The 144,179-nt window shown below is 41.4% G+C and overlaps 7 protein-coding genes, 1 long non-coding RNA gene and 1 pseudogene across 10 annotated transcripts in view; 4 read left to right on the forward strand and 5 right to left on the reverse strand.

Annotated features, from left to right (window-relative positions):
• The first annotated feature begins 786 nt into the window (after positions 1-786).
• Positions 787-5,871, forward strand: onecutl (one cut domain, family member, like). The gene is made up of 2 exons (XM_076279386.1): positions 787-1,882; positions 5,561-5,871. Exons 1-2 carry the CDS (start codon positions 787-789, stop codon positions 5,869-5,871), a joined length of 1,407 nt encoding a protein of 468 aa, XP_076135501.1.
• Positions 5,872-9,484: 3,613 nt separating this feature from the next.
• Positions 9,485-13,987, reverse strand: ctss2.1 (cathepsin S, ortholog2, tandem duplicate 1). The gene is made up of 8 exons (XM_076280040.1): positions 13,893-13,987; positions 13,647-13,777; positions 13,238-13,360; positions 12,670-12,822; positions 11,430-11,654; positions 10,485-10,650; positions 10,115-10,217; positions 9,485-9,971 (listed from the first exon to the last, which is right to left on the reverse strand). Exons 1-8 carry the CDS (start codon positions 13,927-13,929, stop codon positions 9,872-9,874), a joined length of 1,038 nt encoding a protein of 345 aa, XP_076136155.1. The 5' UTR covers positions 13,930-13,987; the 3' UTR covers positions 9,485-9,871.
• Positions 13,988-34,593: 20,606 nt separating this feature from the next.
• Positions 34,594-40,225, reverse strand: LOC143118905 (cathepsin K-like). 3 transcript variants are annotated; one of them, XM_076280041.1, is made up of 9 exons: positions 40,087-40,225; positions 39,864-39,913; positions 38,186-38,312; positions 37,641-37,763; positions 37,394-37,546; positions 36,964-37,179; positions 35,556-35,721; positions 35,059-35,152; positions 34,594-34,806 (listed from the first exon to the last, which is right to left on the reverse strand). In XM_076280041.1, exons 2-9 carry the CDS (start codon positions 39,869-39,871, stop codon positions 34,710-34,712), a joined length of 984 nt encoding a protein of 327 aa, XP_076136156.1. In that variant the 5' UTR covers positions 39,872-39,913; positions 40,087-40,225; the 3' UTR covers positions 34,594-34,709. The 3 variants fall into 3 exon arrangements, with proteins under 3 accessions (XP_076136156.1, XP_076136157.1, XP_076136158.1); XM_076280042.1 differs by lacking the exons at positions 39,864-39,913; positions 40,087-40,225 and adding an exon at positions 39,030-39,101; XM_076280043.1 differs by lacking the exons at positions 34,594-34,806; positions 40,087-40,225 and adding an exon at positions 35,344-35,364 and having other exon boundaries at positions 35,088-35,152; positions 39,864-39,932.
• An 11,895-nt stretch (positions 40,226-52,120) lies between these two features.
• LOC143118914 (cathepsin K-like) lies at positions 52,121-56,412 on the forward strand. Its single transcript, XM_076280053.1, has 8 exons — positions 52,121-52,211; positions 52,615-52,751; positions 53,047-53,169; positions 53,258-53,404; positions 54,769-54,984; positions 55,117-55,282; positions 55,800-55,893; positions 56,180-56,412. The coding sequence occupies exons 2-8, from the start codon at positions 52,626-52,628 to the stop codon at positions 56,274-56,276; spliced, it is 969 nt and encodes a 322-aa protein (XP_076136168.1). The 5' UTR covers positions 52,121-52,211; positions 52,615-52,625; the 3' UTR covers positions 56,277-56,412.
• A 10,452-nt stretch (positions 56,413-66,864) lies between these two features.
• Positions 66,865-75,899, reverse strand: LOC143118606 (cathepsin K-like). The gene is made up of 6 exons (XM_076279632.1): positions 75,831-75,899; positions 68,532-68,638; positions 68,430-68,493; positions 67,977-68,154; positions 67,257-67,365; positions 66,865-66,990 (listed from the first exon to the last, which is right to left on the reverse strand). The coding sequence occupies exons 1-6, from the start codon at positions 75,897-75,899 to the stop codon at positions 66,891-66,893; spliced, it is 627 nt and encodes a 208-aa protein (XP_076135747.1). The 3' UTR covers positions 66,865-66,890.
• Positions 75,900-77,664: 1,765 nt separating this feature from the next.
• On the forward strand, positions 77,665-79,091 carry LOC143118907 (uncharacterized). The gene is made up of 3 exons (XR_012986227.1): positions 77,665-78,171; positions 78,801-78,908; positions 79,048-79,091. It is a non-coding gene; the product is annotated as an uncharacterized LOC143118907 (long non-coding RNA).
• Positions 79,092-115,895: 36,804 nt separating this feature from the next.
• LOC143118906 (cathepsin K-like) lies at positions 115,896-118,828 on the reverse strand. Its single transcript, XM_076280044.1, has 8 exons — positions 118,738-118,828; positions 118,459-118,595; positions 118,033-118,155; positions 117,798-117,944; positions 117,357-117,572; positions 117,056-117,218; positions 116,404-116,497; positions 115,896-116,128 (listed from the first exon to the last, which is right to left on the reverse strand). Exons 1-8 carry the CDS (start codon positions 118,811-118,813, stop codon positions 116,032-116,034), a joined length of 1,053 nt encoding a protein of 350 aa, XP_076136159.1. The 5' UTR covers positions 118,814-118,828; the 3' UTR covers positions 115,896-116,031.
• Positions 118,829-123,392: 4,564 nt separating this feature from the next.
• On the reverse strand, positions 123,393-128,337 carry LOC143118607 (cathepsin K-like; annotated as a pseudogene).
• Positions 128,338-138,892: 10,555 nt separating this feature from the next.
• ca14 (carbonic anhydrase XIV) overlaps positions 138,893-144,179 on the forward strand; it is a 12,695-nt gene continuing 7,408 nt past the window's right edge. Inside the window, exons 1-2 of the mRNA XM_076279633.1 lie at positions 138,893-139,067; positions 139,847-139,992. Coding sequence (XP_076135748.1) covers positions 138,893-139,067; positions 139,847-139,992 — 321 coding nt within the window. The remainder of the gene's footprint in view (positions 139,068-139,846; positions 139,993-144,179) is intronic.

Genomic DNA, 144,179 nt, shown 5'->3' on the forward strand with positions numbered 1-144,179 from the left:
GACAAACCGTGTGGCTGGAGACAGAGTACGATACGAGAGAGGAGAGAGATGCGGAGGGCAGATACGTGATCTCCTGATTCGGGCGAGTCCTGTCGCACAAAATCTACACCTGAGGATAATCTTGCTTTCATTTCGGTAACATTTATTTGATTTTATTTTCCAAATATTTTATCCGTTTGTAACACCTCGCGGTTGGTGGACTGCGCTGTATTGTGGGGTAAGTAAACCTTGCAAATGTTATTGTCTAGTGTTGAAGGCTATTTAATCAAGGCATCAGAACTTACATGTAATCAAGAGATGCTTTTCGGAGGCCTGTATTAGAGCTTCAGTTATTTCAGCTTGTTGTGGTTTTGGGAACATTTCGAGGGGGAATCAACATAGCCTACATGCTGCGATTACCATATTCATCAGTAGAACTTCTTGATAGTTTCTGAAGATGAATGTCTGTGAAACGTATAATATACCAAGGCCAAATTGACGTTAATGTACATACAGGTCGCTAAAATGTTTTTTTCCTGATGTTTTGTTTTGTTCGGCAGGCTGCTAGTCGGAGGCTCTTTTTCCAGAGACAATGACAAAGATGCTGAGGGTAACAGAATAACTGTTTGCTCTTACTGATCATTTGATGACGAAATAAACTTTCATAGTTTTACCCCTGATATATTTGATAGTTGAATTTGCCTAGCATTAAGTGGGCGAAGAAGAAAAAAAGAAACATTTATAGAAGAAGTCTGGTTTTGGCAACAAAAGAGAGAGGAGCCTCACTGACCCAGAGCCTGAATCATTATGAATGGAAATATGGGAGAGATGTCTGTGCACAGCCATGTGGAGCTGGCTCACCCACAGGATGCCAGGGACATGCTCCACACGCGAGACCTCTCTGCAGCTTTCCCCAGGCCTTCCCTGGGGGATTCGGTCATGTGCCTGGAGCCCGACCACAGGCACCCAGGCTTTGACTCGTCCATGTCGGCCCTGGGCTACGGTGGCAGGGACACCCCTACCAGCGAGGGCAGCACCTACACCACCCTCACCCCTCTGCAGCCTTTCGATGACAAGTTCCACCACCACCCCCACCACCATCACCCCCACCACCCCTGCCTGCCGGTCAGCAACGTCATCGGGAGCTTCACGCTCATGAGGGAGGACCGTGGCCTTGGGGGCAACTTCTACAACCCATATGGCAAAGACCTGGGCATGAGCCACTCGCCACCCACTGCCACGCCGGGCCTGGAGGTCAGCATGCACGGCTACGGCAGCCTGGGGTCCAGCCAGGGCAGCCACGCTGGACAGATGCTCTCCAGCGGCCATGACATGCACCTCGGCAGCAGCAGTGGCGGTGGTGGCGGCGCTGGTGGCATTTACTGCCGGACAGCCGACTTCGGCCGGGAGATGTCCCCGCCTGTGCTCCATGGTGACCACGGGCTCGGCCACCAGCTCAACAAGATGGAGGCCCACCAGCACCCGGCCGGCAGCTACCACCCGCACCTCTACAGCCAGCACTACCAGCAGCACCTGTCCAGCCAGCAGGCCTCCAAGGCCAGGGAGTTCCACGCCGTCGGTTCCTCCTCCTCGGCCTCGCTGCCCAGCGACGGCGTGCTGTCCGGCTCGCAGAGCGGATCCACCGGTGGAGGCTCCGGCGGCGGGGAGGAGATCAACACCAAAGACTTGGCCCAGCGCATCATCAACGAGCTGAAGCGCTACAGCATCCCGCAGGCCATCTTCGCCGAGAGGGTGCTCTCCCGTTCGCAGGGCACCCTGTCCGACCTGCTGCGCAACCCCAAGCCCTGGGGCAAGCTCAAGTCCGGCCGGGAGACCTTCAAGAGGATGTCCCGCTGGCTGCAGGAGCCCGAGTTCCAGCGGATGGCCTCCTTGAGGCTAGAAGGTGAGATGGTGCTGCTTGTGATGGTGATGTCTTGGGTGTCCTATGCTCGGGTGATAGAGAGAGGCTAACCTCTCGTCGTTTGATTCATGCTCACCTGGGCGACGCAGTCACCGCTGGCCTGAGGTTAACCTCATCTCATTGTTCAGATTGGAGGTAGTGGAGTCCGGCCAAAACTCTGCAGCTGCTAGCTATACATGTTTGAATGCATTTTAGATGAAAGGGGCAGATAGATACAGGGCTTCTGTGTGTCCGTGTGTGAGGTTGCATGTGCTATAACTGCTATTATTAGGTTACTAAGCATTGTCATGGTAAATAGTTTTTGGTTCATCACCAATGGTACCAATTTTTATACATGATTCATAATGGAAGGTGTTTACAAAGTCTGCAATCCCCAGAGGGTTCTGTGTTTTATCCATGAGTATGCATTGAATGTGGCAAACATGCATTTACAGAAACCTGATATTTCCGTGGCTTGTGCATTGCAATGTTGTGACATGACTGGAGCTGAAAATCTATGCAGTGTGCATGACACTACACTGAGTTGCACAGAAACAAATACGTATTAAATAAGCTGCATTGCTCTCAAAATACATCAATAGGCGCCTGCTGCAAGTGACAGTCCGCAGCACACATCATTTGGTCTGTAACAGCCAGTTAACAAGCATGTTTCTGAATCTTATGAAATATATGATTAAATACACAAGACTAAAGACTTGGTGGTGGCCATTGTTTGTCAGAAGAGCCTTTGCTGAGCTCCTCTGTACAGACATTGTAGATGGAGAGGTGGGTGTGGGCTCACTAAGAGCAGACGGAAGGGAGGCATAGGCTTCCAAACCCGCGTGTATTTACATCTTGGGGAAAGGGGCTAAGTGGACACCCCTGTACTTTTTCTACATAACCTACTTTCCATGAGGGCTGGCTTCTCTGGTCAGCCCCTTTGTTTAATTACCAGCCTCTATTGATTTCCTTGGGAAAAAACTGTGCTTGGCCAGCATGCACCTCCAAGCACATCAGGAAATCGAGGCAGAAATTAGAATGCGCAGCACCCCACGCGTCCTATCTTAAGCATGTCTAAGTTCGCCACAGCTGGGTTTTTTCGAGATGATTCAGCCGAACACGGTAGTCCGACAAAAGGCCCGTTTAGATTTATTCTGTCTTGTTTGTGAGGTATTTCCATCGACCGATTAGGTAACCGTTTGGACTGCAGAGCTTGTTATGAAAGACTTGTCACCCAAGCCTTTTTTAAAACAGGCATGTCGCTCCAGGTGCTGTGATATTTCTTGTATTTTATTTCTAAGTTTTTTTTTATAGGGACTGACCAAAAGTGAATATTTAAGCTTTGTTGTAAATATGCTGTGCTCATCTTTTAAATGCAGTAATGAACCATGCTGTATTGGATGTCTGGCAGTTCATCCATGAATGGCATCTAGTCAGTAGGAGGGCTCTGGACCATTGAATAGAGATCATTGCTTGGCCCTCAACATACCCTGGGTAAAGAGCCATTTTTATGATAACCACTAAAAACCTGAGAACCTCTTCAGATCTAAAACCCAGGAAAGAAGAAGCTGGCTTAAGTGTTAACCCAGCCCTACAGTGCCTGTTACATTCTCAAGCCTAGGGGGGAGAGAAAACGCCACCCACACTAGGAAATGGCTAAATTCAGTGCACGTTTAAGCTCACAGCTAAGGAAATCGCACTTAGCTAGAAAGAAAACACATTGCATAAACATGAAAACAATTGGCTGTGTGTTTGTGTCCGTGTCTCTCTCTCTCTCGTGGTCGCTTCCTCTGCTGAACGCCTCGGCGCTGAAGGAGTTAAACAGGCTCTGTGGGTCGAGGAGTCTGCGCTGCGCAGATTTAATCAATAATTTCTATCAGCCCCTGGCCCAAGAAATCAGTGGGGGGTGGGCCCGAGCTGGGGAGAGATAGGGAGGGGGTTGGCAGGAGAGAGGGGGTGGAGGAGGGCTGACGGGGGTGTGGTAAGGTGGGGTGGGGGCACTGGGGGTGGAGGAGGTTTGTGTGTGTGTGTGTGTGTGTGTGTGTGTGTGTGTGTGTGGGAGGGGGGTACTTAGATACTGGGGGGCAGGGAAAGGGCTTTCGATCACGTTTCAGCAACATGAGACAGGGACATACATCACGATTAGGAGGTGTTCCCACGATCATAGGAACTCTGTGGGGGAATATTTATGTATCGAGAGTGGCCGGCTTGCTTGGATTTATGGCATAGTAATCTCCAGCCTTTTACACATGATTACAACATAAGGAAGCATTTACTTAATGGCGCCGCGTTATGATTGTGAAGGGACATGTGTGTGTGTGTGTGTGTGTGTGTGTGTGTGTGTGTGTGTGTGTGTGTGTGTGTGTGAGGGTAAGTGTGTCTGACTGTATGGGTTGTAAAGTGATGCTGCCAAGCGAGGAGACATCTCACAAAAATGTAATGTTAAAACTCAGTATTTTATTAGATGTTTCACAGCTCTCATTTGTGGTACTTGCTGTGCAGTACACCCACAAATGTTCAACCTGTTTAACAAGTGTGTAACACAGTGTGGTACTTTTTAAGAGAATTCTCTAGTCTCTGAATATTGCTGTACGTTATTTGTATATGTAGACATTCAGACCAGACGCCTTGTAAGATGTCCTGTTTTGCCAGTGCTGATTGTGGTGATTTTGTGGCAAGGGCTGGAACACCAACCTTGGACACAAAAACAGCACTGGCATTAATGTTGCAGATCTAAAACGCTTCCTCTTACATCCTCACATAAACAAGTGCCACAGCCTCAATCACTGCAAATGAAGATACATTTGTGCTCTTGTGTCATAGAGTAACATACAGTACAATACTGTAGATATGTCTACAATGTAAACATCTGCTGAGCCTGCCTGCCTCGGCATTGTGCGACTGTAGTTTGTGTGCTCTGTTGGTTTGGCAACAAACATTGAGAGTGTTGGTGATTATTATGGTTGGCTGACGGTGTATATAGATCAGGGTCCTGTTTCACAAGGGTCTCATATGACAATGATCAATACGCAATGATAGAAGGAGGATAGTGTTTAACACTCACCCGAGTCATCCGAGTGAAGCAATTCCTCATTGGATGTTTTTATCGCTCTGTTATTCAAAACGTTGTGCACACCCCTCCACCAAAGATGTTTCCCCACCCGACCGCATCCACTGCTTCCTCCCTCTGTCCCTTTAGATAGATAGATAGATAGATAGATGGATGGATGGAGGGAGGGAGGGAGGGATGGATGATGGATGGATGGATAGATAGATAGATAGATAGATAGATAGATAAATAGATAGATAGATAGATACTGTAGATGGATGGATGGATCGATGGATGGAGCACATAAAAAACAGTATAGGCTAGTATACATACATAGATACACTGTAAACTGTAATATCATCAGGATATTACGAAGAATAAGATATTATAATGTCAAGATATTACAAAGATAAAAAAATAAGGCAAGAGGTATGTAGAGTTTTTAAAATCTCCATTCTCTGTCCTTCTGTAGCGTGCAAGAGTAAATAGCTTCTCATTGGTTGTTTTGTATTGGTGTGGTGTGTTATTCAAAACATTGTGCACATCCCTCAAAAAATGCTTGCCTGAACAAGTGCCTCATCTGCACCCCCTGCCTTCTCTGTGCCTCCCCCTCCACCTCCCCCTCCCCTCAGCCTGCAAACGCAAGGAGCAGGAGCAGAGCAAGATGGAGCGCAACCAGGGCCCCAAGCGCACGCGCCTGGTCTTCACCGACCTCCAGCGCCGCACACTTCTGGCCATCTTCCGTGAGAACCACCGTCCGTCCAAGGACCTGCAGGTGACCATCTCGCAGCAGCTGGGCCTGGAGCTCAGCACGGTCAGCAACTTCTTCATGAACGCCCGCCGCCGCAACCACAACAAGTGGGTCGAGGAGGGCCGGCCGTCCTCCACGGGCTCCTCCGGCTCCAGCGCCTCCTCCTCGGCCGTCTCCTGCAGCACGGCATGATGAGATTGGGGAAGTCAGCCAAGCTGCCAGGCGCCCGGCCGGCCACAAGAGCAAGAGTGGTTGCATCTCAAAGATGGAGGCTGGGTGTTGTGGACCAGCGAGGTAGCTATGGAATTAGACGATCAGACTATATATATATTTTTTTTTTTTGCTTTGTTGTGTTTTTAGCATAAATTTTAGGACACTTTCAAACCAAAGTTTATTGTCCTCTGTGGACAAGGTGATACTAGGTGTGTGGTGTGAGCCTGCTTTCTGTGTAGTTCTACAGGAGGTCACGCGTAAGGGGACGCCACAGCATACGGCCTTTTTCACAGGCATGCGTTTTTGTAAAATTCTACTTAATTTCAGCTGGGTCCAACACCAGATCAAATGCAGATCTAGCTGAGTTGTACTTATAATACCCAGGGGGTCATCGGACTGCTCATAGGTTGCTACCTTTGTTGCCATTCCCTAGCTTAAATTACTTAGACCTCATGATTTGATCCTGTGTTCACCCTGGGCAAGAATATCCTTTTTCCCATTTACACTAATGGATGTAGAGTTACTGATTATTTTCCCAAAGAGTGGACTATTTTGTTGGGATACTGTTCCATCTGAGGACTGGAGGTGGAGGAGTTATAAGAGGCTTCCCCTTCAGAGTCAGTGGAGGAGCCTGCAGGAACATGACTATATAGGTCAGCTCTGGTGCAAAATATGAAGAATCTGTGCCGTTTTTGCACCAAAGTGTGATTTTATATGACCCTTTTTTTGTCAGATCTCTCTGAAATGAAGGAATGTTGCTCTGTTACTTTGTACAGATTTGAAGCACACTTTTCCATTTATATGAATACATTTTGAGTGTAGGTGAGAGCCAGCTGGGTCTTCCTGGCTATAGTATTATTAACTTTCTGTCCTCATGAAGAACACAGGATTCACAGCACAGCTACTTTGATTGGAGATAAAATTCAAACCTGTCTCTAGAAAAAAAAATGGAGAAATCCTAATTAATGTATATGGCTATTTATGTATTTATTTCTATTTATTTCTATTTATTTGCTATTTAATTATTTATTTACCAATGTACTGTGTATAGTCTTATTTATTTCATGCTTTCTATGTGCAAAATTGAAACCATTGACTGATGGGGCATCGTTTGTTTTTTCTTGTCGTTGCTTTTTGGGCCCCATCAATATACCAAAGATGAACATTATCCTCCCTGAATGTAGTGTCATTCCTCCCTTGATGTTATTGTTAAACATACGGTACAGGCCTGTGTTTAAAAATCTATCTGTATTCCTGGCTAATGGCTCATTGTTAAAATACTTAAGCCAAAGTTAGTTTGAATGTGATGAGTCTGTGATAGCGCATTGGTTTGAGATTCGCTGTGATCGTCAGCAGACCCCCACAGGAGTGTGTTTATGCTCCTGTCTCTCTGCAACGGCAGAGAAGATTATTCAACAGTATATATATATATATATATATATATGGATATATACAATGCATGCAGACAGCAAATGAAGTATCTCCATGATATGATTTGGACCCATCTCTCTCCTGGCAGTGATGAACAGACTGAAGGAGTTGTGGAGCAGTGTGACTGGGAATGGAGAGTGGAGAAGGAGGGGTGGGGTTGGGACACGGATGGCTTGTTTGTTTGTTTGTTTGTTTTTGTGTGTTTATTTTGGTTTTGTTTGTTTCCACCGAGCTTGGACACAGTTTGGTCTGTCTGTTACCTTTGGAGGACATATTGGGTGAGCCCTTTTACAGCATGTACTTGAAAGAGGGGCCCCATAAAAGAGGCCATTGACTTTCAGCGGACTTCAAAGGGGCCCTTATTTTTTTGTTTTTTTTGTTTTCCCCGATGCATTTCCTCTCCACGCTGCCTGTCTGGGGTCTAGACCCGCTCCGACCCGTGGGCTTTAGACATTCAAAGGGACGGGCAGATCAGAGAGGGAAGCTGAATCACCCCAAAAATTGAAGGATGGGGGTTGGGGGTGTTTGCAGGCGGCAGAATTAAACTTTAATGGCTGACAACTGTAAGGTGCAGCGGTGGCTGACGGCAGTCTAAAAGCCTGTGGCTGTAGTGTTGGCTCTGGTCTGACGCAGTCTGAAGGCCTATTTATAGCCTCTGCTGTCGCACAAGTCTACATCCGTAATCACAGCTCCTCCAAAAGGAAACCACACTTGGTCAAACTTGAGAATAATCAGACTGTGTTGGATGTGTTAGGATTTTAAAGGTTAGATTTGTGGTTATGTTTTCTGAATTTTTTTTTTTTGATGGTCTGATAATGTCTGTGGCCTGGTAATGATTGTACTCACTGCGGGGCCATCTAGTGGTTGAAAGTGTAACTGACCTTCAGTATAACCATGAAGGAACAGATGAGTATGGAGGGAAACACCAAATTTGCCAGGCTCTTTCAACAGAATACAAGGAATGTTTATAATAACTAGTAGTCTAAAAAAAATGCCTCCAGCCAGCGCCAAAAAGCATAAAAATGTGACAGAAAAAAACCCTAAACCACTCTACTTCTCTACTTTTGTGCCCCTATCTGTTCTATGTACATACAGATGAATTCATCTACCTCAATTGTGTGATATGTTTGTGTAGCTGAGATGTTGCTTAACCAAAGACTCCGTCCTTTTCAGGGAGTGTCTCTCATTTCTTTTCAAAAACTGTGTGCTGGAATCAATCCCCACCAAACCAAAGGCTGATCAAGCCCCTTTTCAGTCGATGAGAGCAAAAGACGACATTCAAGTAGGAGCACTGCAGTGGAGGAGCTCAAATTATCAGCAGAATTATCTGATGATGATGTAATTGTTGGTTATAATGGAAAATGTACCTTGGCCAAGAGGACTTCCTCTAGACTCGATTCTCTGGAGGAGAATGTTTAAGACTAAACCAAAAAAAAAAAAATAGATGCCTGAAACTAATAATAGATCATTTTAAACTATTTTGTTGAGAAAAACCAAAAACAACTCAGCTTCTCAGCACTGGAAATGATGCATTTCAGTTCAGCGCTGTGCTCCTATTGAATGTCAGCCTTACTCCAAGAACACTATGCCATCAGTAGTATCATTTACGCCAAATCTGTAGATCAAATGGGAGTGACAATCGAAGCAAGAGGGGATCTTGCTGTGTACAAGGTTGCTTTTCCCTGAAGTGGATTAATGAGAAATATTTAAAAGAAGCCAAAAAACACATTAACAACAAAACTATTTTGGGTATTTCTTGCCTGTAGGCACCTACTCTGGTGGTGCAACCATTCATATGACTGTGTGTGTGTGTGTGTGTGTGTGTGTGTGCATGTGTGTGTGTGTGCGCGCGTATGTGTGTGTGTGTGCGCGCGCGTGTGTGTGTATGTGAAAGTTACCAATGTGGCTAACCAACCAAATACAGAATCATTAGACTTCAAAGTATCAATCAAGGCAAGACATTCTGTACCCATTTTGGAAAACAAGAATCACTTGATTACCTCATGAATTGTTTGTTGTGATGTTGCACTGAAAATAAAAAATGTCATTTTTAACTGTGGCATCGAGAGGATATTTCTTTCTGCTCTAAATTTTTGGTTAAAAACAGAGGACTTACAGTGATAGCTAAAGATAAAGGCTCATATCATTAGAGACACTCTGATCAATGTGAAATGATTTTAATTAAACGTTCATGATAGTTTGCTAACAATGATCCTTCTTATTTGTTAAGGAAGTATAGTTGATATATACTGCACATATAGCAAAGATCTTGCTAAACGTTTTACAGTCAGTCTACAGTTCAGAGGATGGAGGTCCATTTCACAACTAAGGCACTTAGATCAACATGAAAGAAATTATTTTAATAAAACATTCATGATAGTTTGCTAAAACTGATCCTCCTCATTTAATGATAAAGTATAGTGGTTATGCTGCATATTGCACATATAATAAAGATCTTGCTAAATATTAAAGATTTTGCTACAGTAAAAGAGTACACAAAACAATACAGATGCCAATCCCTTTAGGTAGTTCTCTCTGAGGAGGTCGATCACATGATTGGGTAGCAGGCATAACTGGCAATGCCACACTGGTTGCCCTTGTTGCGGGCCATGCGAATGAAGCCCTGTTCTCCAAAGCTCACACCCCAGCTGGGGAAAGAACCCAAACAACACAGTTAATGAGTGACATTGATTTCCCTCTAGCTCAGGTCATCAGCCTACGAATCCCTCTATTATTTGTCTGTCCACACACACTGCAGAGTGAAAGTCATTGTGCTGTATATGTTCTGTACCTGTTTTTAACCAGCCAGTAATCCTGTCCATCCAGGGTGCCATAACCCACTGCAAGCACTCCATGGTTTACCTTTTGACTGCACGACACGTCATTGTACACCCCTGTAAAGCCATACAAACATTGAGTTTACTCATTTGGCTGATGCTTTTATTCATTCTAAGGACCAGTTCCCCAGAGCATCTTGGAGTTAAGTGACTTGCTCAAGGACATAACAGTGGCAATCAGGAATTGAACCCTCAACTTTTCTGGCTGATTGCCCAGTCCGTTAGTCACTATGCTATCGTCGCCGCCATAATGCTTAGTTGACATACCTCATCTGCTGATGTTTTTGTTTTTTAGTCACAAAACTGCACATACTTAACACGTACCACTGCGGAAGAAGGTAAAGGTCGGGCGAGTGGCATCGATGGCAATGGAGATGGGCCCGATGGTGGCCACTGCTTGCTTCAGGGCCTCCTCGTTGTCCTCGGTCACGAAGCTGTAGCTAGTGCAGTTGGCAGCGCGCTGGTCAGCCTTGTACTTGCATGGACCTTCCTGGCAGTGGCAGAGCAAATCCATGAATTAATGACTTGTCACAAACAAAACAAACCAAAAATGTAGCTGCTTCAACCATAGATGGAAAAAATGCTTCCAGTGGGTGGACACTTGTGTGTTAATGTGGCCCACACTTTCAAGACATACTGTCTTCAGGAAGCTAAACTTTATAAAAAATATACATATTTCTGCATATAAAAATATATATTCCTGAACATGTTTCATAGAAATCTAGTAGGATGACAAAAAACATAAACATAACAATAGCCATAGTCAGACTATAAAAAAATGGTGGATGACCCAACACAGATATAGAAATAAATGTGACCAGAAGACACTAAGCAAGAGCAGAAGAGGAAGAGCAGAGGTTTCATGTAAACCCTTGCTTGTCACGAATGTGAAGTGGCTGCCTGTTGCACAAATCTGAGGCTAAATCTTGTAAAATCTGGTGCACAGCAACATAATAAATATGGCACAACTGATGGTGAGCAGATTCTTAGAGTGACAGTTGACTGGTGAAATCTGATTGGCTGTTGGCAGCCAACGATTTGATGAGCTGACCTGGATTTTAAATGTGATCAGCTAAAAGCACACCTAATGTCTACTTTCCATTTTCATCCTACTCTTTTAAAAATGATTCCAGAGATGGAAAATGTCACAATGCTATTCTATTGTAATACTGAAGAAAAACATGGAAGGGGAAGAGGAACCAATACAATTACAGAAGTAATTCCCTGCAGCAGAGTTGCATCAACTCAGTACAAATCGTGTCAACTTACAACCCCCTGGTATGGGTAAGCAGCATCCGAGTCTATGCCGTGGTTGTCAATGACATACTGGAACGCATGATGCATGAGCCCGCCGCTGCAGCCCTTGTTGCCATACTTGGATGAACAGTCCACCAGATTCTGAGGGCTGAGATCCACCAGCTTCCCCGTGGTCTTCTTTAGCTGACCCTCCAGGGCCCCCACAGCACTGAACGCCCAGCAAGACCCACAGGCACCCTGACAGACACAGCTGGTTAGCTTGTGGAACCTTCATACTAATTTCAAGAATTTCAAAATAGAACTAACTTCACATTGCTCATGTATTGCATTGTATATGTAATTAAACGTTGGGTAACACATTACTTGACAGTATCGACATAAGAGTGACATGACATGACATGACACATTAACCCTAACTCTAACCCTAAACCTAACCCTAATCCTAACCCTAACTTGTTATGACAAAAAACGAATGACAATGAGAAAAGCGTTATGTCATAAATGTTTATGACTTGTTTATGACACGTTCATTATAGTGTCATGTCACTCTTATGTCGATACTGTTAAGTACTGTAAAGTGTAACCGAACGTTGCAGTATCAGATATGACATTCAGGAGAAATGTGAACGTGATATAAACTACATTTTAACCGAACGTTGCAGTATCAGATATGACATTCAGGAGAAATGTGAACGTGATATAAACTACATTGTAAGTAAAAACTCACCTTAAGAATGGGGAAGACATATAGTGAGGAAGTTGAGGCTTTTGCCTCTTCCTAATCTACCCTTTTCAAAGATATTTCATCATATGACAAAGCCATATTGTTTTTTTTCATCCAACTCCAGACACCACCATATAAGGCAAAAAGAGCCTACAGTCTCTATGAAAATGGCGCAATGTAGGAATTCCCCATTTAATTTTCAAAGTACTGGGTACCATTTAGGACTAAGGGGGTACCCAATAGATAGATAGATAGATAGATACTTTATTGATCCCCAGGGGAAATTCAAGATATGTTTAAAATCAACAAAAAGGATCATGCTCCTACCCACGGCAATAACATTATAGTGAAATACCAGGCATTCTGGGCACACATTGGCAATGTTGGAGACTCCGTTCTCCATATTGTCAGTATCAGAGTTTGAGGCCGTTATTTTAAGGTAAAAGAACTACAACATGTTATGGTTATGGGATTTGGCAGACACCTTTGTCCAAAGCGAACATGTTGCTTTAATTAGTGTAACTGTACCTGCATTTTCACCCCTGTGACATAGCCCTCCTGTCTCCAGTCAACAGAGTCAGGGATCAGTGCACCAGAGGAACCCAAGAACGCTGAGGTGTCCCTCTTTAGGTCTGAGGGCACACGCAGCAGCGCAAACCGCTGAAGAATCTCCTCGGATGTCTGTCAAGAATTCAGCATGAAATATCTCAACAAGACATAAGAAATTCAGCTGTAGGCTATCGAATACATATCCACATCTATACTTATTTGTGGGTAACTCATAAAATATATCAACCGTAGTTGTAAAATATATCAACTGTAGTTGTATTGTTTTGCTTGAGTAAAGATATATCAAATAACAATACCCAATTACAGGCCTACTGAAATGACTTGGAAACAAAATGGAAAAAGATATTTATGAAAACTCATTAAAATGATGGATATAGCGTTTTGGAACCAAACTCTTCATATACTGATCTGTTTTTCTCAAAACACATGAGGTAGAATAAAGACACAGCTTGTAGTCATGGTCTAAGATTAGTGTGATTTTAGGAAAGAAAGACAAGGGCATATTTAATGGCCAAACACGGCATACCAGGTCTCCCATGTGGTTCATGGACAGATCATAGGTGTGCATTCCCATGGAAACTTCCAGATTGTGGAGAGAAATTAGCTGCAGATTCTTCTCCCATATCTCCCGTCGCGTAGCATCCTCTGCCTATTACATGGCGTAACATACATTAACATAGTTATTATCTTATAATGACAAGTCCTACATGATATAGTCTGACATATAATCCTCCACGACAAGAATTGTGCTACTAAATAGCACTGTTATTCAAAGTTCATGCAGCAATCTTAACCTTGTAAATCTAGTTATACTGTAGTCATAAAGTAATTGATGTTGAATGATAAAAGATCCCAATCAAAACAAAACAGAGGTCAAGAATTCAATATCTCCTTTTCATTGCAATAATTGAGTAACTTTATAGACAGAAACTGACCTCGATGTCATAGGCCTTGTTGTGCGTCTTCTTCCACAGGTGCCAGTGCAGGTCTAGCGATGAGTCTGTTAAAGCCACTGACGTCCCCGCCAAGCACACCACAACAATCAAGGCACACCTCAGCATTGTGACTGCAGGGTTGAAAAAAACAAAAAAACAAAAAGATACACAGCGATTTCACCACGGATGTACAAGCAGTGTCAACGTTCTCTCAATCTTCTATTTCTATAAGCCTAGTGTGTTTACCAAGGGTCAGAGATCCCAAAGCCAATTCTGATAACATTCACAGACTCTCCCTAAATATATTGAGCCTGGTAACTTGGCAACTTTGCATGTGACCTGTTTTAAGCAGGAAGTGTTGTCAGAGCTGAGACAAGCTTAATGCCCTGACAGAGCGTTATAGAAATATTCCTGTCATGTGGCATGATGTGATGGTCAGTTCAGCCACACCATGACTCCACAAAAATGTCATAAGATTAGAGAAGACAGAAGTGAAATTCAAACCTAAGCATTTTCAACAGTGGAATGGTGTCATATACAAATTATGGCAATGGAAAAAAAACATGTTCAACTTTATCATCACCTGACATAGGCCTACTAATTAAAAGATTGAATTATCTTTTTTCCTGGAGTTTATTTATGGAGAACTGTTACAGGCGATGTCAGTTTAGCTTACACAACAACCTGACTCCAATAGGATATGAGGAAAGGTTTCACAAAAGGAACTTTGACAGACAAAGCCATAACAAAAATTTGGTTAATTGCTGAAAGCCCCTTTCTCTCTTAAAAAAATGGTTTATTGTTTGATTGATCTATATCTAAGAAACATCATATTGACAACAACAGTGCTGCCGTAGAATTGTCTTTGAAAGACAGTGAGACAATAGGCTACCATTACCTGAGGAAGTGACCTATAAAAACGAAAGTAAAATTATGCTACATTGTAACTTCTAAAATGCCTAAAGTAGGCCTATATTACAAAATAATTATTGGTCGTATGAGGGAAATCAATAGCCTATGGCAAAAGAGATCGTTAAACATTCTTACCTCAGCTGGCTATCACAGACGACTGTATGTCGAAATAGGCTGCGCTGTTTTAAATTTCCTGTTTTCATAATGAAAGTGTCACATGATTGAAACTGAACTTGCCCAAAACCACCCCCTGCCTTTCTCTCTCAACACACCGAACATGCAATTTAATTAAGATATTTATTTTATTAAACTTGGATTGAGGTAGAAGCCTATATTTGTGTGTGTCTGTGTTTATGATGATTTCTTTCTCCGTCTGTGTTAGGAAAGGCCTGAACTCCCAAGTAGCCTAACCGTCTACACACAGGTGTAACCATATCTTTAACTTCCAACCCGAACCCGTCCTAACTGAATAAATAGCATGATACCAACACATTACCTATACTGTACATTGAAGTAGACTTCCATAGGATGTGTCTTTAAGTTTAAGTAGTAGGACCTTGACCTCGTAGGTGACATCACTGGTTTCACTTCCTCTGACCATAAATCTAACGCTTACATTTACTTTTAGGCTAAGCTATAGGCTACATTTCTTCATTTAACAGACGTTTTAATCCAAAGCGAACATGAGGAATAGCCTAACATTCAAGGCCTACAATGCAGACCTTAGGCGGCCACACTCAACAGTCTACTAGCCTATTTGAGAATGAGAGTGCAGGGGCCTCATTTATAAAGCGTTCTTACGCACAGATTTGATCTTAGACCGTGCGTACGCTCAAATCCATGCCAACGCTCAGATTTATAAAAACCGTCTTTGACGTGGAAAAGTGCTTATCTCCACGTCAGGTTCAAACTTGACGTACGACCATTTCCTTGTGGTAATGCCTGGGTACTGCAAGTAATCTGAGGTCCAAGTGCGATGCATTTTCAAAATTCCAAGACCAACGATCTTATGTCTTTCTTTGCCATATGCATGATCAATATCAGAAGATTTTTAAAGACGTTTTTGGACGCAGCTTAATGTTTCATGGTTTGGCATAAAACTGCTAATGAAAACTATAGCCCACTTAAGAAAGTGAAAATACGTATAGCTTACTTATTTCACAATATCAAAAAAAACCCACCAAGACCTACGATAGAATAATTGAAACATTCTTACAGGTGATCTAGTATATGTAGTGTTCTCACCAATCTAATATTGACCATCAAATGTCCAATTGCCCTCGTTTAGGAGAGGAAGGCATTCAAAAAGGCATTCGAACAGTTTGATAATGTTGGAGGTTATTGTGCAGTATTGGGAATATAGGATAGTATTTGATCATACAGTTTTGAATGTTAAAAGTGAATAAACTTTTTTGAGAGGTGGATAAACTCTAATAAGAAGTGGGTAGGCCTAAACTCTATTTCTGAAAATTCAGAGCTGGATAAACTGCGTTTACTCGCGTTTAGCCTCCACTACATCCTAATTTGCGCTCATAGGCCTATTCCCAGCTTCGTAACAGAAAGGTAATATTTGACTGTATGTAGGCTATAGATATTTTATATCATATATAGCCTACACAACCAAGGGACGGAAGTTATCCTCTGAAAACAGGGCATCTTCATATTTAGTGTTGCGTAAAGATTTAGTGTTGCGTAAAGAGGTGCAGAGCGCGCACCTGTTTGCTTTTTTTGACTGGCAGTGCCCAAGATCAGATGACAATACGTGAGTTGAATAATGTAGGATAAAATATAAAGGTAAGCCTAAAGCAAACAATAAAGGACAATGTTTAAGCCATTGGACATTATTGAAAGAAAATGATAGCAAAGATATGCAGAATGAATGAAAAATGACCGGCGAACTAGGCTACTTTTTCAGCAAAAACATACCCTAAAAGAAACGTTAAGCCTGCATGACATATCACGCTTATAATTTAGTCCTCTGTTTTGTAGGCTAAATCAGCATATTACCCTGGGTCATATTGGAAACGTACAGTAGCCTACTGTACCATAACGTACAGGATTATATAGGCCTAGAGGTCTTTCCTTAAGCTAGGCCTACCCATTTTTTTTTCCTACAAAGTAGGCCTAAACATACGAAATGTTGATTATTCACATTACTGCAAGCAAAAGGAATGAAAGCGAGCAGAGGACAATGGACATGGATGCATACGATCTCTTTCCAGAAAGCTTTGCTGGAAAAAACATAATTAGGTAAGCTATTCGAACTGACGCATATAGGCTAGTTAACATCAGATGGCATAGGCTAGGCCTATACAATGTTTTCAATATATAATTTTACATAAGCTACAGCTTTTAGGCCATTGATTTCATTAAAACATATGCTAATGATATTGATGAGGGGGTGTTTACAAGGCGGAGACCTAAAACCATCCGGCTGCGCACAAGTTGACGTCCATTTGTGATTTATAATGGGCACATCTGGAAGGGTGGCGTACGCACGTTTTTTTGTGCGTACGTTCGTTTTCTCTGAATCACACGTACGATCATTTCAGAAATGATCTAAGATCAAATGAAGGATGGTTTCTACGCAACACTTTTATAAATGAGGCCCCAGAAGTTTTAAGTATACCTAAAAAAAAAAAAAAAAGTTTTTAAGTATATATATAGGCCTATGCTATAGGCTAGCCTACCAGAGGTTCTCAATTTTTTTCTGTCATTCCCCACTTCGGAGACAAAATGTCAACGAGGCAAAATGGAAACGTTAATTTATTTATTTGCATTTTGGTTCCAAGTTTCATTTCCCGTCTCAGTCCGCTGGATCAGGATCAGATGTTATTTTAGCCTACTTTATATGCTAGTCTGTTTATGACTCTTGTCATAACGTTGTTTGTGTTTGTGTGTGGCTTTGAACCTATGTGTTGAATCTATGATCTTCCTTGTCAAAAAAGAAAGAAGAGGCACTTTTTTTAAATGATTATTTCCTCCTGTTCCTCACGCCCCACCTGTAATGTCTCTATTCCCCACTAGTGGGGCCCGCCCCACACTTTGAGAACCAGAAGGAGAAAGTACAAGTAGCCTACAAAGGTACAAGAAGAAACGTATAGGCTACTGAATAGGCCCACACTTCACTGAATAGTTGGCCTAGGCCAGCGTTTCTCAAACTGTGGGTCGCGGAGACATGCCAGGTGGGGCGCGAACTGACGTGAAAAACAGGAGTTTTTTATTTTTATTTTATTTTTTATCTGTAGCCTGGGTCCAGGTAGCACCCGATGCGCAATGGACGCACTGTGTTATTCACAGGGAAGCGCTCGTGTCAAGGCAGCAGTTAGTCCCGACCTACATGAGATTTTGAACGTTGTTGTGAGAGTGGCTTTCCCGAGGTAAAGTGCTGTCGCGCGTGTTTGAGCTCCGAGTCGCCTCTTCTTGGAGGAGGAGCGCATGTTTGAATCTGCAAGCACGTTCACTAATGAACATTTCTTGACAAAGCTGGCCTATCTTAGCGATATATTTGATATATCTTAGCGATACATTTGAGTTAAATGTCCAGTTACAAGGCAAAGACAAGCACCTGACCTAACTCACCTAGCAAATAAGATTACTGCATTCACCAAAAAAACTTGAGTATGAGACAGGCGCCTCGATCGCGACAGTATTATGCCTTTGAGATTTCTGAGCGAAATCGCTGAAACGTCTGATTGGGAGCCACTCTTGTGATCCCATGTATTAAACAGTAGGACTACATCACATCCCTGCAAAGTTTATTTCAAAAATATTTCCCAACCAGCAGTGCTCAGTATGACTGGATTATGGATCCATTTAATTCAGCATGTTGGTATTTCATTGAATATATTGTACAATGCTGGAAAATGGCCTATGCTTCCTAATATGTTGCTGGAAAACAGAAATATGTGTGTTATGTATTTATTTATTATTATATCTGCAGCATCAGCTGATTTTAACTCTGTTGAAGAGGATATATTTAGAACTTGTCATTATTTCAATAAATTTGACAATTTTAAGCTTGACCTACCACTTTCTTAGAGCGATAAGGGACAGGTGGGGCTCGAGAATGCCCCCTTGATCAAAGTGGGGAATGAAAGAAAAAGTTTGAGAACCACTGGCTTAGGCAAATACACACATACGAGTAGACTGTGCAATTGAGACATCTTGAGTGTGCAGCATATATGAGCCCAAGTTGTGATTTTTGCTCTGCACATGCATAGTAGTTTTTTTTTCAAAGTAAGTAAATTTTCACTTCACCATGTATCCTACCTTGCAATGAATACGTACCCTCATGTAACTTGTATTACTGTATTACAAACGTTATTCTGTGCCCTACAAACTGGTATATTTCATGACATTGTCATGTAAGGTCATTGCAGAATCTAGTGAAATGTGCGAGGTGGTGCAAGGGCACCGTTGAGACACACTTGTTAGTGTGGAACGTAGCCTACTATTTGTACGGTTTGCCAGTTCCAGTTCCAGTGTTTAATATAATTTGTTCCTGTTTTATTCCTTTTAATCAATGCTAATTTAAATTAAATGAATTAATTTCAATAAAGAAATAGGTCTCTCGCCCTATTAAAGCTGCATTTTGCAAGTCTGACATATTGAGGGGATTTATCCAAAATGTTGAATGTTTACAACTCTCATGCCCCTCCACAACTACCACCGAGCACCCTCTCAGTGTGCACCAGACTGATGACAGTCAGATCTCACACAGCCCTGCTCTGAAGAACCGGGAGCTGTGAATTTTTGCAAAAAAATAATAGGCTCAAGGTGGAGGTAGAAGTGTTTTTTTTTTCTAAAACCGGCTGATTTATATTGTTCTGTCGGAGCATAGTGTCGGTTTCAGTGAATATGATCAAAAAAATCTTTCCAACTGCAGCTTTAAGGCCTATTACAGTTTTTTTGTGATTGCTTAAGCACATTTTTTGTAACTATGTCTCTTTTTGCAAAACTCTACACACAAATAGGAAAACCTTTCACCCAATCAGCAAAACATTGTAGTTCTCTTGCAAAAGCTAACACACCTTGTTTACAGTTTTTTTCAACTGCTTACACACTAAATCTTTGCTTGTCACACAATTTTCTAAACATGTCCTCCAAACATCATAACCCGACACCAAACCATACACTAATTCTCAGTGTTTGACTCAGTTTTCAATTGACTAAAACACATTTTGCAAAACACCACACACAATTTTCTACCTAACACACAAAAATCTAACAGGAAGTAACTTGATTTCGTTCTTCAAACACAATCCATCAAAATGCCACACTAAATCACCAGTGCTTCACTCTTTCTCCTCACATGTGTAAACACTCTTTACTTTACTGAACACCATCCAATCATTGCCTTAGTATAGGTCTATGAATAGATGTAGTCTCTATATAGGTATGGACCCTTTCAATCTGCTCCTAGAGGATTTCCGGTTGAAATATTCAGAACCAATGCAGATACTTTGAAAATTACAGTAATCGGACTTTAGCTTACAGTAATGTTCTACAAAAAGTTGACTATGTAAAATGTGTCTTTTTACTTTATTTTTGTTTGTCCCTATGTTACAGTACCATTACCTCAATACATTTTTCTGTGCCTCCAGAAATGCCTTAGGAACGCTTACTGTAGAATTGTTTGTTTCTGCAGTTGAAAGGGTCTATAGGCCTATGAATACATACTGTACACGACCCCCCCCCCCCCCACACACACACACACACACACTTGTCTTTAGAAAAAAACCAAATCAGTGTTTTTAAAACTCCATGTACATCTGGTGGTCACTGTATTCTTCTTTGCTTTTTTTCTTGTTTGCTGTAAAATACTGTATTCACAACAGCAAATTACGTATTTGGGAAAAATCACTATTTTTGGTTTCAATAATGCTTGCATTTTTACTGTGTATTTCAACTTCTCTTTGTTGATACCGTAACTTTCACTCTTGTATGGAAATACATATAGAAAGCCTAAGACAGAAGAGCTTTAGGTTTTGAGCAACAGTGTGTACACAACCCCCCCCCCCCCGCCCACACACATAAACACACACACACACACTTTTCTTTGGAAAACGCAAAGTAATTTGATAGTAGTCAGTCATTTCCGTCTTAGGCAAGATCAGCTTTTTCAGAAGTCCATGTACATCTGGTGGTCATTGTATTTTGCTTTGCTTTGTTCTTGTTGCTGTAAAATACTGTATTTGCAACAGCAAATTATTTGCGAAAAATCACTATTTTTGGTTTCAATAATTCTGTGTATTTCAACTTCTCTCTGTACCGTAACTTTCACTCTTGTATGGAAATACATAAAGCCTATGAAAGACAGAAGAGCGTTAGGTTTTGAGCATCAGTGTCTATATGATGTATCCAAAATGTCATATTATGACAAAAGTGTTTGTAATGTGAGGCGAATGTTTGCTTTAAACATGTGTTTTTGACATTTTGAATGTTGTGTGTCATTTTGCTGCAGATTTGAGGCATTTTGCATTTTGTGTAAGCAATTGTGGGTTTTGTGTGTAGAGTTTTGAAAAATAGACACAGAGTTTTGAAAATGTGTGTAAACAATTGTAAAAAACTGTAACTCTTCACACTTTTGTAAAAATGGTGTTTTCGTATCAAACAGTAAACACAAGCCATCACAATAGTAAGCACACAACGTGCCAACTACACACTGATGGTATGAATAAAAACACATCTGGCTTTTGCTTTCTCTGTGCACAAGGTAGACTATGTCAGTTTGAGGTCATACTTTTGTCATAGTTCTGTAAACATATAGGGATCCCAATTCAAGTATTAGTGTTTATTTACACACATAAAAACAAACACAAGTGTGTTTTTCCAAGTCAAAATACAAAATAGCATTTCACTGAGACAAAACAAATCAGTCTACATCGGGTCGTCTCTCTCAAAATTTTGTCTACATCGCATGCAATGTCCTAGTCCAAGGCACCGGGAAAAAATATACAGTAGTGTGGAATGCCGTATCCAGGCCTGACATGACAATATCCCCAAATGTAGACTGATTTTTTTGCCTGTAAAAGGGCTATTTCTTTATCTTCTTACCCTTCCTCTTCTCCCTCCCCATCCTCCTCTTTGTCCTCTGCCTCTAACTTCACCTCCTTGCCTGTCTCCCTCTCACTTCTTCACCTCCGCTTCCTCTTCATTCTCTTTTTCCTCTTACTTCTTCACCTCCACATCCTAATCTTCAGCCTCCTCTAATTCTTACTTTTCTCACTCTTCCTGCTCCCTCTATTGTACCCATTGTACATTACCTGTGGCTTATTTGTAGTGCTTAGGCTGATTGCAAAGTGAACTAATTATCTAAAACAGTTTTCACATGAGAAAGTGTGCCAGAGAGTTGGCAAAATAGTGAAAATAATAGTCATACATGTGTATAGATTTGCTAGGAGTGTGTTGATCATTTGGAAATTGAGTGTAAAGCATGAGTTGTGTTTACAGTTCTGCAAAAAGAGTGCTGTGCAGTGAATTGTGCCTACAGTTGTGCAAAGTGTGTGTTACAAAATTGCAAACTGAGTGCAAAGCAGTGTTTGTGCTTTTAGTTTTGCGAACTCAGTGAGTGGCTTTGCTATAAGTATTAATAGTTTTAGAAATTGTGCTATAAGAATCACAGTTGTGTTTAAGCATTCAGAAAAAACTGTAATTAGGCTACATTAAAACACGTTGCCCTCTAGGCCTAGGCCTATTGCCATTTTTATTTATTTATTATATTTAGGTTAGGTTGAACGGTTAGTTGACTTTAGCCTACACTGTAAAAAACGAAAGGTTAGGGCTTTTCAATTTATCAAACCACATTATGTTACAATTACATGAAACAGAATTAAACACATCCTTATTGTGTTCAAATATTCATTCTGATTGAGTAATCCATTTTTTCTAATTGAATCAAGTAAGGTAGGCGTATATACTGGGGGGGGGGGGGGGGGGGGGGGAGGAAAAGAGGGTTTGTCACATTTAGGCTACTAAACCACAAAACATTAAATTAAACAAACTCATGTTTTTCTTTCGAACATAATGTTATTACATTGAACTGACATATTTTGCCACAGCAATTACTGTAATTCATCCAACAGAATCATGTCAGATCAATGTGAAGCACCTAAGTACTGAACAAGTAAGGCAAATTAACACATGGGATGCCTGGTGGTTTCATTGTGTTCCCATGAGCCTTTGAGATATTGAGATACACTGAGACACTAAACACTGAGATATTCATGCAGCTAACAGTGTTGCCAAAAGTTTTCACATGAGTTTCTTAAAGAGAGTTATGTTTAGAGACCAGTAGCATTTGGAGCCGAGTTCTATGTTATGTGAAATTGCTATTTTGTGTTTGGACTTGGAAAAACACACTTGTGTTTGTTTTGATGTGTGTAAATAAACACCAATACTTGAAGTTTGGATCCCTGTATGTTTACAGTACAGAACTATGACAAAAGTATGACCTCAAACTGACAGTCTACCTTGTGCACAGAGAAATCAAAAGCCAGATGTGTTTTTTATTCATACCATCAGTGTGTAGTTGGCACATTGTGTGCTTATTATTGTGATGGCTTGTGTTTACTGTTTGATACGAAAACACCATTTTTACGAAGGTGTGAAGAGTTAAGCAAGGTGTGTTAGCTTTTGCAAGAGAACTACAATGTTTTGCTGATTGGGTGAAAGGTTTTCCTATTTGTGTGTAGAGTTTTGCAAAAAAAGCCATAGTTACAAAAAATGTGCTTAAGCAATCAGAAAAAACTGTAATCAATTTCACTGAAATTACTTGATCAAATTTGGTTATCACAGCATGAATCAATTTCGTAAACGTAGACATTTCATTCATGTGCAACCGATGTAGCCTGATAAAATCAAGTAATTCCAGCAATTCTTTTTTTTCAGTGTACAGCATTAAAATGGGTGTCTCAACTGTGGTATACTGTCTCAACTGTAGCCTTCCCTAATTGTGGGATATATAAACTATTTGTAGGCATTATTGATTGATAATTTCTTAGCCTACAAGCAAAGGAAATATTATGTGGGAAACCACTTCTTTTCAGTAGGCCTATCTAGTTTTTTGTGTGATAGTGGAAAAAGTAAAAAGTGTCTCAATTGTATTCAGTCTACCCATATTGTCCACTAAGGGTCGCTATCAACCTAGAATTCAACGAATAGGCCTATAGCTGTTGTCTAAATGGTTGAGAATGTTGCCATCTAGTGAACAGTTCTCGTAACGGGCAGTTGGGCATTATGAATGGTAAACGGGTTGTTGTCTGCAGTGCTTCAGTTTCACCTGCATGAGTGTCGAGCATTACCAATCCGCCGCAGTGTTCAGCAACTTCCTATGGCTATTTTACAAGAGATACGACCTGCAGCTGAAGTGCCGTTCGCCCTATTAAGAGTTCACGTGTATTGAAATGATTTTGGAAACGTTATTTTAAGGTAAAAAAACTCTTTAGGGGGGCTTTAATCTGTTCTGTTTTTAACTGAATATGTCCTTATTTCTTCCTGGCTCCTTTCGTCACTCAACCATGCCCCCCCCCTCTCTCTCTCTGGAGGCTACTCTGAAAGCACCAAACATTAGAAATATTATCAGCAAAAAGTTTCTTACATGATGTTCAGGAATGAACAACTAGCCATTTCTAATCTGAATGGCAAATCAAGAAATATTGACTAATCTCTTAGGGGCTTTGTACACAGTGCAATGTTTTGCAGTATTCCACCAACATGTTTTGTTTTGTCTTCATGCAATTACTGACACATTAAGCAAAATATTTTTGTTAATCTTCAAGACAGACATATAGGGCATTACCCTTATACCATACACTGCCTGCATGAAAACATTTACTGACATGCATGGGGCATGACATCACCAAAGGTTATCTAAACCCGCCTATCAGATTTTGTGTTGTTTTTTCTCAGAAATGCCAAAACCCAAGGCCAACTGTAAATGTGAGTGTGTTAGTTTGGCTATGGCAAATAATTCCATCCCATTCAAGCTACAGGGCATTACCAAAGCATCAACTAAATTTTTAGAAGAATGCAAGGGATGGTCAGAGTTTCAATAATGTTTTTTTTTAATTATTATTCGCAAAATGCAAACATTTGCAAACATTCTATATAGCCAAGCTACACAGCAACAGCTTTGAGAGGCTCTGAAATTAGGTGGTACAAGAGTTATGAATGTAAAGTTTTACAGTAGTATTTTTACATTATAACGTTTGCCCAGGCGTAAGGTAAAAATCCACTTTTTGCAACACCCACCCTGCTCTTCCCATCCCAATTTTCAATAAACTCTGTGAAACCATAGGCCTGCCTCATGTCAACACATTGAGAACTACTACACTACTAGTAGTATTTAACTAGTACACTAGTAGTAGTATTAAATTAGTTCACAAATGGTAGCATAATGGTGTGTAAATGGTGTGTGTGTGTGTGTGTGTGCATGTTTAGATGATGTTCTGTCTGTTTCCTCTGATTCAAAAACTATAGGTCTATGTTGAGCACCATCCACACAAAGACACACACATTAAGAATAAAAACAAAAGGTGGCAGTAATGGTCCGTTGTAACAGCTCATTCACAGAGTCTGTTTTTGAGAACTTGAACTTTCTTAGACAGCACGGTGCATTACAATTTTCTGGAGCACTTCAAAAGGGTACTTGGGTAGTTGAGATTTAGTGCATACATTAAGCCAAACAACATGGCAACAGCTGATGCAACGCTGTCCAGATCCTGCAGTACCTGCTGGCCTTCCAAAACAATCCCAATGTCCTCTGGTTGGCTGGTGGCATCACTTTTGACAATGTAGATTCCAAATGTAGTCTCCTCAATGGCTTCTTGGATGCAGATTTCATCTTCTGCCTGCAGAGTGCACAGTCAAAAGAAACAGAGTAAGATCAAAGAACAGAGCAATGTTTCTTGGGTTTTTTGGAAAGATGAGTGCCTAGGTATCTTCTAAATTTTGCAAGCTTTATTGTCACATTATTTCATATAGAAGCGAAAAATATAAAATATAAATAAATCATAGTAAAAACAATTAAATAATATAAGCAATTAATCATGGGTAAAACAAATGTATCATTCTATCTTAGAAATATCTATCTTTGCAGTATGTGCAGTGAATGACATCAGTGTTCAGGTCCATGAGTAAGTTCATGACTAAAGTTTAGTAAAGCTTAGCATAGACTGAAGTTTAGAGCAGTCTATGGTTAAATCAGAGCAGAGGTGATGAATTTATCTTCATATGTATGCAAATAAGGACTAAAAAGTGAATAATGCATAATTCTTAGTTTCCATTGTTTAACAGAAAACCAATATACAATTTATGAAAGCCATGCTCTAAGCAAATTTCATAAAGGACATACCTCGTCTACTTCAAAAAGCGCTGGCCATCAGCTCACTCCCAGCTTACATGGGACGTAGGGGATGCGATGGCCTCTGCTGTATTGTGCCGTCGACAGGTGTGGCTTGCACAAACTTCTTTGTCAGAAGCCATCAAGACAGAAATGCTTAACCTTCCTGTGGCACCTGGGCATGTTTTTCATCCAGGATCCCAGGAGGTGCTTGACCGTGCCGAACGCGCTGCAGCATCTAGGGAGGCGGTTCAGCGCGTGTGTGGCAGAGCAGCTCCAGCCCTCAACCGTGCACCAACGGTTTAGGTTTAGGCAGCGGCCGCCTGGCCAGCCCCCATAGACAGCTAGCAACTTTCAGGGCCAGCGCTTTCATGCAGCTAGCCGGTGGACAAGCCTCAAATCCCCAACCCAGGGGGAGGTGGGGACCGAAACCAGGCAGAGGCAAAAATGCAGCGGTCAGGGGCTGCCCGTTCCGCTTCCCAGCTGTCTCGGATCTCTTGGGAAGGGATTGTGCCCGACCCTTGGGTCGTGGTAACAGTAGTTCACGGGTACCGGCTACAATTTCGACGGCGGTCCCACGGCATTTTCAGGAGTCAAGGTAACATCTGTAAAAGACCCAATTTTAAAGTCCGTCCTCCACAAGGAGGTTCAAGAGCTGCTTTTAAAAGGTGCCATCTCAGAGGTACCACCCAGCGCACAGGAAGCTGGGTTTTATTCCAAATATTTTATTGTGCCCAAAAAAGACGGCGGTGATTGGCCTGTTCTCGACCTCAGGTCCCTAAATCAGTATCTCAAGGTGCTGCCGTTCAAGATGGTTCACACCGCAGTGGTGATACAGTCCATCCAGCAGGGCGAGTGGTTTACGTCTCTGGACTTGAAGGACGCATACTTCAATGTGTATCTCCGTTTTGCCTTCCAAGGAAGGGTGTTTCAGTTTCAGGTCCTTCCGTTTGGCCTCTCACTGGCCCCAAGAATTTTCAGCCAGGTGGTGTCTGCTGCACTAGCCCCCCTCCAGGCACGGGGTTTGAAAATACTACCTTACCTGGACGACTGGCTCATCTGCGCCCCCCTCTCAAGGGCAGGTAGTGCGCGACACAGAGACAGTTTTGGCCCACATCCAGTTCTTAAGTTTCACATTCAATTGGAAGAAAACCAATTTGCAGCCCCGTCAACAGACAGAGTTCCTGGATATTTTCCTCGAGCATTTTCAGTCAGCATGAAAACGTCTCTGACTGGTCAGAGGTGGCGGAGGAACTGCTGATATGTGCATGGCCACGACTCGCCCCACTGAGGACTGTGCACATCCCGAGCATGGCAAACCGAATGGCCGACATGCTCTCAAGGACTGGACCACTCCCGGGAGAATGGAGACTGCACACAGATGTTGTCAACCAGACCTGGACGAGGTACGAGGTTGCACAAGTAGACCTGTTTGCGTCAGCAGAAACAACCCACTGCCCAGAGTGGTACTCCCTTAAGGGGCAGGGGGGCAGTTTGGGCCTGGATGCTCTATCACAAGAGTGGCCAACAGGCTTACTGTACGCTTTTCCTCCACTCCCTCTCATCCCACAGGTCCTACGGAGGATCAAGGAGGGTCAACAGCAGACGGGCAGGTCTGGCATCCGAACCCAGCTACCCTTCGCCTTTGGCCGTTGCGGAGCCCATCGCTGAACGCTTAGATGAGTCTGTTCAGGAGACACTCGACAACGCTAGGGCCCTATCTACTCGAGACACTCGACAACGCTAGGGCCCCATCTACTCGAGACACTCAACAACGCTAGGGCCCCATCTACTCGAGACACTCAACAACGCTAGGGCCCCATCTACTCGAGACACTCAACAACGCTAGGGCCCCATCTACTGGAGACACTCGACAACGCTAGGGCCCCATCTACTCGAGCCAGCTATGCGCTCAGATGGAGAATTATTTCAGATTGGTGCTGTAGCATGAATCTTGAGCCAGCAGCAACTTGTCCTGTGCCTCATGTTTTGTGCTTCTTGCAGTTCCAGTTGGATCAAGGCAAAGCGGTCAGTACAGTGAAAGTCTATGCTTCAGCCATTTCTGATTTCCACCAGGGCGAGAACAACGGGCCTCTCGGGAAGCGTCCATTGGTGTCTCAGTTCTTGAAGGGGGCACGCCGGGTATGTCCAGCTCGTACCCTACGGACACCAGGCTGGGACCTTCCCATGGTTTTAAAGTCACTCACTGAAGCTCCATATGAGCCCATTTCAGAGGCCAATCTACATTCTTTGTCGCTCAAGACTTCATTCCTCTTGGCCCTCTGCTCAGCGCAAGACGAGTCGGGGAACTGTGTGCCCTCTCAGTCAGTGAAGACTGCCTCAGATGGAGGGAAGGCGGCACTGGTGTGTCACTGTGGCCGAAATCAGCTTTTCTGCCAAAGGTTCTTAATAGGCAGTCTATCAACCAGGTTCTGGAGTTGGATCAATTTCAGCCTGTCTTTGCCTCGCAGGCAGAGCAGAAGTTGTTACTCACCTTGTGCCCGGTGAGGGCCTTGAGGGCTTATCTGGCCCATACACAGCCGCTGAGGAGTACACACTCCCAACTTTTAATTTGTTATGGGGCAGCAAAGCGGAGGTTGCCACTTTCTAAGCAGAGGCTGTCCCATTGGCTGGTAGAGGTTATTTCCCATGCCTATAAGGCACTGGGGATGCCAGTCCCTCCTGGTACAACAGCTTATTCTACCAGAAGTATGGCAACGTCTTGGGCTGCCCTTAGGGGAGTGCCTGCAGACAATATCTGTGCAGGAGCCTCATGGTCTACGCCATGCACTTTTACTCAATTTTAGAGAGTGGATGTTACTCGCCCAGTTTCGGTTGGCAATGCCGCCCTCATGTCCATGACCGAGCGAGGTTTTAGTAATTAGCTCTGTTCCTCGCGACCATTTTGGTACAAGTCATCCCTTTTTAAGAACGTAGTGACGGTGAGATCGTAAGTTACGAATGTAACTATGGATCTATAAAACTGAGGGATGACCGTCACTATCTTTTGTTGCTCAGAACATCCTGAGGCTCTCAAGGTAGGAGAACGAGCCGAGAGCAATCTCTGACTTTTTTGACATTATGGTCTCGGTGATAGGTAGAACGAAGGTGATCATTCCTTTTTAAGACCGTAGTGACGGTCATCCCTCGGTCTCACAGATCCATAGTTACATTCATAACTTACGTTTCCCTACCTGCCCGACATGAAGTTTAACTGGTAATTCACCTGCAATAGGCTAGCAGAGCTAGCAACAGTGAATAACGTCAACTTGACTTTCCAGAAAACAAGCCAGAGTATAACCTTCGTGAAAAAGGCTAATTAAGATTAGCTAACTTCAGAGTTTGACTCTCAAAACGTGGGTTCTGTAAATTGACACGATAAATACAAGCCATATTATTTAGACAAATTAAGTAAAGTGATATGCATTTATCTCTTAAGACACATAAGATGATGTTTTTTGGCAATGACGCCAACGTTAGTACCCAAGCTAACGTTGGTGAACTTTAGCTGGCCTGCCTATTAACACGAGCTTAGCCTATTATTCGATATTAGCTACTGATTCCCTCTAACTCTGTGTAATTTCAGGGAGATTTAACTATTTTTAAAATCTTCATTTCTACTCCAACTTGAGCGCATCGGATCTTCAGTGTCTCAGCATGAGGCATAAGGAAAGATGGCCGTCAAGTTTGCTGCTTTAACTGTCCCCAGTGGGCGGAGATTCAAACCAAATTTAACTATTTATTCTCAACACGATTTAATCTCAAAGACTGTACATCCCCCAAGAGTAGAACACTACTACATGATTAATACATGTTTAGAGAAGGAACATGAATTAGTAATGTTTCATATACTAAATAGATATGTAAAAATTCAACAACCCCTCTTCTCCCTTTTTTCAGTGTGGTCATAGACACAGTTTAGTACATGGGAGACTGGGGTTCAAATAATGTATGATGGTTTTGGCAGAGTGAGTGCGCACGTGTACCAACGTCTGCCGAGCAATTTGAACAAGAAATCGGTTCTCAAAAGGAAGTTTTGATTGCAACAATTAGCTAGTTCATGCACCAGGGTGTAAATAGCATTCATTACTATATACACCAGGGTACAAATAGCCTCCACTTCTAACTATACAATGATGCAAACAGCATACCTTATTCAGAGTGTCTATTACACAGCTGAGCTATCACACCCTCTAACGTAACAACAAAAACATGTTGATCGTTTTTTTTTTTTTTTTTTTTATTACATTGTGTGATCAATATGCCAGAGTAAATGCACAGGGGTGCAAATATCATACACTGATATTTGTACCAGATTATTAATCTATAGCTATATCTATATATATAAATATATAAATATATCTATAGCAGTGAACACACTTCTGAGGTGTGGGCTCTTACAGAGAAACGAGAAGTTGACCGCAGTGTTGCTACACCCAGTGACCAGCACAGTTACACCACCACTATCAGTATTGAGGTGTGTGCATTCACAAATTTAAAATAGCACAATGTAGTTTGATTTCCAGATAAATGTTTGAACATAGATGGGCTCTGTAGAATTTTGAGTGTGTCTGTTTTTATGTGTGCCATGTGCGGATGTATGTACACTTGTACACGTGTGCTACTTGAAAGTTTGTGAACCCTCAGACATGGTTGGTTGTTTTTTTACAAAAAATAAAATAACTTTATTACAGTAATTGCACATCCAAACCCCAATTTGAAAAGCTGACCTTCCAATTAATAGACAGAAACAAGAGAAAGTTATATATTTTCATTATATATTCAACAAAAGTGGTTTAGGTAAAAAAAAAAAAAACATGACATTTGCAAAAGTATGTGAACTCATTTGGTAATTTCTTATAGCACCCCTTTTTTACAAAGCGGCCCGCGGTCGCCCGATATTTTAATCAACCCGACTGCAACTCGGACCGCCGGTACCATGCAGTGTGACATAGGCCATTTCTGTAAAACAAACTAATTTATTTGCGAAACGTTACGCAGTAGAACTACATATAGCCTATGCAGGACATAATGTTTGCGCAGGAGAGAGAATGAGAATAAGAGCGCACGCACGCAACCAGCAAAGGATAAGCTAAACACTAAGACAAGATTTCAAGGCCATGGTCATGGACATTTTTCTTTCAAAAAACAGAAGGCATCAAGGCAAGAGAGATTGCTGGTCAAAACGTTAGCATAAGAACTGGTTGGCTGAATGAAGCACAAAGCTTTACTGAAGCACATACACTGTTTAAAGTCACAGACACAACGAACCAAAGTAACTTTTATGCATGCGCAAACCTATATGGCCTATACATAACGGTAGATATGTCTGTGTAGCCTGTATCAAAAACATTTATGCCTGCAGGCGCCTGCATGCTCACTAGAAATCTAGCTAGATGCACCCTATAGCGGCAGCAATGTGGGTCTGGCTCGTCCAGCTACCTGCTCACGGCTGTAGGCTAAAAGTTTAACAGGTGCAGGTGGCAAAGTATCAGCATTATTTTACTGAGCGACTTGTCAATAGGTCTTGTACCTAGTCTAAAAAAGCTGTTCCAGGTCAGTATATAAAGCTATCTATTGAAGGCTGGGAATTGCACTTACTCGGTTTGGCTGGGAGGGCTTACAGTAGTCTACCAGTGCCGCGTTTGTGACCAGTTACTGTATGTTGGTCGTGCCTGTTTTGTGGCTGTCATACTTTTAAATGGCTTCGCAAGAAGTAGGCCTACATAGAACATAACTTGCACTACTGTGATCTTCTTTAAGAACCTTTCCAAATATTTCCCATCGCTTTTCCTGGAGGGGTGTCTTATTATTTTAACTTATTGTGTCTTCAGCTTCTTTAGCGTCTCCATCTCTACCTCTCCACCTATGTGGCAAGTAGGTCTACTGTATGCTTCAACCAATGATATCTTTTAAAAGCAGTTATGAGTTAAATATTGATGCTAGCCTTCTCGTGATTCTTTAAGTATTTTTAAAAATATACATATTTAATTAATTTTAACTGACCCGCCCGCAAATGACCCGAATATCATTAAACTATTTTTTATACATGACTCATGGCCAAGGCTACAGCGCAGACGCTCGCAAATAAATGGGGGGTTCAGAGTACATTTGAAAATGTTAGAGCACGGAGAGTGAAGCGTCACTTTGACGAACTATCGGAAGATGAGCGCTTGACCGATGCAGAGAGATACTTCAAAGTGCAGGTATTTAATGCAACTCTGGACATCATAATCAGTCAGCTCTCCCAAAGATTTGCAAGTATGCGGGAAACTTGTCATGTGTTTGAGTCTTTACGTCCTATGACCCTTCAACTCGCAGGTGATGATGAACTGCTTGAAAAGGCAAGACGTTTGTCAGACCATTATAGCAGGGACATTGCACCGACATTCCCAACACAACTCCTCTCATTCAGGTCTTGCTTTAAAGCCGAGATTTCACAGAAGTCATCTATTTTTCAACTTGCCAAAATGCTGGTGGTAGATTATGACAGTGTAACATCCACATTCGGGAAAGTGTGTAGGCTACTGCTCTCATGTTGTTTCTGACATTGGCTGTGACTGTGGCAACAGCTGAGCGATCTTTTCCCAAACTCAAACTTATTAAGGAGCAGCATGGGGCAGGAGAGGCTCAGTGGGTTAGCTATCCTGTCCATTGAAAATACGAGAGCCAGAGCATTAAATATTGAACATCGTTAACGATTTTACACAACGAAAGGCTCGTAAGATGGCCTTCTTCTTATGGCCTAGTTCACGCATATTGGGGATTGTATGCATATGAATGGTTTTATTTGGTTTCTGCACGGTTAAATAAGTTAGGCTACATTAAGTTTTGTTTCTGCGCAGTGTGAGTTTATAAGCAAGCAATCTACGCTTGCAGTTTCAGCAGAGGGTTGAAGAGGTGCATTGAGCGCATTGAGTGTTCCCATAATTCCATGCGAGTTGATGTTAATGCAGTAATATTAGATTACCCTGGCCTGCAGGCTGTTAATAAAATTATTTTTAATGTTTTCACATGTAATGGATCCTATATAGTCGTGTGTTACTACTATGTAGTCGTGTGTTACTACTACTAAACTACTCCGGTGCCTCAGGCCCTTTGCATTAAACAATTGAAGTCACCCTTAATGTGTATTGCATGTATCAGAGTTAACTCATCCTGGGCCAAAAAATGTCGGTGAGGGGCCCGTGTAGCGTTCTCGCACCTGGGCTCACCGTTGGCTTGTTACGCCACTGGATTACTAGTTAGCAGGTCGCCAAAGAGTGCCTCAAGCTTCATTAGAAAATGAAAATGGTGCCTCCAGGTCTGTAGTCATAACAGATGAACATCAGGCCTGGCCTTGGTATACTATACCGATATTAGCTCACTGTTCTTAGGCCATGGTCATGGTGTTCCCTTATATGGTAGTGTCTGGATTTCGTACAATTGGGGACATCTGCACATGGCAGATTTACACCTCTGGTTTAGTATAATTGCTTTGTCTCAGGGACTTAGCTTTGAGATGGACCTACGGAGAGATGGATCTCAGGAGCGACTGGACTCGCACCTCTGCCAAGTGCCGAGACAGCCATCTTCAACCAGCAACTGAGAAGCCAGTTAGACTCTGGAGTCTGACTGTTTCAGACTTAGTCATTTTTTTATTTTACCATCTATAATAAATCACTTTACTAATATGTATTATTCTGATCCACCTGTCAAGCTTTATTGAGTGAATCTTCAGACATTATTAAATAGAGCTATTATTAAATACAGACATTGATACGAAAAACGCAGCATTTTCCTTGGGCAACCAAAGAATATAACAGCTGCTTTTGTGCATTTGCTCCTGAGAAATCACCGTCTTTAGACAATCCACATGGCTCTAAGTTGCTTGGCTTGATTCTCAGTGGATTTCAGAGAAACAGTGTCAAGTGCAATGGGTTGTGCAACAATGTGCAGTGTATGATAGGCTACTGTGTGCACTCGTCATGTGGACAAGACGTTCATCTAACATTTAGCAAAAGAACTAGCAGTGATCCAGTTCACTCCAAAAGGCACTGTTCAGATGAACAACGTGTGGTCATTTTGTGTAGACCTGCTGTAATAACCTGGATGTAATGTTTTAAGGACCCCATTGCAATGTTATTTTGGTAAAATAAGGAAATGAAACGATTGATATCTCAAGACATGATGAGTAACATCTGAGGGAGCAGAAAAACAAATCCACTTTAGAACAGGTTGCATGAACTAATGATTTACCGAGTTAATTAAATCAAAAGCGAAACTACACTCTTGTGCAAATTAATGAAAGGAAACCAAAAACGAAGAAGGTGACAGATTACATTTCTCCAAAACTATGGAAATTGCGGTGGTTTTACCCTGGGAAATATCCGTTCAAGACAAGTGATGCATTTAAAAGCAAATTTAAAGGAGAGAGGAATGAAGACAAGCTCTTCCTCTGTTCCAAAGCAGCTCTGAACAATTAATTTGCACATTGTATTTTGGTATGCAATGTCTCTAATTAAATAATTTTCATTGTTAGCAAAACTCCTTAAAATGTTTTTGAGGATTTTTGCACCTGTTCAGTTGGCCTACTTATGTAGAAGAAGAGCAGGTGAGCCATAGTAGAGAGATAATGGAATTGCTGTGTCTTGCCTTGTAAAAAAAACTACCCCATTCATTAATAAACATAGAAAATGGCAAATTTGCAAGTACAGTAAGCAAAGCATATATTTTATTTAAAGATGCACAAAGACATAATGGACGTAATCTTTTTTGGTTTTTAATTGGCAGGGAATCACTGTGGATTTTTCGCTGCAAAGCAATCTTCACACAACTGGAAAACTGGCCATGTTGGCAATGCCACAGACATTGTTACCCTTCTTAACATAGATGTAGCCTCCATCTCCCCATGTCTTGCCCCAGCTGCCAAAATACAAAATACTTGTTGATATATCACAAAGAGTCAGGTAGAACGGTCTCAAACACACACTTTTAGCCATATGCAAATGCTTGTCCTAAAGAGACTGTTTGACTTTCCTGATTGACTATTCAAACATAATATATAAAACATTTATATTATACATGCAATTAACCAACAGATTTAGCAACATACAAGCCAGAGTACCTGCCACAAATCAGAACAAGCACCTGGCAGTCCAGGAGCTACAAACCCACCTGTTCTTCACAATCCAGGCGTTTTTGGTGTACCCCACTACAAGGACTGCATGAGTTAAATGGCCAGGATTGCAGTAGTAATCAGTGTACACACCTGAAAAAATATTTAAAATGAAGAACAACTTCACGGGAAATAATCATCCTAAACACATCACAGCTGTCTCAAACATCTCACCCATCAAAGTGTGTGCTTTGCTTTTATCATTTTTCTTTCTTTGACTTTTGAAATTCTGGCAATACCTTATAATATGAACACTCAAAAAAATGTACATTTGAATAATCAACCTTTCTCTTCAGGTCAGGGTCCTGAAAGAGAATTATGAAAGCTTTGGAAATCATCACCTCAGAGGTCTACCTGATAATTCTATCTGATATTTTCAAATTAGATTTTTTTGCACAAAAAAACTAATATGATTTGATGAAAATAATAATATTATACTAATTGCTAAATGTACTGTAGAAAGGAATCTACAGAGGGCACCTCAGTGATGGCTTACCTCGATTGTAGAAATGAAATGTTGGCTGACTTGCATCAAGAGCCACAGCGACAGGGCCAACCTGAGCTACAGCTGCAGCCATGGCCGCCTCGTCCCCATTGTCAATGCTCTTGTAGCCTTTACATGTGGCTACCTTCATAGAGTTATTGTACATACACTTTCCTGCCTGGGGAGGTACAATCACTACATTACAAACCGCTTTTTTATTTTACAAACCACATTGTTTTTTTTATATTGTCCTGAGAGACTTATCGTGGTCTAAAATGCATGGCCACTTAGTCAAAAGCTTATTTAAAATTGGTGGGATGTCCAGTCCACATTGGGAGTGTTTTCATTTTCTAATGTCGGGTGGATAACGCAACAAGACGTTCCTATGATTCTTAATCTGTTATGGGTGTGTTTTGGACGTAACATCATTTAAACCAACGAGAATGACATCTGTCATTCCCTTTAACAGCAAGCAGCGCAACTTCAAACAACACATCGGTATTTTGATAGTCAGCTGGGGATGAAGGAATCTGCTTGCACGCGAGACCGTATGGAACAGTTATTCCACTAAGCAATGCTTTACTAAAACCTAGCAGAGTATATAGCCTACATGCATCTGCACTCATCTAAGTGAAACTAACTTCACCGTGGTCTCGACAAAACAGTTATACACCGTTACTTTCACTATTGACTGACAATAGGTTACCATCGAAAACATAGCCTGAAAAAAGCAACACTTAACCCAATAATGTTCACTGAATAAAAAACCTAAGGACATTTATCCTGCAGAGGAGTTGCTGTTTACATCTCGTGACAGTGCGTCTTCAGCTGTGCTTCATATTTGCCTCTCGCCTAATCACTTTTATCAGTCATTACCAATTTGCAAATGAAGGTGAATAATTACTCATTGTGAGATGTATTTCGTTATATCTTTATTCTACAACTGTAATTGTGTTTCTCATTGCAATCGTGTAATTTGTAACGTTTTGCATGGAAGTGCGCGTTTGTGGATGAGAGAAACAGGATGCGTTGTGCACCCGCCCATATCACTGTTGATAATGCGCTCATATAAACAACTCGCTATGGATTTCTGACCAGGTTTCTCTTGGTCAGTGGCGTAATGCGTTTTAGGTAGTGTATGATAGCGATTTTTAGACAATGCGCCAGACCCCTTCTTAGGTTGTTAATTGGCACAACCCTTGGCACGTTGCTCACGGGCATGACGAAAACTCGACTGTACGATAGGAATAAACCTTGCGCCGTGATGATTATAGACTCTAGACTGCGCTTTAGACCGTCATGATAGAGGCTTTAGTGTATCTTTCTAGATGAAGAAACACGGATAACGGTACATCTCTTTCTTTGTAAGGTAGAGACGCATATCTCTGTGTAATTTTTGCCCCTTTCTTGAGGAGCTTACCATGTTTGTATATGGGTATGCGTTGTCAGAGGCTAAGCCATTACTGCGGACATAGTTGAATGCGTTGGTCATGTAGCCTCCACAGCAGCCTTGGTTCTTCCCCACACAGTCCACCAGGTTCTGGGGACTCAGATCCACCAAGTTCTTCCCTTTCTTCTTCAGCTGGCCCTCCAGAGCTCCAGCAGCACTAAAGGCCCAGCAGCAGCCACAGGAGCCCTGGGGACACAAAGGGGAAAACACATGACCTTGGAACTGCTCAGTTTCTCAGAGTTCCACTGGTGTTATTCTAACCGACTGCACTTCTTCAGAGAAATCTGGAATCCTCTTCACACCAAGGACACAGGGCACATTTACCTTGTTTCACATTACGTTTCACCTGTGTGTGGTATGATGATGAGGTAAATGTTGTAACCACCGATCTGACCCTCACCTGTTGCTTGACAGAGGTGACATAGCCTCTTTTTTTTCGGTAGTCAATGATGCGGGGCAGTGGTTTCGCCTCAGGGACAAATCTGTTGTCATTGCTCCCTTCCTGCATGTCAGGTCTGAATCCCATCATCTTCCCCACAACTTCTTCTATTGTCTACAGAGTTGAATCGCAGTAGTGTTATTAAAGTGGGCCATACAGTCCGAGTTGTTTTGTTGTACTTGTTTTGTCTGAACCCTTTTGGCCTCACCATGTCCCCCAGGTGATTCATGCCCAGCTCGTAGGAGTGGATCCCCAGCTCATACTCCTGGTTGTGCGCCTCAATCAGCTGCATGTTCGTCTCCCAGATGGTCCTGCGGATGGCCATCTCACCCTGCAGCACAGACAGTCACAACACAGCACAGGCAAACACAGACAATCAGCATAAAATTGCAAATGTGTTGTTTTGATTGAGTAAAGATAAATCAATCAACAATACCCAATTACATTTCTACTGAAATGACTTGGAAAACAAAATGTAATCAATGATTCATGACAATTCATTAAAATGGAGGATATAGCGTCTTGGAACTCAACTCTTCAAATACGATTCATTACTAGTGGCAACACACAGGGGGAGTGACAAGAAGTTATGTGATACCTATATAACCATTTTGGAGTAGAGTCTCATTACATGGTTCAATGGGTGAAAGTGAATATTACTTTACTGAATGATTTTTCGTTGTCAATAAGCCATATCTGTTTTATGGTGTTTCAAGTAATGAAACAGAGATACTTTAGAGAGACTAAACATACCCAACCGAAGTACTCTCTCTGGTGGGTTGATTTCCAGTCCTCCCATGCTGCATCCAGAGCTGGGTTGTGTGTGGCGTGGACCAAAACGGATCCAACCACCAACAGCACACTTCCACAAAGGATCATTCTGGGTGGCCATAAAGATATATATATATATTACATTAATACACAGGATTAGATGTTAAAATCCCTTGTGCCAAAATCCAAGGTAAAAACACATTCAGAAGCCCCTGCTCAAGTTTAACTTTATAAAGCACACTACCAACAAATGGTCACAAACACAATACAAATGGCCCATCCAACAGCAGTATATAGTATGTGGCATGTCATTGGGGTTATCAAGTGGGCACCCTCATTCACAGATGTTTCGTTAAGTTAGGCCCACGACACCTCATGAAGGCTTAACAGTGAAACCAGCGTCCTGGAGACACTCCCCTCCATGCTGCCACCATATTTCCACATTGAAATATCCAATACCCAAAATACTCTTAACCAGCCCAGGCATGGTCAAGGTTGGCTAGGTTGGTCCGTCCCGTTGATGTGGACTGAACCATAAATAATTATTATATATATATGCGCTGATTTATGTGGTTTGACAGAATTCTTGATAAATCCACCCATTATCAATGGAAATGAATACATGTGTTCAAGAACAATTCCACATCAATCCCATCAATTCCACATTAATCATTAAAAACCACTTTAAAGATTTCAAACTGGTACATAACTCAGAGTTAGACCTAAGAATTTAGAAGAGCTTATCACAAAGAAGTGAATTAAAACACAGACTACTTTTTGATTAAGGCGCTTAGCAGACATATTGTCAAAGTGATTTTGGACTTACCTCATTTACAGAGCCTGGACCATGAGACCTGAACATTATATCTCTAAACATGCCATTATATAGTCACCGTAGGAGATTTTAGATGAAGATAAAGACCTGCTGCTGTGTACCCTATCACACACACACACACACACACACACACACCCACACAACACCCTCCCTTTTCTGATTAGGCAAGAGCAAGGTAAAAGGTTAAAAACTATGAGAACCATGTAGTCTTAAATTTAATAAAGTTACATTTCTTTAGCAGTCTTTAGTCTTCAAATTACACAAAAATGGTACATTTAGCTGCCAGAATAAAAAAAAAAAAATCCTGGGTGAGATAATGTGTTCCCTCCTCCACGTCTGACCTACCAATACCTCTGTCTTTAGCCAACAGTTGCAATATGTTCAGCTATTAAAGCATTTTAGTTCACTGTTTGTTTTATCAGAGGGCTTGCCATATTTTTAGTCGGGATTGCCTAATAGCACAGTGTTCATTTTCATTAAGGATGAAAACTGTTTCATCATACTTGATACAGGGTTGGGGCCCCTTGTCATGAGATTGAGGTGCAATTTTGCTTTTTTTTTTCGCCACAAAAATCCACCACTTTTTCACCACTGTGTGCAAGATATACAGGTGTCCCTTGTTGTGTGAGTTTTGTGACTATTAATATGACACTGGGTTTACATGGACACTTCTGTTCCGATTAGGATTGTAATAACAGCTCAATCTGAATAGAAATTACACATATAAATAAAATAAAAACGTATAAACGTAATAAAACAGCATATTTTTTTAGCAATTATTTGTTGGTTTTCATTTCTATACCGAATGAATGATTCAAGGCCTACCCTGACATAGTAGTGTGAAACCAGGTGTCAGGTTCATTGTGGAAGATATGCTGAAGACAGAAAGAACAAGCAGTTAAATAAAATATTTATATTGTAAGAATAATATGGCATAGTATAAGCTAAATGCACATACATAGACAGAGTGATCATTTAGGGAAGTTCAGTGTTATTGGAGATCAACATAGCACAGGGTGACATAGGGTGTTACTGTTACCCAACTTACACAATCACTATCAGGTCACACTTTTTGACAAAGTGAAATTTGCTTTGCATCAAAAAACACACAAGACATGTGATGCACAGCAACTAAAAGGACACCACCACCTGGAGATCAGCCTGCCACCCGCTTTGGCCCAACAGCTCCTGTCCTGCACAGAGAGAGAGAGAGAGAGAGAGAGAGAGAGAGAGAGAGAGAGAGAGAGAGAGGGAAACAGGTCACTTTGGTTGGTGACAAGCACAATGTAGACATACACACACAATAGACAAACATTGGGACAAGGGCTAATGCTGCCAATCACTTGCCCCCAACAGTAAAATCAAAGGACTACAAACACTACACAACACACTCTGGAGGAGTAGGAACACAGCACAAGTATAAGACACAACAGTACTATAAAACCAGCAGCAGGAAACAGGGCGACAGCATCAGGTGGCGTGGGAGCAGCAAGCTTTAAGATGGTCAACCACAAGTTCTGGGTTCGCGGAAGTAGAGTTGTCCCTTGCGTGTGGAGGAGGGGCATGGCCACAGTCCTACACTGACAAACGAGCAGGGAATTAGGGACGCTAGCAGACAATGGGGCACAAACAAAACATTAACAAACACTCGGGGTGCCTACCTGAATTGGATACGAGGCTGCCTTATGTCTGCTCTGTTATGCCCGTGCACGTGTGCAAATGGTTGTGTGCCGTGAACAAGATTTGCTGTGGTACTCTGCTTGATATCTTTTTGTGACTAGGGTTCTGAAACCTATGGTAGCTTATGGTGTGGTTTTACTCACTTGTTTCCAAGACCCTAGCTGTGCTGTGTGACCAATGCTGACCTATTAACCCTTGCTTGAAACCTGTGTGGGTGGAATGCTTTTGACCTGTATTTAATAAAGATTTGTACATTTTCTTAATGTAAACATCTGTCTCTGTGTTGTGGTGGGTGTCCTGGGATTCCGAGCCTGTTCAGGGGTTGTTGTCAGCAATAGGCGACAGATGTTCGTATGTAAATAGTCGACTATGCCACCTGCGAGGGTTAGGCCCTCCCAGGAGCTAATTTAGAAACCTTGGTCAGTTTAGACCCCATTGGGCACACGGGTTTGTAACACTTGAGACTGGAGACATGGTTCTACAAAGATAATAATTACATTTATTGACACATAACAAAAAGTCCTCAAAAAGTCTCTGTACAGGGTACCATGTCTGATGAGGTCATTTTAAACACTGGAGTGCCTCAAGGCTGTGTTCTATCCCCAGTATTATTCTCCATGTATATAAATGAATTGCAGATCTGTGATAGTAATTTTAGCCTACTTAAATACGCCGATGATATGGCAATGGTTGGTTTAATGGTCAGGGGAAATGGGGATCTGGAGAGGGCCTACTTTGATCACATCCACCGCCTTGTGGCCTGGTGTGTCCTAAATCCCACAAAGACCAAAGAACTTGTGGTCAATACTAGGGGTGGAATACCCACATGTCAGCCAGTTACAATTGGGGGCCAACACGTTGATGTTGTCTGCAGTTTTAAATATCTAGGTACTATCCTAGATCATAATCTAAATTTTACTGAACATATAGATCATATTTTTAAAAGGGCAATCCAAAGACTGTTTCTTTTAAGGAAACTTAACAGTTTTGATGTTAGTAGAGAGGTCCTGAGGATGGTCTACACCAGTCTGCTGGAAAGTGTCATCTCATACAACATCACATGCTGGTATGGGAATCTAGGGGCTAGAAGCAAAAGTAAACTCACGAAAATGATAAATATGGCCAGTAAAATCATACTGAACCCCCAGAGGCAGCTGGTGGAACTGTACACAACACACACTAAGAGGAAAGCCCTACAGATAGTCCAGGATCCTTTTCATCCACTACATCACACTTTTGAAAGACTCCCTTCAGGAAGAAGATATAGAGTACCCACATCAAGCAGAAACATTTTTAAGAAATATTTTATACCATCATCTATTATTTTGCTAAATCAGTATAATCTATAAGTTTTATGATTAACTGATTAACTTATATTATTTACTGCTTTTTATTGACATCAACCTCTTTTGCACATTTCCATGTCTCCATATGTTGTACCTGCTGTGTAGACTTGCTTGTGTGTGCTATATGTTGTACCTGCTGTATAGCCTTTGTGTGTGTTTGCATTTTGTTGTACCTGCTGTGTAGTCTTTGTTTGTGTCTGCTTTATGTTGTACCTGTTGTGTCTTGCTTGTGTGTGTTACATGTTTGTGGGGCCAAAGACGAATTTCCACAGTAGTGGACAATAAAGACCTCTATTCTATTCAAATACACTACATGGTCTGCACTTCAACAAACAAACAGACATCCAACCACAGGACACAATTCACATGGTACACAAAGGGGCCAGCTGCACTCAGGTATTGCACAAGGCCCTATAGGCCTAGAGTTACCATAACCTAGACAAGGAGCAGGGCTGTGGGCTTACCACGGCAGCAAGAGGCTGACAGAAAGGGGAAGAGTCTGGGCACAGCACACCAAATGTGAAAACACACAAGACACGTGATGCACAGCAACTAAAAGGACACCACCACCTGGAGATCAGCCTGCCACCCGCTTTGGCCCAACAGCTCCTGTTCTGCGCAGAGAGAGAGAGAGAGAGAGAGAGAGAGAGAGAGGGAAACAGGTCACTTTGGTTGGTGATAAGCACAATGTAGACATACACACACAATAAATAAACAAACATTGGGACAAGGGCTAATGCTGCCAATCACAAATGACTACAAACACTACGCAGCACACTCTGGAGGAGTAGGAACACAGTACAAGTATAAGACACAACAGTACTATAAAACCAGCAGCAGGAAACAGGGCGACAGCATTAGGTGGCGTGGGAGCAGCAAGCTTGAAGATGGTCAACCACAAGTTCTGGGTTCGCGGAAGTAGAGTTGTCCCCTGCGTGTGGAGGAGGGGCACGGCCACAGTCTTACACTGACAAACGAGCAGGGAATTAGGGACGCTAGCAGACAATCTGGCACAAACAAAACATTAACAAACACTCGGGGTGCCGGATACGAGGCTGCCATAAGCAGATTTCCTGTCTAATTACAACTTATTAATTAATCAGAGTGTCTGTGAAATTTCAGAATTACATCATGACTTTCTTTTTCTCTAAGGTATTAAATAGAGTGACACAGAGGTTAAATCTTATAGTCCTAAATCCTTTTTTTCAACAACGGAAAGACTAAAGAATACACTAAATGTAAATGAAAATAAAGTGTGTTGACATTTGTGAGTTATACAAACTAGGCACTTTGTGGAAAATGCCTATATTTACAGTTAAAACAAATCTATCTATCTATCTATCTATTTATCTATCTATCTACAGAATGCACAAGTGTGGACCTAGGAATCTGGACAATCTGTAAACACGAATGGTCTTAAATCCCTTGCTTTGTATTTTCCAACTTTATGTGTCATAGGAGAATATTACAAGCTGTTTTATTGGCAAAGGGAGGCTTAAGAAGGTATTGCAAGTAGGAGTGCCGCGTGGCCCCAGGTGAGCGACATGTTTTTCTTAAAGATATTTATTTCCTAATGAGATTTTCCTTTTTTTCCAAAATACATTTGCTTCCCTTCCAGCTTGGATTTTTACTAATTGTTTTCATTGTGAGATTACAATAAATTACCAACAAATATTTTTTTCCCTGGGTTTTAGTCAACTTTAGCAGAGATGCCAATTATTCTGGAGGGTACTGTATATACACCCAACGCACACACACACACACACACACACACACACTGTTATTTACAATATAGATGTTTATTTATGTATCCTATGCCATACAGCATGTCAGACATACAGATATAACAATACATAACACATAACATGTCAAGGTCACCTGTCTGTGCAAACTTGCTCTTCATGGTTCAGCATTTAATACATTGAAATGCATTCTCCTGTTGCTACAGCAAACAACAGTCAGTACTGTTTCATGAGATGTCTCACTTCATGAGATACACATCTCTGGTTTGCTCACATGTGTGAAGCAATCTCACACCTTCATAAATTCATATTGAGTGCAATCACACTATTATGTAGCCTAAGTTTGCTGTTTAGTGTGGTTCTCAGTGTGTTTATATGTAAACACACAAACAGATTTTACTTCGTTTATACTCTTTACTCCGATAAAAAGAATGTAATGTAAACAGAGTACTCCAATTGAAGTCCAATTTGAGGAAATCTGAAAATATAACCTGGAGTAGCCTATTTGATTTCAATCTGAGTTTATAACATTCCTATAGAACCTCACGTTGTTGCAGACGAATCTCTCAAAACTCCCTTGTTTTGATTTGATTTGAATTTGATTTTTACTTGTTCACTTAGCATGTAAACTGGAATATCCAGTTGTTAAATCTGACGCAGGGACGGACTGGGACAAAAAAATGCAATTCCACTTTGCACTCTCTACCTTAGGCTATGTTCAGACTAGGCATATTTTTCGCATCTGCCAGCGTCCATTTTACATTATAATCCTATGGAGTAGACTGCGTTTTTAAAAGAGTCTAGATTTTTTTTAAAACACGTCCTTTTCTGCAGCTCAGAGCTAATTTTAAAGTTGAGAAATGTTTAACTTTCAGAGGAAAACCGCCCTACGTCACGCTATTTTTTGACAGCTGGCCAATCACAATAGGATACTTTGCATATCACAAAAATATCCTTCCGGCTGCTTTTTGGAATAAAAACAATGGCAAATCTGTTATAAACAGAAAAAGCTGTCTGCTCAACTTCTCTTGTCAGTAAAAGAAGCCAAGTCTGAACGTACCCTTATTCTATATATTTCTATGTCTCTGTTTTCTTTGTCTACTTGTCGTGCCGAGGGCTACTCCCCTGCTCAATACAACCAAATCCACCAATACACAGGCAACACACAATATTTACTAATTTACCACAAAAGTTTATTTAGACAAACACAAAATAGATAACAGGACTGTTGGAAAGTAGGCAGATATAACAGGGCACCACCAGGGCAGTCACTCATCCAATTAACAACATAGGCTAGAGAACCAAAACCCACCCCAGGTATAAATTTACATTCATGCAGACCCACAGCAAAGTTAGGTGACTAGACACAGCATTCATTGGCACATCACAGGTTAAAGCATATAAAATCCACAGCAATTCATCAAGCCAACAACATCACAGTGATTTCATTCCACACCAGAGGGGGGCAGGGAAGGCCATTAACCAAAGGTCAGCAGGTGGCAACAGACCACTCCTGATGTCCCCAGCCCAACTCCTATAACAGTCCTGCACAAGATAAAATGAGTCCGTACTGGTCGGCGACCAAGTCCAGACACAAAGCACAAGAAGATGGCACCAACCCACTCTCAAATGGCCTATTAGTGTCCGCAGTTCGTGGGATGCAGATCAGTGACGTCACGTTCTTGCGTAGGTAGAGTCGCGCAGTCCAGAGCACCGCGAACGTGCCTTTGCAATTGCAGTAGCGTAGTGGCTCGAAGCTCCGCCTCCAGCTACAGGGGAATCACAACAGAACAACTCAGTGCATAGCTACAGCAAATCATTTAGATGGTGGCACGGCAGTGGATTAACAGATTGGAACCATAACTTCCCTTCTCAAGACGAATTGAGAGCGTAGCAAGACAGATCATCCCTCGTAAGTCTTCATACTCCACTTCCTGGTTGTGATCCTTGTCAGACGCCGGTGTCCCAGTCGCGTTGCGCCTCCTGTCAACACACGAAAATCAGGGCACGATCTGCCACTCCAGGAGCGGCTATAGTATCAACATGCAGCGGGATAGACAGTTCGGACGTTCCTTAATCAAACACTTAGCTTGCGTTGTATGATCGGTCACTCTCCGGCGTCGGTCGCGCCACTGCTGCCCCTGGCTCCTTCCGTATCGTGACTTCTCCCTCCTCTGGAACTCTCGTGTCTTCCCCCACTTGCCCCGTCCATCTGTTGGCCGTCCTTTTTATAAAGAGGAACACCCTATCCCCATCCCGTGTTTCCTCTGGCATCAATTAGTTCATTAAAAGTCAATTGCCATCAGTCAATCAGATCAGAGTCTCTCCTCCAAGCCACCATAAAGAGACTCATCAAGAATCCCATTAAAGTCCAAACACAGAGCCTATACAGAACCCCACCACCTCATGATTGAATTATTACCTCTAAGTGAGGGCATTGGCATAAACATCAATGTATACATATAAAACCATACACACATATACATATATGAATATACAAGACACTTGACATTCTCCTCCCCCTTTAACAATGGTCGTCCCGACCATCATACTAATGCCCAAACCTCACAGGAGGCACCCCAATGTTAGCTCTTCCGGAGCGCCTAAGCACAGGCTCCAGACTCTCTGCCTCGGCTACATCGCCCCATGACTGATCACCCTCTTGTTCAACCAACTCAGCTAACGGGACCCCCACCCCTGTCTGGTCTTGATTTTGGGAAAGACCTGGGCGCCTTGGGCTATATTGTAGGTTAACAGGCCAAAACCCTACCTCCCCTTGTGAAGCCGCTTTGGGTTGGTCATCATCTCTGTCCACGGTCCAACCCCCAGGACAGGGGCGCAGGTTGTTGCGGTGGATGGTTCGTGTGGGTCCATCTTTGCCTTCTGGCCGTATCACATAAACGGGTTGTTCGGGGTTAAGCTGAGAGACCACCACAAAAGGCTTTGGGACCCAGAAAGGCCCCAACTTCCCCCTGGCTCTCCGCCTAAAGTTCTTGCAGAGCACCTGTTCTCCAGGCAGAAGAGGAAGGGCCTTAGCCCTCTGGTTGTAGTGACGCTGATCCCAGTCTTGCCGCCGTTGTGCATGCCCTTGCACCTGCTGATAAGCTGCCACCAGCTGCTTCTGGTGGTGTACCACCCAACTATCCACACTGCCCTGTAGCTGTGATGGGACGATACCCTGGGCCATGTCAACTGGTAGCCGAGCATGCCTTCCATAGAGGACATAGAAGGGAGCAAGACCTGTAGAGCTGTGCGGTGTGTTGTTATATGCCTGTAGCAGATACGGCAGACGATCAACCCAGTGTGCTTGGCCCTCCTGGTCCAAAGTGTTCAACAGGCCCAACAGGGTCTGATTGAAACGCTCACAAGCCCTGTTGCCCTGCAGGTGGTATGGGGTTGTGCGGCTCTTGGTGCAGCCGTGCATCTGGCAGAGCTCTTTCACCAACTCCGATTCGAACGCACCACCCCGATCCGTTAAGATGCGTTCGGGGCAACCGAACAGTTGAATGACGTGTCGCCAGAGAGCCTTCACGGTGGTCTGGGCTGTCTGGTCTTTGGTGGGGACTGCCACCGCGTATCTAGAAAACAGGTCAGTAATAACCAGTATATATGGGAATGCATCATTTACTCGCCCCAATGACAGGTAATCTAAGGCCAAGATTTCAAATGGGTAGTGACTCACCACAGGGTGTCGGGGGGCTTTAACTCCTGGCCCCGCATGGCCTAGCACGCACTGCTGACACTCCGCTGCCCACTTCTCTGAGTCTCGAGCCATGCCGTCCCAGTAGACTCTGCCTCGGAGGGCCTGCACCATCCTCTGGCCTCGTGCATGGCCAAGGCCTGATGATACGCACCCCAGGTCTTCTGTTGGGCTGCCGCTGGCACCACGACTGGGGTCAACAGCTGTCCCATATTCGGGTCCCGGCTTGCCCTAACTAGGATCCCTCCACATAGTTGCAGGCGTTCCCACTCCTGTAGTAGTCCCCGACCTCTGGCCGAAAGGGATTGGGAGTTCACTTGCCGCCGTGCCTTGCCTTCAGCCTTCCACCGGCGGATCCATCCAAGGTCCACGTCTGCATCCTGCAGGGTGGGCCTCAGGATGGTTCCCTTCTAAGGGTATGCTGGGGTGGCCTTCCCTTGAATCCTGGGACGGGGATTGCACATTGACAAGGTGGCTACCAACCTCTACAGGCACTCGGGACAGGGCATCCGCATTTTGGTTGGAGGACCCAGGCCGGTAGCAAAGTTCAAAGTTAAAATTGGCCAACTGGGCCACCCAACGTTGCTCGGTTGCCCCCAAATTTGCGGTCTGGAGGTGGGTCAAGGGACGATTATCTGTAAAGACCTTGAATGTCGCCCCCCACAGATAATCCTTAAATTTATCTGTGATCGCCCATTTTAGTGCAAGCAACTCCAGTTTAAAGGAACTATAGTTTCTATCGTTCCGCTCTGCCGGGTGGAGGCTGCGACTTGCATAGGCAACAACCCTTTCTCTCCCCTCCTGCACCTGAGCAAGCACAGCCCCTAGGCCTTGAAAGCTGGCGTCTGTGTAGAGACGGAAGGGGGCCTTGAAATCTGCATACGCCAGGACAGGGGTCTGGAGGAGAGCCCCCTTGAGTTTCTCAAATGCCGCCTGACAGTCCGGAGTCCACGCAACAGCTGCAGTTTTCTTCCCACCGTGCCCTGAAGCAAGTTGTTCAGTGGCAACGCGATCTTGGAAAATCCAGGGATGTAATATCCCGCGAATCCCAAGAAGGAGCTGACGTCTCTCACTGTGTTGGGGACAGGCCATTTGCACACGGCCGAGGTCTTCTCCGGATCCACAGCCACCCCCTCCTTACTCACAACATGGCCAAGGTAGGTCACCTTCCGTCGGAAGAGACGGCACTTCTGAGGTTGTAGTTTAAGGCCATGATGGTGAAGCCGCTCAAAGACTTGTTCCAGGTGGGCCAAGTGACTGTCAAAGTTGGGGGAATAGATGATGACATCATCGAGGTAGATCAACAGGAAGTCATGGACCCGCTCCCCCAGACACCTTTGCATGAGGCGCTGGAAGGTAGCGGGTGCATTACACAACCCAAATGGCATCCTCTCCCACTGGTAAAGGCCCATAGGTGTTACGAAGGCTGTCTTCTCTTTGTCATGTGGGTCGACCTCAACCTGCCAGTAACCACTGGCCAGATCAAGGGTTGAATACCATACAGCTTGCTTCAGTCCTGTCAGGGATTCCTCGATCCGAGGAAGGGGGAATGCATCCTTATGCGTCACTGCGTTGAGTTTCCTGTAATCGACACAGAACCGCCAGGCGCCATCCTTCTTTTTCTCTAGGACGACAGGCGCGGCCCAGGAACTTTTGATGACTACCCCGCTAGCCAACATCCCCTGAAGCAAGGTGCGTAGTTCCGTGTACAAACTGGGGGGGGGCAGGCCTATAGCGTTCCCGTATGGGGGGGGCGTCACCTGTCGGGATCTGATGCCTCACCGCGCTGGTTTGCCCATAGTCTTCCTCGTGGGCCGCAAAGACACAGGTCCACCTTCGGAGCAGGTTCGTCAATCGTTCTTGCTGACCTGCGGTCAATCCTTCCCCCTGTAGGGAAACGGCAGGGTGGTTATTGTCGTTGCCTGTGCACACGGGGCGTACATCAACCTCAATTTCAGAGCTACCTTTGGGCCGTAGTACCAATTGCTTCTGGTCTTGGACGTCGGCGGAGTTTACCTGTGTGACTTGGGCCAACGACTTGCGGGAGGGTAGTTCCACAGGATAGGGGTGTGGGTTGCATATGCGGAGGGGCAGGTTGCCGGCCTTCATCTGTACTATGGCTCGTCCAACCCTCCATTCTCTGGTCTCACCCCCCAAGTCCTCCACCACTACACAGCAATTTGGATGGCCCGCAGCCTGTGGCACAGACGCCCACAGCATCATCTCTGTCTCAGGGGGTAGCAGGATGGGCTCTGGGGAATGCAGTCGCGCAGTGCCTTGGAACTCATCAAGTCATAGAACTGACAGCCTGCACCCGTTGGCATACCTGGAAGGCCTTCTCCCACGCCTGGCCAGCACGCTGCGGAACGGTTGATTTGAATGCTGCCAGAACAGGGTGGCCATCCTGGAAGAGGGCTTGCCAGCAGTGATTTATCACGTTCATGCCTAGGATGCCGTAATCTGGAGCTCGGTCTCGCCATCGTGAAGGTGGGTCTCTGGCCTCCCAACGGCCACGATTTCTCAGACCCGGTGGATCTGCCTGTGGTGGGGGTGCCTGGCGTTCCCGAAACTGCTGCCGTATCTCTCCCAGAATGCTCTCTTTGAGTGTGGACATCTGATCTTTCATCTCTGATAACACCTCTGCCTTCAGGGTCTCCCGCATCTGCTGCCATTCGTCAGAGGTCTTGGCTGGTGTGGGGGCAGGGGCGGGTACATAGGATCGTCTTGTGCTGGCCTCTTCAGCATGGTGGTTCTGCTCCTGCTCTACAGCCTTGGCCTCTTTGCAAACGTCCAAGAACGTCAGAGTGGTATTCCTCCGTATCAGCTTTTGGAGCTCCGTCTGCAGGGGTCCTGGCCGAAGCCCTGCTACCAGCTGAGACTGCAACATCTCGTCATAGTCATCACCCGCCTCTTTGCTCCGCCACCTGACAAGACACTCACGCAGTCGCAAGATAAATGCCCCTACCTCCTCCCCAGCTTGTTGCCTGCAGGTAAAGAACCGAGCCCGCAGCTGGACAACTGTGACTTGTTCCCCATATACATCGTCTAGGGCCTTAAATATCTTGACTGGGCTGTCCCTCCCCTTTTTATAAAGAGGAACACCCTATCCCCATCCCGTGTTTCCTCTGGCATCAATTAGTTCATTAAAAGTCAATTGCCATCAGTCAATCAGATCAGAGTCTCTCCTCCAAGCCACCATAAAGAGACTCATCAAGAATCCCATTAAAGTCCAAACACACAGCCTATACAGAACCCCACCACCTCATGATTGAATTATTACCTCTAAGTGAGGGCATTGGCATAAACATCAATGTATACATATAAAACCATACACACATATACATATATGAATATACAAGAGACTTGACATACTCACATAACCTACTTACGCAACACTTACTCCCACCACTTAATTTCCCCCTAGACATGTTCTTCTTGGTAATGTTGTTTTGCTTAAATTCAAATATTTATACCAATGAAACTGTCAGTGCAATCAAAATGACAAGTCCTTACACCACTGTTTATGTCAAGATAGTCAAACTGCTTTGTCTTGTTGCCAATATGACAGTTTAGTATTTGTGGTGTCAAATCCACATTAAATAATACAAACTTAAAAGAAGTCCGCACACCATGGATGTATACTGCAGATGATGGCTTTAATGCACTCCGGAGCATTAGTGAAGCAAGTGAAAGCTAAGCTAAGCAAAGTGAGCAGTGAGCAGTGAGCAGTGAGCTAACATCCTCTGGCTGTTGTCCAGCCTTTATACCCCTTCAAGTCATCCCAGACAGCACCCACTCTGTTTACAGATAACTGACCAAGTAATATATGGTACTCCACCTTTGCCCTCTCATCCTGTTATTCATACATTCTTTAGGTTTTGCCATTCTTTAGGTTTTGCTTACATTTCCTGTCACCAAACCTTATCTATGCCATTTTCTGCCAGGCCTGCTCTTTCACTTAAACCAGTCTTCCTTTCCCACACTGAACATACTACAGAATTCAGTTTCACAAAACAATGATATTACACAGAATAAAGATACTACATAAAAGATATATAAACTAAAGGATATATTTCAATAAAGGCCACGACATATTTTCTAAACTGTATAAACAATTCTCTTTATTAGTATGCGTGGAGGGGGGCTGGCTGGGTGCAGGCAGCCTAACCCCTTTACACACACACACACACACGCACGCACACATGCACGCACACACACACACATACACACACATGCATGCACACACACACAAACACACACACGCACACACACACACACACACACGCATACACACACTGACACTGAGACACACACAGACACAATCAAAAATACCACACACACACACACACACACAAAACTCTGACCCATACACACCCATACCCAACACATACACATAAACACATACACATAAAGCAGCCTTTATGATTGCCAACCCGGATTTCTTCAATGCAGCTCAATCTCTTTCTCTCTCTCTCTGACGTACTCACTCATTCACTCACCAAAGCGACATTTTTGGAAGGGAGAAACACAAACCACATCCCAATTCACATTTGTGCATAATTGTGCTTTTTATAGAAAAAAAAAAAAACAATGATGCTTTGATCAAGTTCCCCTTATCAAGGCTATATAAAGTGATGTTCCGTGATCTGATGATGAGACAGGAGTGTCTGAAGAGTCCCTGCACTGTCCCACCAGAAGCTAAAAGGTATGTCAACCACAGAAACAAATTAATCATAGACTAAACCATAACTAAGTATCTAGAGTATAATGTTAACCTTCAATTCTAAATTTGACAGCAGCACATGCCAAACTGCATGTTAAGTGCTTTTACAATTTTTCTCAGTTGCTTTGGCGCATTTCTCAAAATATTTGCAGTTAGTGCATTTCTCAAAACAATTAGTGCAAACTGCACCGCATAGTGGATAACCTTCAAAAGTGTGTATCTTGCTCAGAATGCTTAGTTTATGCCTCAAAAGCAAATATTTATGCCATTGAAATGGTCAGTACAATCAAAGACTTTGAATAAACAGTTTTGAGAATTACTATTCTGATCTGAGAAATGTGTCAAAGCAACTGAGGAAAACTGTAATAACATACTATTTCTTCAGTGTCGCCCAGAATGATCCTTTGTGGAAGTGTGCTGTTGGTGGTTGGATCCGTTTTGGTCCACGCCACACACAACCCAATTCTGGATGCAGCATGGGAGGACTGGAAATCCACCCACCAGAGGGAGTACTTCATTTTGGTACGTTTGAAATCTGTGTCTATTTTGGATTTGAGATGTTTATGTTTTGTGTCCTTGTATTATTCAGAAAAACATTGTTGATGTTTCTCACAAATGTAATTTATCTGTAGTGTTTTTCTGTTAAACTTTTGCATGAACAGCGGTGTCAGCAGAATCCACTTTGGGCCACAGAGAACATTTTGCCATTTTCCCAGTCTAGCAGCTGGCAAAAGTTGGATCTTGATGGACACCAATATCCTTCACTGTCACTATCTCAGGCTGTCTGTCTGTCTGCGTTTGTCTGTGTGTGCTGCAGGGTGAGGAGGCAATCCGCAGGACCATCTGGGAGAAGAACATGCAGCTGATTGAGGTGCACAACCAGGAGTATGAGCTGGGGATCCACTCCTATGAGCTGGGCATGAACCACCTGGGGGACATGGTAAGAGATTTAGATACATCAATCAACAGCAAGTCCAAAATGTGCATCCAGTGTCCATTTCTAACTCTCCACTGCATCCACTCCTTAGACGAGAGAAGAGGTTGTGGAGAAGATGATGGGCTACAGACCTGACATGCAAGCAGAGAGCAATAACACCTTTGTTCCTGAGTCTGGACCTGTGCCCACCTCCATTGACCACCGTAAAAATGGCCGTGTGACACCTGTCAGGCAACAGGTAGGAGGCATTGTGATATGTATGACATTACTGTATTTCACACTCTGTAAGCTTGGTTACAAATATAAATAGTTATAGTGATTAATTGACTGCATCCTGTCCAGACCATGTGAAGAAGAGTTACACACCACAGTCAACAAGGAAGCAAGACTGACAGAAGCTTTATACTTCATATTAGAAACTGCATCATTTAGAGCAGGGGTGTCAAACATACGGCCCGCGGGCCGGATGCGGCCCGCTAGATGGTTTAATCCGGCCCAGACTTGTAGAGAATAAATTTCTGACGATGTCAAAAAAAAAAAAATCTCTAGCCCATTCCTGTGAGGAGTTATTCATTTTCAAAGAAATAACCGAAATGCTGATTTCAGCCGCTAGGCGCAGCCAAAAAACAAAAAAAAAGTTCGGAGTTGACTGGTCCTGTGCTGTCAGTTTGGCTACATTGTCGGGAGAAAAGCAGGCGTTGCGACAAAATTCAGAGACAAAGTGCAGCCTGCAAACGGAGGACAAGATGTTTGGGCATTTTATTGTATTTTGCACCAGGAAGTGTTGTGTTGTAAAACACTAAACTTGGATCATGTTAAACTGTGGTTGTGCAAACTGTAAATTTAATCAGGTCGCGAGGTCTGACTCACCGTCAGTTTGACTGTTTTCTTAGTGATAATGGCATTCTGTCTGGCTTACCATACCACGCTGTTGTACGGTGGTTAAGCAGAGGTGCCGTACTCAAGCGTTTCTTGGAACTACGAGAGGAAATTGGACAGTTCTTGGAGAAAAAAGGCAGACCAGTAGCAATTTAAATGCCCGGAATGGGTGCAGGATCTGGCCTTTATGGTGGATAGCCTATTACACAGCACCACCACCTAGCCTACAAAATTATTTGATCTGATGTAACCTAATCGTATCAGTTGATCGTATTGCTCATGCACTGCTAACTTATGTTTGTTAAATTCATTTTATTTTTCATACATTTGCACATTTTTAAGGCAGGATGTTAACTTTCTTCATAGCTCCCACTTGAGTTTAGTGTGGTGAGTTGGTTCAGGTGGTCAGATGTAAAAATGTAGGCCTATCCACTCAACTATAAAAATAAACCAGTTGTTTATGAGAGTGAAATGCATTTTATTTCAATTTCATTGACCTCTCTGGATAAATGTGTAATAATCTAATATATCCCGTGATTATGTAGGCTACAAGCATAGCCTACTGAAAAAAACTAAGCTGTGGATGTTTTGGATGTTTTGCAATTATTTCACTGGTCCGGCCCACTTGAGATCAGATGGGCTGTATGTGGCCCCTGAACCAAAATGAGTTTGACACCCCTGATTTAGAGCTTCTTTGTTATTGTTTCCCCTTTGTGTCCTCAGGGCTCCTGTGGCTCCTGCTGGGCCTTTAGTGCTGCTGGAGCTCTGGAGGGCCAGCTGAAGATGAAAGGGAAGAACCTGATGTATCTGAGTCCCCAGAACCTGGTGGACTGTGTGGGCCAGGACACAGGCTGCAATGGCGGCTGGATGGTCTACGCATTCGACTACGTCCGCAGGAATGGCATAGCCTCTGAGAAAGCATATCCCTACACAGGCATGGTAGGCTTCTCATCGTTGTCGTAATGTAATGGAAAAATATCAAAAATGGTTGCAAAACTTATCAAAACATAATTACATTATGATATGTGTTGAGATATATAAATTGTATGCCAATGTATCAATACCCTCCAGGATGAGAGATGTGCTTACAGTAATAGCATGAAGGCATTCACGTGCAGAGGCTTTAAGAACATTCCCCGTGGAAGTGAGAAGGACTTGACTGCAGCCGTGGCTCAGGTTGGCCCCGTCGCTGTGGCTGTGGATGCAGGTCAGCAGAAGTTTCATTTCTACAAACAAGGTAAGCCGTCACTGAAGTGTTCTCTCTCTCTCTCTCTCTCTCTCTCTCTCTCTCTCTCTCATTTATGGGGAGATGGTGGGGACATACTTTTCTGATTACTTAAAACTGCACTACTATTTTTAAATGAATTGCATATGCATTTTAAAGATATTATGAAGGTGATGAACCCTTATATGAAGTAATGAAACCTTAGTAAATTACGTTCTAATGACAACCATTTCAGACCAAAACAACGTCAATCAGTGCAGTTTTGAGTAAAATCATAGCATGTAGCATAGAAATTTTTTTTCTGTAGAAATTCTCCCCATACTAGCATTAATTATATTAATTGATAATTTAATAAAAAAACGCCGTAAAAATAGTGTAGTGTCCACTCTTAACCTTGCACTATACGTACATACATCAGACAGGCCCCCTTTGCTTTGGTCAGACTGCATTGAGATTCTTTCCTCTTTCAATTTACTTTAAAGATGAAAAATGCCTCTGAATTCTGAGCATCTCCTAACATTGTTTTCAGGTGTATACTATGACCTGGCGTGTAACCCTAAAAGACTAAACCATGCCGTCCTTGCAGTGGGTTACACCCAGAGTGCCTGGATTGTGAAAAACAGGTGGGTTTTGTCTCTTACAGCAGCTCTCAGCTGCTTACATTGATTATCACTAAATAGTCTGACTTGTTGCTGACTAGTATGTAGGGCATGCTGCACTTGCAGTTGAAATGTTAAAAGCTCTGTACAACGTCAGTTTTGAATGTATGGTCATGTCGTCTGTATGGATAGATGCTTTTGCATACAGTATAACTGTTTTGTTGTTGTTGTTGCGTCACCCCACAGTGGGTGGTAATTTGTCCACAAGTGGTTTTGTCTATTTATGTTCATCTTGTTTGTGCCTTGGCAGCTGGGGCAAAAGTTGGGGAAACAAGGGGTACATCTACATCCAGAGGGGAAACAACATGTGTGGCATTGCCAACATGGCCAGCTTTCCAGTTGTGTGAAGATGCATTTTGCAAAGGAGTCTCAGTGCTTTTCTTGCAAGTTGAAAACATTGAGATTTAAATAAACATGTGATGTGTGTATTCCCACATTCATTTGCTCTGCCTGAAGAAAAATAAATGCTTTGCACCACTTGCACATTGGTCTCATATGTAGTTGTTTTTTTTATTACAGTTTTTCTCAGTCACTTTGGTGCATTTCTCAAATCATCATTAACGTTTGCACATGTGTGCATTTCGTGTGCATTTCTCAAAACAATTAGTGAAAACTGCACCACATAGTGTATTACCTGCAAAAATGCGTATCTTGCTCAAAATGTCTATGTCTGAAAAGCAAGTATTTATACCAATAAAGCTATCAGTGCAATGAAAATTACTTGTCCGTACGCCATTGTTGATGAACAAGATAGTCGGACTGATTTGTCATGTTATCAATATGACAGTTTACTCTGTAAGTATTTTCTAATAACAATGTGCAAGGCAGCACTATTTTCTGTGTGGCAAAGCTATCTCAAAGTTACACATTATTGTCTGTGGAGACCTGGAGGGGGTGCTTGTCAAAACGCTAGCGTTAGAGCTGGAATAGGCTGATGTTAAAGCGCACACGATGTTCATACACAACGGTAAATTGAAACAAAACTAAAGGTAACTTTTTTGTCATTATTGGGCATTGATGTTGCAAAGATATTGCATGTGGATGTTGTACTATATGGGCTAGTTTTTAGGTGAAAAATGCACGAACGAAACCAGGAAACAAACAAATATTATCAACGCTTTGAATGTTTCTTTGCGCGCATGAGGGTGTCTGTAGATGGGTGTGCATTAGGGGTGTGAATCTCTCATGGAAAAGACTATACGATTCGCATCTAGATTAGGGTTGCAAAATTTCGGGAATTTTCAAAGTTGGAAACTTTCCATGGGAATTAACGGGAATATACGGAAATTAACGGGAATAAACGGGAATTAATGTGAATAAACTGGGAATTTTTAATATGGCAAGTTAGTCTATAACAGGGAACTTAAATGTAGTGGACAAAACCCCATCTTGCAGCATAATATTAGTTAAAACAACCTGATTTGATGCAATTTCAGTCAAATTTCTACCCTGCACATACGTCAATCCCATGCACACAGCAATCAGCATAGGCTACTAGACATAAAGGAAACCTATGATGCGTTCATGTGCATGGGGAAAATAAATTCCCAGTGAAAATGTCATCTCATGTGGGAATAACTGGTGTGAAACTGGGGGAAGTTTGCAAACAGAGTTGCCCAGTTATGGGCTTGTCGTCATTTTGCATAAACTGTAATGGAACGATTAATCTGTCTGGTTAAGCTTGACAATTTATATATAATTTACATAATCTATAAGGTTTGGGTGGAGTGGTATGTTGTGTCATTATATTTTTATTTGTTTTACCATTTTCTGGGATTCTAACTAAACAAACTGATTGTCAGTCAATGTTACAACCAATTGGATTTTGTTGTTGAGTGGCATGGTGTATCTTGGGCAGTTCAGTGGTTTCGGTGTTGCTAGCTTAGCACACTAGTAAACCATAGGCAGAGAATGGGATTCCCGCTAGCATGTTAGCTATCTTTGTATGCTAAGCTAAGCGAAAATACGAACAAACAAATCATATTGCTTATTACGAAACAAAATGTTAATGTCTGTATATGAAACAGTAGGAGTTACCAAATATTCCCAGTTAATTCCCGTAAATTCCCATAATTTCCTTTAATTCCATGAAAGTTTCCAATTTGGAATATTTCCAAAATTCCCCAGCTTAACTTCCCATGGAAAGTTTCCGGTAAGTTTCCGGAAATTTCCGCCCCTTTGCAACCCTAATCTAGATACATGGACACCATTCGATACAAGAAAAGATACATGTTCATAAAAAACGATTCAGTACGATTCGATGCAGTTCAAGAATGGAAAGGATTCTGAAAGATTTTTTATCATTTTCTCAAGGTGAACATTCATTTTATATTATCAATTATCATGGTCATGGTTGTCAATTAGGCGAAAAAAATGTGTGAATATTATTATCTAAACTGAGGTTTGTATCATATACTGTATTGAAATGAAAAAAGAATAGTCTACATTTCAGTCAAACACAGCAGCCAAATACAACATAAAAATACTTTATAGACTTTATAGATTTTATAGAGTTATATCTGATTGTTTTCAAGGAGCTGTAGCCTTGTTGAGGTGAGACAATACCGAAATAAAATAAAACCGTGCTTAAGACACTCTTGGCCTTTTCTCATATAGCCTACAAGAATAAAATAGGCCTACATATCAATGAACTCTGAATGAATGCGCTGTTTGGAACGTAAATGAGAGTCTGAGCGAGCAGAAAGGGTTGTGAACCGATTTGTAACAAGTAAATCGATATAATGACCGGTTCATTTCAGTTTTATTCCGATACGGGGCTTCACGTATCGATGTAGCCGTATCTTACAGGTTAAAAACGGATACCTATACGTATCGGTTAATCTTTACACCCCTAGTGTGCATGGCATTTATTTCTGCAGGTGCCCCTGTGGCCATGCATGCACCCTTAAAATAGCATCTGAATAACCGCCACTGACTTTAGACTAGGATTTTCCTGGTCTGTGGCGGAACTGTTTTCTGAAACGACAAAATAGCACCAGGGAACGTTTGCACCGGAACACACCTCCTCTTTTCGCAGAAGCGCAAGTTCATTCCCTGATTTACCGACGTGCCTCTGTGAAGGGAAAAGTAGCTGTGTGTTGGATGCAAAATAGGAATAATACAAGCGCCAGTGTACAAAGTCAATTGCGCTTGAGTGCACGATAGGGCCCTAAATCTCGAAATACTCTGTTTTCTTCTCAATCTACTCTGCTCCTTATTTTCTCTTAAGGGAGGATTAGGGGAAACAGGTTTATCATTTCGAATTTTGCTTTCCAGTGGGCGCCCCTCAGGGGCGTCACTAGACCTTATTCACTGGGGCACGTGCCTTAGTAAAAGTCTCCAGTGCCCCAGTAAAATTCTAGCGCTGCTCTCGCTGGAAACGGCATTTATGAGCGCATCTCCGTGCCTGCTTTAATTATGGCTTGAGCCTGTTACTTACCAGCCAATAAAAAAAAACAAGGAATAAAGAAAGGGGCCATAATAGCCAATCAGGAAATAGCACCTCTGTAGCTGGGTAAGATTGAACGCAACAACCAATGAAAATCGTTCACATGATAATTCCGAGTGTTTCGTTGTACTGCACACACATACACTGTGGAATCCACTGGAGCTCATTACATCACTTTGAGCATAGAGTAAGTCGTCCCCTGTTTAATGTTACAACAAATTCACAACTTGCTTGACAGAAAAAATGACAAGTTGATCGCTGTTAGAGAGTGTTACCCACATAACTAGCATCTGTTTTTCAATGCTTAGCGTCATTGTAGCCTACATTTAGCAACAGTTTACCAGCTTGTGCGCTCTCCCTCACACACACACTCACACCATGCGTAGGCTGCATGCACACATGTGGACAATTAATAAGGATTTATATGTATACTGTAGAGAGTCCTGTAAAAGTAGCCTATATTGTTTGTGAAGCTGTCCTACTGTAAAACTAAACATAGCCTTCTGATAAACTACTCAGAGATGGACATCAGACAATTCTTCCTGAACAGAGGGAGAGGAACAGTGAGGAGAGATGAGGAGGACAAGGGAGGTATGATAATTGGCCACATTAACGGTAACATTAACATTTATGCTGGTAATAGCCAGTGCTGTGATTTAATCAATGGTTTAATGGCAAACTTAAATAAGTTTGCTGCATTTGCAAATGTAGCCTATACTAATCTACACAGAATCAGAGTAGCCTATAGGTTTATAGATTATTAAAGGCTGCATTTGCAAATTATCACCAAAAGTCAGTATGAAGGCTTTAGTAGGCTACAAAGAACTGCAGTATTGCCAGGATGACTATAGGACCCTTGCCTGGAAGGGAAGTATATCTCAATTTTGACTAAAAATAAGCTTCCCTTGTGTTAGTAGGAAAGCCTATTAAATTCATGCAGTGAGTATAGGCCTGCTTATGCCCATGTATTTGGATGTTGCTGGATAGTGGCTGCTACAATTGAGGGAGAGAGTGCTGGAGGAGGAGAAGGAGGAGGAAGAGGACAAGAAGGTCGAAGAGAAGGAGAAAGAGCACAGGCTGGGCAGTCCAGTACCAGGCAGGGGGAGGAGGAGAGAGGCAGGCAAGAAACGGATGAGGACATAATGGGGGCTAGACGTAAAACTTGTATCTTTACCAGTGGTTTAATATAGCCTACAGTATGACAGTGACAATAATGATTTTGAAGCTTGTACACATAGGCTAGCCATTTATTTCATATTGCGCGCACATTTAATTTTTTTTTAATGTATTGGGAGTTGGGGGCCTGTGCCCCAGCAAAGCTGTAGGTCTAGAATCGCCCCTGGTGCCCCTATTCTTTTATGTTTTATGGGTGCAAGTGTGTAAGGGCAAGTGTGTTCCCTTTCCTAATCAGCTTCTTCAGTTTTTTTTAGAGTCACTGGCTCTGATGCTGCTGCTCTTGCACTTGTTTGATAAAACATATGCAACATCTTGCTGCACACATTAAAAGACTTGAACAAGAAATAGAGTCTGCTCTGACCCTTCTTGTGAACAGTCTCAGTGTTGTGCTTCCAGTCCAGTTTATGGGGTATCAAAATGAACACCCAGGTATTTGTAGTTCTCTACCACCTCCACCTCTTCCCCAGGATGGAAATCGCACATTCGCATATTGACTACACTCTGTCTGCATTCCAAACGCATTGGTGAACATGACCACTAGGTGCAGCGTCAGACCAAGGGTTGCAGACATGTAAACATGCAGTTTAGCACACCTCAGATGCATAGTTTTTTTTCGCATAGTGTCTGCTTTAAAGGGGGGGGGACATGAATCACAAAATGTCCCACAAACATTGGTATAAACTAGGCCTACATACAAATGAAAACACAAAACACATATGAGAGTATGGACATTATCCAGTTGTGGGTTTTTGAACATTCTTGCATAACATTCCATTCCGCAACAATTCAAGGTTCTAAAATTCTATGTTGAATTCAATGAAGATATTCTTTATAAAGTTAATATTCCAACATTCCTGTACACCTTTATATTATTAAAGGAACCATATGTAAGATTGTGGCCAAAACTGGTACTGCAATCACTTTCAAATTACTGTAGAGCGTTGTATACCCTCCCCCTCCCCCCTGACTCGAGGTTGCCAACCCGGAATGCTAAAACACTGCTGACTTTGTGATTAGTAGATAGGTTGAGGGTGGCGCATCAGGCCAAAACACAACATGACATGACAAAACACAACATCAACATCAGTTGAGGGCTGCAACTTCACTTTTTAAATGACAATATCCTGGCCGGACTACTGCTATCAGTGATATTTGTGTTATATAATACAAATGATATAAGTATTTGAAATTAACATGATTTCTTAATGTCTAGTGACATATCAGGACCATTTTATGATTTATTGAAATACATTTCTTACATATGGTTCCTTTAAGGTTTATGCAATTTTCCTTTTTAATCATAGCATCATGTGCTGTTAACATGTAAAAAGCCAATGTTGACATTATTACTGTCACGCAACCCCCCCAAAAATAGGAATAGGCCTATAAGCAAGAATTTGAGGGTGCCCTCATTTTGGCCCATTTGACTTCACTTTTAGCCACAAGTGTCCTCCTTTTTAGAGTATGGTCAAAGATCCTTGATTACTCTCTGGTATGGTTGTTGGTCACCCTACATTGGTGGTTACTCTATGTCTATTAACTGGTATGAATATATTTCTGCACATACAGTAGCCTGTCACGTCAAACGAAGAGGCGCCCCCTCAATTTTCTAGCTGGGTCGTGGTTGCAGCGCGGTTCGAGCTGCACCTCAGAAACGCATCTGGAGGCGGTGTGGCTGTTGTGACCTGTTAACATGGGCGCCAAAATGAAAATCAACACGCAACGGAGCCCTTCCGCAGACGCGATGCAGGCAATGTGTTCAAGCCTTAAGTCAAATCAGAGTATGGACGTTATAGGCCTACATATCACAATGATTACGACTGTTAAAAAAAATAATGTTGACATGAAATTTTAGGATTATGGACCCCTGGGCATAGACATGACAAGGGCCCACCTCAGAAAGTTGATAAGTCAGCTAAGGTACGGGGGTCCGGGGGCATGCTGTACATAAAGAAAAAAACAGCAAATAAGTATAGAAGAGCAATAGTCAAAGAATAAAGACCATAATAAAAAAGAAAACATAAAACACACAAGGTAATAGTAAAAGAGCAATAGTTTAAAAATTAAATTAAAAGACATAAAAAACAACAATGGTGTAAGGTCATTTTGATTGCACTAATAGTTTCGTTAGTAAATACTTGCTCTTTAGACATAGACTAGGCTTTTTGAGCTCGATACACACTTTTGCAGGCAAAATAATAAGGGAACTCAAGGGTCAATGCAGTCTGACCAAAGCACAGGGGGCCTGCCTGATGGACAGTAGGCCTATGTATGTTAGGCAGCGTGAGGTCAATAGTGTTGATATTTTTATAGCGTTATCTTTAAATTATAATTTAATATCTATGCTAGCATGAAGAGAATTTCTACAGAAAAGCTTTTCTATGCTACATGCTATTCAGTTGTAAATTAATGCATTTTCAGGTTTCAAAACGGCACTGATTGGTCGCTTTGGTCCGAAATGAAAATTTCCACTGGTTATTATCCAAATATTGACATTAGATTGTTACTAGGCAGGAATTTCCTTTTAAGGTAAAAACACTTTCATGTTATGACTTTAAAATGCATATGCAATTAATCTCAAAATAGTGCTGGTGCAGTTTTAAAGGGAAACTTGTTAAAGTTGTGCATTATGCTATTTCAAACTGTGGAAAAAGGTAATGGCATTTGTTTACAAGCTAGCGAAATGGTTAGCATAAGTTCAGCAAAACAGTGTGAATGTTACAAGGTAAGAAACACGATTTCCGCCTGGGTATGCTAAGGGGAGCAGGGAAAGAGCTCTCCGATATATTTATATTTTACTCTGCCGTTGTAAATAGCCTTTTTGTCGTGACTTGTTCCCCATGCACACAATGAAAATGCTTTTGTTGTGGAGGTGAAGAATTAACAACAGGCAAAAACTGTCTCCAAAGACCTATGGAACAAGTGTAGTGCATTTTGACCAACATGACATTAGCAATTGAAAATTGCTGAAAAAAACAGCAGGAAAACAGCAGAAGTTTGTAAAAAAAAAATGAGTTGCATGGATGTACTAAAGCATTGCTGTTTGTTCAAGATGGGGAGAGACTGCTTTAATGATGTGCACAAGTAAGATGATATCATTTATATGGAGTTTGAACAAGCAGTTTTGAGAATTTTAATTCTGATCTGAGAAATGCACCAAGTGAGGGGCAAACAGACATTCAGCATCCTGTGGGTTGCGGCCTTTGACACATTTTGGTTTATTCTGCCAGTGAAATCATCATGGGTGTGATAGGTGTGGCAGCGGTTGCAGAAATATTGTCACTTGATAAAACTGCTACATTGACCTAATTTGTGTGGCCTCAATAAAACTGATGAGCTTGGGTTTGAATTTTATTTGGTATGGATCAGGACTGCCATCTAGTGTTTTTTTTGTACTTTTTGTTCTTACGTAATACCTTGTTTTCCATGACAACTTTTTCAAACCTTTTATTCTGTTCCTTTGTTTGTTAACACAATAAATCAGATTTTTCCATTGTATCAATGTGTTAACCAGACTTTTGAGAGGAATATGTAAAATACTTAACATTTATTTCATCAGTTAAAAAACATTTTTTGTTTATGTGTTTACAAATAAGCCTCACCTGGAGGAATACATTGTTGATGAGGTACAAAAAATTGCATTATGTGCTTCCAAAGACATCCTGTCAAACTGTGTGGCTTACATATATATATTGCACAACAACATTCTTGGACTGTTCGTATGGCAACATCCTCAATATGAAAACATACACTATACAACACAGCACATCACACACTAACTCAAACAAGCAAGGACAGGGTCGGGTCAAGGCCAGCTGGAGGCACGTAAATCAAACTCAGTGCCTTGTAGTTGATATTTGAAGTAGTTCCCTCAGTGCAGAAATTTATTTACAGCAAAGCTAGACCCACATACATTGTTTACCCTTCCTGGGGCGTAAGATAAGCTAACTGGCTCATTTGTTTTGTGTTTGTGACGGACCATGTAGACGAACGGTGCAGTGAGTATAGTGTAGTTCCCTTAACTTTCACTAGAGGGAGCTCACTTACTCAGTTTGCTTATCACCGTAAACACACACTGGATAAGCAGTTTCTCTTCCTCATTATGACCGCCGTGCAGCGAAGCGCAGCAAAAAAGATGTGTTATAATTGCAGGTATCTCTGGCTGACAGGGTCAAAACTGCACAAAATTGGAGGTGTAGGATCATTCTGACACCCTCTGAATGCATGCCACGTTGAATGTGAACACACGCAAACACACACATAAAGATACATGCACACACATGCAGACACACACATACACACACACACACACACACATACACACACATAAACACACACACACACAGGCACAGACACACACACACAAACACAGGTATGCCACACATGCATAAAGACACACACACACGCATATACACAGACACCCACACACACACACAAACACAGACACCCACACACACACACAAGCACAGACACGCACACACACATGAACACACACATACAAGCACAGACACACACACACACACACAGGTATGCACACACTCACACGCATGCACCCACACACACAAGCATAAACACACACACACACACACACATAAATACACACATACACACACAGTAGACATGTAGGCATAAGTAAGCACGCACGCACATGCACACACACCCTGATCTTTTCTGGTTTCTTTGGGTGGTAAACCCCTTGGTTTAGAATATATCGCACGTCTCCTGTCCCTGGTTGCAACTCTGCTCTTTCCCCATCGCCATCTTTGAAGACGCCTTCCATGAACTTCACATAGTCATGTTTGCAGTAAGATCTCTAACCAGTTTCCTTTTGAGGTGCTTTAGCTGGACTTGTGCAAGTTTCTTATTGTCTGGGCATCTCTAGGTGTCTACAATCATTTTGATGGATACCTCCCTTTAAAATATTCAGGAACTGGATGTCCTCCTGTCCTCCTTTCACCTGGTCAGGTATCTGCAAAGTCCAACTTAAGCACTTTAATGGCAGCAAATGGCGCCACAGAAGGGAGTTCTCTGACTGACAACCTGTAACGTGCTGATTAAAAAATAGGAGTGTTCTAACGTTAGATTAGGCATCTTGCCATAAGTTCTCTGCGTAGCTTGTTCGCCTCGATTTACAATGATAATAACAAACTTAGCAGAGAATGTGCTAGTTACAATTTCGGCGTGGTTTGTGACACTACCTGCACGAGCACACAGCCCTACACTGACGCCCAAAAATTATCCAGATACAGGTGGGTCTCCAAAAATTAGAATATTGTGGAAAAGTTCATTTTTACCCCCTAATTTAGTTCAAAATGTGGATCTTTCATATATTCTAGATTCATTAGATATAAAGTGAAATATGACAAGCCATTTTTTTGTTGGAATCTTGATGATTATGGCTTACAGCTCATGAAAACCAAAAATGAGTATCTCAAAATATTAGAATAAAAAGGTTACAGAATACAGAAATGTCAGTTTCCTGAGCCTTTAAACTCTTAGTCTGGTTCAGTAAACACAACCACAATCATGGGAAAGACTGCAGACCTGATAGTTGTCCAGAAGGCACTCATTGACGTAGGCACAATGTTTCCTGGAAGCAAAGTTCCCCAAGGTGGCGTAGTCAGCATCTACAAATTCTCCCCCCTCCCTCATGCCACACATGGGAAAAGAGAGTCTCCCTACAGAGACAGATGAGGTACATCCAAATTAATGTCCACACTACAAGTAGGACAAGACTGTGATCGACTTGGAATGAGAATTCTGTTTTGGTCAGGCATGTTATCATTACAAATTAGATTGGTAAATGGCCTGCATTTATATAGTGTTTTCCCACTCCTCCCAGTGCTTTACAATGTCATGCCTCACATTCACCAATACACACACACACTCATAAACTGATGGTGGAGGCTGCAAAGCAAGGTGCACTGTGGGGTTCAGTTGGTTTATTCTGCCAGTGAAATCATCATGGGTGTGACAGGGGTTACAGACTTTTCAAAATACTATCACTAGATAAAACTGGTAGCCTACATTTATATTGACCTAATTTGTGTGGCCTCAGTACAACTGATGAATTTGGTTTTGAACTTTGCTTGGTTTAGATTGAGACTGCCATCTAGTGTTCAGAATTCTTTACTTTTTGTACAGGTGTAATGCCTTTTTTTCAATGACAACTTGCTCTAACCTTTTATTCAGTTGCTTTGTTTGTTAACACAATAAATCATATTCTACTTATCAGGGAGAAAGTATGATTGTATCAATGTATTAACCAGATTTTTGATATTTGAAGTAGTTCCCTCAGTTGTCACTCATCCCATGCCTCCTCCTGATGATCTGGTGATCACATGATGGGGTAGCTGGGGAGGTTGGCGATTCCACAGGCGTTGTTACGGTTACGCGCCATCAGGATGTAGCCCTTGTTTCCCCAATCCTTACCCCAGCTGCCAGCCAAGAAGAGAAAGAATCACGAGGGGTGCGAAACACATTGGCAGCAGTGAGGAGAGTGTTGAATGAGCTTAACCCAGCGCACAGGCCTCCTGCTACTACTCAAGGGAGAAGTGTTACGTATCTCCATTAGAGCGAATAAAAAAGAGCACAAACCTACGTTACTATTAGCTGATTGGCACTTTTACCCAAAGCAACTTGCAAGTGCAGTGTAAGTGCACTATAAGTGTAAGTAAATAGTTGATTATGGGCATGCACTCACCTGTTCTTCACAATCCAGAATTTCTTGCCCTTGGTGGTGACTCCATAACCCACAGCCAATGCTGCATGATTGATATCATCTTTGTTGCAGTTGTGATCATAGTACACACCTAGGAGATGAAACATCATACATGGAATATGTATTACTTTGCTACCTTAGAATAATAAGGTGCTATCTGCGTTTTGAGTAGTTCTGAGATATTGAGCTTCAAAGTTTTAGAATTCCATAGAGTTACATGGTAAATGGAACAAGTTCTTTTTGATATAAAGTCCAAATATTTACACAACTAAGAAACACCTCATCTGAACTTAAGAAACTTTAACAAACAAAGAATAAAAATATGTAAATAACTCCATTTTGACAAAAATGTCAGATAGAATCTTATTATTCTAAGCCATACAGAACATTCAAACTTAAACTAAAATCTTAGTGTCATCAGTTTCATAAAGATATACTGTATCCCTCATAACAACTAAGAGGATTTAACCTTTATAAACACTGTTCCAGTGTGAAACAGATACAGTTACAAACAACTGGCTTTATACATGGCTTAATGTTCTTTTCTTCTGTGCAAAGAGCCTTGGCCTACTGCCATATGAATTACCCTTGGCCAAAAGCTATGCTCTGTCACTATAGTCAACACATCCCCAGCAGCAGACTACCAAGCCAGCAATAACGCAGAATAGTGCTAGAAGTATGACTATTAATGTTGTTTTTCACGGTCATAATGTCCATTACTGTAGAAGGCAAAGGTGGACAGAGTGGCATCGATGCCAACGGACACGGGTCCCAACTTGGCCACTGCCACGGTCAGGGCACGCTCGTCCCCTTCTTTGATCTCTTTGAACCCACGGCAGTTGGCTCCTCTCCCTGACTCACTGTAAGCACAACTCTGGTCCTGAGAAGAATAAAATACAAATATCCAGGAGGGTGTTGAAAATATTGAAAAAGACTCAAAGACCATATCAATTGGCATTATATTAAATTAGAACAATTTAATTGAAATGGACTTTTACTTGTATATTTATCAAGCAATTCCTTAATTCTCTTAGTGTTTATATTCTCTTAAATGTTTTTGAAATGCAATATGAAGTCAACAATAAATACATTTTCCAATAAACATCCATATTTTTAACAGAAATGAGAGTCCAATGTTTATTTTGAGGGGCGCACCTGTCCTACGTAAGGGTAGGCCTGCTCCAAGTCGATGCCATTGTGCACTTGAAAGGGGCTTATAAATAAAATATATTATTATTATTATTATTGTTGTTGTTGTTGGTCGTGTAGCCCCCGCCGTAGCCGTTGTTTTCCGTGCCGCAGTCCAACAGGTGGCCCATGATCTCCATCAGCTGACCCTCCAGAGCAGCGGCGGAGCGGAGGGCCTAGCACGAGCCACAGGAGCCCTAAAACACAATCTGGTTTTTAGAGTTAAAGATAAAGCCAACTGATATGTAGCAGACGCTTTCATCCAAAACGCCACGGACTCACAACACAACTTGTGTTATAACACTGCTGTACTCTTGTGTCAGGTGGCAGAGATGAACACTCCAGAGGATCTGCTGCAGTGGCCAGACTCTCTGTTCTCCTCCCTACTGGCAGCAGCCAACCGGGTCAACACGTGGTGATGGACACGGACACACACACACACTTTCTGAATTCCGCATGGTCATAGACACAAAGCCAGGGGCAAAGGTCACACTCTTGTGGGCATTATGTATTTTTTACAGTCTATGGAGCCAGAGCTGTGTGTAAAGTGTATTTTTATATCTGTTTTTATAGTGATGTTTTATGGGGTTAGCGTTTATGTGTGTGTGTGTGTGTTTGTCTTGTGGTTGTCTTGAATTTACCCTGGGGATCAATAAAGTATCTATCTATCTATCTGTTTGTGTGTATGTGTGTCTGACAGTATATTACTATCATCATGTAATATCATACATAATAATGGTAATACTACTATACTATACATAACTAAGGTTACAACCCACTAATGATCAGCGGGCAACCTGTAGAGAGAGTTTTAAATACCTTGGTGTCCACGTTACTGAAGACTTAACATGGACTGTTAACACTCAAATGTTCTGAAGAAGTCCAGACAATGACTCTACTTCCTTCGTCAGCTAAGGAAATTCAAAGTTTCTACATCCATCATGAAGGCCTTCTACACTTCAGCGGTTGAGAGTGTTCTAACTGGTAGCATCATCACCTGGTATGGGAACTCCACAGTTAGAGATTGTAGTACTACAGAGAGTAGTGCGCTCAGCTGAACGTAGTATAAGAACTCAACTCCCTGCTCTACAAGATATCTATTCCAGAAGAGTACTCCTAAGAGCCCAAAAGATTCTGAAGGACTCTTCTCATCCTAACAATGGATTATTCCTACCGCTGAAATCAAGAAGACGCCTATGTAGTCACAAAGCCAGAACTGAGAGACTTAGGAGAAGTTTTTATCCCCAGGCCATCCGAACTTTGAACTCACACTATACTGACTTTGCACTCATTCACTGACCCCCCCCCACCCCATCCCCAACACACACACAAAAAACACACACACTTACATCATCACTGTCATCACCTCACATACATACATCACACTGCTTGCTACAGTAAGCCTCCTCTACATACTTGCTGCACACTGCCCCCCCCCTCCCTACATACACAGCAACTTGTCTTCAGGATCTTCTCCAACACACATCCTCTACATACTTACAGCACACTGCCCCACCTACCCACACACACACTACACACACACACACACACACACACACAGTCACTGCTCCACTCCCCTCCCGCCCACACACACATCTTCACTGTCATCACTCACATACATCATACATACAGTACTCTGCTTGCAATAGTAAGTCCATTCACCATACTTGCAGTACACTGCCCCCCCCCTACATACACAGCACATTATTTCATCAGGAAGCTTCTCCAACACACATCCCCAACATACTTCCTCATGAGACAATCTGCTGTGTATTGGGGGGGGGGCAGTGTGCTGTAAGCTTCTCCAACACACATATTGCACACTGCCCTCTCCCCACATACACAGCACACTATCCCATCTCCCTTGTCATCCCCCCAACACACACACCAAGACCCCTGGCAGTTGGGTTAGCCCCTTGAGCCGTGGATCGATCTGCCCAAGGTTTCTTCCTTAGTAAGGGAGTTTTTCCTTGCCCCTTTTGCTCTTGGGTGCTCCTTGTTGGTGCCCCCCCCCCCCAATCCCAATCCTCCCCCACCTTTCTTATGCAGCCCTTGCCACTTAATCTACTAACCCCCCCCCCCCCCCCCCCCCATAAATGCACAAATAGGCTGACACCAGACATAATTTCACTGCATTTCTTACATCCAGTAACTATATGCCTGTGACAATAAACTTCCTTGTATCCTTGTCTCAACCCTTTATTGGAATCAAGATATTTTTCATCCTGACCAGCAGGTGGTGTTGTGTGCTTTGTTTTATAGATAATTGCTGCAGCATGGTGGAATGTCGTTTTTTTTTTCCCCTATTATTTTGTTTTCTAATTTGGTTTAAAAAACATGCCGCTAATGTCATACATTTCCACGTTACCCTGAGGGATGCACTGCACTGTACACGCACAGTGTGACTGAAAAGACACAGGCTATAATGGTCTCTTGAGCCCTATACAGTGATTTTATAAAGGACATGTTTGTAAATAATCATATATATATATATATATATATATATATATATATATATATATATATATATATATATAGAAATTGCAGGTATATTGTCTCAACTATGCATGCAGGGGTGCTCTGAAATAAGTGTCTGCAGATTTTGCGCAGACCACAACCTTTTGCGGAGGGGACATTTAGAAATTAGTAGTACAATAGGCCGAAGATTAATGACCTGTCCGGTAACCATTAGGCTGGTGAACGCATTGTAATAACACTGCGTCCCTACCATGACGCTTGAAGAAGATCAGGTTATGCAGGGCCTTGACCCTCTTACGTTCTTGCATATACATTTGAGATCCTATGAATTTGGGTTATTTTGAATATTGTGGGTGGGTTAGGCCTACCTGGCCTACCTGTCTAGCCTACCTGTCTAGAATTCTTGAATTTCCCCTTGGGGATCAATAAAGTATCTATCTATCTATCTATCTATCTATCTATCTATCTAGACATAAGTTCCATATGAGTATGAATCCAGTATAATTTTTAGCTACTATTTCTATTAGCTCCTGTTAATTTGCCTTTACCACTAAAGCAGAGAGAAAAGTATACAGTTGTAAGATGTTTGCATTATAGTAGTGTGTCCACAATTTAGTGAGACAACTCTGTACATGAGCCAAATAGCCCAGCCAACCATCGTCCCAACTAAAGAGAAAATTATGATACTACAGTAACTAGCTATGCACAGAACCCAAAAGCACGGATGTTTTCCCAATATTTTTTGAATTAGCAAGTCAAAAAAGTCAAAAGAAAATCTACTAGGCCTACTATAAAACCCTTTAGCAATATATCATATATTAAGGTAATGTTTCAGATTCTTGCGAGTTTTGGCGGGGCGCCACTCTTGGAAGTTGCATGGCTGGTTTTCTCATTGTGACATGCGATGCTCTTTTTAGACGGATTTTAGCTGCTACTTCCTCACACCATCACCTTCATGAAAAAAAGTGTGTATCTGTCATGAATGCCACTTGTTTGTATTGTATACACATCCAAATATGCTGTAGTAGCAAATGGTTTTAGCTGTGCTACATACAGTACAACAGTGTTTAGGTTTTGTATTCTTCCAAAAGCAATGTTATTTTAGATTATAACAATATCATGATTACTCTTGTAATGGTGTTGATGTTTTGTTATTGTAGAATTTGAAACAGATTGGTTTGAATGGTTTGAATGTACAAATATTTATTCAAACAAAATGTATAAGAGAAAATGTATAATAAACTAATAAACTAAACTAAACTAAACTAAAATTAACTGTCATAGTACAGTACTGTAGATATGGTAACTTCATCGTATGACATCGTTCAGACCTCATGTTCTTGCAGCCGATATTTCTGAGATATGAAATTAAAGGAGAATTCCGGTGTGATTTTGACCTAAAGTGTTTTGAAACATGATACCAAGTGTGAACGTATGTCTCATAGCCCATCTCGGCTTGTCCCCTGCACTCCGAAATCTGGTGCTAGTTAGCCGATGCTACCAACAAGGCGGTCAATGGTGGTGCCTCGGCATCGGCATAGCCATGCAAATAAATCACTGTTTTACACCATTTACGAGGCTCAATGTATCTCCACACTTCATCGGTAGACTTCCAAGGGCCCTGACATTTAAAACGAGACATTGAGAACTTTGAAAAAGCACTGGTAGTTTACTTACAAGACGATTTATACAGACAGTATCTTCTCGAAGTTTAGCGTTTGCAGCCATCTTGAATTTAGTCACGATAAGTCGAGCGACGAGTAAGAATGAACAGGTATGATAAGGGATCAGATTCCAAAAATAATTCCGTGGAAATGCATGGATTCCAGTTGCTGCTACTGGAAGAAACTGTAATCCATGCATTTCCACAGAATTATTTTTGGAATCTGATCCCTTATCATACCTGTTCATTCTTACTCATAGCTTGACTTATCGTGACTAAATTCAAGATGGCTGCAAACGCTAAACTTCGTGAAGGTACTGTCTGTATAAATCGTCTTGTAAGTAAACTACCAGTGCTTTTTCAAAGTTCTCAATGTCTCGTTTTAAATGTCAGGGCCCTCAGAAGTCTACCAATGAAGTGTGGAGATACATTGAGCCTCGTAAATGGTGTAAAACAGTGATTTATTTGCATGGCTATGCCGATGCCAAGGCACCACCATTGACCGCCTTGTTGGTAGCATCGGCTAACTAGCGCCAGATTTCGGAGTGCAGGGGACAAGCCGAGATGGGCTATGAGACATACGTTCACACTCGGTATCATGTTTCAAAACACTTTAGGTCAAAATCACACCGGAATTCTCCTTTAAGTAAAAAAACACATCTGAAAATGAATGTTCTATCCAGTTGCACAGAAGCCACGTCTACTAGTAGCAGTTTCCTTTTTTCACAATTGTACACACACACAGTAGCCCATGTGTTTAAGAGTTGTGAAAATGTATGTTCACCCATTATTCAGTATATTTGTTATCAGATTAATTTAAGGTTAGTTTGTTCTATAGTTTGTAAGTTTGTTTCTATACCGGATGAATGATTCAAGGCCTACCCTAACATAGTAGTGTGTAACCAGGTGTCAGGTTCATTGTGGCAGATATGCTGAAGACAGAAAGGACAAACAGTTAAATAAAATATTTGTATTGTAAGAATAATTTGTATGGCATAGTATGAGTTAAATGCACATGCTCCTAGAAAGAGGGGTCATTTAGAGAAAACAGCATGAACTATTTGTTCATCGTCATTTTTTAATACTTTACCAGAGCTTTGTGTGACAACGTAAAGTTCAGTGTTATTGGAGATCAGCATAGCACAGGGTGACATTGTGTGTTACAAGTTACACAAACACTGTAAGGTAACACTTTTTGACAAAGTGAGAACTTGTCTTGCATCAGTTGTGCAATTTTGGTCAGTTGTGTGTGTCAGCTCTTGCAATCTTTAGCATGCAAGTCTATCTGCTATAGGTATAGCCAATCATAGTGTGCCCTTTACTGGTCTCTTTCGACCTTTGTGGCCTTCTCTGCACTAGAATAATGTTACTTTCGGTTGAGGCTGTGGATGATTTACATAATTGTAACTTTCACAAAAAAATTTGAATGGTGTTCTTCACAAGGCAATATGAAATAATCTTCGCCTTTCTCCCTGTCATAGAAGATGCTTACCTCCCAAAGTAGTATGGTAAATTGGCTGCAAAAACTGAAGCATTTTATAAACACACAAACACACACACACCTAATCAAAAATCATTAAGTGGCTCCAGAGGTTTGGACCATCAACCTGTAATTTACAAGCACTGTGTCTTTGATGTTGAGATAGATACAACTACATGCACCGCAAAGCGGTACAAAATATGACCGCCACTAAGTCCTGTAAATCCTCTCCATGAAAATAAATTGCGCTTGTCAATTTGTCTCTGTCTCCTACTCCATCCCCTACTCTTGCAACTTTTGTGTATGCTTGTATGTGCGTGCCTGTGTGTGTGTGTATGTGTGTGCCTGTGTGTGCATTTGGGTGTGTGTGTGCCTGTGTGTGTGTTTGTGTCTGTGTGTGTGTGTCTGTGCATCTGGATATGTGTTTGTGCATATGTGTATGTGTAAATCAATTTGTCTCCATCTCCTATAGAGCCTGACCGATATGGGATTTTGAAGGCCGATGCTGGTGTGCGGGGTTGTATTGAGAACAATGGAATATAATGTAGTTAAATGTTGAAAGCGGAATGTGCGGCAATAACGTTGGCGCTAGTGTACGCACTGTAGCCCTTAAAGCTCTTCTGTCTTAATGGTCTTCTACGTATATTTCCATACAAGAGGGAAAGTCATGGAGAGAAGTTGAAATATACTTCTCTGTACTCTCAATACTAACATGCAAGCGGTTTGGTGTTTTGACAAAAAGTGTTTCATGAAATTGAAAACTGAGTCGAAGGCTGAGAATTAGCCTAGTGTATGGTTTTGCCAATTTGGAATGGGGTTATGGTGTTTGAGTGACATGTTTAAAAAAAAGGAAGCTGTTGAGTTGAAAGAAAACTGCACATTGTGTACTTCACAATGTGGAGGGAAAAAAGTCCTCAAATGTACATGTCTGATCTTATGTGTCCTGTTTGGTCAGTATATTCTTGTATTCTTTCTTGTACTCTAAATAATCCTACTTGAACAATATTTCTAAAAAAAAAAAGCCTACACTATATCCCAGGAAAATATGTTTTGTCAAATGTGGTTTGCTTACTGTATGATGGATGTGTTTGTGATAAGACAACAAAATAGAGTTTTGATTAATAATTGTGTTTTGGTGTTTCATCTCGCAAAACATCTGACGGATTCTGCTACTTGGGTATGGTGTTGTGTTAACTGTGTGTAGTATTTTGAAGAAAAAAAAACTGTCTCTATTTTCAAAATTGTGCATATGCAATTGAAAAGCTGAAATGTGTACTCATACATTGCTACAGCAATTGACAGTCAGCGCCACTTCATGTGATGGCTCTCATGAGATACGCATCTCTGGTTTGCTAATGTATGAAGCAATCTCACACCTTTACAAATACACACACACACACAAAATCTTGCATCAGTTCGGTAGGCTGCATGTTTCCCATTACTGAAAAATGTCCATTATATGTAATGAAATAGACCTATATTTCTTTGGTTGTTGTGGGGGCTGGCGGGTGACCGTGACTTTTTCAAGTAAGAGTTGTTCCTGGACCAACATTCTAAAGACAATGTTGTCACATTGTCATGTTTGTCCAGGACCATCACTACAATGTTGTTCCAGGACCCACATTGTCATGTTTGTCCAGGACCATCACTACAATGTTGTTCCAGGACCCACATTGTCATGTTTGTCCAGGACCATCACTACAATGTTGTTCCAGGACCGCCTTTAGAATGTTGGTCCAGGACCCACATTGTCATGTTTGTCCAGGACCATCATTACAACATTGGTCCAGGACCGTCGTTTCTCCAGGACCGTCATTACAATGTTGATCCAGGACCGTCTTTACCATGTTGGTCCAGGACCCTCATTGCCATGTTTTTCCAGGATCGTCATTACAGTGTTGGTCCAGGACCGGCTTTTCAATGTTGTCTTTACAATGTTGGTACAGGGCCGTCTTTAAAATGTTGGTCCAGGACCGGCTTTAGAATGTTGGTCCAGCACCTTTTTTACAATGTTAATCCTGGAACAACATCGCCATCCTGGACTAACATGGTGATGTCACTCCTGGAAAATGTACAACAAACAAAAGTGACTGCTTTAGCCTATTACCAAGAAGGGACCCAATAGTTGAAATAGCTTTGAAGCTAATTAAGTAATCTTGTTGCCATGGTAATTTGTGCTAATGTTAGCTGCTAGGCTAGATAAAATACAAAAAAATTGCTTGGTAATAGGCAATACAAATCTGCGAGTGGTTGTTGTTTGTTTTTTTTCTTGCTACAATTCTGAGAAACTTGCCATGTTTAAACCTTTATACAATAAGCTGCATAATAGTTTTGTCTGCTTTGTTTATTCCAGGTCCATTATAGGGAAGTTTTTCCAGGTCCATCACAGTGAAGCTAGTCCTGGTCCAGACCCATCATTTGGAAGTTGGTTCAGGTCCATCACAGTGAAGCTGGTTCAGGTCCATCATAAGGAAGTTGGTCCAAGTCCATCACAGTGAAGCTGGTCCAGGTCCATCACAGGGAAGCTGGCCCAGGTCCATCATAAGAATGGACCTGCAGTCTGCACACACTCTGCTCAGGTCTGGACCCAAATGAATGGTCAACAGCCTTGTGCAATGGCAGCAACGTCTGCTACACACGAGATACATCACTGTTTCAATTTAATTTTCTCCTCATTAATCTGTTTATACTATAATTTAAAGGGGTGGGACATGAAACAGCAGTTCAAGTAGGGGATTGACTTTTGCGATGTTAAGCTATGGAGACTGACGGAGTGTCGGTCGGTAAGAGCACTTATTTGGAAAAATATATTGAATTATATATATATTTTTGTCATATTTGTCAAAATATGATTTTTGTATATATTTTATTTTCTATTTTCAGAGACTATGAAAACAGACTGCCCACCTGCACCAACACCGCAACATTTCCAGATGGAAATTATCCATGTGGACACTGTACACAGGGCAAGTTCACACACAAATGTCACTCCTTCAATCACCCTATAACAGGAAAAGAACTATGGGTTAAAGGAAAAATCACATGCAGCACTACTAATTAGGTATACTTGATCAAATGTCCCTGTGGGAAAGCATATGTAGGAAAAACATGCAGGGCTCTGAAGACAAGGATGTGAACACAGAAGCAACATCAGAAACAACTAGAAAATGTAATTTCGAGGAAATTACCAGTGCATGAAAATATAAATATACTGTATATTAACATAAAATGCTAAACAAACTTTTATTTGGAAACAGTTGGCAGGAGTCATAGTTGATAACAACTGACAGTTACAATGGCTGAACAGTTGAAAAGTTCAGTAGTTTAAAGGGTTAAATTGTTTAACAGTGAAATATTGTAGTGAGGACTTTTATTTTGAAACAGTTTTTGGCAGAGGAAGCAGTTGAACAGGATGTGTAGTCTTAATAAGGCCAGTTTGTATGCTTAAAGCCTGAGACTGGCAGTTGATCCAGGTAGCCTGAACACCTGCCATAGGATTCTAATTGCTTAACGGCCGTATTATGATGTCACAATCGGCAATGTTAAGTCTATGGGGATTTTTAAAAAGTTTTTCTTTAAAGCTACATTGTGTACTTTTTTGAGTTAATTCTTAGCAAAAACCCATTTGTTCTTTCAAAAATATGTGCTCATTCATGTGTAATTATTTCCACTTACTAATCAAAGTATTCTCGTAAGTGTAGAATCTGCTATTCCAAATACATACGCGCGAGTCGCGCGAATGGCTGAATCCATGTTGCGCCTCCATCTTTGAAATACATTCGCCAACGAGGGACATTCCTGGAAATTCAGCTCCGCCTTTCGCGCTTGTAGGCAACACTCATTGCATGATTAGTCTACTCGCGACTGCCGGCAGATTTGAAAGTCTGTTGAAGACGGAGGATTACACCTATTCTCGAGGACATGAAAAGGAGTCGCCAAGGAAGCGAAAAAGAGAATTAAAACGCCAACGTGACTGGAAAAACAACAGACCAAAGTCATATTGGAGTGGCTTTTCTAAGATGGAAAGAGCTCGTGAGGAGCAAGGATTTTAAAAGGGACGCCGAAGTTGCCTGCTTTCTCCTCGACAGGTAATTCGGCCTATTCGTGTAAATATATAGTCTATGGTGTAAATTCGAAGTTTTATAGTTGCTTGGCTTACTATAGCATGGTTGTCCATAACGCTAGAATGACGTCTGGGATACCTTTCCTCGCGTCGATGAAAAAGGATTGTCTATTCTACGTTGTAACATAAATCTGCTATGACGGATCACAGGCAAAGGGCACTGTAAATTGTAGTTATTTTTCATTGCTTTTGCTTTGTAGCCTAAATGTATCCTAATCTGATAATGCTAGGGTAGCCAATTCCAAGGGTGACGTTCACATCCTGAGGCCTGTCCTGTAGTCTTATTAATTGTAGACGTAGCCTACTAATTACTAAATTGTCTGAAAGTTTTTCACCATATGAGTGTAGCCTACACCTCAGAATGGGGGAAGGGTAGACTAGCCTAGTCCATTACACTTGTGAATGGAGCAAGGTAGACCAGCCAGCCCATAAGTCATTATCATGCAGAACAATAAAATACGGACAGAACTGCTTTGATTGAACTTTAGTCAATGCATCTACCAAAATACATCATTCCTCACAGTCATAAAATGAATGTACTTTGTTTGTGGTTAAAGTGAGACATTCTAACATGTACTGCTCTTTTTTGTCCAGCTATGAGAGAGAACTGAGAGCAGTCACATCAACACCAATGAAGGGAAAGCCCTCTAGTATTACAGTAACTACTCCAGAAGTGTCCAGCATTTCTAGTGGGACACACAGGTCAGTCACTGCATGAAAACAATTGTTGATTCTATGTGATTGTTGTTTGATAATAACTGAAAGTATATTTGTAATATCTTGGTGTTTACCATTTTATGTACTGTTATATGTTGTGAAACGCTCTGCTTATTCATTTCAGATGAGCATCTTGGCGCAATTGCAGAAGCCCCTGAAATTGAGAACCTAGCAGTTATGCTAAGATTTTTAACTATGCTAACCATGCTACTTAGCTAATGTTTTATAGCAGTGCTAGCAATGCTAACCTGCTAATCATGCTACTTAGCTAACGTTTTCTAGCAGTTTAATGAATGTTGATATTCAAATAGTTTAATGGCTGTGTATAGGTAGATATTTGACGATAACTGAAAGTTGGAACGGCTCTAATGTTTGCTAGCAGTTATGCTAAGATTTTTAATTCTGCTAACCATGCTACTTAGCTAATGTTTTATAGCAGTGCTAGCAATGGTAACATGCTAACCATGCTACTTAGCTAACATTTTCTAGCAGTTTTACTAAACATGCTAAATATGTTAGCAATGCTAGCATGCTAACTATGTTAACCATATTACTTAGCTAATCATTTTTAGCAGTTATGCTAACTATGATACTTAGCATGTTAACATGCTAGCATGCTAACTATGCTAACCATGTTACTTAGCTAACCTAGCTAATCATTTTTAGCAGTTTTGCTAAAAATGCTAACTAGCATGTTAGCATGCTAACTATGCTAACCATGTTACTTAGCTAACTTAGCTAATCATTTTTAGCAGTTTTGCTAAAAATGCTAACTAGCATGTTAGCATGCTAACCATGTTACTTAGCTAACTTAGCTAATCATTTTTAGCAGTTATGCTAACTATGCTAACTAGCATGCTAACATGCTAGCATGCTAATTATGTTAACCATGTTACTTAGCTAACTTAGCTAATCATTTTTAGCAGTTTTGCTAAAAATGCTAACTAGCATGTTAGCATGCTAACTATGCTAACCATGTTACTTAGCTAACTTAGCTAATCATTTTTAGCAGTTATGCTAACTAGCATGCTAACATGCTAGCATGCTAATTATGTTAACCATGTTACTTAGCTAACTTAGCTAATCATTTTTAGCAGTTATGCTAACTATGCTAACTAGCATGCTAACATAGCTAATCATTTTTAACAGTTTTGCTAAAAATGTTAACTAGCATGTTAGCATGCTAACTATGTTAACCATGTTACTTAGCTAACTTAGCTAATCATTTTTAGCAGTTTTGCTAAAAATGTTAACTAGCATGTTAGCATGCTAACCATGTTACTTAGCTAACTTAGCTATTCATTTTTAGTAGTTATGCTAACTATGCTAACTAACATGTTAACATAGCTAATCATTTTTAACAGTTTTGCTAAAAATGTTAACTAGCATGTTAACATGTTAGCATGCTAACTATGCTAACCATATTACTTAGCTAACTTAGCTAATCATTTTTAGCAGTTATGCTAACTATGCTAACTAGCATGTTAACATGCTAGCATGCTAATTATGTTAACCATGTTACTTAGCTAACCTAGCTAATCATTTTTAACAGTTTTGCTAAAAATGCTAACTAGCATGTTAACATGCTAACTATGCTAACCATGAGACTTAGCTAACCTAGCTAATAATTTTTAGCAGTTTTGTTAAAAATGCTAACAATGTTAGCAATGCTAACATGCTAACTTTGCTAACCATGCTAACTAGCTACAGTGGGTAGGAGTCATAGTTGATGAAAAGTGTTGACACAGTTGATGACAAGTTAAAAGTTGTTGATAGACAGCTAGTGAATGTATATAGTTTAAAAGTTGAATGTAGATAGTTTAAAAGTTGTTGATAGACAGCTAGTTTAATAGATAGATAGTTTAATGATAGTTTAAAAGTAGACCGTTTAAAAGTTGAATGTAAAAAGTTCAGTAGTTTAATGGGTTACATTGTTTAACAGTGGATTATTGTAGTGAGGACTTTTATTTTGAAACAGTTTTGGGCAGAGGAAACAGTTGAATAGGATGTGTAGTCTTAATTGACCCAGATTGTATGCTTAAAGCCTGAGGCTGCAGGTGGCCTGAACACCTGCCATAGGATTCTAATTGCTTAATGGCCATATTATGATGTCATAATCGGCAATGTTAAGTCTATGGGGATTTTTAAAAAGTTTTTCTTTAATAGTTTAAAAAGTATAAAAGTTTCAAAGTTGAAAAGTCATACCAACCCGATCTGTTTGAAGACCTACATTACAAAGTTTGAACGAAGTTTCTAAGTTAAACTGTTCAAGAGAAATTGCGTACGGAAAAAGTGGTAAGCGGAATAATAATAAGAAGTTGTTGAAGTTGCCTAGGAAGAACAGTACAGTGCATTTTCATGCACTGTAATAAGAAGAAGAAGTTGCCTAGGAAGAACAGTACAGTGCATTTTCATGCACTGTAAAAAGTTGTTGTTGCCTAGGAAGAACAGTACAGTGCATTTTCATGCACTGTAATAATAAGAAGACTTCGGATAACAGAACATTTTCATGCACTGTAATGATGATAAGAGTCTCCTGGCTGTTCATTTTAACAAACACCCACTCTCAGCTCTGAGGTTCTCTTTTAAAAAGAGAGGCTTTTTACATCTACCACCAGTGAACTTTGGCCCCAAAAGGGCTCAATGAAGATTTCATAATCAGACCTTTTCTGTAATATGAACTTGTAATATGGACTGTGAACAGAAAGTCTAGTGAATGAACTCTATATTTTTTTCAAATCTGCATTTGTATACACTAGAGATCTGTTTTGGTCTCATATAAAGTTCTACTAATGTTTCTTATAATGTTTTTTCTAATGTTCTTATGCATTTGTCTGGCATTAATCACGCCACAAGCTGTCCTGCCATACTGTACCTGTAAGGGTTAATGTGTCACCAAAGATTGTTAAGGCGGAGCAAGATACTTCGTCGTAGCTCATGTCTATGGGCGCGAAATGGGGATCGAATCCTGTCTGCATAAAGAGGCGTGTCGATGACGTATTGATGCGCGTACGTTGCAAACTGCCAACAGCAGCGGCACAAATAACCGGAGCACACCTGATATAAAGTCGATTTTCTCCAGACTGGAATGCTCAAAAATGCTAAAAATGTACCTGAAATGTTCACAAGGGTTTGAGGATCATGAAAACGTGCCCGAAATTCACATTCCTAACTCTATAGAACTAAGACCTTAGCATATGTGGTAAAATTCTGAGCTATGCCCATAGACTTCAATGGAGCAGTCGCTGCCTCTGCTCTGCATAAAGGGGGATTTTGACCCCCCCCCTCGTGCGATCCGGGTTCCCGGAAGTGGCTCCTGATGAAGTATCTTGCTCCGCCTTAACAATCTTTGGTGTCACTGAGCTGGCTCAGCTGGCTCCCCAATAGGCCAGGTGATTTAGACCATGTGCAATGCCTGTGTTTGCAGTGAATTTGAGGAAGACCAATCAAGGTCATAGTGTAATTCTTGCCAAACTATGAGAAAATACCAAGGAGTGTGTGGACTTTTCCCTAAAAACTTTTGCTTGCTTTTGTCATGCATCTGGGATTGTGCACAAAGTCTCTTTACAAGTTGCTAGAGAATGGAGCCATACACTTTTCTAAGAGATTTATCTGAATTTACCTGTATAGGTGTCACCAAGCCAGATATAATTATTTTACAATCTCAGAGAATCATGTTTATTGGTTGCAAAAGAGTTTGGGTACATTGTCATTGTCTGGAATGACTTTGGCAACATAGAATAACATTCACAATTTATTGTAACAATGTTTCACAAAAGAACAGTTATCGCTATAAAGTCAGGGACATAAGTATAACTTTACCCAATATAGCCTTTAACTTTTTGAGTAATCTTTAAACCGTTGTACAGTTAAGTCACATTTCCTATTTGGAAACAGTGGCTGGTCTTGCATACATTAGTTGGGGACTTGCTGTCTGCAGATTTAGGAACGGATATACTGTGGTTTGTTTATGAGGCACTTTGAAGCTTGCCTAATGTCCACCAAAGGGGGAAATGAGTGGGCACAGTGTGAGCCACATGACAGTGTTGATGAACAAGTCAACAGCAGATTGTTATAGCTTAAGCTGTATGTTTCATTCGTCCCGACCGAGGACCGAATATTTTAAAATTAAATAAAGGAAAACCGAATATTGATCCTTCATTTAAATTTCCAGGATCATTCCAAGTCAAGCAGCATGCATGTCTTGCCGCAAAAATCTGCGTTGTGTGAAGGACAAACCACATAACGTTAACAACTCTTTGCCGTCATTGTGAAGCGTGTAGCCCACCTCTCGGTTATGGAATGGAAATATCATGCATATCGATGATTCTGCCATTTTTATAGATGTAAGTATGTGTTTCCATTAATATAATGTTCCCCATACACAAATAAATATTTAAAATATATTTTCACAATATATTTTGAAATATATGTAAATATTCAAAATTGACAGGGGAAAAAAAACATTTTGACACTTAAAATATATTTCAATATATTTTTCCAAATAAGTGCCCTTAACGACCCAAACTCCATCAGTCTCCATAGCTTAACATGGTAAAAGTCAATCCCCTACTAAACATCTTTCTTAAACTGCTGTTCCATGTCCCACCCCCTTAAATTATAGTATAAACAAATTAATGAGGAGAAAATTAAACTGAAATAGTGATGTGTCGCTTGTGTAGCAGACATTGCTGCCATTGCACAAGGCTCTTGACCATCCATTTGGGTCCAGACCAGAGCAGAGTGTGTGCAGACTGGTATTTCTTATGATGGACCTGGGCCAGCTTCCCTGTGATGGACCTGGACCAACTTTCTTATGATGGGCCTGGACCAACTTCACTGTGATGGACCTGGACCAACTTCCTTGTGATGAACCTTGACCAACTTCCCTGTAATGGACCTGAACTAGCTTAACTGTGATGGACCTGGACTAGCTTCACTGTGATGTACCTGGATAAACTTCCCTATAATGGACCTGGAATAAACAAAGCAGACAAAAATATTTTGCAGCTTGTTGTATAAAGGTTTAAACATGGCAAGTTTCTCAGAAATGTAGCAAGAAAAAAAAAAACAGTCTAACAACAACTGACAGATTTGTATTGCTGTTAGCAAGCTATGTTTTGTATCCTAGCCTAGCAGCTAACATTAGCATGAATTACCATGGCAACAAGATTGCTAAATGAGCTTCAAAGCTATTTCAACTATTGGGTTTCTTCTTAGTAATAGACTAAGCAGTCACTTTTGTTTGTTGTACATTTTCCAGGAGTGACATCACCATGTTGGTCCAGGACCATCTTTACAATGTTGGTCCAGGATCAATATGGCAATGTTGGTCCAGGATTAACATTGTAAAGTCGGTCCTGGACCAACATTGTAATGACGATCCTGGACAAACATGACTATGTGGGTCCTGGATCAACATTGTAAAGACTGTTCTGGAGCAACATTGTAATGATGGTCCTGGACAAACATGACAATGTGGGTCCTGGACCAACATTGTAATGATGGTCCTGGACAAACATGACAATGTGGGTCCTGGACCAATATTGTAAAGACAGTCCTGGACCAACATTGTAATGACGGTCCTGGACAAACATGACAATGTGGGTCCTGGACAAAACACGGTCCTGGACCAACATTCTAAAGGCGGTCCTGGAACAACATTCTAATAGTGGTCCTGGACAACATGGCAACATTGCTTCAGGACCATGTACAAACAAAAGCGACTGCTTTAGCCTATTACCAAGCTACATTAGTAGTCCAACAGTGTGCTCCTTAGCCAGTGAACTAACATTACACTGGCTTGGCACTTCAAATACAGTAGTTGCATGCTGCACCTACCTATTAGCAAGCTAATTTGGTAGCATAAATGTGTGTTCCTTAGCCTAGCCAAAGATTGTTAAGGCATAAAGAGGCGTGTCGATGACGTATTGATGAGCGTACGTTGCAACCGGCCAACAGCAGCGGCATAAATAACCGGCGCACACCTGATATAATGTCGATTTTCTCCAGACTGGAATGCTCAAAAATGCTAAATATGTACCTGAAACGTTCAGAAGGGTTTGAGGATCATGAAAACATGCCCGGAATTCACATTCCTAACTCTATAGAACCAAGACCTTAGCATATGTGGTAAAATTCTGAGCTATGCCCATAGACTTCAATGGAGCAGTCGCTGCCTCTGCTCTGCATAAAGGGGGATTTTGACCCCCCTCGTGTGATCCGGGTTCCCGGAAGTGGCTCCTGATGAAATATATTGCTCTGCCTTAACTATCTTTGGCCTAGCCTCTAACATTTGCAAGAATAACAGCGGCACCAAGATTGCTAAATGAGCTTCAAAGCAACTTCAACTACTATATCCCTTCAAAATAAGTTTAAAAGATACATAGCCACTGAATTACCTATAGGAAGCTAATGTATTACAGTAAATGTATGGTCCCTAGCCTAGCAGCTAACATTAGAGAAACATAGAACCAAGTCAGCTAAAACCAAAATAAAAAAAATCTAAGGTGCATATGTTCAGATTCCACTCAGAATTATTTTATTTTACAACTATTTTACACACAAATATGCAAGGACCTACCCATATTGAGATACAATTTATGGTGACCCACTGGTTGTTTCTGGGGGGAAATTTCAAAATGGCAATGGGAGAAGCAGAAGGCTCACATTGATGACATCACAAGGCTGTGATTGGTTAAAGAGTTGTTGGTCCAGGACAGTCTTTAGAATGTTGGTCCAGGAACGACATTTCACGTCTTCACGTGATTATTATATGTTCACGTAGCGTTTCAAACAAACTGCAGGTAACGTTGCAATTATGGGTGTATGGGCATTTGCTTTAAAAAGGTTGAGAACCACTAATCTACATGCGAAATACCCTGAATATTAGTGCAAATTCCTTCTTGTTAAGACATTAAGAATGAAATTGCACAAAATGATAAATCGCCTCATTAAACCTCTCCCCGTGTCAGTATATCTATGGAACTCCTCCTATGGCCGCTGAGTGGAAGGGAGACCTAGGGTTAAACCATAGGGATCTTGCTACTCAATGTTTTTCTATGGTTGGCTATCACTATGTTACAAAGGCAGTGAAATATTAGACAAATGTATGGCCAGTTGGCTACTGCTTGTTAGCCCATTCGTATCAGGCTTTTGCAGCCTACACTGTGCAGTTGTTTTAATTCGTCAGTATTATATCATAGCAAACAACACAGTCTGAACGTATCAGAGAAATGGTACAGCCCAATGGGGGTGAGGGTTTGAAAATTGTATTTCATTAGATTATATCCTGAATTGATGGTATGTGATGGTAATACTGCATTTAATTACATGCAATGATGGATAACATTAGATTTTATTACATTTTTTCAGTACCCCCCAAACTATTATTTTCATCCCTTTTGGGGGGGTCCAAGTCTCATCTAGGGGGGTCGGACCCCCCCCAATACCCCCCCCGAACCATGAAGAAGGCCTCATGTAAAATGATCAGGGCCCAGGCAAAAGAAATCAATGCAACAGTGAGTGATGGCAGTGATGGCTGGCTGGACAAATTCCTGAAGTGCAACGACTTTTCGGTCAGAAGACACACAACTGTGGCCCAGAAAGATGCCAGGCACTTCACTGAGAAACTAGTGAATTTTGTGACATTTACGACGTGGATTATTAAGGCAAATAAAATACAGCTGAAAAACATTATAGCCTGAAACAGTGGTGTGGTTTGATATGGGCTCAACTACGATGGATGCGAGAGGTGTGTGCAGTTTTCCACTGGAAACCACAGGCCAAGAGCCACTTAATGTCTAATAATGTGACTATCCATAGACCTCTCCAGAATAAGTCCCGCCTCCGTAACTTCCGTATCCATCCAACTTCCTGGCGTCGATTGTCTATGGGAAATAACATGGCGTTTCGAAATATCATACCGGTAAAACATCTGTAGGTAGCGAAGTAGAAAAAGCTGGTGGGCAGATTGGCCTACACACTTCTGCCATCTAGTTTCCACTGGATTTTTTGATTGTCGGAAACGGCACCGACGTTTGTTGCACGACGTTTGTCGACATTGAAATGTTGCATGATTTAGTAAAACAATACATCCTACATCATTTTTTGATATACGTCTTGCAATACACACACACACACCACCAGTGCCGGCCCAAGCCTTTTGGGGGCCCTAAGCAGAATTTGATTTGGGGGCCCCCTCCCACAACGCAGTCACCTGTGCTTGGCGATAATTGACAACTTCACACTATAATGTCATATTATAAATTAATACAGTGAGGTTATGTATTAATACAGCGACTGATTATGAACTACTGTCCCCCTGGACACAGATGCATAAGGACCCTCTCCCCCTACCCTCTTTGTGCAAATGTGGGTACAAACGGGTGTGTGTGTGTGTGTTGGGGGGGGGGGGGGGGGGGTTAGATGTGATTTCCTGTATTCTGGTGCATTTTTGGGATGGTCAGCTGGAGAAGGGCAGTACCTAAATTTGTTCAGATTCATAGCCTTTTGCTTTTTGACTTTTTGCTGAACAAATCCGCAAATGTGCATTAAATGAGCAATTTTCAACTACAAAATAAAAACCAAATAGACAAACATTAATAATCAAAAATAAAATGTCCCAAAAAATAGATAATTATTCCTACTTCGTTCCTGGTTTTTAGGCATCTGCAACTCTGCAGTGGACGAACCTGCAATGATTAAATAAATACATAAATAAAAAAATAAAAAAACGATGTTAAATGTGTCGTGTCATATTAACAAGCTATGTAACCATTTGCCATCAAGAAAACCTCACCTTCTGGTAGGTAGAGTTAGGTAGAGGTAGAGATGTGCTCCAAAGGACTTCAACAGTGTCTCTGAATAAGTGCATAGTTGATCGAGCAGAATGAGTTTATTTTGCTATCATTACTTACACTCAAATAACAAGCAATTCCACATGTAACAATTCATATTCTATTGGCAAATGAGGCATAATCAAAAGAGTATAGGCTACTTAATTGCAGTATGGTGAACACTTAACATGGTGATCTACTGCAGCCTAAATATTAGGGTAGCACCGCTACATCGCTTGCCACTATCTTAATCAAATGTAAATTTATTTTCATCACAGAAGTCTCCCCACCCAACATGGTATATTTTCTCAAACACTACCATCTCTCACCCAAGATCTTAGAGCAGAGCGCACGTACTGTTCCATCTTTGCCTATGAAGCTGGAATGTTACCAATGCCCAGAGTCACGCTAGTCAGTGGTTTGGGTTGGGACTGGGAGCCTGGGCTTAGTCTGTTGTTGCTATCAGACTTACCACTATGTCACATATTATAGAGCAGTAATAAACTATCAACACTTTCAGGTGCGAAATCAGAAACAATCCCTCTGTGGTAAATTTGCCTTCAGCTACGTTTTCATGTAGCTACTGTAGTGCTAATGTCCACTTCAGTCAGCTAGCTAACTTTAATTTACGACATAATAAGCCCACCTAGAGCTAGGGTACATGCTTGATTGAACATCCAAAACAATCCCAATATCCTTGACATCTGAAATACATCTAGATAAATATATATTAATGGGAGACATTTCTCTGTTGATGGCGGAGATTTAGCTCTGGTGATGGCTTAATAGATCATGACAGCTAGCTAGCTACCTCAAGCACAAAACATAGCAGCTACTGTAAATCAGGCGCGCAGGAGGCACGGGGGACGTGGGGGATGTGTCCCACGCAGTGCTGAAGAGACAGCCGTCGTCCCCCTCACATTTGATAAGGAAAAAAAGCCTTATATACGCTAAATAAATAATAACCTATAGGGTTTGCGCTAACTATGTAAAACTCCCCATTAACAGCATCACATCACTAACCACAGCCATCTACAGTAGCCTACTGTAAGACTGCACAATCTCATATTGACTCTGTTGGATATCTGAAGCCAGTTTGTCTACTAACAACCATCATTAGAGATGCTTTTCGTTTGGAGCGGCATACTGGTAGGCCATCAAAAGCATAACATTTTCGGTTTGGTTTGGGATCTAATTTACTTTTGGACTGTTTGATTATATTGCTAAATGTTGGGACTGATGGGCACAGGGATTAAAGTGAAAAAAAATCGTTTGACTGAACTTTTTTCAGGCCATAAGTCATACGTTGTTCATATCTACCTATAGAGATAGCACCCCTTTTGCGGTCGCGACCTATTGGTTTTAAATGTACAAAAAGATGCAAACAGCAAAGTAAATGGAGTATTAGCCTTATTCACACGGCGGCCATTGTTTAAACCAAAACGAGGCTACAGGGTACACTTACTATATAATTAATGCCACCTACAGGTGAATGCATAGAACATAACAATCCTATGGTTTGTGTACCCTGTAGCCTCGTTTTAGCCGCCAATGGCCGCCAGGTGAATAAGGCGAATTGAGAGTGTTCTTGATTGAGATTGAGTTTTCCTGATGAACAAAAATATATTTTAGTACCATCCCTGACCATTGCTGATTAGCCATTGCTGTTCTTTTCTACTGCAGCAATATTGTAGAAAGGCTTTAACACACCTTCAGGCCAAAAGTGTTTAAAGGGGAGATTTTGTTCTTGTTAATATGCAATTCAACACCAAGTAAAATCTATAAAATCAAGTTTGCAAGACTTCCCATTTCCTCATCAAAGTAACGAATCAGAACATTCTAGATATTGTTCATATTTCCATTTGTTGCCTCATCTGCATTTAATGAACCCTAGTGGAAAATCCAGTTCAAACCAGTAGAAAATTCCCAATAGACATCCAGTAGCTCACCAGTAGAAAACGAATAGTATACCCGTAGAGAACCATTTAGAAACCAGTATAAATTCTAACTGGTTCTTATTGGCTTTTACATGGAATTTGGAACACATTCTACTGGTGTTTAACTGGTTTCTACTGGAATGTATTGGTCTGGTTCCAGTTGGAAAATCCTGCTGGTCTCAAATGGTCTGTATTGGTTGACAACGGGTTGGTTCTACTTTCTATTGGTTTTCTACTTTCTATTGGTATTTTACTGGATGTCTACTGGTGTTCTGTTTTCTATTGGTTTTCTACTGTTTTTTTTTACTTTCTACTGGTGTTCTACAGAATGTTTACTGGGAATGGTTTACTGGTTAGACATTGGTTTAACTGGCCGAAATGGTCAGTATGTGTGTAGTCTCAAATGGTCTGTCGTGGTTTCCGCGGCTGCAGGGTCAATAAGTTCACAATAATTTATTGGAACCTTGATAATATCAGTTTAACATAAATATTGAAAGCAACAAGCAAAGGTTTTAGATCAGATACTCTTTTTTATTGATTTATTTATGTCCATAATCTTCTCAGTGACATACTGCCCAATTTTCCGGGTGCGGGTAGCCACCTCTTCATCTGGGAGGCCCTTATCCACCAGCCATTTCCTGAAAGTGTCTGTCATTAGGGAAAAAACACACAGAACAGAGAGAAACAATTTAACAAATTAATTAATTTCAATATTTATACTCAAACTGGACAAAACACACTGATTGGAATAGTGTAAAACACTAACAACTGAATAGGCTTTGCTGCATGGTTTGCAGTGCCTATGAAATGCATTAGTATTAGATATGTTCCCCTTTTATAGCTTTTATCAACGGAATGTTGGTCACTTTAATCTGGCCTTTTTACTATAATTTACAAAACAACTAAAATGGTATGTGGCATAGTAGGAACACAGACATCAATGTGGGAATAGCTGAGTTCATGGTTCGTATTACGGGGGGTCTGACCCCCCTAGATGAGACTTGGACCCTCCCAAAAGGGATGAAAATAATAGTTTGGGGGGTACTGAAAACATGTAATAAAATTTTATGTTATCCAATATTTAATGTAATTAAATGCAGTATTACCATCACATACCAAGAATTCAGGATATAATCTAATGAAATACGATTTTCAAACCCTCACCCCCATTGGGCTGTACCATTTCTCTGGTAAATTCAGATTGTGTTTTTTTGCTATGATATAATACTGACGAATTAATACAAATGCACAGTGTAGGCTTCCTGATATACGAATAGGTTAACAAGCGGTGGCCATACATTTGTCTAATATTTCACTGCCTTTGTAACATAGTGATAGCTAACCTTTGAAAAACATTGATCGCTATGGTTTAATTGGAGGTTTCCCTTCCACTCATTGGCCATGACCATCGCTGCTGCTTAGCTTAAAAGTCATTAGGCCTACAATCACACACCATAGGAGGAGGTCCATAGATATACTTACACAGGGAGAGGTTTAATGAGGCGATTTATCATTTTGTGCAGTTTCATTCTTAATGTCTTAACAAGAGAGAATCTGCACTAATATTCAGGGAATTTCACATGTAGATGGTTCTCAACCTTTTTTAAGCAAATGCCCATATAGGCTACCCCCATAATTGCAACGGATCTGCAGTTTGTTTGAAACGCTACGTGAACTAGGGATGTCCCGATCCAGCTTTTTGCACTTCCGATCCAATACCGATATTGTAGCTTTTAGCATCGGCCGATACCGATACCGGCCGATCCAAGCATGTATTAAAGATTAGAGATATTTACTTATTTTGTTGTTATACTCATGTTGAAAAGGGTTTTACTCTTAAGAACAACTAGCCAACTTAATTAGGTTAGTTTGAATAATCCACAGTGGTTGGTAATGAGAAGCTGACCTGTTTATTCTTAACAGGGTTAAATAAACACAAAATAATAAATAGTCAATTAACCACACAAACTGAATTGGCATCAGTGCTCTGCTCTTGAACAACAAGAGTGTAAACCAGGGCTTAAAAAGCCATCAGTGCAAACAATATTGTAAACTGTATAAAAAAAGCAAAACACACAGAAAAGCTGAGTAGAAAATAAATAGTCAATTAACCACACAAACTGAATTGGCATCAGTGCTCTGCTCAAGAGTGTAAACCAAGGCTTAAAAAAGCCATCAGTGTAAACAATATAAAATTATATATAAAAGCAACACACACAAAACCTGAGTAGAAAATAGTCAAATTACCACACACACACTGAATTGGCTATAACAACCCAAATAACTGTCACGCCTTCTACAGTATTGCTATCTCCTCCACACTTTACTGTTCCATCTCCATACTCCCTTCAATTTCTACTGTTTGCCCCGGCTGCAGTCTGAGCATGATGGGGAGATTCTTCTTCACAAAGGTGATCATTTCAACATGATCAGGTGTCAGCCTGCTCCTGTGCTCATCAATGATAAGTGAGACTGCGCTAAAAAGCCTCTCACTGTTGCATTTTAAAAGCGAAACTGATGCCACAACTGGTCTGGGTTTGCTGAAGTAACCTAGGCTACAGGCTGCATTTATTATCTATCTACACTATCTACACTATTTAGAGACAGGAGCTTAAGTTTACCGCGACAACAGCTGTCACTAATTCACATCGTCATAGGCTGCGCCGATGCACAGACTAAACGGTAAAAAAAGTTATGATAGCCTACTGGAAGCTTCTACCCTTTTGGATGTGTAGAGTTGTAGGCCTAGGTGCACTTAGTTGTTAGCGACTGACCAGGTTGCTTTTTGAAATGAAATGCATTTGTTAGGCTAGCCGATTGTAAAAATAGGGAAATTAAAGTGCGTGCTGTGCCTATACATTACACAAACAATCTTAAATCGCGAAGATAACATTCGTTAGACAGGCAAAGCTGTCAGCAGCAACATGCATAAGAGCCTTAATAGTAAGAAGGTCTCGCGGACGGTCGCGGTTAACATTAGGCTATATTAATTCAACTGTGAATGAAGTTCCAGTCCTTGCGTAGTGATATGAAAGACCTGAATTAGAAGCACAAACTCCGTTGCCATTGACAGCTGTCATCATTTTTTTTCAGGTCCTTTCCTCAAAAATAATGACCGCTAGAAATCCCATTCAAGTCAACGGAGTGTTCTACTTGCATTCTGAAGAGCCGTGTAATGATATAAATTACAAACCTTTAACTGCCTGATACTTTTCTGGCGTTAGAGGAGGTTTAGCCACAGCTCCTTGTGACTTCATCCTGTTGCAGATCTTCCCCTCAGTGGACCGCAGTCTCAGAACCTCGGATCCCCAGACTGCAACACACAGGTCCTTGCAGAATCTGGAATCGTTTTTGGACCCCTGAATCCATGCCCATGACCCAGAGGACACATATGCTCCACCACCAAGATGTATCTAAGAGGAAAAAAAAGAGTAAAGATCCAATTCCAACTAATTCAGTTCCAAACATCAAATTGTGTTTTTTACTCCTCTTAATTAGTCACGGGTATGTTTTGGGTGTGACACCCATTATTATTAGAGATGCACCGATATGGAATTTTAGGGCCGATAAAGATAACCGATATTTATTGGTTTGTTGTGGCCGATACCGATACGATAACCGATAATATTACTCTTGAAAAAAATTGTGAAAAGTGATTTGGGGAAAGCATTTAATAAGCATAATTTTATTGCAGTAATTTTACCTACCACCAAATCAGGGTGCTTGCTCTTTTTCCAAATTAAAATTCCAGACTTTTTCCAGACTTTTTTAAAACTGGATTTTTTTTTCTCAAGACCTTAACTTTATGTACTTGTATACTTGTGTGCCTACTTCCTACTTCATTGGTTGAGATTGTACCAACTGTGTTTATTAGAAATAAATTTTTTATAGGCTAGAATTCAATTAACAAATGCATTATTCACAGTAAATTATGCTTTTACTGATGAAAATGTTTCAAAACATGAAAATCACAAGTACATGAATTTCACATCAAACAAGTGTCACAAAAACTATCGGTAACACTTTACTTGACGGGTGAGTTCATAACACATTCATAGCAGCTGTCATAAACTGCACATAAAGCATTCATGACTGTTTCATGAGACATGACTCAACATTCATACCAAACCTTTCATGAATGTGGAAGACAGAACGACGAAAACTTGTCAAAATAAAAGTCCATCAATCGTAAAGCAGCATTGCCGTTTTTGTAAATATTTCATGAATATCTTATGAAGTCTACATTGCATGTCACTTTACTATAGAAGTTGTGAAGTATTTGTAATCACTGAGTTTAACACTGGGAGGCAAACTAGCCTACATTCGACTTGTATTTGTGTAACCTGGAATGGTTGGACATTCCCAGTAGCAAAAGATGAGAAATTATCTGCAAAGGTTACATCATAAAACAAATACATTTTTATGAAACAAAAATTATTTACTTGACCATGTTCTGTCTTTTTGGCACTGCACTAGCCCATTGACTCAGATGTGACATGGTCAGGTAAGAGGTTTGGAACAAAAATGGCAAAAATGCTGCTTTGCGATTGATTTTGACGAGTTGTCGTCGTTCTGTCTTCCACATTCATGAAAGGTTTGGTATGAATGTTGAGTCATGTCTCATGAAACAGTCATGAATGCTTTATGTGAAGTTTATGACAGCTGCTATGAATGTGTTAAGAACTCACCCGTCAAGTAAAGTGTTACCAAACTATCTATAAAAAAACATGAATGGATGGATGAATGTATGTAGAATTCAGTCTCACTCACATCTAATTTTTTCTGTCCTTGACATGACTGAACTTATCTTTATGTTATCTCATTTTAACTTCTGAACAAGCTGTATCACAACACTCACAAAAGTGCATACATTTGACCTAGCGCACTTGGTTAGAACAAAAAATAAACTGCACAGTATGGCAAATACTCAAATTTTTAATTAAATTTAACTTCAAATCCAGCCATAAATTCAAAAACACGCAACGACCCATTTCTGTTGACCACTAGGCTAGCTATGTGTCAATAGACCTCAGCAGTGACGAAAAGGTGCCAGACTAGGCTAAGCAAGCGTTGATTGGATATCATTCCATTAGGCCAATACAGTACGTGTTAGTAAAATTATAGTTTTATAGCCTAGCCTACCTTCCTATTTCTCATTTCACAATGCCTTTGAGCATACTGTAAGATTCTACCATACATTTTTTCCATACTTTATTAAGACTTTCACACAAAATTCAAGACTTTTCAAGGTCTGGAAAACAGTGTTTCAAAATTCCATACTTATTAAGACTTTCAAGACTTGCGCAAGCACCCTGCCAAATGATGGACAGAACTCATAATAGTCCTCAATAGTGCGGCAGTCAACAACATAAAAGAAGCCTAGCCCTACAGTATGTGTGGCTCCTTTAAGTGAACCTGACGTCAGTGAATTGCGAGTGAGTGGCTAGAGAGTATGAATCGTTTTAATTTAGGACTAAACGCTCATAAACGGCTCAGCTGGGAATAAGCTACAGTTTAGTGACCAAATCAGAGTTTGTGAGGGAAACTTAGGTTTAGTTTCAACTGCGGGTAACTGAATAAAGCTGCAACTCCTCAGACTGTATCTTATGTCCGTCTACTCTGTTGCGCACAACCTGCTGCAGCAGAAATGAAAGGGGTTAGCCCCGAAGGTTTTAATAACTTATTATGATGACCTGTCTCTGAAGCAGGAATGGTTAGCATATTTCTAGGTAGTAATACAAAACCCAAGCAAGTAATGCAAAAATACTAAAACACAACTTAGAACTAGGCCTACTTATGTACTCGTCCCACTAACGAGTTTGTTTATTTGTTTCCCCGACCAGCGCGGTAAAGTGCAAACACACCAGCACAAGACGGCTCTAGATAGGGCTGAGCTCCGCTCTGGTAAAGTTAAATGGCGGATCATTCACGAGACGATTTTGAGATGCACAGATTCCCAAATGAACGCATATCCACAGATTTTTTTTGTGGATTGTGATTTTGAGTGGTGAAATACATTCACACTGCTGACATTATATTGAGGAAAAAGTATAGCCAACCAAGCTCAAGTAGCTCAGTGTAGCCAGACGGACCTTACGTAGGCCTAAATTAGGAAAATATCGGCGCGAATTATCGGCCAGAATTCTGTTATCGGACCGATAATAATATTTACATTTTTTCACTTATCGGCCAATAATATATCGGCCGCCGATATATCGTGCATCCCTAATTATTATACTGATCTTCACAATGCTAGTAGAATGATCCATTGACTTGAATGGGATTTCCCGATGTTCTGCAGTAAAATGAATTCATGTAATTACCGCTGAAACACATAATTCCCACTGTCAATGGTGTGATATCTGCTAGTTAATTTTTTTTTACCCTACCCGGGCACCCTCTCTAAAAAAAAAAAAAAAAAAAAAGGTTCACCTATATTATGGCATTTGGCTGCCGGACTATCAGCTGTGTTTTAAAGAATGTTTGATTCAGTTTCAGCTAGGGGTGCACCGATCTGATATTTGGATCGGATATCAACAAAATAGACTTCTTCTGTGTTTGTCATTAGGCTACATCATTATCTTTACAGTCTGCCCGTCATTATATGTCTGGTTTACTATTCATTATTTTATTAACCGTTTGTCATTGATTAATGACGTTTGATTGATTCATGCATTTTTGTTAAATTTTTAAGCAAAACTGAAACGCAAACGTTCAATGCGTGACGGTCAACAAATATTCAAACCAAACACATTATCATTTTCATCTCTCATCTGTATAAACTGTTCCTGGTATCAAGAAATGCAAATGTTCACACTAGCTGTTAAAAACTTCTCATTTATTAGTTAAAACTTACAACTTCGTATACCGATGTAAGCAGGGGTGCCTTAATACCACTCGAGGCCCCTGAGCTATATGTTTTTTAAGCCCCCCCCCCCCCAACCGCAAATATTAATTATGATTAAATGATACCCGGCCCGTGATCTGACCCGCCTATTTACATAGCGTGCACTTTTGGTTAATAACATGCAGTGTAGCCTATCATTATTGAGCCTATATAAAACCTTTACATAAACAGGAACAGAAAGTCCTCGAATCACGTCAGCCTACCCATGACATCGCTTATCAAAAAGGCTAGCCTACTGCACGAAAACAAGCGTTGAACTTTTACAACACTGGCTGTAGGTGAAGTTAAAAGATGGGTACACATATGGACGTTTAAAAGCTTTTGAAAAGTGCATGTGTTTGTCGTGTCGGGGGGTTCCCCAGGAGTTTTTTTTTTATATTCTGTCTACTTAACACACCAGTTTAAAGGGGTGGTTCAGGATTTTGGACATAGGACCTCATTTCCAAGTAAGCAAGTGTGATATTTATCAGTGGAGACCGTTTTCAACACGTTTCATTCAGTCCTTCTAATTGCAGAGTTCGCAGGTGCTAGGCTAGCGCAAGTCAACGGTATGTGCTAGCCTGCCACTAAAAACAGTCTTACCCACTCCAAAGTACACCCGAGGCAAACAAATTATAACGCCAGACTATCGATGTAAATGTCTGCATTGATAGTGTTATTTCTAACGTTATTCTATCTTTGCATTTCAACGATCGCATTACATTTTGATGGACTAGTTTCTTAGCAGCGGCGGAATTATACTTCTCCGGTTAGTAGTACTGCGCCGAAAAGTAAACAATAAAGCGCACTCCAATGGGGATACCTAGTAGTAGCCTTGGTAATAGCAGTCCGCCGCTGAGTTGCAAAATGACTACTAACAACTTCAGGGACCAAAGTATAACTATTGCAACGCGATGCAAGGGTAGTTGTATTTCTTACACTATTCTATCAACACAGACATTTACATCGATTGTCTGGAATTTGCCTCAGGTGTAGTTTAGAGTGGGTAAGACTGTCTTTAGTGGCAGGCTAGCACATACCGTTGACTTGCGCTAGCCTAGCACCTGCGAACTCTGCAATTAGAAGGACTGGATGAAACGTGTTGAAAACGGTCTCCACTGATAAATATCACACTTGCTTACTTGGAAATGAGGTCTTATGTCCAAAATCCTGAACCACCCCTTTAACACAGTTTGGGAGGGACAGAAATACTTTTAGCCTACAGAACAAACTGGCTCATGTGATTTGAACATGGCTACCTTATGCATTATCACTACAGTACATGGAGACATATCTCACGTTGACAATGGAGAAAACATAACATAGGCTATTATATGTGCGAATGGGTTAGCACAAACTTAGCTGTTGGTGAACGGAGATGCAGATCACTAATTCATTTCTTTGCGCAAAACGGTAACAAATAAATGTAAAGAGACATATCGTGTGGAGTTTATTTTTTTTGTTTTGGGAATTAGCCGTATAATAAGCAGGATAATGTATGGAACGCCAGTCATTATCGGTAAAATAAGGCCTTTCAGGGCGAAGCAAGAACCCTCCGCTGGTGCGTTGGGGTCCGGTACGCCTGTTGGGACTTATTTTCCCGATAATGACCACCGTTCAATACATTATCCCTTACAAAAACCAATGAGTGTCACATCTGTTATTCTCTTTAAAAGCAAGGAGCGCAAACAGGGTGTTGGTATTTTGTCAACAAGTAAGCGTTTCTTTGTAGAAGGAATCTGCTTGCACACAAAACTGTGTATGCAAACCCAGGATTCCACTAAACCTTGTTACTATGCGCCGGGTATAAGATAGGGCCCTATATGTGCACAATAACTGTTGTATAATGTAATTTAACAAACAACTTCATACTCAACACTTCCTGCAGCCAATGGCACCGAGGGAAAAGAACAGAATAGTCTAGAATTATGAAATGTACCTTTCCGTCTGGGCAGGGAGGTCTTGGCTCCTCTGCAGAGCTTGTTGCCCCTGTGTCCGGTCCCTGACGAGGTGTGCAGGATACTGCAAAGAGAAACAGTTTCATTATACTATCTTGTAATTGTCAAATCTCTGTTATTGTCAGAAGTGTCTTTTTAAGTAGCAGCAGCTTCAAAATTTACCCTTAAAGGGAAACTTGGCAGGATTATCTATATTTTCCCCTGCTCGAGAAATTGTGCATTATGCTATTTCAAACTGTGGAAAAAGGTAACGATAAAGAACATGGATTTGTTTACAAGCTAGCGAAACGGTTTGCATAAGTTCGGAAGAACAATGTGGATGTTACAAGGTAAGAAACACAATTTAAAACGAGTTTCTTGTTTCTCACTTCCCTTTCCGGGACGGTAGTCTCAATGTTGCAAGGTTGGTTTTCCGCCTGGGGACGCTAGGGGCAGCGGGGAAAGTCACCATTTTCACCGAAACCGGTCATTTAACCATCCAAATGATTTCTAAACAGGTTTATTACGTTGAAATAGTTGCCAAGTTTCCCTTTAATTGTAATATTTATATTTATAAGGGGCAGTCAGCTATTGGTCATGTTGTCGAGTTTGTTTATGTTTATATTTAAGTCTATTGCCAACAATAGGACATGTTGTCCTGTTATCATTTATTTGTTTTCTATGTTTTCTCACCCTGCAACACATCCCCCTTAAACATCCTGGTAATATCTCCCTGGATGGAGCGGAGATGATTTTTGTAGCGATCCCGCTCACTTGTGATTTGTCGATTTTGTGTTTCCAATTCTGCATACCTTGGGGATTACATAAAAAAAGAATCTGTTGTTTAAATTCAATGGTAAACTCAACAATAATGCTAAAGACTAATTACTCATCCAAAATCTATTTCCTTCAGGAAATGTAATTAATGAAAACAACTGTTAAGTACCTCTTCTGTAGATCATTCAATTCTGCCGCCAGTCTCTTATTTATTTTTTTTAGGTTGTGGTAGTCCCCCAACAATTCCTCATGGATTTGTTGAGGGACCACCCCTTCATCACCTGATAAATCAGAATCCTGAATATGAAGGAAAGACATCAATGAATACCTTAGGCTAATCATATTGTAGTGGCCAACGGGTGCAAACTATCTAATTTATGCAAATCAAAAAAAAAAAGAACACAAGCAACTTAAAGGGGTGGTTTAGGATTTTGGACATAGGACCTCATTTCCAAATTAGCAAGTATGATGTTCATCAGTGGAGACCGTTTTCAACACGTTTCATCCAGTCCTTCTAATTGCAGAGTTTGCAGGTGCTAGGCTAGCGCAAGTCATCAGTATGTGTTAGCCTGCGACTAAAAACAATCTTACCCACTCCAAAGAAATGAGGCCCTATGTCCAATATCCTGAACCACATTGTCTTAATCAATTCGACAACATCAGACAGCGTTAAGAAAATTAGCCATTTCAAGAGCCTTCCGTACATAGAGTGCATTCCTCAGAGCCGTAAATGTATGTAACATATTATATAAATATGCGGTTATATTTCACAACTTTTGCTAAGTAGGCCTAGTCTAGGCCTACTGGAAAACGCTGGCAAGCAAGCTGCTGACAGATATTACAGGTATTATAACTTCAACAGATATTTTCTTCCCTAGGCTAGTCCAGCAACACACGCTGGAAAGATGCAAACAGATCAACTTAACATGTAGGCCTACAGTATTTCCTCCTGATTGCGAAAACGTTTGTTTTCTTTTTCTGTCAGTCCGTGGTTCCTTCATAAATTGCGCAGCAAATTATCAGACGAGTGACCGAAGCACTGCGCATAATAATACATACTGTATTATTACCGTTTTCACACCTTTAACCACACCCGTGAAAAACATCTTCACTCTGCAACTGCACTTCCTCCCGTAGCCTTATACAATTGCGTTTTAAATACACGAAACTGGATGGAGACATTTCACTCACTCACTTGCTGGCGGTCCCATACAATTTAAGACTTGAATTTAAGCTTGTCTGATTTCAATTGTCATTTCCAAGTGTGAGCTTGTATCTCTTCAGTGATAATTTAACTGAACCTAAATGTTGCATAAAAGGTATTTTTTCATGGGAGTCCTACCTCATCATCTGACACCACTCTTCTTTTTTTTCTTTTTTTGTCAGGGGGTCCCCCTGAGGTATCCTATAGACAGATAGTTCAGCAGTATGACATTAAGGTTCATTATGATTAAAAATAAAATAGCTAATGTAGACTAGATGTTGAGCATAGAAGCATTTGAAAGCAACAGTATTATCAAATCCTGCGAATTACATTGAGACATCCCTAAGGTATCCTATAGACAAGCAGATAACATGAAGGTTCATTATCACTAGCTTAACTGTTGCATAATGCTAAGCATACACTTCGGTGATGGGTATCTGTCATGGGAGTCCTACCTCATCGTCTGACACCCCTTTTTCATCAGGTCTCTCTGAGGTATCCTATAGACAGATATATCAGTAAACTGGCATGAACTGACATGAATGTTCATTCAATTTTAAATGATGTCAAGCCCATACATTTTTGTCACATTCAGCAATCATCTCCTCATGACTGTTCATGTTCAAGCTGCTCATTCTGTTATTACATTGTAAAAAAAATTTTTTTTACCAAATTCGGTGACTTATTACCACAAAGGGGATTTTTTTTCTTTCTTATCATTTTCTTCTTGAGAAGAATTGTGGTTTTCTTCATAGCCTACAAATCAAAAGAATGTGAACGACCAGTGTCATATTTCTATGTCAGAATGGGATTTTAACTTGATGTTACAGCTTTTTTTCTGAATACTTAAAGCTGATGATAGTGCTGGGCGGTATGACCAAAAATCTATATCACGGTATTTTTCGAAATTCTAACGGTTTCACAGTATTTTTTTTTTATTATGCCTAATCAGGTGTTCAGCATTTTTTACTGGTCGAGAAAGGAATTACTGCAGTAGATTGACTGACTTAGGATAGTCATGATGAGTGAATATTGTAGAATAACTCCACACTTGTATTAATAGCCTACAGGTTTGCATGGCCCCAGAAAATGATGCGCCAAGGAGCCACCCATGATTCTAATGAAAGCAGAAAGCTTTCTCAGAAAGCATAGACAATTTCTAAATATAGAACTTTTACTGTGCAAATTTCACAAACATCTTTTATAAAAACAATACAAAAAGTATAGCCTAGTGCAACTTAGAAATAATTATAGGCCTACGTTTCAAGTTCAAGCCAAAGTAGCCTACATTACACAGTATTCAAGTAAATCTAAAAGGTAATATAAAACAAGTGTGACTTAGTTGAGACAATTTGCATTAATATGGGCTTTGACTACTTTGAAAATAAAACCTATCTGCTAATATTCTTCCTCTGTCAAAAAAGGCCTACAGTAGGTCCCATTTAGAAGTGGCCACTTCATTCGCGCTTTCCATGACTCACGTAGCTGCGTGAAATGTATTACAACTTTTCGCCAAGAGGTGGCAGCTTAAGCCGGTAAACAGGGCAACGCACTGCATTTATTACAGTAAGGCGTTGCAAGCGGCAATGTGATTGATACTGTGTAAGCCATTGGAATAGCTCTGAAACTGGGGGGCGAACACGTCACAGAGGGGACGCCAGAGCCTTGGATATCTCACTAACAAAATAAAACAATATTTCTGTGTGAGCCGGTGTTGCACCAAATTCTGTGGCCTGTCAAATTTTGTGACTCTAGAGGGCGCTGTTTTATTGTGTTGTCTATGAATGTACTGGGCTTTGAAACATGGAACATTGACCGGGTGTGGGTGTATTACTTTACAGGCCTGCCTGTGTATCTTCGTTCTCTATACTATCTCTATAGAGTAGAGCTAAAGCCTACCCCTCACCACTCCTGTGAACAGGTGGACTTCAGCAGGACAGGTCACATATTTTGATAGGCTACTGTCATATTATGTCACTGTAACTGCTTTGGAGGTCACAAACTGCCTCCTTAAGTTTGTATATCAGTTTGAGGTGCCAAAAAGGATATAATTAACAGACAATGGCAACGAGTTTGTCAATAATGTAAGTAAAGTGTTTGCTCATGTAAATGGCAATATACTGTACAATATCAGTCAATTTCTGCAATTACAGTGACATAATTTGACAGTAGCCTATCAAAATATGTGACCTGTCCTGCTGATGTCCACCTGTTCACAGGGGTAGGCTTTAGCTTTACTCTGAAGTAATACACCCACACCCGGTCAATGTTCCATGTTTCAAAGATTTAGATAGTTTATTAGAAGAGTTACACACATAACAGAATTGCCTCGTCTCTGTGTCAGTACAGCTCAGTACATTCATAGACAGCGCAATAAAACAGCGTCCACTATAGTCACAAAATTCGACAGGTCACAGAATTTGGTGCAAAACCTGTTGACCGCCCAGCACTAGCTGATGATACAAAAGGCAACTTTCTGAGCAATGTTATGGTATTTGGCAGACGCCTTTGTCCAAAGCGACATACAAATACAAAAACATAAGCGCTTAATGACCTAAGTGCATGTTGAACAGATATGCCTTAGAGCCCTCTTAAAAGACCCCAAACTATTACAGGAATGGAGAGCCCTGACCAACTGGTAACAGTACTGGGTACTGGTAACAGTAATTTCACTAACCACCCCACTATTAACAGTTTGTCCATAAGAGAACCCTTCAAACTACTGACATACCTCTGATTGTTGGTGAGCAGCACTTATGACCTCCATCATTTTTTGGTCTCCATCCTTTTCATGTCTCTTCATTGCCTGAAGAGCAGAGATGTAGAGTAATAAAGTAGCTATACTTTAGTACAATACTGAAGTATGAATGGGGAGTATCTGTACTTTACTTGAGTTTTTAAAAGACAATTTGAAGACAAATATCTGTACTTCTACTCAAGTGTGGGTTTTGCATACAGTACTTTATACAACTCTGCTAAGGATATTGAATTGGCTGAAGACTACATAGGGATAAGGTTATGTCATGGAAATACAAAATGCAAATCTGCAAATTAAATGGGTTATTACAACATCCCTGCGATTCAAAGGCCTACTTTCTTAGTGGCTTTGACCTCCACTGCCACTTTCTTGGTCACGTTATGTCCTGGCGAAGTCTCTTCCCTAATCTTTGGGACAGGGGCTCTTTTGTTTTCCAGACGCTCCCTCAGCAGATTTTCTTCATCTGAAATACAGCACATTTGACTAACTTTACAAATTAAGGCAGAAGGAAAACATCACCAACAGCTGATTGACTTAAGGTACTGGAACAACAGACTGCATATTGTGCCAGTAGGTTAAACTGGCACGCGCTATAACGTTAGGCTAAATGAACTTGTCTTTCTTCAACAAAACAAGCAAGGTGAGTAACGTTAACACGAAAGTTAACTTGACATTATGGTCATATTTCTAAGTAAATGGTCTAATTGTTATGTGTCATTTTCTATAAAGTATCTTTGAAGTGTTGTAGCTAGTGACTGGTGTTAGACTGTTTAATCCTAAATTACAGTAAAAGTTTTAATTGCGCCACTGTCAAGTAACATTAACTTATCAATGCTAACGTTAATGGCAACTAACGTTAGCTAGCTAGCTAGCTGGCATCTATCTTATAATTTTCTAGCCTACGAACAGATCTAATATCTTAAGACTCTATTGGGGTTAAGGTAGAAGCTAAGCAGTTAATGACAGCTTTAGAGTAATTTACTTACCAGAAATGAGCAATACTTGGCCTTGGTAGTAGGCACCGTCGCCCGCCCATAAAATCCAGTATGTTTTTTTTTTAAAGTCTGTATCTTCAGGTTTAAAGTTTCTCACGTTTGAAGTGGGCACAATAGCCCGATGATTGTCGGCCAGATATCTCACTAATGCAAACATTTAACTTAACTTTCAGCAGTATATTTCATAGAAATATATTTATGTTTAAACTCTCGCATTCAACTGGAACATTCAACTCGACAACTAACGTTAGCTTCTAGCCTGACTGTCTGAAAAGACGTTAAAGACGTTAGAGGCTGCCTCATAAACGGACCGCTGGCATATGCGCAGTTGGTACAAACAAAGGTTCAAGAGCGCTACGTTCCGCTCTAGAATCGTTGGTCTCGTCCAAACCAGAGTAACATGCAACGCAGACCAGCAGCTGGTGGCAGAAACCTTGGTTCTGGCTAATGGTTCTGGCCTATTGATATCGGGGTGTGGTCCATACAATGATCACTGTAGAGATTATGATTATTGTTTGGTTACTTATCAGATGCCTTTATCCCAATCCACTAGGGTCTATTATAATAACATAAGGATTTATTTGTCACATATATTAGATACTTTATTGAACATAGTGAATTGGCATATATGCCTACTATAAATAATAATAATGATAATAATAATAATAATAATAATAATAATAAGTGGCTAAGTGAAATAGACTGTAGGTCCTACAAGACTTTTGATGTGAACGTGTTTCATTCTGTGACTTCTCAATGGACATTTGTGTCATTAGTCCACATTCATTCATTTTATAATGTATTTATTATTACAGTTTAGCTATGGCAACAAGGAGAAGACAATATAAGAGATTCCTAGAGCCACATACCCCTTCTTCAATTCCACGTAATTCTAAGTGGCGACGGCGGGAGCACTCTACAAAAGATGGGTGGCCTGATGAGAACACAAGCGTTGATGATGCTGCCTCTGTGGTAAGTTTTTGACTGATTGTTTACTTGCATGACCTGTGAGTCATTAACTGCACACAATTTGCATAGAAGTTATTCAATACTGTAAAAATACCCACAGGGTGAAAGCACATACAGATAGATAGATAGATAGATAGAGATAGATAGATAGATAGATAGATAGATAGATAGAGATAGATAGATTACTTTATTCATCCTCAGAGGGAAATTATGGTGTTACAGCAGCAATTAATAATATGTAAGGGATAATGTATTGTCCGCCGGTAATTATCAGAAAATAAGTCCCGACAGGGAGAACAGAACCCCGACGCGCAGCGGAGGGGTTTTGCTTTGACCTGAAGGGACTTATTTACTGATAATTATTCATGTGAATTCATGTGAATGGAACTTTCTGCAGCACTCTGAATTTCCTAATTCACTGCCCAAATACTTACCTAACTGTACTGTGTAACACACACACACACACACACACAACCCTCATGTAATTCTCCACAATGTGTATTTGTTCCAAACTGTAGAAATTTACAAATTGGAGTTATTTCAATTTTTACAACTTTCCCTTGACAGGAACATGGCGAAAACCCCTGGCCCGATGAAGACCCGGATCTTAATGATGTCGGATCTGAGGTAAGCGTTGTGCCAGGGAAGGTTCTGCAGAATCTAACATTATCCATGTCATTGGAGTTATTTCAATTTTTACAACTTTCCCTTGACAGGAACATGGCGAAAACCCCTGGCCCGATGAAGACCCGGATCTTAATGATGTCGGATCTGAGGTAGGCGTTGTGCCAGGGAAGGTTCTGCAGAATCTGACATTATCCATGTCATTGGAGTTATTTACATTTTTACAACTTTCCCTTGACAGGAACATGGCGAAAACCCCTGGCCCGATGAAGACCTAGATCTTAATGATGTCGGATCTGAGGTAGGCGTTGTGCAAGGGAAGGTTCTGCAGAATCTGACATTATCCATGTCATTGGAGTTATTTCAATTTTTACAACTTTCCCTTGACAAGGAATGTACTGTTATGTAATGTAATGTAATGTCTGTACTTCAATGTAATGTTTTTCTAAGTCTGTAATCTGCTTTAAATAAAAATGTCTGCTACATGACTAAGGGTCCTACCTTGGCGATCTATTGACTGAAAGCGGTTAAAATCAAATACGTAGCCTGAAAAAAACACTTAACCCAATAACGTTCAAATGACAATATGCCCTAAATATGACTGTAATGTAGGCAAAATTTATATGGATAAAACCATCTGCTAAATTATGAGCTTTTTTCTTCCATTCTATTCCAATCTATCTTCTTGTTTAGGCTAATGACAATAGTAGTAGCAGTGACAGTGAAGATACTTCATCTGAAGGATCAGAAAATGAGGAAAGATCAGGATGCTGGAGTGATCCATTTAACATCTTTGGAAGTATCCCAAATATGAGCCAACCACTGTGTACTTTTGTCAATGTAACAAAGGCTGAAGCTCTCCTGCTGGTTCTGTCATTTGCCATGAGGCATTGTCTCAGTGGAGTTGCAATTGTTGACCTTTTACAGCTAATTAATGTTTTGTTTGGTATGGATGTCCTGGGGAGTTCCAAACATTTATTCCAAAAGGTGTTTGGTAAAACTTCAGAGACACTTAAATTCCATTTCTATTGTAGTTTTTGTAAGTCATACATAGGTATGCAAAGCTCTAGTGATGTGACAGAGAAGGAATGCCCTCAGTGCCACGGTATATGTAAGACACAAGACCTTAAACAAAACAATTTCTTTATTACAATTCCCCTTGCTCCGCAAATCCAGTGCATCCTTGAGAAATTAGATGGTACAGATATTTTCAACTACAGAAAAAACAGACACGCCAATGATTCTATTTCAGACATTTTAGATGGTGACCTATACCAAAAATTATCAGGCCCTGGAGAAATCTTAAATGATGATCATAACTTTTCTTACATCTTCAACAGTGATGGAAGCCCAGTTTTCAAATCCTCCCCCTTTTCAATTTGGCCAATCCACTGTATGTTAAATGAGCTACCCCCTAAAGAGAGAGGAAAACATATGGCGCTAGCTGGTCTGTGGTTTGGGAAGGGACACCCCAAAATGAGCAGTTTCCTCCACCATTTTGTTGAGGATGCAAAAATGCTAGCTGAAAGAGGGGTTAGGTGGATGACCAAATCTCACAATTGGGTTGTTTCTAAATTAATAGGTTTATGCTGTGTTGTTGACTCTGTGGCAAGACCCACAATGCAAAATACAACACAGTTCAATGGGTATTTTGGCTGCAGTTGGTGCTACCATCCAGGCCAGTTGGTGTCAGGGCAAGTAAAATACCCTGTGACACAATTTGAATACCCTGACAGAAGTAGCAGAGATATGGTGAGGCATATGGAAAAAGCCCTTAAAGATGGGGTCACCTATAAGGGTGTAAAAGGGCCATCTCCTCTTATAAACCTGCCTTATTTTGATATTGTCTGGGGTTTCATACCAGATTATATGCACTCTGTACTTCTTGGTGTGACAAGACAGCTGACAGAACTCTGGCTTTCCTCTTCTGGGAGAGCATTTTACATTGGTGCTCCAAATGCATTGCAAACAATTGACTCAAGACTTCTAGGCATTCGCCCTCCTAGAAATATTTCACGTTTACCCAGATCAGTTAAAGAGCGCAGATTTTGGAAAGCTTCTGAGTGGCGTTCTTGGCTGTTATTTTACTCTTTACCCTGTTTAAATTCAATTCTCCCCTCAAAATTCCTCAATCATTTTGCTAAACTGGTCAAAGCTGTGTACCTCTTGCTAAAATCAAATATTTATCCAAGAGAAGTAAATGCCGCAGACATGCTTTTACTTGAATTTGTGTGTGGGGTTCAGGAGCATTACAGTGAAGAGCAAATGACTTCAAATGTACATTCACTACTTCATCTTGCCAAAAGTGTAAAGCTTTGGGGACCTCTTTGGGCCCACAGTGCTTTTGTTTTTGAATCTGCAAATGGGGAAATTTTGAAGCTAGTGAAGGGAACGCGAGGTGTAGCCACACAAATAATTGACAAATTTGTGCTGCGTAACACACTTGTCATATTTTCTAAAATTCACACCATCAAAGATGACATTCTTACATACTGTCTAGAGCTAACATCTTGTCCGAGATTAAAAGTGGCAGAAGAGCATTATGGAACAACAGTTTTGGGAGAGGGACATCCATATGAACTTAGCTCTGAGGAGAGGGAGTTGTTTTCCAGGAGTGGTAGGCAGCTAACAACAGTCTCAGTCTACAGCAGAGCCACCTACAAAGGTGAAAGGCTTGACAGCATAGATTATAAAAGATGCTTAAAAACTAAAAATTCTGTAATAGAGTTGCCTGAGGGAAAATTTGGAGAAATAACTCAAATTTGTGTGCACAACTCTGAAATTATGTTTATTGTAAAGCTTTTCAAGGTTGATCACAAGAAATCTATTGCAAGCACCCCTCATATAACATGTGTCCATAATACAGAGCAAAAATGTGTTTTGGTCCCGAGTGAGATTGTTAGTAAGTGTATGCTTGTTGACCTTGGGGAAAAAATTTACATCTGCACATTCCCCAATACCTATGAAAAAGACTGATGTTAAACTTCCAAAATAAACAAAATAAAACAAAGTTGTTGTTATTTGTTGAACTGTTAAACTTCCAAAATAATCTATCTATTATAGGCCTATGTAGCCAGAGGCGGACAGAGTACACAGCTTCATTACTTGAGTAAAAATACAGATACCCTTTGCTAAATTTTACTCAAGTACAAGTAAAAGTACAACAGTCAGATCTCTACTTAATTTAAAGTACTGAAATACTTGTTTTTAAAAGTACTTGAGTACCAAGAGTACAGGAGTAGCCTACATTTTCTAAATATTGCATTACTAGTGCCACAGTGCTTACATTTATGTACAGAAACGTCCTACATGGAGTTATGAAAAATACTAGGGCTGTCAAAATAACTGATTCATTTTGATTAATTAATTTTAACGCAGATTAATCGATTCCGTATGACCTTTGACCCCGAGCTGTTGTAGTCAGTAACCATTAGACTGTAAAAAGAAGGAGAGAAGAAAATGTGCTGTCTAGATCATTGATTGGAACATTTACTTTTAAAAAACGTCCTGAAGGTGTTGATTAAAATAAAGTCCTCTGCGATGTCTGCAGCAAGGAATTTGCATATCACCGGAGTTCATCAACTCTAAAGTCGCACATCAATGCAAAGAAATAGACATTGAGGGGAGTGTTCATTCAGGGTTCATCCCGGGGACACAATGAAAATAAATGAACACTCCCCTCAATGTCTATTTCTTTGCTAGGTTATATCTGTGGCCTGAAATACCTTGTATTTAAATTTATTTCCTCAGCATATTAGGTCATATCATAGATTATTATGTCCATTATTAAAATAATAATAAAAGAGTTTTTGAACTTTAATGTCACTAATGCTGATTATTCAATGATTAATTAGTTAATACCTTGGAGAATGTAAAAGGAATTGAAAGTAAAATCAAGTCATTTTCATCTTTTTACCATGTTGCCAGGGATGAGCAGTATTTCTAATACATGTATTTAAAATACTATTTTGTAATTGAAACACTTGAAGGGAAAACTATCATTAACTTTTTCAGAAAATTGAAATAGTCTGGCGAGGTGGGGCCACAGGTTGGCACATTCCCGGGATGGACCTTTTGCGTCTTCATCCATTGTTTCATCCATGGTTTCGTCTCTTATCTAAATCTGACCATGGAGTTGACTGAAGGTGATTGCTGATAGGCTGTCCCAATCAGTGGCGCCTGCACAATCCAATCACGTTTGAGAGGGAAACAACAAATTGAGGGTTTCCGAGATTTTTCTTTTTTCCTTTTTTTGTACAAGTAGTAACGGGTACTCACAGTTATGGATAGAAATGTGGTGGAGTAAAGAGTATAATATTTGCCTCTTAAATGTACTTGAGTAGTCATGAGTACTCCCCAAAAATGATACTCGAGTAAAGTACAGATCCCTCAAAATTGTACTCAAGTACTGTAATAATAATAATAATATAATACAATTTATTTATATAGCACTTTTCAAGCACAAAGCACAAAGTGCTCTACAGACAAACAAACAAACAAAACAAAGCAAAAAACAAAACAATAGTAATGATAACAACAATAATAATAATAGTAATAATAATAATAATAATAAAAATGATAAAATAGTAAACTACCAAACTACAAACACAAACTTAACTAAATATATATAAAAAAGAAAATAGAAAAGGTATACAGTATAGTACCCAAGACAAAATAAACAAACAGAAATGATAATAATGATAATAAATTAGCAGAGACATGAGTGGAATCATTCACTATTTAAGGAAAGCTATTTTATATAAGTGGGTCTTTAGACTAGATTTGAAAACAGCCACAGATGGTGCAGATTTGATGTTATAAGGGAGGCTGTTCCAAAGCTTGGGTGCTCTAACTGCAAATGATCGGTCACCCCTAGTTGAAAGTTTACTTTCTGGAACAAAATTTGATTTTGGAAATGTTTCTCAGTTGATAACAGGACTGCACAAGGAGTTTTACATGTTGGTCAAATTTTAAATTTGTATCAAATAAAACCCCTAAGTTTCTAGAAGTAGTCTTGTTATTTGAGGCTAAATTTCCAAGAAAAGTCTTAGCTTGATTATAGACTTTGTCAGGGCCAATGAAAAGGACTTCTGTTTTGTCAGAGTTAAGCTGTAGGAAATTCTGAGACAAGTTCTGTACTCAAGTAAATGTACTCCGTTACTGTCCGGCTCTGTATGTAGCATAAAGGCCATTTGTTTTCAGATAGATTAAAATACTCTTGAATTGATTAATTAATCCAATGTGGTTTTAGGCCCTGCTAGACCAGTTGAGACCACTTGTTTAACCAGTTGAGACCAATATTCATTTAAACTGGCAGACACCAGTTACATCCTATTGGTTTCAACTGGATGGTACTGGTGAGCCACCCCTGCCCAATAGCTCTATTGGTTCTAATGGGTTTAAAATGGTTTTAACTGGTGTTACTTACTGGGCAAACCAGTACAAAATCAAAAAAACAGTTGGAACCAATACAGACCATTTCAGACCAGTTCACACCAGTAGACTACCTACTGGATTTTCTACTGGAATTTCCACTAGGGAAAACATGGTAATTTTGAGTTTTACAGACAACTCAGTTTTCCAATGAGCAGCAATACTGTGTGTGCTCATGCAGGAGGTCTGCGCATTTGATATCGACAATCTGGAGACGGTGCTTTTGTCTTCAGCAACAGATTGGTTGACAAGAGGTTGCGATATGGTGAGGGACAGGTCGTGTTGCGCTATGAAAGAACATGTAGCCTACTTTCTAAAAACGGTCAGCCATAGATTAACGTAGCCTACCTCTGTCGTGGTGGCTAGTTGCACCAGGTAGGGAAGATGTCCTGAAGTGCACGAACGTTAACCTTATGGCGGTCTTCTGATTGGTGGCGTGCTAAAACGTTTTCCTATTGCATCCATAAACAATTTTCTTGCAGCGAACCGCGCAAAAGCAAACCCCTGGCACTTTAACTTCTTTACACCATGTTTCCATTCTCCCCCGTTTCCAACAACTGCCCATCTCCATTTATTTTTTAACTTTTGACACCTGTCTTCCTTTAGCAACAACGCACCCATGACAGCCATGGCCTTGCCAAATAGACGCACACAAATCATGACGCTAATATGCGAGGTTCTGGTAGGCCTACTGTTTATGGTTTTGTGCTACAAATTAATAGTATTTTATAGCAAAGTTTTAAGTTGACTATTTTAATTGTATGGTTATTTTTTGTCAACATACACTAACAACCTACTGTCGTTAAAAGTGAGGCCTAAGCAAAATAGGCTACAAGGCTGTCTGTGCGTCACAAACAGACTGACCCCCTTTCAACAGTTCGCGATGATGACAGTGATATTTTTTTTTTTATGCTAACACGCTCAGTCAAAACCTTCCGTCGCAAATTGTGAAAAACATTGTTGTACATGTCATAACAGACGGGATAATAAATTGCATAGGCTACGGTTTATATTGCGTCGCTTTACACATAATGTTATTTGCATTGATTAAAAACTGTAACAATAATAGTAGCCTACATCGGGTGGCATAGAAGGCTATCTGTTCAAGTCATAGGTGACACCCAAAATGAATGACCTCCCCTGACAAGAGTTCGCGATAGTAAGAAATTGTCTACATTGATGCACGGAAAGAACACAGCCTACGCTTCTTCTCCGAATTCGCACATAGCCTAGAGCTCACAATATCATATCCAAAAAAGTTAAACGGATTGGCCAACCTAATCAGCTGTCTCTAATGTAATCCATCTCACTATAATCCAACTTTTAGACCGTTATAGTCCTCCATACGTGTTCTTTGGAAAAGCAAAGGTGATAGTCCCCTCCCCCCCTCCTATTTATTTTCTCATCGGATCTGCATCGATCTCAAATATGACATTTCTAAAATCAAATTGACGGAAATCCGTCCTATGACGGAGAACTTTAATCCTTGTGGGCACTGAACTCTGGGAGATATTTGATGGTTCACTGTTATGTTTCATGCAGTTGAAAAAGTGTCGGGATTTCCACCGCTGTTTATTGCGAGACAAGGCAGCCATTCATTGAATAGGGGTTGTGCTGTAATAGAAACCTTTTTGCGTAGCCAAGTAGCCTAAATTGAGTTATTTAATTAAGCTTGAGAACGTGTGTTGGAGACCCATGATAGGAAAACGACTTTATTAATCCAACCAACAATATAATAAAATATTAAGAAGAGGTGTTATTTCATTGACTTAAATCGAAGCAATGTCTTCTAGTGCTGGTGGACTGATGGCAATTGCTGGTATAGGCAAATATGGGAACCTGCCTTTATTTGTCCGGCCAGGGCTCGAATTAGGCTACGTGGGAGCAACAAAGTCAAAAACCTGAGGGGGTCTCTCATATCTGAAGGTGTCTGGCATTGTAATTTAATCTTAAACAACCGCTCATTATCCATCCCTGTGCGATCTCTTACCATTAAAGACGTTAGCCTAAATTAAAATATAGGCTACTACGGGACGTAGACCTACGCTCTTGAACGCAGTATGACACTTCACCACCACACCACTAGACTATATGAGCAAACCGTATCGATTTGACAGCACTCGCAAATCTGAAGTCACCCTGCTTTGATGTGAGTGTTTTGTCTATTTGCATAGGCGTTCATTGGGCTAGCCTACGTGTGCTGAAAAGTCCTGTTTGCTGTTGAACTTGCGCTTTACCTATTCTATGTTGATTGACAAAGCCATACATTATGGCCCATAATGCAGCCTACAATTGATTGTGTTGTCTGATGATCTAGCTATCCTCTGCCATTCAGAGCTCCGGAAAGTTCCCAGCTATTTTGAAACACCTGTTAGCAATCTCTGATGTCGGAATATTCAATGGCTACCCGACAATATCTCAGTGCAAACTCCAAAATTGTTCGTCTATTAATTTTCCACGGTTCAACACATTAGCTTACTAGAACATAGTTTGGCTGGCTTTATTCATTTCTGCCAGTTAGTGCTTTTTCCCCTGTGTATAAGTTACACTAGGCCTACATGCATTATTGTGTTTGACACTGAGGATAGCCTATCTGAGACGGTGGTCTGGTTTAAATGAGTTACGTTGTGAAATTGAGAATGGCACAGACTAAATCGTTTAGTCTATTTCTTTGTATTGTGAAATTGAAATGAGATATGGACTATTATAATCAATAATATGTTGAAATTAATTAAAAGTAATCAATTTCTATGAAAAATCTGTCTGTTGTATGCGTGTGTCAAGGTAAAGCCTAGGCCTACCGTGCGCATATACTGTAGCTACTGCGCAAAAGCGCCACTTGCGCCTAGGCTATTTCATTGTATCGCCTTGTTAGTCTATGCGCGGGGTGTGTCAACTTTTTATGAGATAGAGAGACCCCCTTAAAGACAAAAAGATAATTCGAGCCCTGTGTCCGGCTATAAATGGAATCAATCCCGGGCATAATTTGAGGATTTATGGTAGCCTATCTCCTGCTCAACATGACATTAGCTGTTATGTTTATTGATAACAAACTCAACTAGCCTACTGATCAACTCGTTTTCACTAGCCTAACTATAAAATACAAGTATATAGGCCAACCCAAAGTTTTTGTTCTAAGACATAATTTCAAGACACAAATTGGATACTTCAGTTACCTTGGTGCATAAATCCCAGAGAGTAGGCGACCACACCCCAGAGTGATGGGCCTTTCTTACGCGTTCAGTGTGGGGTATAAACAAGCTGAGAATTTAGCGGTGTCACGTCTGGCTGTCACAGACATGGGGAGCTCTTTGAAGCTTGGGATAATGTGGTACAGTTACTACAGTAACAGTATTTTATTTTACTTCTTATGTAATATATTTTTTTTTTCAGTTTTATAAATGCTTTGTTTAAATGCTGTTGGAACAAATAGTAGATTATAAAGGCAACTTTCTGTTGCAATTTTCTGTGTGTTCTAGACTGGTAACTTGTTAAGCCAACATGTTCTAACATTGCATAAATATTAACTGCAGACACATAGTGGAGAGTTGATTTGGTTTATACCAGACAATTTGGAACACCCAGGCTACAATTTAGGTACTGCAGGCCTAACTAGGCTATTTGATCATGTAGTCTATGTTTGGATCATAGGCATGATGATTCATTCATGGCTTCATAAAATATCAACATCATGTTGCTTTTAGAGTATTCTACCATTGGCCCAAGTAGTGTAAAATAAATCTAAAAAAATTAGTAGAATTGCACATAGCACATAGCAAGAAGCTGGTCTGAGGGCAGATCTGGCATTGTGTTCATCTCACAGTTTTGACAATTTTAATCAAACAATATTTTGAAAACAATCAATGATATTATCTTAATATTCTGGCAAGTTTAAAATATGATGGTCGAAAGTGGGCCAGAGGTGGCGATCTGATATCTGGAAATCTGATTTCACTATGGGTTTGTGTTCACAATTTGGTCCCCCTCACTTTCAAAATATCTCCTGCGCCCCTGCTGTAAATAATCATGCAAAACATACCTGTATCTTGCTCATTTTTCTCCTCCTCTGTCATTTTCTTCGTTCTGTTTTCGGCACCAGAGGGATACGTCCTTTTTTGTGACTTGTCTGAACATTACCGTCTCTTCCGATTGTTGAACTTGATGCAGTGTCTGCACGAATTGTATATGCACCCGAGGTGTCTACTTTATGCGCGTGACTCAAAGGCTGGCAGACACAGTAGCAGTAGGCAGGCATATTGATCATGAAATCATAATTTTCTTGATTTGAATGATAATTGTTTCATTTATTCATTCATTGATGTCACTTGTTTACGTTATTTATTATGTAAAAAAAAAAAAAGAAACTCGATTGGGGGCCCCCTGGTGGCCAGGAGGCCCCAAGCAGCCGCTTAGTTCGCTTATGCCTCGGGCCGGCCCTGCACACCACATAACTTACATCAATAAGCGATTCCATAAATATTCACCGCCTCTTAAAGTGTAGTGCGCACTAATTGTTTTGAGAAATGCACCAAACGTTTGTTGTGCAAACGTTAACTATGATTTAAGAAATACATCATAGTGATTGAGAAAAAAACAACTACATATGAGACCAATGTGCAAGTGGCACAAAGCATTTATTATTCTTCAGGCAGAGCAAATCAATGTGGGAATACACACATCACATGTTTATTTAAATTTCAATGTTTTGAACTGGCAAGAAAATCACTGAGACTCCTTTGCAAAATGCATCTTCACACAACTGGAAAGCTGGCCATGTTGGCAATGCCACACATGTTGTATCCCCTGTAGATGTTGATGTACCCCTGGTCTCCCCAATCTTTGCCCCAGCTGCCAAGGCACAAACAAGATGAACATGTAAATAGACAAAACCACTTGTGGATAAATTACCACCCACTGTGAGGTGACACAACAACAACAACAACATGCAAAAGCATCTATCCATGCAGACGACATGACCATACATTCAAAACTGACGTTGTACAGAGCTTATAACATTTCAATTGCAAGCGCAGCATGCCCTACATACTAGTCAGCAACAAGTCAGGCTATTTAGTGTTATTCAATGTAAGCTGCTCAGAGCTGCTGTAAGAGCCAAAACCCACCTGTTTTTCACAATCCAGGCATTCTGTGTGTAACCCACTGCAAGGATGGCATGGTTTAGTGCTCTAGGGTTACACGCCGGGTCATAGTATACACCTGAAGACAATGTTAGGAGATGCTCAGAATTCAGAGGCATTTTTCATCTTTAAAGTAAATTGAAAGAGGAAAGAATCTCAATGCAGTCTGACCAAAGCAAAAGGGGCCTGTCTGATGTATGTACGTATAGCACAAGGTTAGAGTGGACGCTACACTATTTTTATAGCGTTATCATTAAATTATCAATTAATATCTATGCTGGTATGGGGAGAATTTCTACAGAAAAACATGTCTATGCTACACATGCTATGTACACTCTATTCAGTTGTAAATTAATGCATTTTCACGTTTTACTCAATTTGCACTGATTTACGTTGTTTTGGTCCGAAATTAATATTTTCCCTAGTTATCATCCAAAATCTTACATTAGGTTGTTGTTAGACCGGAATTTACTTTTAAGGTAAAAACACTTTCATATTATGCCTTTAAAATGCATACAGTATGCAATTAATTTCAAAATAGTGGTGCAGTTCTAAGTAATCAGAAAAGTATGTCACAAAAAGAGAGAGAGAGAGAGAGAGAGAGAGAAAGAAAGAAAACACTTCAGTGACGGCTTACCTCGTTTGTAGAAATGAAACGTCTGCTGACCTGCATCCACAGCCACAGCGACGGGGCCAACCTGAGCCACGGCTGCAGCCAAATCCGTCTCACTTCCATGAATTTCCTTAAAGCCTGTGCATTCGAATGCCTTCATGCTATTACTGTAAGCACATCTCTCATCCTGGAGGGTATTGATGTATTGACATACAATTGATAAGTCTCAACACATATCATAATTTAATTATGTTTTGATAAGTTTTGCAACCATTTTGAACCATTTTCATTACATTAGATACAACAAGAACGATGAGAAGCCTACCCTGCCTGTGTAGGGATATGCTTTCTCAGAGGCTATGCCATTCCTGCGGGCGTAGTCGAATGCGTAGACCATCCAGCCGCCATTGCAGCCTGTGTCCTGGCCCACGCAGTCCACCAGGTTCTGGGGACTCAGATCCACCAGGTCCTTCCCTTTCATCTTCAGCTGGCCCTCCAGAGCTCCTGCAGCACTAAAGGCCCAGCAGGAGCCACAGGAGCCCTGGGGACACAAAGGGGAAACAATAACAAAGAAGCTCTGAATGATGCAGTTTCTAATATGAAGTATAAAGCTTCTGTCAGTCTTGCTCCTTTGTTGACTGTGGTGTGTAACTCTTCTTCACATGGTCTGGACAGGATGCAGTCAATTAACCACTATAACTATTTATATTTGTAACCAAGCATACAGAGTGAGAAATAATAGGCTACATGTCGCAATGCCTCCTACCTGTTGCCTGACAGGTGTCACACGGCCATTTTTACGGTGGTCAATGGAGGTGGGCACAGGTCCAGACTCAGGAACAAAAGTGTTATTGCTCTCTGCTTGCATGTCAGGTCTGAAGCCCATCATCTTCTCCACAACCTCTTCTCTCGTCTAAGGAGTTGATGCAGTGGAGAGTTAGAAATGGACACTGGGTGTACATGTTGGACTTGCTGTTGATTGATGTACCTAAATCTCTTACCATGTCCCCCAGGTGGTTCATGCCCAGCTCGTAGGAGTGGATCCCCAGCTCATACTCCTGGTTGTGCGCCTCAATCAGCTGCATGTTCTTCTCCCAGATGGACCTGCGGATTGCCTCCTCACCCTGTAGCACACACAGACAAACGCAGACAGACAGACAGCCTGAGATAGTGACAGTGAAGGATACTGGTGTCCGTTAAGATCCACCTTTTGCCAATGGCTAGACTGGGAAAATGGCAAAATGTTCTCTGTGGCCCAAAGTGGATTCTGCTGACACCACGGTTCATGCAGAAGTTTGACAATATAAGAGTGTTTTGTTATTCTACCTTTTCCATAAAATGTATGAGAAATATCAAATGTATTATTTTGAATAATACACAGAATATAAACATCTCAAATCCAAAATAGACACATATTTCAAACGTACCAAAATGAAGTACTCCCTCTGGTGGGTGGATTTCCAGTCCTCCCATGCTGCATCCAGAGCTGGGTTGTGTGTGGCGTGGACCAAAACGGATCCAACCACCAACAGCACACTTCCACAAAGGATCATTCTGGGCGACACTGAAGCAATATGTAAGTAAAAGCAGTTAAAATGTAGTTTGGCTTGTGTTGCTGTCAAATATAGAATTGCAGGTTAACATTATACTCTAGATACTTAGTTATGGTTTGGTCCATGATTCATCTGTTTTTGTGGTTGACGTACCTTTTAGGTTCTGATGAGTGATGACAGTGCAGGGACTCTTCAGACACTCCTGTCTCATCATCAGATCACAGAACATCACTTTATATAGCCTTGATAAGAGGAACTTCAAGCATTGCTGGGTTTATTTCTGTGTGTAGCAACAGTCTGATTCCAGGAATGATTATGCAACATGAAAGCGTCAAACTATCAGCTGTGATGTGGTAACGAGGCCATGCAAAAACAGTTTTTCTCAGGTGAATGATTAGTCTTTCTCAAAAGCAAGTATTTATACCACATTCAGTGCAATCAAAACGACATGTCCTTACGCCTTTGTTTATGAACAAGAGAGTCAAACTACTTTGTCATGTTGTCAATATGACAGTTTACTCTGTAAGTATTTTCTAATGAACAATGTGCAAGGCAGCACTGTTATCTATGTGGCATTGCTATTTCAAAACTACAAAGATACATTATTGGGTGTGGAGGGGGTCGATTACAAGAGAGTGGATATGTTTCAGAGTTTTTACTCTTATGAAAGGCTTGGAGGAGGAACGCGCACCCAAGTCAAGGTGCAGCCAGGGGGATTATCAAATAAAAAAATACACTCTGATCTCTTTTTGTATATTTATTTAACCAAATATTGTTCATTATGATTCGAGAAATGCACCAAAGCGACTGAAAAAAACAGTGATGTAGGTGTCAAGTCATTGACAGTTACATCCTGGGAGGAATGAATACAATTCATTTTTATTCATTTTGGCTTTTCACAGTTTTTTCTGATTCCAGAAAAATTAAAAAGAAATGACACAGACAAAAAACTAAATGTACCGCATAGCAGTACAAAATATGACCGCCGCTCAATCCTGGTCATCATCTCCTACTCCACCCTAGTCTAGAAATCTAGACGCACCCTAGCGGCAGCCAGGGCTAGTCTAGCAACTCTCCGTTGGCTTGTGAGCTCGAAAAATTAAACTTCTATCAGGCCAATCAAATCGTGTATAGAGTCGTTAGGCGGGCTTAACATAATGATTGATGGCAGAGTTGCAACGGTTTGGCTTGAATTCCCTGCTACTTGAAAACAAATAAGATAATGTTGCTGTTGGCTAACAGTGTGACACGAGTTAAGCTTTTATTAAGTTGGCAAAAGTTTGAACTGGGAAACGCATGGGACTCATAGCGCTGTTCTATTGCGTGCAGAGGGAATTTGAAAGACAACTGATTATCCTGCCCCTCGGACTGAGCACTGCGAACGGTGAGTGCCCAGACCCTACATTTTAATGTGGGTCTGGCTCGTCAGGCTAACTCCACCCCCTACTCTTGCAACTTTTGCGTATGCTTCTATATGCATGCCTCTGTGTGTGTGTGTGTGCGCGCGCGTGTGTGTGCTTCTGTGTGCTTGCGCACGCACACACATATGTGTGTGTGTGTCTAATTGTGTGGATGTGTGTGTGTGTGCATTTGGTGTGTGCATGTCAATTTGTCTCCATCTCCTATAGAGCCTGACCAATATGGTATTTTGAAGGCTGATAACCTACTGATTTCAATATTTGAGTTAGGCTATTCAAAAACTGATAACCGCTATATCGACCGATAGTCATTTTTAATAAAAATTTTACATTTGAAATGTAAAAATGTTCTACCATAACAAGGTTGTAATCAAGGTGGGGCGTTATGTATTTGAATAGGCCTAACTATCTAGATTCCTAACTAAAAGCCCTTCATATACAGTAATTTGTTTAAGAAATTAAAGATTGTATAAAATAGAAAGAATACGAATAAAATAGGTGTTGGTTCTGTGATAACCCTTGCCATAAACCTGTAGGCTGTAGGTAGGCATGCTTTAAAAATAGGATGATATGGAAAAGCATCATTCCAGCTAAATTCGGGACCATTAGCATATCGCTCGTTTTAATTTGGGACCTTGTAGTCGGAATTGTCGTTTGTTTATTCAAAGTCTCAAGCTCAAAATAGCCTGAGCTATTCCAATTGTCAGTTTATTGCATCTTTTATTCGTCGTTTTGACTGAAAAATCCGCGGAATCATTTTATGCAAGCAAACTGCATACAGGGAGCCTCAATTGTTGATATTAATGATAATCATTCAAACATCTTGCATTTTGACTGTGATGATTGATTCAGTGCTGCCAAAACTCCACTACACCCTCAGTCTCTGGTCCCACCCTGGTCTTGCACTGTGCTGTGTAAGAGGGGAGAGCGGAGAAAGCCAATGTGTGCTGCTTTTACTGATGTATTTAACGATACATGCATTAGGCCTACTAATCCAAACACCGTCTAGTGAGTGTTTGGGAATGAAAGCTCAGTTGCTCACATTTATTTTGTGTAGACTTTTTTTGTGGTCTTAGTATGGTCAGAACACAATGGGATGACGGAAGAGACAATTACAGTGCTGTTATCAATTTACTCGTTATAACCGTGTTTATGTTTCACAACTACACCAACAAACTAGCCTCCATCACTCAATTTATGCAGACGTTAACAATATTTTACCTATGGATATTTTACCTATGGATATTCACCATCAAGCTGGTGAAAGATTAGTAGGCTAGCCTACCTGCAGTAAAAACCAAGCATGATAAACATTCTTAGGTTTATTTCGGCTTCAAGAAGAAATAGGAATCACATTTCACCTGAAAATCATCCTACTATGAATACACAGGCCACAATGCTGTGAAACCGTAAGCTGTGGTTTTTGGAAGTGAAGTGGAGTAATTGAATGTATCCTAGTACAGCAGCCATAATACGGCTCTGTCTTGCTGCACCATCTGGTGGACAAATTATGTAACGCCAATACTGGAAATCAGAATGTGAGTGTGTGTGTGTGTGTGTGTGTATGTGTGTGTGTGTGTGTATGTGTACATGCGTGTGTGTGTGCTTGTGTGTGTGTGTGTGTGTGTGAGAGAGAGAGAGAGTGTGTGTAAGACTCCTCTCTTCACGCTCTGTCAGCAACCCTTCGCTCAACACCACCATCTACAGGCCGATGAGTGTACAGTCACTAAATGTACACATACATTAATTTATTTTGGGTAAGGCTATTTGCACTCCTGGTACAAATATCAATGTATGCTATTCGTACCCCGGTGCACACAGCAATGTGTTCTATTAATACCCCCGTCTGGTACAAATATCAGTGTATGCTATTTGCACCCCTGTGCATTTACTCTGCCATATGGATCACACAATGTAAAAAAAAAAAAAAAAATGAGCACCATGTTTTTGTTGTTACGTCACAGGGTGTGAATAGCTTAGCTGTGTAATAGACACTCTGAATAAGGTATGCTGTTTGTATCAATGTATAGTTAGAAGTGGATGCTATTATACCCTGGTGTATATAGTAATGTATGCTATTTACACCCTGGTGCATGAACTAGCTAATTGTTGCAATCAAAACTTCAGTTTGAGAACAGATTTCTTGTTCAAATTGCGCGTCTTTTCTCCAGAGACGTTGGTACACATACGCACTCACTCTACAAAACACTTCATGCAGGTATTGAACCCCAGTCTCCCACAAACTAAACCATGTTTGTGACCACTGCACTATCTACTTCCACATCCAGATGGGTGTTTGCAGGTAAACTTATAGCTTATAGGCCTGAGTGTCATATTCACACGATTTCTGTTAACTGACAAACTGACGGTTGTATGTGTTCACTGAACAAAGATTATGAAAATAAAACACAACTTTTCAATCTAAAACTTAATTTGAACATAATATTTTGTTCAATATAACCTTTCAGAATTCTTCACTTTCTGCTGACGAAAAAACGAATGTCCGCCATGTTTTTTGTGCACGTGAGCAACGTCTTTTTGTTGTCATGTCACAGGGTGTGAATAGCTCAGCTGTGTGGCCAAGGCTATTTGTACCAGGGGTGTAAATTGACACTCCGATTTATTTTATTACCCCCCCCCCCATGAATGAAATTCTACAAAATGTGGCATACCCCCAGAGGATGTCAGGTTAATCATACACATGAAAATTGGTGCAGTTCTGAACATCTCAACTGAAGATAGGGGCGACTAAAGCAGAATAATGCATTTTCATTTTTTACCGGGGGGGAGGGTGCAAATCACAACAGAGTGATTATGGGCTAGGTTGATGTGGGCCCTTGAGACCAACATACCATAAAATATTTCTTCATCCTCGGTGCCACGGTTCAGGTAGTTATTTAGGAAAAAATGAATTTTTTGGATTTCGGGGGGCCCAGTGCGGGGAGGGAGTGGCCCTCTGGGACCAAACAATTTTTTTCCGTAAAAGTCTAGTGGGGCTACATGCTCACCAAATTCCATGTGCCCTGGTGTTTCGGTGTCCCGGGTATCGTTGACCAAAAATTCAGGAAGGTGACGGGGGAAAAAAAGAAACAAACTTTGACAATCCCTATATGACCACTTGGCTAGATTCGCTAGTGGTGGTCATAATGAAGGCTGCACTCCTTATTGAAAACAGGGTTTTGCCTTTTGTTGTCCATTGTGTAATGATTGATTTGACTACAAGTTGTGTCATTTAAAGGCAGAATTAGCTTTTGCTGCATGTTCCAAATGTTTGAAGTGTCTTTTGCAAGCAAAATGTGTCATTTTGGCCAGAGTGCTTCTGTATGTTTTGAAAATGTGATGTCAGAGTTGACTCGAGCATTAAAGCAATCGAGAAAAACTGTAAAGCAATCAAGCAAAACTATAGAACTGGCACTGAGGTGCAAACAGACATTCAGCATCCTGTGGGTTGCAGCCTTTGGACACATTTTGGTTTATTCTGCCAGTTAAATCATCATGGGTGTGATGGGTGTGACAGGGGTTACAGACTCTAAATACTATCACTAGATAGAACTGGTACATTTATATTATGACCTAATTTGTGTGGCCTCAACACAACTGATGAATTTGGTTTTGAACTTTGTTTGGTTTGGATTGAGACTGCCATCTAGTGTTCAGAATTGTTTACTTTTTGTTCAGATGTAATGCCTTATTTTTCAGTGACAACTTGTTCTAACCTTTTATTCAGTTACTTTGTTTGTTAACACAATAAATCATACGTTTCTACTTATCAGGGAGAAAGTATGATTGTATCAATGTGTTAACCAGACTTTTGAGAAGAATATGTAAAATACTCAACATTTATTTCATCAGTTAAAAACAACATTTTTTTGTTTGTGTGTTTACAAATAAGCCTCACCAGGAGGAATACTTTGTTCATGAGGTACAAAGAATTGCATTATGTGCTTCCATCCTAACATCCTGTCAAATTGTGTGGCTTACATATATATATATATATATTGCACAACAACATTCTTGGACTGCTCGTATGGCAACATCCTCAACTGTTCATAACATGAAAACATAGCAACACTGTACAGCACATCACACACTAACTCAAACAAGCAAGGACAGGGTCGGGTCAAGGCCAGCTGGAGGCACGTGAATCAGACTCAGTGCCTTAGTTAGTTGATATTTGAAGTAGTTGTTACGGTTACGCGCCATCAGGATGTAGCCCTTGTTTCCCCAATCCTCACCCCAGGACACACCTCAAACCCAATTGAACCTGAGCGTGCTGACAATCGAGCTAAACACCCAGGCTGCTAGCTTTCATGCCAGCACTGCTCTTAAGGGGTCAGTGAGTGAGGTTTACTAACATTCCACACGCAGAGCTATGCTATCTGGAATCTGCTACACAAAGCAACTTGTAAGTGCTGTGTGACGGCTCCCACACACAGCTGCGTGCTTCGCGTTGCTGGAGACGCATCCCATTCACTTTACATGGGCTCACGTGATCCGTTGCCGAACTGAATTGTGGGTCCGTCGCGTCGCGTTTCTCCCGCCGCTCGCGTTGAGGAGTTCAGCTGTTGCTGCACCGACAGACGGCACCGGCCAATCAAGCCAATCTACGGACGGCACCAACCAATCACATTACGGTTTTACTTCAAGTCATTTGCATAGCTACCGTCGGGAACACCCACTGGCCTGCGTTGACGGAACGCAGCTGTGTGTGGGAGCCCTAAGTGTAAGTAAATAGTTGATTATGGGCATGCACTTCTTCACAATCCAGAATTTCTTGCCCTTGGTGGTGACTCCATAACCCACAGCCAATACTGCATGATTGATATCATCTTTGTTGCAGTTGTGATCATAGTACACACCTTGGAGATGAAACATCATACATGGAATATGTACTTATCAACTAACCAAAGCACAGCCATACAGAACATTCAAACTTAAACTAAAATCTTAGTCTCAACAGTTTCATAAAGATATACTGTATCCCTCATAACAACTAAGAGGATTTAACCTTTATAGACACTGTTCCAGTGTGAAACAGATACAGTTACAAACAACTGGCTTTATACATGGCTTAATGTTCTTTTCTTCTGTGCAAAGAGCCTTGGCCTACTGCCAGATGAATTACCCTTGGCCAAAAGCTATGCTCTGTCACTATAGTCAACACATCCCCAGCAGCAAACTACCAAGCCAGGAATAACACAGTGCAAAAAGTATGACTATTAATGTTGTTTTTCACGGTCATAATGTCCATTACTTACCTCTCTTGTAGAAGGCAAAGGTGGACAGAGTGGCATCGATGGCCACTGCCACGGTCAGGGCACGCTCGTCCCCTTCTTTGATCTCTTTGAACCCACAGCATGCGGCTGTCCTCCCTGACTCACTGTAAGCACAACTCTGGTCCTGAAAAGAATAAAATAAAAATATCCAGGAGGGTGTTGAAAATATTGAAAAAGACTCTAAGACCATATCAACTGGCATTATATTAAATTAGAACAATTTAATGGAAAAGCACTTTTACTTGTAGCAATTCTCTAATTATCTTAGTGTTTATATTCTCTTAAATGTTTTTGAAATGCAATATGAAGTCAACAATACATTTTCCAACAAACATCCATATTTTGGTAACACTTTACGGTAAGGGTACATGAATTATCATGAATTCATGCATGAATTAATTCATGATTTACGTATTACTTCATTCCTTAATATCTCATGAATCATCAGGAATTTACATGAGTTCATAGTCTGTCATTCATGACCTCATACATGAACAACACATCAACTAAAGCATTAAGTATGGTGAGCACATCATTATGATTTATTAAGAATGATCATGATGATTTCTTTTTCTGCCAAAAATTTAGTCATCACTACTCAAATTCTGATTTGAACACAAATTGTGCAGTTCTCTAAACACATGCCATTGTTCACACTTTAGTTGAGGGGCCACAAACATGATGAACTCATGAGTAGTTAATGATTATGCTTAAGAAATCATAAATCATAATGATGTACCCATCGTAGCTAATGCTTTAGTTGATGTGTTGTTCATACATGAGGTCATTAATGGGAGACTATGAACTCGTGTAACGGAATGAAGTAATGCATAAATCATGAATGAACTCATGCATGTACCACTTCATGTACCCTTACCGTAAAGTGTTATTTTTAACAGAACATTTTCCAATGTTTATTTTGAGGGGCGCACCTGTCCTACGTAAGGGTAGGCCTGCTCTGAGTCGATGTCACCATTTAGCACTTGAAAGGCGCTTATAAATAAAATGTATTATTATTATTATTATTATTATTATTAATGGCGTTTTACAAACGGAAGTTCGGGAGGAGCGTGGCGGAATTTGCCACGCCTCCTTCTTCAATCAGTCAGGTTATTTATTCGCAGTCTACCTGACGAAGTTGCAGCATCGGTGTTACTCCGCTCGCAACCCACCACCTCCCCTTACGCCTCCCGTCTTCCATAGTTAAAGAATATGGGGGTGTTTGGCGGAATCCTGCCCGACTCCTGCCTGCGCAGTCGACTCCGGCACGATTCCGCGAAGCCCTTCAGGACCATGGCCAGAGACCTCGCCAAACATGCTTTTCTATTATGCTTTTATGTATTATGCTTTTATGTCTTTATGCAAATTCAGGAATGTGAACTAGTGAATTGTTGTTGTTGTTGTTGTTGTTGACGTAGTTGAAGGAGTTGGTCGTGTAGCCACCGCCGTCCGTTGTTTTCCGTGCCGCAGTCCAACAGGTGGCCCATGATCTCCATCAGCTGACCCTCCAGAGCAGCGGCGGAGCGGAGGGCCTAGCACGAGCCACAGGAGCCCTAAAACACAATCGGGTTTTTAGAGTTAAAGATAAAGCCAACTGATATGTAGAAGACGCTTTCATCCAAAACGCCACGGACTCACAACACAACTTGTGTTATAACACTGCTGTACTCTTGTGTCAGGTGGCAGAGATGAACACTGTACATACTGTAATTATACTTATACATAGCCATATTCTACTGCTCTCCCTTCCATTCTTACTGTTCTGCTTTGTATTCTTTTATGTTTTTTATTCTTTATTCTTATATGTTGAGTGAGTGTTAAAGGGACACCAGGCAACGTTTTCGTGTTAATTAATCATCTTCGTAAGTCGGTATATGGTTAAATGACTCATTACAGGGCAAATGAAGACTTTCTCGCCCGCCCCTACTGCCTGTGGGAAGAATATCCCGCTTGCAAGTTCAGTGTATCGTACACGCCGACCTTCAGTCTCACAGTCTCAGACATCGCAAAAAGCATGATCAGTTTACATCCTGCATCCACAGCACAGAGGCAGGCTAACGAAACGCTAGTGATTGTTGCAAACGTGTGTATAATGGCCTTGTGTGTATAATGCCTTGACGGAAGATGCAAAGAAAAGGAAAAGAGCTTCAGACCGAGCGAGGACTCGCACACGTATCGACACGTACATACGCTAGGGGAAGTTTCATAGAGAAAAAGCATCAGGCTTGCCTGGTGTCCCTTTAAGTGTTTACTTGAGTGAGTATAGGCCTACTTAAAAGAGCAAAGATTAACCGGAGTCAAATTCCTTGTTTGTTTATGCAAACCTGGCCAATAAAGCTGAAATTCTGATTCTGAGCAGGTCCTTAAACAATTACTGGACACCACAGATACTGAGTTGCAGTGGCAACAGCCTAGAGGCATCCATGTTGCAAGAAAACAAAGACAACATTCTGGTAGAGGTATTCCAAAAGGCTGAACTGTTTCAGTCAACCAAGACATTACAGCCCATTCCCAACCTTTGACAGAAATATTCTGTTAAAGTTGAATTACAGTGACCTTTGTCAGTGGATGCGCTCTAAGGTCAAAGAGATGAGAGCATTACCAATATAACTTGTTAGTGGCCTCTGCTTTTATTTAAGGAGTGTGTGAGGCAGAGCACATAATATGTCGTCAACTGTAAACAGTTCAATTGTGTTCAATTTGTTTTTAATTCCTATAAAAGAAATCTGATATTTCATGCACCCTATTTATTTGTAATTTAAGGACTTAACATCAGACATATGGTTTGCAGAATAACTTTTATTTAGGACCATAACCCTTAATGAAAATGTACACACCTCACCAAACACGCAAACATTACTGTAGACATAAAACAGGCATGTTATTACATTTGTAAAATACTCATATTTATTTATACAGTCTGACTCAGAGCTACTGAACAATGTTCAGACCACATCAACATCTTTATCACCAACACCACCACCACCATCGTCATCATCAAAGTAGCTAGTATAGTACAGGTCTGGCTCATTGTAGCTCTCCTCTTGAGCAGTAGACATTTCAAAATCAAGATCACCAAAAACTTCTCCCATGCATGCTCGGATTTGAAAACTGGGAGGTTACTGGTGATGATGGGGCCGTTTAAGCCACGGTAACAAAGGTAACTGGGGGCGGTAACCACGATTATGACTAGATGCCGACTGTATGTATAAGGCTCTGGCCACTCCCTCTGTTTGCTGATTGTATGTCTGACATTTTTCTTGTCTGAGGGAAATGGATTGCCCTGAAAGAAGATCTAGGCGGGGCCAGGCTATGACATCGGTGCACCTGCCTGCATAAACAGACGCTTACAGTAAGGCTACACTTGACTACACTACGTCTCTAGAGGGCGCCATTCTATCCCTTTTAATAAGGTTTAGTTTGCGGCCACTTCAATTGATCTGAAGATTGTCTGTTCATGCTCTAGGGCAGGGGCGTTTCTAGACTTTAAGGACAACCTGGGCTTAGCCCGGCTGGACCGGATGTAACTGTAAAGATTACCTGAGGATTTTTTTTAATATATATACAGTACATAAAAGGTGTTATTATAGTAAACAACAGACTACATTAGACTGCCCAAATTATTTATTATTGAATTACTAGGCACATACACATTTAAGTGTGAGGTTGCATGTAATGTATCATTAAGCAAATGTTCTGCACCTCCTTCTGTTGATCTCCCTTCTCTCTATCACCTGACTGCTCTTTTGTTGTTTGATCTATGCCAGAAATCTACCAAAAAGACAGTAAAATGTTTGAGGTTGAAGTTCTGTCTCAGTCTGTTTCTCTGTCTGTTCTTATCACTTACTCTCTTCTTTCATCACTTACTGCTGTCCTTCTCATCATTTGCTATTTTTGCTTCTCATCACTTACACTTCTCTCTTCTCCTCCTCATCACTTGCTGTTGTCCTTCATCACTTACACTTCTCTCTTCTCCTCTGAATAATGGTTACCAATGTCCATGCCTGATCCTGACATAGGCTAGGCATATCTGCTCCTGCTGCTGGCTCCTCCTCCTCTGTTTGTAGCCCATCTTTGCTGCTACCCTCTACAAAATTATGGAATCAGATCAGTGTGTGGCAAACCAACAAAAACATACTACAGTACATTGCAGGATACAAAGAACTTTTGAGATTGCAATTTTCAGCTCTAATTACAAATGCTTGCTTATGCATAGGGCATTTGCATACATTTCAGTGGACATTTAAACACATTCCCATGGAACATGTTTATCCCCATGAAACTTGGGTTTTTTAATGCTGTTTTATGTTTATGTCATCAGCTTTGTAATCACTTTGATGGTTAAATGGCTCATTACAGGGTGAACGAAAGCTGTCTCAGCCCCCTCTAGATATTTAATGGTTTATAGTTTGCCACTGTTAAAACATCTCCCTTACGAAAAAATCCTACATTGCAGGCCTACTGTGTATCAAAACTGCAATTTTTTGCTATTGTGTTAGAGAGTGTAACATCCTCGTCTGCTCTTCAGAACATCAGTACAAATGTTCAACAACGGGGAAAGCATTAGCCCTTCTGGCTAAATTTATTTATTTAGAGCTGAGTAAATATTGAAGTTGGCTAGTAGATTTCAGACAGAAAATACGGATTGCCTATTGAATGGTGGGTGAATTTCGCCACTTAATTTGTCAGTGACTGGTAGATATTCACATTTCAAAAAGTTAATTTTTACTCCTGCTTAGTGTTTACCAATGATAGCTTGCTAGCCAGCTAGCGATAGGATAGGTAAACAACTAATAGCTGGCCTTTATGGAGTCGGTCAGACAGGCTTATATTTCAGTTTGCAAACATGAATTCTTACCCTTTGCCTTTCGTTTGAAAAAGCCAAACAGTTTCTTTGCTGGCCATGTCACGTCTGCTTTCTCAACGTACTGCAACCTATGACGCTGAACCACCCAGTGAGTTGACAGCAGTAACGTTAGTTAAGAGCACAGATCCACTGATCAGACCAGACCGCGAAGGGACCCTCTGCCGCTCTCCACCCACCCCCCAGCCCAGCCCCGCCCCGCCCGGCCCGTTCTGCTTCTCCTTGTCAGAGTTTAGTGTTCGGGATTCCTTGTTCTAACGAGGGATAGAACGCACAATGAAATAAAAAAGTTAAATAACAATTTTGGCTACCTGGGCTGAGCTCAATTTACCCCGGGCTGAAGCCCCGGTAAAATCGGCTGGCGATGCCCCTGCTCTAGGGCAGTGGTTTTCAAAGTGGGGGCCGGGGCCCCCTGGAAGTCTCAGCAAGTTGGAAGGAAAAAATAAAAGCAACAAATAAATACATTTGAAAAATTTAAAATATACCTATTACTATGAGGGTTGATATACAATGCCATTATAATAATGTGACGCATGTCTGCACATTACATTTCCCATGATAATGACTGGGAATAATAGTAGAGTGATAGCTCTCATATAGCAGAAAGCCCCAAATGCAATTTTTACACAGGGGAGCGCGGGGCACAAAGTAACGCGGGGTTAAATGTAACACGGACTTTTTCCCTAGTTGCAGGGGGTTGATCGAGGCATGTTATTGGTCAGTTAATCACATTACTAAGAGACGGTGTCCCACACATTTTCAGTCAGTATGGACGTGTTTCCACGTAGATCTGCAGCAAAACGCCTTTTGAAGACATCAACGTAAATGTCTAGGTGGTACTTGTCTTTCCATTACTGAGTTGTGGGTGCAGCTCACTGACTCCAATCTTGTATCATCTTAATAACCGTCTTGTAGGCTAAAAATGAACACCGTTTTGAAACATGTAGCCAACTCATAGCAAGAGCTACCTTATCTTATAACAAACGTGACCCAGCGGGGTTAGTTGTAACGCGGTGTTACAACTAAGCCACTCATACTGTACAATTATGTTGCAATACAAAAATATGCGCGTATTAGTGTTGGTTTAGTTAGTTTTTGTGATGTTTTGCATTTTGCCTCATGTGTTTTCAGGTTTGAGGGCTTTTCTTGGCAGGATTGACCTTGGTTAGACTCCTTGCTTCCATTGGCGCATATTTCTCATGTTATTTCTCCGTATGGAAAATAAAGTCAATTTTCGACACACGTCTGTTGTTAGTTCATGACGTATGTATCAGAATATGAATCAGCCTATATTTGCACGAACAACAACTGACAACAGCTCTTCAACTTTGGCCCATTAAAATGTGTATGAACAGTCTAGCGACGCATTTCATCAAGGCCCATTTGGACATGTCAGTTATTTGCACCACTGGTTAGATGTAAAACAGCATTTCGTTTCAGACTACTGTTACTTAATTTCTGCATTGACAATAAAGTATCACATGAACTAAAGATGACTAAAATCTTATGCAGAAGAAGAAACATTCACAAAAAATCCATCTATCCAAAAATGACCTTTGTTTTTGATAGCTGTTGAAAACGGCATGGAACTGACAGAGATGTTTTTGTTTATTAATAAATAAATAAATAAATACAAATATAACAATAACATTATGCTGATACCTTTTGCTTTTCCCAAATACAATGTAGCCTACAGGTGTAAGTGACCTTTCATCAATCCAGTTGCAATGGATGAACTGTGATGAACTGCCCTACTTGTGATTGTTTAGAGATTTTAAAGGGTTTATAACAAAGCTACAACTTCTTTGGCTATTCTACAATCTATTCACCTTTTCAGCACCAGTAGGCTACTTTCTGTGCAGCCGCACACACACACACACACACACACACAGGCATGCCAAACAAGCATACACAAAAGTTTCAAGAGTGGGGGATGGAGTAAAAGATGGAGACAAATTGATTAGTGGGATTTATTTTCGCGGAAAGGATGTACAGGACTGAGCGGCGGTCATATTTTGTACCGCTATGCGGTACATCTAGTTTTGTGTTGTTTCTGTTGTCCTACAGTGATAACGTCTATGACAATCTAGGTAATTTCGCTCTTTACACATAGGCTTCATTAACTGTTTGGTGCTGCTGTCAGTTGAGCATTGTATAGTTTAAATGTAGCCTATTGAATAATTTGAAATGATACTTTGAATTCAAGCAGAAACTCTTCTTTAATAATTGCTTGTAGGCTATAGCCTAGGCTACTTGAATATGGAGATCATGTGCTCCATGGCTACCTCTGATCAGTCAGAGTGATAGCCAATGAGGTGCTCCATGACAGTTGAAAATATATGCATATTTAAGGGTAATGCAAAGATTTTGTATTTAATTAGGTGTGCCCGACCGATTTGAGGGCCGCTTGGACCAAATATGCCAGGGCCGATTTTTGGTCCCAGTCCGCCCCAGTGCCTCCCCTGTCCATTCACGCCTATTCTTTCATGTCATTTCAGCCACTCCCAGCTCAGGCACCTCTCCCCTCCTCTCCTTTCCCCTCCCCTCACCTCCCCTCCCCTCCTCTCTGTCCCTCTTTTTCCCCAACTCCCACTGGTTTTGTTCAGTGACCAGCACCGAAGTCCTCTGTCATCTCTCTCCGCACCTCTCTCTCTCTCACACACACACACACACACACTTTTCCTCTGCGTGTATCTCACACCGATGCTTTGGTCAGTTAGATCCTAACTCTTTCTCTGGCCCATTGGAGCATCCATTCTGCTGCATCTGGGATGGACTGTGAAGATCTCCGGGCAGGCTAGAGTCTGTGAAGCCTGGAGGCTTGCAGGACTATCTATATAATAGGCTAGGTTTGGACTACAACTACTCTACAGCCCTCTTCTTCAGTGTGTGAAAGAGTGTTTGTGTGTGTGTGGTTGAGTGTGACTGTGTGTGTGTGTGTGTGTGTGTGTGTGTGTGTGTGTATGTGTGTGTGTGTGAGGCCATTCTGTGATTGCGTATGGGACAGAAGAGAGGGGATGGACGCGTGTGGAACCTCGCTGGTGCTGATTCTGCTGTTTTGGCTGGGTGCAGGGAGTCGGGCAGCCGGTAAGAGCTTCATTAACATAACCAGCTCAACTGTGGGAGTTGCACTAGTAGGGCATGTGGAAGGGAACTCTGGGGGCATTTGTATAAAAACAATAACAGTAAGAATTGTAAAAACAAACTTTATAGTTTTTAGGAGTGGTATGCACTTTTGTAGAGGACCTACGAGACGACACAGGTGATCCCTAGGCTCCTTAGAAATCAGAATAGTGAAATAAGTTGTTTTCAACTCAGTTAACAAGTTGACATGTCTGTACATTGTGCATTTCCCACTGTTACCGTAGGATAAAAGTATTGCATTCACCCAGATATTGCTTACTGAAGTCTCCTTGTTCTGTTTATCTGATTTCAGATATATATTGGACATACTCAGGTAAGGCTACATTCCCATCTCCCCATCATATGATTCAATCCGATTCTCGCTGACTACTATTGTGTTATTTGGCCAGCATGTTTTCTGGGGAAGTTAAGACTGGTGTGTGGAGGCATAGGAGTGTTTTATCCCAAATAGCCTTCATATCTAACTAATGAGCTTTGCCGAAGGGATACGGTATTAATGGCAGTTAGGACAGTAGGAGATGTGGTCGTATCCAAAACAGACTTAAGAGCTGGGGTGAGTGGTGGTACAGTATAGCCAGAGAGTGCTCCTGGGAGGTTTGCTTTGAGTGTGTAAATACTGTCATCGCTCCGTGGAGTCCACTCTGTCCCAGTTTGTTGTCATCCTACCCCTGCCCCCAAAGACCCCCATCTCTGTCTTTTACTTCCAGCCCAGCAGTTAGCCATCTGGGCATCAGACGCAAGGACAAAGGCAAACAGTGAAAGGCAGTTAATAGCACACAGAGATGGAGAAGGTGAAGCGCAGAGCGAGAGAGATGGAGATGGAGAGAGAGAGAGAAACAGAGAGAGAGATGGAAAGAGAGAGAGAGAGACAGAGAGAGAGATGGAGGTGGAGAGAGAGAAACAGAGAGAGAGATGGAGAGGAAGAGAGAGAGAGAGATGGAAAGAGAGAGAGAGAAACAGAGAGAGAGATGGAGGTGGAGAGACAGAGAGAGAGATGGAAAGAGAGAGAGAGACAGAGAGAGAGAGAGATGGAGAGAGAGAGAGAAACAGAGAGAGAGATGGAGGTGGAGAGACAGAGAGAGAGATGGAAAGAGAGAGAGACAGAGAGAGAGAGATGGAGAGGAAGAGAGAGAGATGGAGATGGAGAGAGAGAGAAACAGAGATGGAGAGAGAGAGAGAGAAACAGAGAGAGAGATGGAGGTGGAGAGACAGAGAGAGAGATGGAAAGAGAGAGAGAGATGGAGATGGAGAGAGAGAGAAAGAGAGAGAGAGATGGAGGTGGAGAGACAGAGAGAGATGGAAAGAGAGAGAGAGAGACAGACAGAGAGAGAGATGGAGAGGAAGAGAGAGAGATGGAGATGGAGAGAGAGAGAAAGAGAGGAGGCAAGGGAAGAGTATAGCACCACTAGAGTGCTACAGATGGCACAAGTGTTGAAAATAGTGTGAGAAAGGGTGAATGTGTGGGCATGTGTGGTGTGTGTGTGTGTGTGTGTGTGTGTGTGTGTGTGTGTGTGTGTGTGTGTGTGTGTGTGTGTGTGTGTGTGTGTGTGAAAGAGATGCAATTGATAGGATGACGACAATCTGAAAAGCAGCAGGACATTGTACTCCCTGGCACGGATTACATGTGTGTGCGTGCGCATGCCTGCATGCATGTGTGTGTGTGATGCTCAATGCTTGGATTGTGCCCCTCATACACACCTCATTATGGGCCTCTGATATAAGGGCCATACAGCAGAGAGCACATGTGACTGAGATTACAGGGCCTCTGAATGGGAGTGCTTTACAGTCTCTGTGTGTTGTGCCACACAAGCACACACACATATACAGTATCACACACACACACACACACACACACACACACACACACACACACACACACACACACACACACACACACAGGCACACACAAATACACAAACACATACATTACATACACACACGCACATGCAGGCACATACAAATACACACACACACACACACACACACACATTATGTACATACACACGCAAACAGACAGGCACATGCATACATTTCATACACACACACACACATTCTGACACACACACATACTTTACATACACACGGACACACACAGGCACACAAACACACACATGTATGCATTACATACACACGCACACACAGGGACACAAACACACACATGTATGCATTACATACAGTACACACGCACACACACATGCACACACACACAAACACACATGCACATACATTACATACACACACACACACACACACACACACACACACACACACACACACACACACACACACTCACTCACTCACGCACACACAGAGTCCAGCCTGGCCTGGGGCAGGTTAAATACCTGCTCTGTTGTTTCTGGAAATTTGGCAAAGTCTCTTGTAAAGAGTTCGTAGAAATTATAAATCATAAACGCTCCCTCCTCCCTTGTACCCTCCTCCCTTACACACACACACACACACACACACACACACACACACACACACACACACACACACACACACACACAAACACACATACACACTTATCACCCATACACACATACACACTTTGACTTTGAAGAGGGTGGAAGCTCTTAGCCTTTCTCTCACCACAGGGTGAGTCACTGGGTCTCGTCCATTGGTGGTTAGTGGAACCACAAATGATGTAACTCACAAGGGTGAATTGTCATTCCAAGACGACAAAACCAACCTTTCTGTAGGCTAGTGCGACCATATCTGCCCTTACAGAAATTTCAGGTTTCTGGCAAACAGTTGCCGCAAATTTGTGGCAAGGTCATATTTCACATGCAAATTAGGTTTTTGGCAAACAGTTGCAGTTAACTTTTGGCAATGTTGCAGCAACTTTGCAGCAATGTCATTATGCAAATTAGGTTTGTCACTTTGCCATTTTGGCGAAGTGTAGTGGCAAATCCCTGGTGAACACATTTGCCCCTAGTGGCAAACTTCTAATTTGCTGGAACTTTTTCTAACTTTGCTGGAAGTTTGCCTCTAGCGACCAACATTGGCAAACTTCTGGCAATATTTTCTAGTGAACTCATTTGTTTCCCTCAAATCACCCACAAGTTTTCTGCAAATCTGCCGCAAACATTTAATTTTTGTAAGGGTGGACTCTTTTCTCGTCCACTGGAAACATGGCTGTGCCTGTGGGGCCTAAAGCATGTCTAGTGCATTTACATAAAGGCAAATTCTTATGCACTTCTAGATAGTGAGGATGCTTTGCCATTACTTTGTTGTTTGCTTTGTATACTTTGCTATATTGTGTTTTGCTTCATGTGAATGGTGTTCATTCATTTTCGTTGGTGTTGCATCATTTGTGTGTTTGGTGAGGTTCTGAGGATGGAGCTTGTGTGCTGTTCGTGTTTTACTCCTACTCCATATGAGTGGTGTTGTGTGTGATAATGTGGGATCTGTGTGTTGCACCATGTGTTAAGAGTTAACGTTTACATTTAGCTTTGAGCTCAGGATGTGTCATGTTATGTATTTTATGGGTGGTGAGGTTGCAGTGCCTGCGTTTGTAGACTGATGCATGTGTATGTATATGATGTGTATTATGTGCGTTTTGTAGCGTCCCCTATGTGCTCATCTTTGGAGGGCAGTGTGTGAGAGGTGGAATGTCAGCCATGGGAAACTGTGCCCCACTGTTGTCATGGGGATTACCGTGGCAACAGCAGGGGATCTGTGGGACAAAGTTTTTTTCTTTTTTGAGGGCTAGTGAGATGGGGGCATCATGCCGTGTGTGTGTGTGTGTGTGTGTGTGTGTGTGCTTGATAATCCTTATGAAATCAACATGGTGCCTTTCGAAGTCTTCTGCTACATTCTCTCTCTCTTTCTGTCTTTGTTCAAGTATAAGTTTCAAGTTCATCTTAACAAATCAAAAGAATGGTTTCTTACAGTAGGCTACAACACATAAACTATGTGACACTTATAGAAATGTCAGCAAATCAATCCAGGATAGATTTATATTAGTTATATTATATAGATACTTTTTTCTGGATGGTCTTACTCAGTGTCACGTGATGCCCACTGCGCCCTCTTTTTCACTCCCTTTCACTAACGCAGTTGGCCCGCCTATTCATTCAACGCCATAATGAGTCTGTGATTCTGTCTCTCCCTCTCTCTCTCTCTCTCGGTCTCTTCATTCTTCCGCGAGGACCCCTTGTTCTTTTCACAATCCAATTATTTTGGGGAGGTTTTTGTGTGTGTGTTTGTGTGTGTGTGTGTGTGTGTGTGCGAGTGTTGATGGGTTGCTCTCGGCCACCTCATCAGGCATGCATGACTAAGCTCTGAGCTAACACCATTCTATACACACACACACACACACACACACACACACACACATAGACACTGACCAGCGCTTGAATACCAATTAACTCTCTGAAATGCATCTGGAAATGCACTGAGAAATGCTTATCAGAGAGAAAGAGAATGATCATTATGGAATTAAATTTTGTCTGTGCTATAAGTATATGAAATTAAATCATGTAGGCCTAAGCATGTTAAGATGAGAGATAACCTGTACGTTTATTATACCTAATGATTTTAAATGGACTCAGTAGTGATAAGTTCTCAGTAGTGATAGTATAAGTTCAACATTAAATGTGTTGTGCATCTGTGAAAGTAACTATAGCAGAGGGGTTGATGAAGTAGTCAGCTGAAATGTTCCCTTTTCAGTTGCTGATTCCAGGACCCATCAGAATCATTAGATCACCAACTAGCCTGGTGATCACCAGACCGCTTCTCAAATCTCTATGGAGATTGACAGTGGGTCTGGAAAGGCTTAATTTATTTACAACTTCCAGGGGCATAACCCTGGAACTTAACATAACTGGAACATAACTTAAACATTAAAGTCTTACCAAATCATTTCAGAAGTGCAGCAATCAAATCTTTCTTGTAGACAAAGGTTTTAAATGCAGTTGTTTATTCAATTCCTAAGAAAATACACGCCCATATCTGTTTAACCCTGTCGCCATCAGCGCAGCCATTGATTGTGTTGAATGAACTGCTCTATCTGTCATACAAAGCCTACATCATGCTGGATAAATGATTATGATTGGTGCCAGGGTTTTTGGAACATTGGAATTGGGTGTCAATGGCCTCCTTGCCAGACTGACCTGTAAATTCAAATGTGTTAACAGGTTCGTCTTCCCAGGGTTTTCCCAGGCTAATCATCATCATTATGGCAAATTTTACCAAACAAAACCAGAAACACACTGATGTAATGTACTGCCCTGATACACACTTTGGAGGTGACCATGACGTAGAGCTAGCTGGCCTTGGCCTGATAAACACACTTGTTTTCCCTCCTGATCTGTTCACCTTTGACCTCTGACTTCTGATAGCAGTTGACTCCTAGATTCGTTCCACATTCAGATCCAATCTAGATCCACAACGTGTAATCTACCAGGCCATAATCTACCCTATCATATTGTGTGAGATTTAATAGATGTAGGTTCACATGTTATCTTTATGTTTCTATGTGTATTTTATTTAACATTAAATTTATTTTTTTCTTTTGGGGTTTTTAGCTTTTGGATGTCACAACGAGTTATGTGTAAAAAAAGTAAAGTTGCTCCCTTGGCCCACCTCCTCCTCCTCCAGGTCAGATGGGTCAGCCGCAGTGGTCGGAGTTCTTTCCTGACTGCGGCGGGTCGGGTCAGTCCCCCATCAACGTGGACTCAGCCCAGACCAAGTTCGAGCCCAGGCTGCCAGCGATCCGGCCGCTGGGCTACAGCCAGCACAGCAACGAGCCCTTCACCCTCTCCAACAACGGCCACACGGGTAAGAACAGTGGGACACCACAGCAGGTTCTAGAGCAGTGGGACGCCACAGCAGGTTCTAGAGCAGAGGGACGCCACAGCAGATTCTAGAGCAGTGGGACACCACAGCAGGTTCTAGAGCAGAGGGACGCCACAGCAGGTTCTAGAGCAGTGGGACACCACAGCAGGTTCTAGAGCAGAGGGACGCCATAGCAGGTTCTAGAGCAGTGGGACGCCACAGCAGGTTCACATGGGTAAGAGCAGTGGGACACCACAGCAGGTTCTAGAGCAGTGGGACGCCACAGCAGGTTCTAGAGCAGTAGGTTCTAGAGCAGTGCGATGCCACAGCAGGTTCTAGAGCAGAGGGATGCCACAGCAGGTTCTAGAGGGATGCCACAGCAGGTTCTAGAGCAGAGGGATGCCACAGCAGGTTCTAGAGCAGAGGGATGCCACAGCAGGTTCTAGAGCAGAGGGATGCCACAGCAGGTTCTGGTCCTGGGCCGCTGAGTCTCCTCTGCACAGTATGGCACTGGACCGGACCCACATAGCAGCATTGCCTAGAACCGTTCTGGCCAGAGTCTAACATTAATGCTTATGTTTGTACTTTCAGTTTACCATACTCTATTTCAGTTTACATTGCTGAATTAATATGTGACCATTATCTTTTACATGGTTTTACATTATTGGGACAGCCTATTATCTATTATCAGCCTATATCCTACATTGATGACTGACATTCAGTGGACACTTTCTGGGACCTGTCTAAAAACATGCCCCCCCTCCCCCTCCCCTCCCCCCCAGTGGTGATGCCCTTACCCAGCTGGATGGGCATAGGCGGGTTGCCATGGCAATTCAGTGCGGTCCAGCTCCACCTACACTGGGGCAACGGGGCGAGTGTGGCGACAGGCAGTGAACACACCATCAATGGACGCAGCACTGCAGCCGAGGTGAGTGTGTGTGTGTGTGTGTGTGTGTGTGTGTGTGTGTCTGTGATCGGAACTCGCTCGATGCCATCATTCAACCCAACCGTGACTCATATCACTAGTATTCTCAGAGACTTTTGAGGCTAATAGGAGACACAGCACTCAAAAAATCCTCCATAGACATGAATGGGGTTAGTTTGTAACACCAATATGGCAGTTGTCTACACATATCCCACCCCTTCCACGGCCAAAAGTCGAGGTTGGTGTTGTGAAGCCTTGAGCATGTGCAGTTCTGCCCAAAATAGATGCCCAATAAGTGCCCAAAGTGCATTGCAATATGGCCGCCAAGTGAAGGGACTTGTCTAAAAGGACTTTGGTATTATTAAAGAGAAAATGATGCCCTACCTGCAACCCCAACCCGATTATTGAGATTGTTGATATCAATTAATAGCCTGTTAAAACAAGCCTCAATAAGCTTATAGGCATAGGCTACCAATGAATCACAGCCCACTCCGTTAAATTTGGTCTGACCTGTTCTAGGCTACTTTTAACTTCATTCATGCGGACGGCCGGGGCGTCAAGCGGACCGTCTACACAGCTGGGAAGGGTGGCCGGGGCGCCAGGCAGGTAGTCTAGGCCTCTTGGGCAGCTGGAGGCCAAACATTTCAGACCAACATAGTCGCGCTGGAGGGCGGCCTGGCCTCGGTACTGGGATCCGTACAGGCGTCCGGCCAGACCTCAGTGAAGGACTCACAGTGAAGACTCACAGAAAGACTCACAGTGAACAGATGGAACATGAGGGCTTAAATATACAGGGTAACAAGACACAGGTGAAGATGATGAAACAATAGACCTCTGAAGTTCGTCTACAAAAAAGAACCAAAACGGCCATCTTTGCCCATATAAGGAGATCCGGTTGTTAATTGAAGCTAACTACCTATGGCAAGTTGCATTGCAAGTTAGCTCTGGGGTAGCAAAAATCTAAGTGTGCCGCCTTCACGTACCGGAGATCACAGTATCCACTCGAAGGCAGAGCATTTCAGACTTTTTCATCCCCGCGAGAGTTTAACAGGTGCGATAATTTAAAATCCCCATGTTATTTTCCCATAGGAAAAATCGCCAGATACCAGATGTAAAAGATGGCAGCTTTTTTGCAGGCGAACTTCAGAGGTCTGTAATCAGGAAATTGAACTCAAAATCAGGTGACGGGCAGACACAGGAAAAACAAGGAACAGGAAGCACATGAACAGGCCACACAAAGGAGTACATGGCACAAGACACAGGAAGTAAACATAGGAGACACAGGAAGTTAACATAGGAGACACAGTGGAAGACAGAACACGATAGGACAAAAGCCTTATGGCCTATGCAGACTATGCGATTTCAGCCCGATTTTGCCATGATTTTGTCGTAGCCAACCAATTTCCAGTGACGTGCCCGAATATGAAAGGTCGGTAACGACGCCAAAGAAGTAACGTGTCCCAGGATTTATTGTCCACGACTCCACGACCAAAAGTCTAGCATGTCAGAATTTTTGAGGAATCTCCTATGACTCTCGTGTTGACACCATATACTGTATAGGTTGACACTGACACTATGCCACGAGTAGGCTACGATAGGCTACATGATCTTGTAATGTGGCCAGTCTCCTCTGATCGTCTCTGATCATCTAGTCTGACATGGTCAATCGTAAAAGACCATCGTGGTAGACAAAAAAATTGTAATCTGCATAGGCCATTACAGTGAGAGTGCATATAAGTATGTATATCATGTCTGTCTGTCATTGCAAACATGAAACATGAGTGCTCATCACAACGAGCACTAGTGAATAAACCAAACTTGGCACTTTCTTGGGTTCAGTTTCTGTTTGCCTAAAGTCTCATTAAGCAAAAGTGCCCAATTGGATCTCCTGAAATCAGTCACCATTTAATGGAACAACAAAATGCCAGTCTAGACCTCCAAACAATGCTGTTATGCAAAGCTGCTTTCAGTCCAGTTACACACCAAAAACAAAGTGTTAATTCAGTGTCTAATTCAGGTTAATTACAACCCAGAATTGCAAACAGATTACTCTGACATGCCTTCTGTTGTTATGGAATTTTACTGACCTTTCCAATGGTTCCCTGTCGTATTTCTAATTCTGCTTTCCCCTGGTGCTTTCTCTCTCTCACACACACAGACACACACACACACACACACATACAGACTCACACAAACATTCATAAAAGCATGTACATGCACACACACACACACACACACACATACACACACACAAACATTCATAAAATCATGTACATGCACACATACACACACATACACATGCACACACACACACAGAGGAGAGCAGGTGGAGTGGAACAGAGTAGCTTACCGTGGTCTAATGTCTGACTGTGTCCCATGGGGGTTCTCTACCGGTTCCCCTCAGGGAGCAGGAACACAGAACTGCTCCTCTGACCCACTCCCATCTGTGAAGATCTGAGAAAAGAGAGAGAGAGAGAGAGAGAGAGAGAGAGAGAGGGAAAGAGAGAGAAAGAAACATAGAAAGAGTGAGGGTGGAAAAATTGAGTGCAAAGGTAAAAGAAGAAGGAAGAGGACAGGAGAGGAGAGAGAGGAGAGTGGAAGGAGAAAGAAACAGAGAGAATGTGTGTGTGTGTGTGTGTGTGTGTGTGTGTGTGTGTGTGTGTGTGACAGAGAGAGAGAGCCTTTAGAGATACTTTCTTTAGTCATGCCAATAAAGCACCATTTGATTTGATTTGATTTGATTTGAGAAAGAGAGAGGGGGTGGGGTGTGGCAACAGTAGGATCACTTCCTGGTTTCATGGTGTGGTTAAACTGACATGAGACATGATCACACGGTGTGTGAGAGAGACCTGAGCAGATTGGACCTGCGGTAAAAGAGAGAAGCAACAAAGAGCGATACAATAGCAAGGTTGATATTTACCCAGGTCTTTCCATTCATACTGAAATTGACCTTGGCCTTCAGACCCACCTCTGTGGGCACAGTGTTGCTGTAAGTCGGTAAAACTCCCTCCCCACATGTTAAGAGATGTGCTAGCGTCAGATGCTAGCTCCCTCCCCACATGTTAAGAGACGTGCTAGCATCAGATGCTAGCTCCCTCCCCACATGTAAAGAGACGTGCTAGCGTCAGATGCTAGCTCCCTCCCCACATAGATAGATAGATAGATACTTTATTGATCCCTAGGTTAAGAGACGAGCTAGCGTCAGATGCTAGCATCCATGGGCTTTGACCTCCATGCTATCGCACCCTTCTCCCAGTTCCACAGGTCACCCTGGCACATGACAGAACTGGGCACATTCATGGGAAAATGTGTAGGCTAAGATCTGTAAAGATTAGGAATTGGACAGCAGGGCCTACATATGGCAGTGACCACCCAGTGGGACAGCAGACAGCAACCATCTGATGGATGAGAGGGAGCGACAGAGAGAGATAAAAGGAAAAGAAAGGATGCAGGAAGGATAAAAGGAAGAGGGAGGAAGGAGGGAGAGGGATTGGCGAGAGATCTGAGATGCTGTCCATCTGTTATTACACAGGTATGCCAAAGCAGAGGGAGGCAGAAGGGCAAGAGAGGAGAGAAGGGAAAAGAAAGAAGAGAAAATGTAATGAAAGGAATGCAGATGAGGAAAGGAAGAGGAGGAGATAAGATAGATATTTGCATGACAGTGGAGTCTTTTAAGACACATTCAGACTAGCAGTGATGTAGTGATGAGACACCATGGAATGGTAATGACATTCACTGTAGTGATGTCTGTTGGCAATGTGAAATGTTGCATGACAAAGCCAAGCCTAATCTCAACTTTTTGAGGTAACAGGTGGTTGCCAATGAGCAAATCCCTGGTTTTACCCTTTACCCCCCCCTTCTCTCTCTCACTTCCCCCTCTGTTTCTCTTTCTCTCCAGGTCCCCCCCCCCCCAGTATGTCCCCCACCCTGTGTCTCTTTCCCCTTCTGCCCCCCCCTCTCTGTCTCTCCCTCTCTGTCAGTCTCTCTCTCTTTCTCTGTCAGTCTCTCTCCCCCTCTCTGTCTGTCTGTATCTCTCCCTCTGTCTCTCTCTCTTTCTGTCAGTCTCTCTCTCCCTCTCTGTCAGTCTCTCTTTCTCTATCAGTCTCTCTCTCCCTCTCTGTCAGTCTCTATCTCCCCCTCTCCCTCTCTCTCTCTCTTTTTCTCCCTTTCCTTCACCTCTCTCTTCTGGG

This window comes from Alosa pseudoharengus, unplaced genomic scaffold, assembly GCF_046254945.1.
Source record: "Alosa pseudoharengus isolate Yale_2024_CS ecotype anadromous, Long Island Sound unplaced genomic scaffold, YU_APseudo_1.1 YU_APseudo_1.1_scf_12, whole genome shotgun sequence".
NCBI classification, from domain to species: Eukaryota; Metazoa; Chordata; class Actinopteri; order Clupeiformes; family Clupeidae; genus Alosa; species Alosa pseudoharengus.

Bases quoted from the DNA above. Each gene is read 5' to 3' on its own strand.
- LOC143118905 (XM_076280041.1), bottom strand. The intron at 37,764-38,185 runs GTATGTTTAGTC...TCTGTGCTGCAG, and splicing joins AGAGAGAGTACTTCGGTTGG to GGTGAGATGGCCATCCGCAG. The intron at 37,547-37,640 runs GTGAGGCCAAAA...TCAACTCTGTAG, and splicing joins TGAATCACCTGGGGGACATG to ACAATAGAAGAAGTTGTGGG.
- LOC143118906 (XM_076280044.1), bottom strand. From the start codon at position 118,813: ATGTTCTGTGATCTGATGATGAGACAGGAGTGTCTGAAGAGTCCCTGC. The intron at 116,498-117,055 runs GTAAGCCGTCAC...CATTGTCTTCAG, and splicing joins GTTTCATTTCTACAAACGAG to GTGTATACTATGACCCGGCG. The intron at 116,129-116,403 runs GTGGGTTTTGGC...GTGCCTTGGCAG, and splicing joins GCCTGGATTGTGAAAAACAG to CTGGGGCAAAGATTGGGGAG.
- LOC143118606 (XM_076279632.1), bottom strand. From the start codon at position 75,899: ATGACGGTCCTGGAGAAACGACGGTCCTGGACCAATGTTGTAATGATG. The intron at 68,155-68,429 runs GTGCGCCCCTCA...TATTCTTCTCAG, and splicing joins CCTACCCTTACGTAGGACAG to GACCAGAGTTGTGCTTACAG. The intron at 66,991-67,256 runs GTGAGTGCATGC...CTTGGCTGGCAG, and splicing joins TTCTGGATTGTGAAGAACAG to CTGGGGTAAGGATTGGGGAA.
- onecutl (XM_076279386.1), top strand. From the start codon at position 787: ATGAATGGAAATATGGGAGAGATGTCTGTGCACAGCCATGTGGAGCTG. The intron at 1,883-5,560 runs GTGAGATGGTGC...CCCTCCCCTCAG, and splicing joins GGCCTCCTTGAGGCTAGAAG to CCTGCAAACGCAAGGAGCAG.
- LOC143118914 (XM_076280053.1), top strand. From the start codon at position 52,626: ATGATCCTTTGTGGAAGTGTGCTGTTGGTGGTTGGATCCGTTTTGGTC. The intron at 52,752-53,046 runs GTACGTTTGAAA...TGTGTGCTGCAG, and splicing joins AGAGGGAGTACTTCATTTTG to GGTGAGGAGGCAATCCGCAG. The intron at 53,170-53,257 runs GTAAGAGATTTA...TCCACTCCTTAG, and splicing joins TGAACCACCTGGGGGACATG to ACGAGAGAAGAGGTTGTGGA.
- ctss2.1 (XM_076280040.1), bottom strand. From the start codon at position 13,929: ATGTTATCAGAATTGGCTTTGGGATCTCTGACCCTTG. The intron at 13,778-13,892 runs GTAAACACACTA...TCAACCCTGCAG, and splicing joins TTTGGGATCTCTGACCCTTG to TCACAATGCTGAGGTGTGCC. The intron at 12,823-13,237 runs GTATGCCGTGTT...AATTCTTGACAG, and splicing joins TGAACCACATGGGAGACCTG to ACATCCGAGGAGATTCTTCA.